The sequence below is a fragment of the Vicugna pacos genome, chromosome X (assembly GCF_048564905.1).
Source record: "Vicugna pacos chromosome X, VicPac4, whole genome shotgun sequence".
In the NCBI taxonomy this organism is placed as follows: Eukaryota; Metazoa; Chordata; class Mammalia; order Artiodactyla; family Camelidae; genus Vicugna; species Vicugna pacos.
In genome coordinates, this window is record NC_133023.1 from 82,533,540 (window position 1) to 82,655,435 (window position 121,896).

Genomic DNA, 121,896 nt, shown 5'->3' on the forward strand with positions numbered 1-121,896 from the left:
TTATGCCAGTAGACCAGTCTCACATGAAATGTTAAAAGAAGTTCTTCAGAGAAGGAAAATGATATAGGTCAGATACTTAGATCTACGTAAAGAAAGGAAGAGCACTGAAGAAGGAATAAGTGAAAGTAAAATAAAAGCTTTTCTTCTTCTTACTCTTAATTGATCTAACAGTTTACAGTTTGTTCAAAATATTAATAGCAACAATATATTCCATTATATGTAGCTTACACATACTTTGGAATGTTTATATAAATGAAATGGATGACAAGCAATGATACAAAGGACAGGAGGAGGGAATTAGGATTATTTTGTTATTAGAAAGTATTCACACTACCTATGAAGTGGTATAGTGTTATCTGAAAGTGAACTTGGATTAGTTGTAAATGTATACTGCAAACTCTAGGGTAACCACTATGAAAAATGTAAGAAGTATAACTGATATGCTAAGAAAGAAAACAGAATCATATAGAATTCTCCAATAAAACCACACAAGCCATATAAAATGTAGAAGACAAAAAGAAAAACAGCAACAAATAGAAAACATTAATAAATATGGTAGATATCAATCCAGCTATATCAATAATCACTTTAAATATCAGTGGTCAAAATACACAATTAAAAGGCAGAAATTGTCAAGGGAGATCAAAAAACCGAAGACCCAACTATATACGGTCTACAAGAAACCCACTTTAAATATAAAGCTACATATAGGTTAAAAGTAAAGGAATGAAGATATATGAAAAGTTTCTCAACATTATACACCATTAGGGAATTGCTAACTAAAGCGACAATGAGATTCTGCTACTACACACCTATTAGAATGGGCCAAAATCCAAAATATTAACAATACCAAATGCTGGCTAGAAAATTGAGCAACAGGAATTCTTATTCATGGCTTGTGGGAATGCAAAAAGCTACAGCCAACTTTGTAAAACAGTTTGGCAATTTTTTACAAAATTAAGCATATTCTTACCATATGACCCAGCAGTTGTGCTCCTTGGTATCTACCCCAAGGAGTTTAAAGCTTATGTCCACACAAAAACCTGCACAAATATTTATAGCAGCTTTGTTCATAATTGCCAACACTTGTAAGCAACCAAGATAACTTTCAGTAGTTGAATGGATATACTGGTATATCCAGACAATGGAATATTATCCACCACTTTAGAGGGGAAAAAAAGAGCTAATAAGCCACGAAAAGACATGGAGGAGTCTTAAATGGATATTACTAAGTGAAAGAAGCTAATCTGAAAAGACAAAATACTGTGTTTCCAACCATGTGACATTCTGGAGAGGGAAAATTATGGAGACAGTAAAAAGATCAGTGACTTCCAGGTGTTAGGGGAGAGGGTGGGATGAACAGGCAGAGCACGAAGGATTTCTATGGCAATCAAACTATTGTGCATAATACTAAAATGGTAGATATATGTCAGTGTACATTTGTCCAAACCCATAGAATATACAACACCAAGAGTGAACCCTAATGTAAACTATGGGCTTTGGATGAATATGTGTCACTATAGATTCATCAAATGTAACAAATGTGCCACTCTGGCTGGGGATGTTGACAGTGGGAGAGGCTATGCATGTTTGGAAAATAATTTAAACAGTAACAATATAGGGGAAATAGTAAATGAATAGGATATAGTGTGCTAAGATCCTTATAGTAGTAAGCAGGACAGAATAATTTGCTGACTTCATTAGAAAAAGTATATTTAAGTATGCATTATAAAATGTTGAGACATCTTAAAGGGATAAAAATAATATATAGCGTTTTTTCTTTTTATTGAAGTATAGTCAGTTTACAATGTTGTGTTAATTTCTGGTGTACAGCATGTTTCAGTCATACATATACATACATATATTCCTTTTCATATTCTTTTTCATTATAGGTTACTACAAGATATTGAATATAGTTCCTTGTGCTATACAGAAGAAACTTGTTGTTTATCTATTTTATATATAGTAGTTAGTATCTGCAAATCTCAAACTTCCAATTTATTCCTTACCCAGCTTCCCACCCCCTGCCCCTGGTAACCATAAGTTTGTTCTCTGTGTCTTGTGAGTCTGTTTCTGTTTTGTAAATAAGTTCTTTTATATCATTTTTTAAGATTCCACATATAAGTGATATCATATGATGTTTGTCTTTCTCTGACTTATTTCACTTAGTATGATAATCTCTAGGTCCATCCATGTTGCTGCAAATGGCATTATTTTATTCTTTTTATAGCTGAGTAGTATTCCAGTGTGTGTGTGTGTGTGTGTGTGTGTGTGTGTGTGTGTGTGTGTATCTCACAGCTTCTTTATCAGTCATCTGTCAATGGACATTTAGGTTGTTTCCATGTCTTGGCTATTCTAAATAGTGCTGCCATGAACACTGGTGTACATGTATCTTTTCGAATTAGAGCTTCCTCTAGGTATATGCCCAGAAGTGGGATTGTTGAATCATATGGTAAGTGTATATTTAGTTTTTTAAGGAATCTCCATACTATTTTCCATAATGGCTCCACCAAACTACATTCCCACCAACAGTATAAAACATAGCTTTTAAACCAGCAGAAGTAAAGGGAACACAGAAAGCTCTATTAATCCACCAAAAGATTGGCAAGTAGAGGTAGAGGGGGTAAAAGAAGCAAGGAAAAGCGGTTGGTAAGCAAAATCTAAACTAGGTGAAAAGAAGGAAGTTTCAAAATTTTATTTATATAAAATATATATATAAAATGACACAATTCATATTAAGTTTTAAAAGCCCAGAAAACAATACTACTTATTGTTTCTGGGTACCGAAATGATATATACAAATCTGTGATAGCACTTATCTCTGTAAAGAAAGGAAAATGAGATCAAGGAAGGATAGAAATATAGGGGATCTCAACTTTGTACATTTTTGTTTCTATTTTATAAATTTGGTTTTCTTTTAATATTAAAACATAATATTAAGATTTTACGAAGGTGGGTGGTGGGCACCTACGCATTCACTTTTTTTATTCTTATTTTTGAAATAATTCTTACTTTAAGAAACAAGTTTAAAAAGAAGAGCAAGGCATAAAAATCACATATGTATATTTTATATGAATAATCAAAATAACACATATATGTTGGAATAAGCATGCAAAAAATATACAGTTATCTCTTTAGAGAGTTTCTACAGGAGAGGACTGCAACCTACTTCCACTATCTGTTATATACTGCAATTTTTAATTTTCTATTGCTTTACAGTGAGCATGCATTACTATTATAAGCAGTAAAAATATTTATTTTAAATAAGGACAATAAAAAAGAAATCAAGGGAGTCTGAACACAACTTTATTCATTAGGAAAACTCAAAGCAACAACAGTTAAAGAAAAAAATACAGCTATTTTCAAACAAGCTTTCTCTGAATTTAGCATTATGCTACATTATGTCAAAATGCTGGGAGAAGCGATTAACAAATCAGTGCAAAATGTAGATATTTTCTTGTATTCTTGCTCAGTATTGCTTTTACTGCAATGGGCAAAATTGAAAGAATAAGATGTTGTAATTTTGATTAAAGGGATGCATATGCCATCCTATGGCAGCTGGTCTTGAAGATTAGGCCGTTCTTAGCCTGTAATTGGATAATGCTGGCTTTGTTGATTTGAAGTAGAAGGCTGATCTAGGCAGTTTACAATGACAACAAAACTGTTAGATTGCTGGCACGGTAACAGGAAAAGAAGAAAACAAAATGTAATGAGAGACTGGGACAGTCCTCTTGCCTGTGTCTCATGCCTGTGGCAGGTATCATTTATTGTACATTGGGTTGCAAGTATGTCTATATTTAATATAAATATTGTATGTTTACAAGTATAAAAATCTTAGCATAGATCATGAACATAGCATGCATATTGTGTGTGAAGGCTAACTGTAAACAAATCATAGTTCTGAGATGTAAACTTTGTGCTATGTGAATATATTTTGAACAGAAATACATCACACATAACAGAGATACAGAATAATTACACTTTCAGGATTATGTGGCAACATTATTGTGGACATGTTTTGCAAAATGTATCCACAAGCGGGTTCTTTATCTTTAATGGAAAAGGAGAATTACCATACTCATAATTCATACTCCTGTAGCTGAGATGGAAATGCGTCATATGTTAGCTGTTAGAAGATCAAAAGGAAAAAAAAATAGGATTTGCATCAAACAATGCAATATTAAATACATAGGTTTTTCCAATATAGGTAGTGTATTTCTCAAAAACAATTTTTAAAGCCTAATAGCCAAAGTTTAAAAGATAATTTTATATCAGCATTTCCCAAAAATGGATATGGAAATGACCCAAAATGAGCCCCTCAAAAAGACAGGACAGAACAGTGTCCAAAGTGGACCTCTAAACATTGTTTTGATTCCCCTGGAGGAAAACTAGTCTCTGCCAACATGCTCCATCTTCTGCAGGAACAGCCTCTAAGTCAAAAATGCTATGTAAAAATGTTCATAACCTTTAAATATAGTTTTTCAGCATCTAGAAAACTATTTGACAGACTCCTATAAGAGTACAAAGATGAATGCACAAGGATATTCATTGCAATATTGTTCATCGTTTTTTGAAATAGCTAAAAGTTGGCAGCAATCCAAATATTCATCAATATAAGTATTTAAATAAATCATGTATATGGATAAAACAAAATGCATTATACATATTTTTAAATGACAGATTCATCAGTACCACCATGGAAAGATGTGCATACCATATAAAATGAAAAAATCTGCTATAAAATGCTATATTGAATAGAATTCATTTTCATTGTTGGTATCTGTATGTAAGGAAGAAAAATTAGAGGAATAAGCTGTATACTATTGACAGCGGAGGCTAAGGAAGACTTTCACTTTTCAGTTTAGGTATTTCTGTAGCATTTTAATTGTGTATAATGTACATATATTAATTTTGTAATCATAAAAATAATTTTAAATGAGACTGAGATTTTGTACACATACACACAAACTGAGCATTTTGACTGACTTAGCTCAAATTGATCAAAAATATATGTAGAAACAGACTAACCTATACAGGTTTGATTTTTTCTTTAAGATGGTGTTATGGCCTGGGGGAAGGATATAGCTCAGTGGTAGAGCACATGCTTAGCATGCACGAGGTCCTGGATTTAATCCCCAGTACCTCCATATAAATTAATAAACAAATAAATTAATTAAAAACCTAATTACCTTCCCCTACAAATAAAAAGTAAATTTTAAAGAAGATGGTGTTATAGCCTGAATCATGTCCCATCAAAATTCATTGTTTAATTTTTTTTAATTAAAAAAAATGGGGGGGGGTTAGGTAATTAGCTTTATTTATTTATTTAATAGAGGTACTGGGGATTGAACCCAGGACCTCATGCATGCTAAGCAGGCACCCTACCACTGAGCTATATCCTCCCCACTAAAATTCATATTTTGAAACCCTAATCCCCAATAATTCAGATGTGACTGTATTTTGGAGCTAGGGCCTTTAAAGAGCTAATTAAGTTAAAATGAGGTCATTAGGGTGGGCATAATCCTATGATTGGTGTCTTTATAAGAGATTAGGACACAGACATAGAACAACAACCACATTAGGATACAGCAAGAAGGTGACCACCTGCAAGCCAACAAGAGATAGAAGAAATCAACCCTGCTGACACCTTCATCTTGGACTTCCTGATCTTCCAGATTTGTGAGAAAATAAACTTCTGTTGCTTAAAATACCACTCAATTGGTGATATTTCGTTATGTCAGCCCCAGCTGATTAATACAGATGGTAAACTAACAAGAGAAATTGTAAAATATAGATCTACATTTTAAAATTTATAACAACATGGATGACCCTTGAAAACATGCTAAGTGAAAGAAGCCAATCACAAAAGACCACATAATATATGAGTCCATTTATATGAAATAGATAAAATAGGCAAATCTATACAGAAAGAAAGACATTTGTGGTTGCCTAAGCCTGAGGGTCTTGGAGGGAAATTAGAAATGACTACTAATAGCCAAAGGTTTCTTCTGAGTATAGAATATTTCCCAAAATTGATTGTGGTGCTACGTGTAGATCTCTGTGAACATACTAAACCTATGGAAGTGTACATTTTAAATGGGTGAACTGTAATGTGAATTATGTCATGAAATTCATTTTTTAAAACTCACTTTATAGAAATAATGAGAAAAATCACAAAATTGAAAATAGAGAAGTAACCACAGACCAATGAAGTAAAAAGAATTATTGTACAGTAATTTACTCAACTCTATACAAATAAATTTGAAAACTTGGGTGACATGGCCTATTTCCTAGGAAAATTAGAATCATCAAAATTAACTCTTCAAAGGGAATGAAAAACATCAATTACTATGACAGAAATTGAAAATGTTGTCAGAGTACCCCCACAATGTATGAAGCCCAGAAATTTCAGATAAATTCTACCAAATCTTCAAGTACCAGATAACTCCAATGTTATTCCACCTGTTTCGTAGCACAAAGAATCCAAATTTCTTCAAATTTCAAAGAAAGTTTGAGCTCAATTTCACTTATGAATATCAATGCAACAATACTATACAAAATAGAAACAAATAAAATTAGATAGCTCATTGAAAGAAGAACACACCAGCGACCAAGTGAGTTTATTTCTGGATGAAAAAAGTTTTTTAGTGTTAGGAAACCCATCAATATAATTCACTTTATTAATAGATTAAAGGAGAAAATAATTATTGTTTTCATAGATGCTGAAAAGGTACTTGACAAAATTCAACATCTACTGCTGATTTAAAATATTCTTAACAAACTAGGGATAAATATATATTTGCTCAACATTATGGTATTTAAAACAGTTTGATACTGATGCATAAACAGACAGATATAGCAAGGGAACAGAATACAGTCCGGAAATAGAGCCAAATACATACAGGACTTTAGGAATAAAAGGCACATTTCACATCACTAGAGGAAATGGTCATGTTCAACAAATGGTGTAGTGACAACTGGTTACATATACCCTAGATCCCTACCACATTCCTTGCACCAAATTAAACTGCAGATGGAACTAGTTTTTAAGAAACTAAAACATTAGAAAAACTGAGATACATTTATGATCCTGGGATAAGAAAGGTCCAGCTAAATAAGACACAAAATATAAAAGCCATGAGGAAAATTTTGTTATATTTGACTACATTAAAAATTAAAATTTTCTTCAAGGAAAAACAGTCCTTATCTCAAAATAATTCTAGATGCAAAGATTCAAACATTTTTTAAACAAATAAAAAAATAACATGGGAGTTCAAAAAAAAACCCAAAGTGGAGAAAAGACTTTACAAACAGGGCATAAAATCCAGAAGCCATAAAGAAAAGATTAACAAACTTAAATGCATTAAAATTTAAAAGGTCTGCACAGAAAAAAAAGCCACTATAAATTAAGTCAAAAGACAAGCTTACAAATATTGGCAATCCACATCACAGACCCAATCCTAGTTTCCTTGATAAAGAGCCCCTATAACTCAAAAAGAAAAAGATCAATAGAAAGGATATGGACTAATAGTTCACAAATACAAGGAGGAAATTGCTTTTAGAATGTCAAGATTACTGAAGCTCACTCATAATTAAAGAGATGTACACTTATAATAAGATACCATTTTTGCCTATTAAATTATCAAAGACTGAAAAGTTTGATAACATTATTTAGAAGCAAGTGAAAGAAAACATGTATTCTTATATTTCTGATGGGTGTAATTTGGTGCAACCAGCATAGGTATCAATTTAGCAATATCTATCAAAATTTAAAATAATTGACCCAGCAATTACATTTCAGAGAATTTATCCTACTGTTATATTCCCACATTTGCAAAATGACACATATACAGGGGTATTTATTGCAGTGTTGATCGTGATAGCAAGGATTGGAAACCGAAATGTCCATCAAATAGGGGAAAGTTTAAAAAAATAACAGATCTATATTTGGTAAAAGTGGCTATTTCTGAGGAAGGAAATTGAAGGACTGGGAATCAGTGATTAGAAAGTGATTTACTTTTCTATTCCTTGAGTTTTGTTTTTTACTATGTCCATATTTTATTTTTTTAATTATTTATTTAATAAACATGTAGAAATCAGCATGTGCTAAACACTATCAGCTTTCCAAATATTAATTTGGGTATTTTGCATAACAACCCTGTGCAGTAGGCACTATTTTTAATCTGTATTTCACAAATGCTGAAACCCAGGCACAGAGGGTCACGTTATGACTTCTGTGGGCCCTGAGCACTTTGGTTTCTGTGGGACACAATTATATTTTACAACTGCTATGGTATATAAAGACAAATACAATCCAGCCTGGATTCATTATTATATATTCATTAGTTTTATACTCATTGTTCTTCCGACTTTAAATGAAATTAAACTGAGAACACTTTCATAGACTCTTAAACATATAATAGGTCCTAGGCACTGTGTCTTCTGCAGGCACAGAGGTTATGTCACTTGCCCAAGGTTACACAGCCAGTAAGTAGTAGAGCTGGGATCTGAACCCAGGTAGTGCGGCTTCAGAATCTATGCTTTTAATCTGTATACTAGATAAATAAAGCTAATCACAGGGAGGAAATTATGTAGTTATATATGTGCTGACATAGAATTACCTACAAGATAAAGTAAAAAAAATCATGGGAGAAAAATATTGTACATATTATGCATTTTTTTAAAAAAAGAAGGTTCACACACATACACACTATGACTCAAAGAATTTTTTTTTTTATGTCTAGAGAAAGGGACTTGGGAACTGAGGGTCTAGGGGACTTCCTTTCCATTGTTTGTCCCAATGCACTACCGGATTTTTTTTTTTACCATGAGCATATATTTATAGATGAGGAAACTGAGACTCAAACGGGATAAGAGACTCACAGACAGAAAACAAACTTATGGCTACCAAGGGAGGAAAGGGGTGGGAAGGGATAAATTGTGAGTTTGAAACTTGCAGATCCTAACTACTATATATAAAATAGATAAATAACAAGTTCACACTGTATAGCACAAGGAACTATAATCAATATCATGTAGCAACTTATGGTGAAAAAGAATATGAAAATGAATATATGTATGTTCATGTATGACTAAAGCATTGTGCTGTACACCAGAAATTGACACAACATTGTAAACTGACTATACTTCAACAAAAAATATATATATATATAAACAGGATTAAGTAACTTGCCCATGGTTACACAGGTAATGAAGAAACCAATAGCATATTAAGTATGAACAACTATTTTGCCAATTAATAATACATCACCATTCCTAAGTATAGACCTGTCCATGTATCCCCATTAAATTTCATCATTTTAACACAGTTGGCCAAACTCTTTTTGTATCGATTCTGGATCCGTTGCATTCATCTTTATGATATACTTTAATCTGGCAAGCGTGCTTTCTGTGTTTCCACCCAGTTATTGATGAAAATGTTTAACACATGATAGGTCTTAAGCAGAGCCCTGCTGGTGAGACTAGGGATCCCTCCAGGATCACATTAATCTATCTCTCTGGGTAATGAGCTACCAATCTAATTGATTGTACCATCTCTACCATTCCACTCACACCCTGCTCCCCTATTTCCCCTTGCCCATAAGAATGTCTGAAGATTCCAATGTTTTACTGCAAACAGTCCATAGCATTCTTTTGTTTGCTAAACTACTCTGAAACCCCTTTCACAGAAGGTACTTAAAATTAATAAACGATTGTTTTTTGTTTTTTGGGTTTTTTTTACTACATTCTGCAGGCTTCTGAAGTTTACAACCTGGCCAATTCCCCAGAATTCAAACATAAACTGTTTCAGAAAGATTATGATTTCCACCCCCAATTTTTTCATAATACATTTGAACAGGACATTTTAAGAAGCTGAGATGTACAATCATTTCCCCACTGAAATCACCCACTGGAGCCCAAAATAGCTGAGACAACTGAACGTGGCAGCTGGCAAAAGGACAGGCATCTCTAGCCATCGAGGGAAGGAAGCTAAACACATGCCACAGGGAATTGCTAAAGAAGCACTCTCTGTAACAATTCATTGCTCTATTTCTAGCTACAACACACAAGCTATAGTCAAAGGGTTGAAAGAAAAACTATTTTCTGATTTCCCCTTTAATCATACGCTATGGCACTGAATGTTTATATAGGTAATCTTAACTGAACACAATTGCCAAGTTTCTGAAAACTACTGTAAAGCAGAATTTACTAAATAAGGAATTCATTTTGTCATTGATTTGCCCTACCAAATTGGGCACCACATTGCTCTGCAAAGAGTTTTGTCCCCTGATTATTTTTTTAAAAATTACAACTTCCAAATGCAACAGAATTTTCAATTATATATTACAGGAAAATGTGATTAACACTAAAATAATAAACAACATGTTTTACTCAAAGTATCACAGAATAGAATGACCAAAAGCAAAAACACAATAGAATGTCAGAGATTCCAGTAATAGGATTACTTAGCTAATATTGCCTCATCTTGTTCCACTATGAAAGCTCAGTTGTGCACCATTACTAGTATTTTCCTGTTTTTAGGTGTACCATCCCCTCTTCAGGCTTCAGTCATCAGATGAAGTCTGTATGATCCATTAAAGGATTTGTTTGTTTTGATAGAAGAACAATGCACTAAGAAACAGACTCACAGATATAGAGAAGGAACTAGTGGTTACCAGTGGGGAGAGGAAAGGGGAGGGGGCAAGATGGAGGTGGAGGATTAAGAGGTAAAAACTATCAGGTATAAAATAAGCTACAAGGATGTATTGTACACCATGGGAAATATAGCCAATGTTTTATAATAACTATAAATGGAGTATAACCTTTAAAAACTTGTGAATCACTATACTGTATACCTGTAACATAATATCATATATCAGCTGTACTTCAATTTAAAAATAAGATAATGTAAAAAATGCATAAATAAAAAATACATAAAATAGATAAACAAGTTCATACTGTATAGCACCAGGAACTATACTCAGTATTTTGTAGTAACCTATGGTGAAAAAGAATATATGTATGTTCATGTATGACTGAAGTATTATGCTGTACACCAGAAATTGACACAACATTGTAAACTGACTATATATACTTCAATAAAAAATATATATACAAAAAAATGCATGAAATAGGTCTCTTAAGATATGCAGTTGACTGGCAGCTGATTAATGTCCACAAAATGATTGGTAAATTACATTTTGACTATATTATTTCCAAATTAATGGTTAAAATGGTGGTACTGCTCTCATTAAGGTATGTTATTGTATGAAAATAGTGTTTGTTGAGATTGACAAAAGGCTGATCATAGATATTAACTCTTTGCTGTTATTTTTCATTTCAGGATAGAGCAATAACAGTTTTACTGAGGATTCATTATATACCAGATACGGTATTTTACACGTATTATTACATTTAAGGCTGACAACAACCCTAAGGGACAAAACATTGTTATCCATATTTCGTAGAAGAAGTGAAGCACAGAGGAGCTAAGAAATTTGACAAAGATTACATAGCCAATAACGGTAGAACCCAGTATGAAATCAGACTACTTTCAGAGCCTGAACTCAACCACTACTGGGAAAATAATTTGGCATTTTTGTTGATGGATGAGTGGAGGGATAGATAGAATAGTGGCAATTTTGTTTTTTTTTTTTTAATGAGGTTGCTGTTTGTATCTCACTAAATGAATTTCTTGATTTCAGAGTATCTCTAAATCAAGCACTGATGAATGAGAGACATCTGCCCACTTAGGCTGGACTCTGTCAATAGTCTATGTAACTGTAAATGGCTTTTAATTAGATTACAATTGAGTTCCACCTTTCTCCCCTGTCATACTACAGCTTTGATGCCTTTAGGATAACTGAAAGAGTGCCGTGCTAAGGAAGAGAAATGGGAAAGAGTTTTTTCCTAAGGCTTGATGAGGGGTATGGCAGGAAAGGCCTGGAGATGATACATTTATGAGGAGATGTTAGTCCAAAGTTCTTAAGACTCAAATCTCTTTCAGATAATAAATTATTAAAAGTTCTCACACAGCTAACAATCCTCATTCTATACTATACAGAACATAATTCAAACTAATTAGTTAATATACCTAATACTGATATTTCAGAATATTGTTTTAGAGTTAAGGAGTCATATTAGTAAATATGGACTCTAAAACAATTATCCTGACTTTTTTGAGTGATGTACTAAAAAGATACATACTAGTCAATTTAGCTATATCCTGGCCCCCTCTGAATTACACACCCCTCCCCACCACCTGACCAGTTTCCAAAATAATCTCTCTTCTCTTAGTCCCTCTTGAATAACAATGACTGATTATCACAAAACCATTCCTATATCTTTTCCCCTAAACTATATGCAAATTATCTATTTTTCACTCTTACTCCAAAAGAAATAAATTTACTGTCCACATCCCAAATCAGTTACTGCTTTTATGCTGTTTCTCTTGATTTAGGGGTAGTTACAATTATTATTATTTCTAGTATTAGTCATGGTCTTCCAGAGACTAGCAAAGCTATAATTCTTCCTTTACTACAATTGGTAAATCAGGCAAGCGAAAAACAGCAGAAGCCCATAATTTAAATCCTCTTCGGATTCTTAATCTAAGACTGGCATTTGGATTAGGATCAGTAATATATGGTTAAAATTAAAACATGAAGCAAGCCTATATAAATTATTATAAAATCTAACTCTATCACTGAGAAACTCATAAATTAAGAAGAGAGATTGAAACCCTACTTTTCATCCTTAGTATTATACCTTAAAACTACAGCACATACCATGCTAAATAGATGTATATTTTGTTTTCATTTATATTGCTGGTTACTTAGATTAGGGCCTTTTGATCTAAACTAAAAGCCAATAATTTGCAGATGACAAGTTATTCCTTTGAAAAATATTTTTCCAATTAATGCAATTCCAAAAAGTATTTTTATGTCATTAAATCTCCACTCCATTTATTCTAAGTTATATGAATTATATCCTCTATTCTCTTAGCTGTGATTTAAGTCTATATTCTTTTCTTTCCCATCCTCTCCTTCCTTTCTCTTTGATGCCTGTTTTCTAAGAATCATGGATAAACTACAATTGCATGAGATTGAAACACTGTTTATAAACATAAGAGTGACAAGACTATTGCAGATGATGCAAAGGGGTCTTTGATTCCATGCCATCAAATTATATACATGAATGGTTGCCCCACTGGGGTGGAAGTCAACATTTCCCTTTTCTTTCCCATTTCACTGGGCCTTCTGCTGCTGCTACTTTGCCAAACACTACCTAATATTTCTTCCACCCAGTCCTAGGCCCATCTTACCTAAGTGCTGGCTGACAAATGGAGATGGGAAAAAGAAAGTGATGCTAATAAAGAGAAAGGGAGGAACTAAATTTCCTGAACACCTTTTTTGTGCCACACACTGAGCCAAACATTTTATACATATCATCTCACTTAATTCTTCAACAGTCTTACAACATTGAAGCTATTATTCTCAATGGGCAGATGATGAAATTGAGGCTAAAAGACCTTTTAAAAATGTGCCGAACACTTAACGCAGCTAGCAAAGGTCAGAAAGGAAATGAGGGAAATCAAAAAACTTAAGAGAGGGCAAAGCTCACCTTACTCCTTACCACCTCTCTCAAACCCTCAACCCCAGGGCTCAGCTTCATGGGACCACACGTGGCAGCTGCCTCCAACCCAATATTCTCAACAGCCTTCAACTGTAACTCTCAATGTTACCCTGAGTTTAACTCTTCTATGTTACCTACAATAAAGTCATAATAGAGTCTCAGAGACAAAGGGATGGAAAGACCTCTGTGGACTTCCATTTCCAGGAATGTGGAAGACTAGTTCTCTTTAAAAAAAAAATCTCCTGCTACAAAATAACTAGAAATTCTGTAGGTTTATCTTTATTATTTTTGATGCATAACAAAACTCAGCCTGCAAGAGAGAAGAGTAAATCTTCAGAGGACAAAAACAAAACAGAAGCTGATAGCAGAACAGTAATCAGATGTTAATACTCCACCAGCCCTGGGTGTTTTTGCACTTGTCAGTGACCAATATTCAAAGAGACATTAGCAGACAAATTTTCAGAATTTATGAAAGTTATAAATCCTCAAATTCACAAAGCACAAACCATAAAGAGGATTTTTAAAAAAGAAATTCCAAACTATAAAGGAAAAAGTCAAGATTTTTTCCTTTCTATGCAGGGAAAAACCACAGTTCAATCTACCTCCTGTTTTGGGAAGGACTCAAGTTCTTTCCTCCTGTTTCTCCTTTCCTTTAAATAGCCATCATACTCACAAAGACCACTTTACTTCTGACACTTCCAATCACCAGATGTGTGGAGTTTTTATGTCTTTTTTTCTGTGATACCAGCTGGATATCCTATGATTTAACTCAATTCTAACATTATCTACCCAAAGATAGTGTCAGATCCCATAGGTTAAGGGCTCAGTCCCACAAGACTGCTTCTATCCTACTTAAGATGCCAAGTATAAGTAGTAAGTCCCCAGGTTACCCACAACTTCCATCCAATTTTGCTACAACAGAGGTTCCATGACTCCCTTCCCCAGGCTCAACTAATTTGCTAGAGCAGCTCACAGAACTTAGAGAAACACTCACTTACCTTTACCAGTTTATTAAAGATATAAAGGATGCAGATGAACAGCCAGATGAAGAGATATATAGGGCAAGGTCTGGGAGGGTCCCAAGTGCAGGAGCTTCTGTCCCTGCGGAGTTGGGATGTGTCACCCTCCCAGTGTGGATGTGTTCAACAACCTGGAAGCTCTCAGAACTCCCTACTATTTGGATTTTATGGAGTTTTCCTCACCTGTGTGTGATCAATTACTCACTCCATTTCCAGCCCCTCTCCCCTCTCCCCTCTCTGAAGAATGGGGGGAGGAAATCCCAAGATTTTAATCATGGCTTGGTCTTTCTGGTGACCAGCCCCCATCCAGGAGCCAGCCAAGAGCTCACCCAGAATCACCTCACTAGAACAAAAAATGCTACTCACTGCTCTTATCACTTAGGAATTTACAAGGATTTTAGGAGCCCTGTGTCAGGAATGGGGCCAAAGGCAGGTAGCAGAACAAGAGATGCTCCTAGTGCTCTTATCACTTAGGAAATTACAAGGGTTTTAGGAGCTCTGTGCCAGGAACCAAAGGCAGAGGCCAATATATTTTTCCCATTATCTCACACAAATCTAAACACAATTCTGCCAAATATCAAAAGTAAAAATATCTTAAAGCAGCCATAAAGAAAACATAGATTATTATAAAGGAAAACCAAACTGACAACAGGCATCTCAAAAGCAAGAAAAAAAGTCAGAAGAAAATAAAATAATATCTTCAAAGCAGTGAGAGAAAATAATTGTCAAGTTGGAATTTTGTAACCAGCAAAACTATCTATCAAAAACAAGGGAAAACAAACAAACAAACAAACCACATTTCCAGACAAATGAAAACTAGAAGTTTTCCAAAAGACCTTCACTAAAGGAAATTCCAATGAATAAACTTCTGAAGGAAGAAACATGAACTCCAAAGGAAGGGCTGATATTAAAAAAGAAATAACTTAGAAGGAAATCAGAAAATATGTGGTCAAGGCCAAACAAGCATTGGCTGTATGAAATAATGTCTAATTTGGATAAGGTGGACAACAGTAACAAGCACAACACTGGGGGAGCAAAGGGAGGTATTCAGTGGAGTTATTCTAAAGTTATTGTTTTGTTTTGGAAAAGGGTAGAGATGTTTATTTTATTAGTAAAGAGATTTTGTTTACTCAAGTATGTATGTTAGAAATTTAAGAGTAACAGCAAAAAAAAAGTTTAAATCTCAAATTGAAACAAAGTAGCCTCAACCAAACCAAAAACAGGAAAAGAGAAAAAAGGAAATGGAAACAAGACAAATAAATGATATACAATAGGAGAGTGAAAACAAATCCAAATGTATCAGTAAATACAATAAATGTAAAGAAACTTCAAAATGGAGACTGAGGTCAGATTGAAAATAAATCCAGTCTGTTTCCACAAAGTAGACATACTTTTTCCTATTACTCTAGTTAAATGTAACTAAAAATCCTAGACATTATATATAAAATAAACAAAAGAAGGCTCTAAAAGGTGGAGAGAAAGCGGAAGGTCTAGGGACCTTGGGACACAAGGAACAACAGGATGAGTGAGTGAGTTCCCTGGGTTCATTTTGCCTCATATATACCAGATTTGGAGCCAACTAAACTGGCATCCCAGAAACTACAAAGGGCACAAACACAAAAAGCCCTAAGAAAAGACTGTTCTGTCTATCTAAAGTACCAGGAGAGGGGCAAACCAGCAAGACAGAAAACTTTTAGACAATAACTACTCTGCTGGAGCCAAATATAACAGAAAAAAATTAACCCATGGCAGCAAAGGGCAAGCGGCAAGCCTAGACTTCTGTTCTCTCTCCAGCCTGTAACAAAACTTCCCAATACTCTCTCCAGGGTAGTGTCAGAGAAGGCCGAGTAGGGTGGCAGGACTTTCATTTCTGGTAGGTGATAATGAGAGAAAGCCGCCCTGCAAAGGTAGAAGTGGAGACCACATGGGGAGCCTGGCAGTAACAGAGCATGCTGGGGTGGTATCAGGAGGCTTGGTAAAGAGTCAGGTCGTTCATACACAAGATCTTGTGGTAGCTCACAGAGAAAAAAATGTGACAATGTATATGTTCATGTATAACTGAAAAATTGTGCTCTACACTGGAATTTGACACAACATTGTAAGATGACTATAACTCAATAAAAAAGGTTAAAAAAAAAAAGAGTCAAGTCTTTCACCACTGCCCAATGCTAATGAAGCCACTCATTATCCCCACCATGGTGTCACTGGAGACCATGTGGTGAGCAGCTAAGGAGGTATGAGTGGCGGCCTTGGGGGAGCCAGAATTCCCACCCCCACCTAGCACTAGCAGGGAGCAAACCATCTTCCCACGATTGTCAACAGAGGCCAACTGAGGAATGTGGACTCCTACAACCCACCTGGCAATAACAAAGCAGTGCCCCTCCTCCCTTGCCAGAGTGGTGTCAAAGAAAGGCACTTAAAAGAGAAAGTTTAAATAAGATCCAGAGTGTCATAATACCAAATATGTCCAGATGTCAGTAAATAATCACTCTGCATACCAAGAACCAAGAAGATAACTATTGAATTTTGTGACAAAAAGTTTAAAGCAGCCATCACAAAAATGCTTCTATAACCAATTATAAACATATTTGAAACAAATGAAAAAACAGAAAATCTTAGCAAAGAAAAAGAGTAAAGAACCAGATGGGGTATTTGGAACTGAAAAATACAATAACTTACATTAAAAATACAATGAATGGGCTATACAGCAGAATGGAGGGGACAGAGAAAAAATATCAGTGAACTCAAACACAGAATAATGAAAATTACCCAAATTGAACAAGAGAGAGAAAATAGATCAGAAAAATATCAACAAAGCTTCCTAGGACTATAACAAAAACTATTATATTCATGTCATGAGAATCCCAGGAGAGGGAAAAGACAGCAGGGCGGAAAAAGTACTTGAAGAAATAACAGCTGAAAACTTCTCAAATTTAACAAAATACATAAACCTACAGATCCAAGGAGTGAACCCCAAACAGAATAAACTCTAAAGAATTTCACACCAAGACACACGATAGTGAAACTTCTGAAAACTAATAACAAAGAGAAAGTTCTTAAAGGCAGCAAGGGAAACGCCACCTTACCTATAGGGGAAACACAATTTGAATGGCAGTGGATTTCTCATCTGAAGCCATGCAGGCCACAAAGAAGTTGCATGATATATTTCACATGCTGAAAGAAAAGAACTGTTAACCCAAATCCTATATCCAACAAAAATATCTTCTAGGAATGAAGGGGAAATCAAAACATTCTCAGACGAAGGAAAACTAAGAGAATCTGTCCCCACCTGCCCTTCCCTACAAGAATGGTTTAAGGAAGTTCTCTAAATGAATAGGAATGATTTTTTAAAAAGGAATCTTGGAACATCAGAAAGAATATGGTAAGCAAAAATATGGCTAAAAAGAATTTACTTCTCCTCTGGAGTCTTCTAAATTACACTGGAAGATGGAAGCAAAATTATAACCCTGTCTGATGTAGTTCTAAATGTATGTAAATACTTTAGACAAATATAGTATAAATAGGGAAGTGTAAAAGGACATAAAGGGAGGTAAAATCTCTGTACTTCACTTGAACCAGTAAAATGAATCCACACCAATAGTCTATGATAAGTTACGTGTACCTGAAATAACATAACACCTAAAACAATGACTAAAAAGGCTACACCAAGAGATAAACTCAAAAGTGCTATACATAAATTAAAATGAAATTCTAAAAATGTTCAAGTAACACATAGAAAGGCAGGAGAAAAGAGAAATAAAAACGAAAAATACAATGGCAGATTTAATTCCAAAATATCAACAAATAAAGTTAAGTGGTACAAAAGTACCAATTAAAAAAACAGACCTTCGTATGGTGACAGGTGATAACTAAACTTATGGTGGTGATTATTTTGTATTATACAGAAATATATATAATGTAATATATATAGTCTCTCACTATGTTGTGCACCAGGAACATAATGTTGCAAGTCAATTATAATTCAAAAACAAATAAATTAACTCATATAAAAAGATATTAGATTTGTGTTACCAGAGGTGGGGGCCAGAGAGAAGGGGAACTGGATGAAGGTGGTCAAAGGGTACAAACTTTCAGTTTAAGATAAGTAAGTACTAGGGATGTAATGTACAACATGATAAATATAATTAACACTGCTGTGTGTTATATATGAAAGTTGTTAAAAGTAAATTCTAAGAGTTCTTATCACAAGGAAAAACATTTTTTTCCTTTATTTTATACCTGTATGAGATGATGGATGTTCACTAAACTTATTGCAGTAATCATTTTATAATGTATGTAAGTCAAATAAGTATGCTATACATCTTGAACATATACAGACCTGTATGTCAATTATAATCTCAATAAAATTGGAAGAAAAAAACAGAAACTGACAGAGTGGGTTAAAAGACACGACCCAACTTGTCTTATAATAAAAAAAAAAGACACAACTACATGCTATTTACAAGAAATAGCTATAATAGTAAGGTTAAAAGTAGAAGAATGGAAAAAGTTATATCATGCAAACATTAATCAAAAGAAAGTAAGAGTGATTATAATAATACCAGAATATATGGAGAGGAAAATATATATGCTAATATTCATTAGCAATATACATGTTATGTATAATATCTAACTGTATTATTTAGCCTTTTCATTCAACAAATGATGCTGGAGCAATTGGTCATCCATCAGCAAAAAATGAAAACTCAATCTAAGTCTCATGCCTTATACAAATATTAACTCAAAATGTACCAGGTTTAAATGTAAGACTATAAAACCTTTAGAAAAAAACAGGAGAAAATCTCTGGGATCTAGGGTAGACAAAGAATTCTTAGATTTGGCATCAAAAGCAGAATTCATAAAAGGAAAAATTGGTAACTTGACCTTCACCAAAATGAAAAACTTTTGCTCTGTTAAAGATCCAGTTAAGAACATGAAAAGGCAAGCTACAAGCTACAGATGGGAGAAAATATTTGCAAATCACATGTATTAATATATGGAATGTATAAAAAAACTCTAAAAACTCAACAGTAAAAAAATAATAATAATAATCCATTAGAAAGTGGGCAAAAGACATTGAAGAAACATTTTGCCAAAGAGGATATACATATGACAAAGCAGCACATGAAAATATGTTAAAAAATCATTAGCCATTAGGGAGGTAGAAATCAAAATCACAGTGAGATATTACTACTATTAGAAGGACAAAAATAAAAAATAATAGCAACATTCAAATACTGGCGAGGATGTAAAGAAACTATCATTCATATGTTGCTGGTAGGGATGTAAAATGGTACAGCCACTCTGGAAAACAGTTTGGTAATTTCTTAAAAAACTAGACAGGCAACTATCCTATGATTCAGCAAATGCACTCCTGGGCATCTATCCCAGAGAAATGAATACTTACATTCACACAAAAACCTATTTAAGAATATTTATAGCAGTTTTATTCATAATAGTCAAAAGCTGGAAATAACCCAGATGTCTTTCAACAGGTGGATAGTTAAAGCTGGTACACTCATAGTAAGGAAAAATACTCAGCAGCAAAATGGAATGTCACTTCACATACATTAGATGGCTACTATAAAAAAAAAAAAACAGAAAATTACAAGTGTTAGTGAGGATGTGGAGAAACTGGAACCATAGTGCAATGTTTATGGTATTGTAAAATGGTGCAACCACTATGGAAAACAATATAGGAGTTCCTCAAAATTTTGAAACTAGAACTACCAAATGATCCAGCAATCTCACTTTGGGTATTTATCCAAAAGAATTGAAAGCAGAGTCTCAAAGAGATATATTCACACCCATGTTCATAGCAGCATTATTCACAGCAGTTAAGAGACGGAAAAAACCCAAATGTCCATCGGTGGATGAATGTGATATATACATACAATGGCATATTATTCAGCATTTAAAAAAAAGAGGGAAATCCTGGCAGATGCTACAACATGGATGAACCTTAAGGATATTATGCTAAGTAAGCCAGTTACAAAAGACAAGTACTCTATGATTTCACTTTTATGAGGTATCTAAAGTAGTCAAATTCATAGAAACAAAAAGTAGGATGGTGGTTAACCAGGGGCTTGTAGGGAGGGGGAAATGGGGAGTTGTTTAATGGGTATAAAGTTTCATTTTTGCAAGATGAAAACAGTTCTGGAGATCGGTTGCACAACAGGGTGAATGCACTTACGATGCCTGAACTGTATACTTAACACTGGTTAAGATGGTAAATTTCGTTATGTTTATTTTACCACAATTTAAAAAAATTTTAAGACATTCATCATATAACTTTAACCTTGTGTCTTATTTCCAGTAACGGCCTATAATATACTATAAATCCTTATTCTGAATAATATTGTACAATATCGTCCATGTTATGAAAAACCAATGTAAAATGTATATATTTAAAATATATCACAATTTTTAATCCTCGTTTGGCATTTATTTTTTAACATATCTCCAAGTTTAAAAGTGGCCAGGTTTCCCTAGTCCTCGCTCCTCTCCACAGACCTCCTTTTCAATCACTTTTACCTTTCCTCAAACTATATTCTAACAATTATGTTCTAATTCTTCACCTTTCTACTGCCCCCATCCTATTTCTACAGAATCCTCACCCTAGGGGTCCTCAACTCAGGAGCTCAGGTCATTTCTGCCTTGCATCTCTGCTCAGCCTCCATTCATCTTAATGAGCCAGAACTGCAGGGAAGCTGCCACTAGCTGCTTGGACTTGGAGAATTTCCAGTCCTGCTTGTCAGGAACTGGTAAGGAATGTTATAGAACTGCAGTAAGGAGTGTTGAGTTAGAAGGTAGCAAGACTCAGAAAAGACTTACATGAGGCTGAAATCAAAACTTAGGAAGTACTTCCAAAGCAAGAAGGGAAAATGTGATAGAGTTGGCTAAAATTCTCACTAAACATTGGTGGTACAAGTCCCTTTGTCCGAAACAGAACACTGTCACTGTTAGGAAACCACATAGCCCACAAATAAAGGGACAATTGGTTGGGTCAATGCTGTACGTCTAATAAACACGAGTCCTTCACAGAAGGCAAGATAGGTAGAAATGGATTTCAAATATACACTTAGGTAAACTAACAGCTTTGCAAAGCAGAGCCTGGACCAGAGAGGCCTAATCTGTGTCCCAACTAAGCATGTCACTCCAAACTGTTATGCAGCTGCTAAGAAGAGACACTACCATAGTTTCATGGGTGTCTCTGGCCAATGGTATTCAGAGCCACGCTCCCCACCTCTTGGTGACAATCAGGCCAGATTCAAGGGAGTGAAACGTATGTGGTCACACGGGGCCCCACTCAGAAGGCTTGTGCTTGATTTAATGCTACATTATTGCCATCTTGAAATTCTTAATAATTTAATCTTTGAATTTACGTTTCGTAAGTGAAGCTCAATGGGACAATGGATCAAGCTGAGAAGGCATGTGGAATAAAGAAAAAAGCTTTAGATTTTAGGAACTTTAACAACAATTTTTTCTTGCTTTTGAAAAAACGTATTTTCATTTTGCAATGGGCCTGGCCAGTCAGGTAACCAGTCCTGCATGATCACATTTTCCCTGCAAGACACATAAACTGCCTCCAATGTGCCATCAACTCTAGCTCTGCCTTTATGAAACTTTGTGCTTTTTTCCCCTTAATTTCACAAAATATATTTATCAGAGGAAAATTAGAAAATATGTTCATCAAAAAATATATATAAAAATCATTGCTAATCCCAAGATCCAGAGATAACCCCTCTCAATATTTTGTTAAATATCCTATTTATATGCACATGTACTCATTTTTGTAAAAACAAATATTAATTCACACATTTTTAGTAATCTGCTTTTACTATATTTACATTAAAAATACTTTTCATGTCACTAAACTTATACATTTTTACTTTCAAAAGGAAATAAATATGTTGATTTTTCCAATAAAAATATTAGCTCATTAGGGGAAAGCATTAGGCAACGGAGAAATGTGTAAGAGTGAAAATTTTACTTAATCTCATCATTCATAGGTAATCACTGCTAACAATTTGGTGCAGGTACTTCAAGACTTTCTTTTATGTGTGTGTGTGTGTATAAATACACATAAGTTATATATTATGTATACATATTAAAATAAATATGGGATCACACTCTATGTTCAGTTGTACAACTTTTTTAATTTTCCCAAAATCTTTTTTATTTTCCTATAGAATATGGATATATTTCTATGTGAATATAGATCACTAAATACTTTTATGTGCATGAGATCATCCTATATATAATATTATTCATCCTGATTTTATCTCCTAACAATATGACTTAGATGTCTTTTCCATTCTAATACATACAGCTTTTTCTTATTCTTTATAATGACTTAAGAACATTACACTAAGAGATAAATCATCTCTTACACTAAGAGATAACTGTGTGGATTTACTATAATGTAACCATTTTTCAGATGATTAAACATTTAGGTTGTTTCCAGTTTTTCAATTTTTAAAACAATATTATGATGAATATTTGGTTACATCTGTATGTATACAAGTGTGTATGTTTGAGTTTGTCAAATTATTTTAGAATAAACTACTAGATGTGTAATGGCTGGATTAAAGTATATGAACATGAAATTTACACTTTACAGTTCACATTGACCAAATATGTGTAGCGTCTTTATTTTTTTCTATCTAAAGTTTCTCTAGGGGAGAGGGTATAGCTCAGTGGTAGAGTACGTGCCTAGCACGCATGAGGTCCTGGTTCAATTCCCAGTACCTCCATCAGAAATAAATAAATAAATAAACCTAATTACCTCCCCTCCAAAGAAAGAAAGAAAGAAACAAACAAACAAACAAACAAACAAAGAAACAAACGAAAGAAAGTTTCTTTAAAACTCCTGTCCCTGTGGATAATACAGGAAGCATGCTGACATAAACTTGCCATTTAAAGATATTTTTAACTCTTCAAGTTTAAAAAGTAGTATTTTTCTATTTCAAATAATCTCCTTTGGATAAATGCTCAGATTTTCAAAGTTTCTCTCCCTTCTCCTTCCCAAGATGTCCTCATGGCAATTAAGGGTAAGACCCTGGCCACTGGCTGGCCTTTGAGTCTCTGCTGGTCCTTCATTCCATTTTGTCTCTGGGTACCTTCCAAAGCCCATGGGGGTTGCTGCTGATGTCTTTACCTAGTCCGGTTTTTGAGACTAATGAGGTCTGCCTTCTTGATTTTATCATATGGCACCTCCATCACAGATTATTGGTATGGAACATTGGTATGACAGGCATGATTATTGTCCCTACAACTCATCTCTAGAAGTTGGTCACTCAAGCCTCTGCTTGGTGTCATCTTATCCCAGTGTCATTTGGGGAGTAAGCTGGCCCATGTCCCAGCAACTTTCCAGAGCTTTCTCCAGGTTCCAGCTATGTCAATCTTGGTGTTATAGAAACAAAGGGATGATTTTTTTTTTCCCTTTTTCCAGCTTACTATGCCATCATGCCATTGTTAACCTCTTACCTGGGTAGCATCATGACGGACACAATACTTCTCTAGCGGAGCTTGCCATTTTCCCAGTCTGAACCTATGGATGTGAAGAACTGGCCCTACTGCTCAAAGAATCTCTCAAACTTATTTGAGACCACCCCCTTCTTCCTAGGCCACTCCTCTAGGAATCAGAAAGGGCTATATTTTACTTCTCCCTATCTGGACAACACAAAACGTCCCTTCTTTCTCAACGTGGCATTCACTCTCTCCATTCCCTGGGGACTTGATGGAAAGCTATCAGATTATTAAAAAAAGGAAATACACTAAAAATTATTTCACAAAATATCCATGTCACATACATTTTAAGGACTTAATATATACTACCAAATTACCCTACAAAATGTAGTACCAATTTAAATACCCAGGAACAGTATATGAGATGTTCTTTCCCATAGTCCTTCAATAGTAGGCACTAAACTTGGCAATTTGTGCAAAATCTTGTTATCTTAATCCTTTGGTTTGCATTTTTTGAGTATTAGTGAATTTGACAGGTTTTATTTATTTGTTCTTTTATGAACTTCCCATTCATGATCTTTGCCCATTATTCTATGCATCACTTTATATTTTTCTTATTGATTCATAAGAGCTCTTTATATATTAAGAATATTAATCCAAGTTTGCCATTTGTCACTTAATTTATGGTACTTTTTATCCTTCAGAATTTTTAAAATTTGTATGAAATCAAATATACCTATCTACCTTTTTCCCTCCTTTTCTGTTTTCTGTTTTTGTCTTTGTGCTTAGAAGGACCTTCTCCATGCTGATTATATGAATATGTACCTAAACTTTACGTTTCATTGTTTTCATTTAGCTATGTAACATACTTGAAACTTCTGTTGGTACAAGATAGGAGACAAGGCTCTTTATTTCCCAAATGATTAACAAATTGTCATAATGTCTTAGTGATCTTGATAAAGAAGAAAAATATAGTGCTCTTCATTTTCCATAACACTGTGGCTTCAATGTAGTAACTGTAAGTAGCCACCATAAACTTTATTTGCTGACATTACAACTCTGAGGAAGTAGGTCTAACCAAAGTTCAACCTCCTAGGCACATACTCATCTGGACTCGAGTTAGTGGTAGTAGAAAGGCACCTCCCAGGTGAATCTAGGAGAGATAGATTATCTGATAATGCCCTCTTGTCCTGTGTCACACATCCTCACTGTTTTCCAAAGACTATCACTAGGATTCCTCACAACTTCCTGGCCAAAGTTTCACTAGTCTTAGGAACTTCCTGCATCTCAGCTGTCACAGGAACACTCCTGAGCCAACCTAGAGATGTTTATTTTAAAAAACTTACAAGTGTAGAGGACAAGTTCTCTTTGGCTGAGACACCTTCCAAATGCTGGACAAAGCATCAGTTATCTTGGAGTGGAAAACCCCCTAAACTATTAAGGACATCACCAGTTACTGTAGTTCCCCCAGTTTTCTACCTCCACCCTAGTAACCCTACTAACAGACCTTCTCAAGAAGGAAGGCTTTTATCTAGTCCCTGGCTGCAGCCACAACATACCAGCAACTGGAATCCCTGTTATCCCACGCCTTTATCCTTGTCTACCCTACCCCAACGTGCTAAGTTATTCAGACTAACCTCCGATTCTATGGAGAGAGTCATTAATCATATGTTTCTTTCAAAATATACTACTTTACTCCTGAACCTACTTCTTAAGGAATATGGCTTTGCTTGAAGTTAAGAACAGTGTAAAAACAAGAATTCCTGTATTCTAGCTACAGATATACTACTTTTAAGTCCTCAAGCCCGTGTGATGCTAAGGTCAGAACACCATTGGCTAACCTAACTAGCAAATCAGAAAACTAAGTTTTTGACAAATAAGGAGGACAGTATTTGTAAAGAAATGTTTCACATCCAATATAGGCGAGATCACACATCAGATTCCCTATCACATAAGTCAGAATACCTAAAAACTGTATCCACCAAGCATCCTGTGGAATTACAATAACAGAATAAGGAGAGCCAAAGAACATTAAGTAGAACAATTAATGGCTGAGGTCCAGAGCTACCCTTTGTAGAGATGGAAAGCAAATGAGAGGATGGATATTCTTCCCAAAGGACCTTCTTTATGTTCAAATGAGAGAAGTCCACACATAAGAAAGGCACTTCTGCCACAGTTAACTCCCACAGTCATCTGGAAAAATACCTTCCTAAGTATCCTCCCACACACCCACCCATATGAAATATGCACCCAGATCAAGGGTACATTAATTCAACAGACAAACACTGAGTACTGTTTATGTGCTATATACCATAAGAGAGGGTGAGGATGCAATGATAAACTAATCAAGGTTTCAGCATAGGGTATACTGAGGGTAGACAGTTATTAAATATATAACAGCAATAAAACTAATCACACTCTGATTCAGAAAGTACAAGATAGACCCACAAGGCCCAAAGGGTTCCTATTTGGAGTTCTGCTCCCAATTTCAATGTGTGGGGGTTCCCCCACACCATCAAGCAGTGCTCATGTTCGGGACACCAGCTGGGTGTCCTACAATTCAACTCAATTCTGACATTATCTACCCAAAGATAGCATCAGATTCCATAGGTTGAGGGTTCAGTCCCACAAGACTGCCCCGACATATACACACACACTTCAGGTGTCAGTTGCAAAACCAGGTTATTACCTGTGCTTTTGACCAACAGGCTACAAATTGGAGATTCCAACAATCCCCTCCAATTCAGGATGCCAATCACAAGTTCAGGTTGTTACCGTACTTCTGACCCAACTGGCTGTAAATCATAAGTTTCCACAACTCCCTCCTTGGGTTCGATTAATTTGCTAGAGCAGCTTACAGAACTCAGGAAACCCATTTACTTACTAGATTACTGGTTTAATATGAAAGGATATAACTCAGGAACAGCCAGATGGAAGAGGCGCATAGGACAAGGAGTGGGGGAAGGGCACAGTTTTCCATGCTCTCTCCAAGTGTGCCATTCTCCCCAAATCGCCAAGTGTTCACCAACCTGGAAGCTCTCTGAATTCTGACTTTATGCGCTTTTATGGAGGTTTCATTCCATAGGCATGATTGAGTAAATCATTAGCCACTGCAGACTGATACAACCTCTAGCTCCCCTCCCTTGCCCAGAAATCAGGGGGTGGGACTAAAAGTTCCAACTCTATCTTTTTGCCTGGTTCCCCTGGCAACCAGCCCCCATCCTTCCAAGCTTTCCAAAAGTTACCTCATTAACATAAAACCAGTTGTGGTGGAAAGGAGCTTACTATGAATAACAAGACACCCATTTCACCTTTATGTCTCTGAAGCAATTTCAGGAACTGAGGACAATAGATGAAATATTATGACAAAAGATGCTCCCAACTGCTCTTAAATTCCAGAAGTTTTGGGAGCTGTGAGCCAGGAATCATGAATGCAGACCACGTATTTATGATTATTTTAATAATGATCAAATATATATTTCTTACAAATCACAATATTGCAGTTCCCCTACATATTCTTAATTTCCAAACACCCCTGGGAAATTGTCCCTATTGATAATAGTATGTAGCTCTCCCTAAAGCTATTCTCCCTAAAGCAATTCATCTTGCTGTTATTGTCTTGCAGAATTGTCTTCCTAAAACATAAATCTGACCATGACACACATTTATTTCAAATTCCGTAGTGCCTATCAAATAAAGTTCAAGCTCTTTGGTTAGTTTGGCAATCAACGTCCTTCACAATTTGGCCATAATTTATTTTGTTTTCAGGTTCCATTTACCCCTAGGTCTCTTCCAATGCACCACTCTACTTCACACTAAACAACTCCCCCAAAGATACCGTGTACTTTTAGTCTCCATGCCAATCCTACCTGGCTGTTGTCAGGGTTTTTTGTTTGTTTGTTTCTTTCTTCTTTCTTTCTTTTTAAATAATTTTTCCATTCAAATCTATCCTCAACAGAGCTAGATGACTGCAAATGCACACCTGACCATGTAATCGCCCACTGGTTCCCTTTCACTTGTAGGATAAAGTTCAAACTTTTTAAACTGGCTTACAAGGCCATCCATGATCCAGCCTCTTCTTACTTCTTTTTTAAATTCTTTTTTGGGGTTTTTTTCGGGGGGGTAGGTAATTAGGTTTATTAATTGATTGGAGGTACCAAGACCTCGTGCATGCTAAGCACACACTCTACCACTGAGCTACACCCTCCCCCTCTTCTTACTTCTTTAATAAATTCCTCACCGCTCTCTGCATTGCATTTCATGTTCTGGCAATTCAAACTGCTTGTAGTTCTCCACTTGCACCATGCCACTTATCTCTCTGGCTTCCTGGTGCTCTTCCCTCTAAAAATGCTTCAGCCATCCCACCCCCTTCATCTGCCTAATTCCTTCACATTCTTGAACCCTCAGCTCAAGTATCATCACCTTCAGGAAATCTTCCCTGGGTTAAGCATCTTTCATACAACTTCCTATGATACAGAATATGAAGCTGTATCACAGTTTTTAGTTCACTGTGTTATAATTATATTTTTGTGTGCCAGTGAACCCATTTGATCCCTAGCTCTCTCTTAGGGAGAGACTCCATCTTTTCTCTCTTTGTATCCCCAAGGTTTAACAATATGTGATACACAAGAGGCCCTCAATAATTTCTTGCTTGTTAAACTAACAAATAAATGAACAGCGTTCTATCATTTGACTGTTAAACCAATCCTCCTCCCCCAATCCAGCAATAAAGTAGTGCCTTGAGGAAGAAAAGAATCTGCTACAAACCCAGTCATAAACATATTTTAAGAAATTTGTCAAATTTGGCTGACTGTTTACCATGTATATATATTGCTTCTATATCCAAATATTTGGCCCAAAGGAAATCTTCATTGAGTGAATTGACTGTTCTAATAAAGAATAACCTATATTCTACATAATTTCTTATTGTGATTATCTGTATCTCCCACAAGACTAAGAGCTTCTTAAAGCTCCACACTCAGTACAATGCTTGACACATAGTCAACACTCAATAAATACTTGTTGAATAATACATAAGACATATATTCATGCTGTTTCCTCTACCAAAAATGCCTCTTCTGCCACTCTTTTTGCACCTAAAAAAATTATACTTGTTCTTCATGATTCAGCACAAATGTCAACCCTTTCTGTCTCAGCATAAAGCAGAAATAATCACTTCCTCCTCTGGGCTACTATGGTTATTAAACATGTAGTTCTTGTAGCATCTATTACATTGTACTGTAGTTAGTTAAGTTTAAGAACCATCACCCACTCCTTGTGAACTCCTCAAGAGCAGGAACTTTGTTTTATTTACATTTGCATCTCTATGTACTGCATCTAAAAATTGAGGGCCCCAAAAAATAGTCTGTAAATTAGACTGAAGGGGGTAACAGTAAAAATAGAAAGGAGGAGATATGTGTTATAGCAAGGGATAGAAGCCAAATCAAGAGAAATTTCTAAACAAAGTAGCAAGAGAGAGGAAAGGGAGAAAATCAAGGGTGGGTAAGATTTTGAATCTGAATGACTAGAATAATTGAGTCATTTAAACCTGAATAACAGAAATGAAGAAATGAATACTAGGGACAGGCTTGGGCAGGTGTGAGCAATTAGGATTTTATTCAGTTTTAGATCTCCTGAGTTTAAAGTTCCAGGAAACATCCAGCTAGCATTTAAAACCCGAATCTGAATTTAAAATGCAAAAGATACAGGCTTAGCAGTCAACTATCCTTGGAGCTATCAGGATTAAGTGACACGAAAAAAATGTCCACATTTACCACATTGGTTTTAGTAAAAAAATAATAATAAAAAGAAGAAAAAGAAGGGGGTGCTAAATATTGGAATTATTTACTGATGATATGATGCTCTAACAGGAAAAGTATAAAACAAAAGCCAATAAAATTATATCAGTCAGGATAAAAGATGACTACACAAAAATCAACTGCTTTTGATATAACTATAACAACTAATTAGAAAATGCAATAAAGAAACCTATTTAGGACAATAGCAAAACTATAAAATACTTTTTAAAAATGTGTAAAACCTATATGGAAAAAATCATAAAACTGCACTAAAGCAAATAAATCTTTCAAATTCTTGGATAGGATGACGCAGTATTCTAAATAAAACAATTCTTCCTACATTAATATCTAAATCTAGTTTTTATCAAAAACCTAAAGAAATTTTTGGAAATGCTAAAAGTTAATGCTAAAATTCCTCTGTAAGAGCGTATCCCAGAAATTTTTGAAAAAGAATAAAGAGAATGGGCTTGCTCTACCACAAAGCAAAATTTACATAAAGCAACAGCAATGAATGCAGTCTAGGAACATATCTATGTACATCTGGGGATTTAGTATGTGATAATGAGACAGGAGGGAAGAGGGCAGGGAACAGCCATTCAAGGAATGACACAGCAATTAGCACCAAGGTGATGGAAAATTCAACTCCCAACAGGCCTTGAGGCCCAAGACAGCAAGAGATTTGACTTCCAGTAGACCTTGAGCTTCATTATACGCTCATCACTCATCATAATGTATTAACAAGGTAATGGCACTCCCACAGGCACCATGACAGTTTCCAGGCTAACCATAAAAGGTCAAAAAGTGGGCGGTGGCCCAATTTCTGGGATCCCAATCTTTTCCCCAAAAGTAGTTGGAATAATCCTCCCACTTGTTAGCATATGAAGTTACTGAGCCTATAAAAACTAACAGCCCCAACACCTCGTGGCCACTCTCCCTTCGGAGTGAGAGGGCCCACAGTGTCTATGGAGTATGTATCTACTTTTACTTTAAACTAAGCACGCAACCCCCACACCTCGTGGCCTTTCTCTTGCCTTCTGAAACAGCCTGTACTCTGTCTATGGAGTATGTATCTCTCTGTATAAATCTACCTTTACTCAGCCGTGGCTCACTGTTGAATTCTTTCCTGCGTGAAGCCAAGGACCCACACTTGGCCAGGTGAGTCCCAAGGACTCAACCTAGACCTGAGACACGGCCATCCTCCTGCCCCACATTCTTTTTCCTGTATCAATAATAGTGGTGTTTCAAATAAGAGGGGAAGAAAATGATTATTTAACGAGGTTAGTAAAGCTTTCTATTCATTTGGGGAGAATTAGAGTCTATTATATACAAAAATAAATTCCAAACAGATTGAAGATCTCAATGTAAAAAAGAAAATACAGAAGAATAGAAGAAAATACAAGACACATGTGACAATACTGAGATAGGAAGAGCTTTGTAAGCAACTCACAAAACACAGAAGCTATAAAAAATGGCAGCTCTGACTGCATACAAATTTAAAATTGTACAATAAATGACAGCGTAAATAAAAATCAAGTGTTTTTTAAAATACTAATAAGTACAACTGGGATAAGATACATTAACAAATTAAAGGATTAATATCCATAAAGAATAAAGAGTTCCCTAAAATCAATAGCAAAAGAGAATCCAAAGAAAAAATAGGCAAACAGGCAATTCAAAGATAAGTACAAATTTCCAATAAAACATTTTTAAATGTTCAGCCTCACTAGTAATCAAAATAAAAACAATGCAATCTTCTATTTTTCTCAGGTTGGCAAAAATAAAAACAATCAAATACTTGTTAATTGTGCATTCAGTGCTACTCAGGAGGGTGTAGAGAAATGGACTCTTTTAAACCCTATTGGTGAGAGTGATTGCAAATTGCTTCAAGCTTTTCTGCAGGCAAATTATTATTGACTATTAAAACTCTACATTAAAATCTATTAAAATGTTCATTTTATATTTAAGTATCTATTACAATGTTACACGTATATACCTCATCATCCAGCAATTGCGTAGTGGGCCTTACATAGCCTATTTCCTTCTGTCACACCAGACATCCAAACCTCTCCTTTATTATAATTTATGTTAATTTTCATGCAGCTCTCTTCTTCTAAGATAACCCAATCTCTCACTCTCTTTACCCTCTCTAATTATTCGACTGTGTCCTCTGGAACTCTACTTGTATCAACATTAAACTTTGTCACATCCTCAGCCTCTTCCCTAAATGTTCCCTTCACCTTCTTGTTCTCATGAAAACCTCACACTTCCCTGAGCACAGTGCTTTCCCTGAAGCCTTCTCAAGTGGAGGCTGCTTTTCTTCCACACAAGTCACACCACTAGACTTGGAGGTAAAGTGCCCTCCTTGTTGCCCCTGTTCTCATGGGCATTTCATTCCTCATTAAAAATCACCTTGCTGCTGTCATCCCAGACTTTGCTATGAATCTCACATCTTGCTCTCCAAAACTACTGCTGTCATTCTTGGTGACTTTGATTTTCACATGGATGACCATCAAACCCCTCTAGACAATCAGTTTCTCGACCTCCTCACATCCAATGATGTTCTTCTCCAGGCTGCCTCAGCTGCCCACTTCCACTGCCATAACTTAAACCTTGGAATTATTATCACTAAGCCACCTCTCAATGAAATACTGGAAATTCAAAGACAATAGAGCAATGCCTTCAAAATTCTGAAAGGAAATTATTTCCAATCTAAAATTCTATACTCAGCCAAAAAATCAAGGGACAGGGTAGATTAAAGACATTTCAAGCAGGCAAGATCTCAAATAACACTGGAGATTCTCATCCCCCACCCCCACCCCCAACATATACACACAGAAGTGTTATGCTTTGACCTATACTTGAGAATTGAAGGTTGGTCATGGTGAGTTTAAAAAATATAGGGCAGCCCATTCTGTCTGGTCGTCTTTCTGCAGAATGTTCAAAACCTGCTTCACGCTACCACAACCTTGCCAGATACCCTGACTGTTGTGAACCCTGTTTCTCAGGACAAGTGGCTTGCTTTTTAATCAAAAGAAAAAGCTTTGAGTTTATAATTTGTCAATTTTCATGATGTAAATATTCCCATTATGGCCAATTTCAAGCTGCCAACATGACATACATTTTCGGAGAATATAATCATCAGCAAGTAGGAGCTGGCTCCAGTACACCACTGTGTAACACAGCAGCTCTCACTTAGGACTTCGCCCAAGAATTCCTTCAGAAAGGATTCCTAGAAACTCTTAGGAAAGTTGAAGACAGGCTATGCCCCATACTCTTCCTCTGAAAGCCTTTATTTAATAATGGCAATACTGCCCTTTCCTAATATAGTAAGATTAGTGCTTGCTACTCAATTTTTTTAAATTAAACGAAATACATTATACATAGGTGGTTAATATGTAAAGGGAAAAAACAAAGAAATGTTTAAAACAAAAGGCAAGATAGTGATTACCTCTGGTGGGGAGGGAAGGAGACACAGCTGAGGATGATCCACAGATGACGTTCTGTTTCTTAAGTTGGATCACATGTGCCCAGGGGTTTATTTTTATTATTGTGCCTATACTATTTTAATATATACTTAATAGTTTAAAATGTTTAAGTAATAAGAATAGAAAAAAGAAAGAAAACACTTAAAAGAAAAATTGTGTATTAAAATAAAATGCAGTCGGATATTTCTACATAATCTTCAATTGGGAGGGCCTTCCTTAGCAAGAATCCAAACACCAAATTTAAAAGATTGATAGATTTGATTACATCAGGAGTTTAAACTTCTGTAAAACAAGGGATAACATAAACAAAGGTAAAAGATAAGAAACAGAGTATGAAGGAAAGTTTTCTATTTTGTGAAGAAAGGATTAATACTTAAGATCTTTTATAATTGAAGTATAGTAGGTTTTCAATGCTATGTTAATTTCTGGTGTACAGCATAGTGATTCAGTTATACATATATATATTCCCTTTCAAGGATTAATACTTAAAATATATGAAGAGCCTCTACAAATCAATGAGAAAAAGGCAAATAACCCACCAAAAAACTGAGTAAAGATTATCAGTAAAAAATTCATTAAAAAATGCAGACATTAAACATATGAAAAATATTTGATCTCACTAATACTTTGGGAAAAACAAATTAAACAATAATGAAATGCCAATTTTCACCCATCTTGTTGGTAAAGATAAAAAAGATTGATAAGATCCAGTGTTGATAAGGGTGTAGGGAAAGAGAGCCTGTCAAATACTATCAATGAGAGTGTAATTGGGTCCATTCTTTTTAGAGTACAATCTAGTTGTATATCCAGCAGAATATTAAATGCATTTTTCAACCCTGCAATTCCTCTTCTAGAGTGCTAACCTTCAGACACACTAGCATAGGTGTACAAAGTACAATGTGAGAATAAAATGAAACGCCCAACAATAAGGGACTGATTAGATATATTATAAGATATTCATATAATGGAATATATGCATCTGCTGAAAAAAGTAGATTCACTGACATGGAAAGATGCTTCTGGTTAATTGTAACATTAAAAAAAGCAATATGCAGATCAACATTTATGGTATGATTTTATTTATTAAAAACTGTAAGTGTGTTTATAAATATAAATGACATATATAAATGCTTTTTTCATGTGCTTTTATACACTTATATATGCTTTTTCTATATGCTTTTTAATAATCTATATATATTTAATATATAAAAAAATCAAAAAAGCATATATATATAAAAGCATAGAAAAATATTCTGAAAGAAACTCACTAAACTGTTCATTATGGTTACCTCTTGTGGGGTAATGTAACTGCAGAGCAGATGGAGGAAGACTGACAATTATAACATTTAATTTCTGTATTGTTTGAATCTTTATAAGCATGTGTCTAAAGATTTCTTATACAATTGCAATATAAAAATGTTAATGTTTACATAGTGAGTGGGGAAATTTTTACAAAAAATATATTTGATAATCTTTAATTTAGCAGAGCTTTGATTGGGACTTCTTTTAAAATAATCCAGATTACTTTTGTCAAAGCAGCTTATGGATAATATGGGCTCACAAGCACAATCACAAAATGGTATATCTCTGACTTCACTCCCATCTGCTCTGCAGAAGTTAAAAATAACTCTTCTTAAATTTTTCTCAAATATTTCTAGCATTAAGTCCCCAGAGGCTATCTCACATATGCTCTGTAAATGAGTCTGCTTTGCTGCCATGTGGTGCCTGCCATTTTCCTCCAGTAATGATGTCTCCTGTTCCTTCCACCACCAAGAGTAGCTAGTATGCAAACAATGCCCATGAAAGTCACACGTGAGCTGATATCTGAGTTGAAAGTGCCAATGCTGGTTGTCAAAGACACTCAAGGTGCCACTGCCGACAGAGCTACTGCCCTCAACGATGCCACTGCCAATGTTGCTGCCACCATCACATCATCTTGGCACCTCTCTTTCCCTCACCCCTACGTCTCATTTATCTCTAAGTCCTATGGATTCAACCTCCAAAATATATCTCAAATATGTCAATTTCCTTCCAAGCCCACTATTATCACCCTGGCCCAAGTCACCATCATAGCTTACTTTTGTCATTGCAAATACCCTAATTGCTCTCCCTGTTTCCATTCTCACGCTAATCCAGTCCATCTTCCATGACAGTAGTAAGAATGATCCTTTAAAATATAAATTAGCTCTTATCATTTCCCTGCTCAAAACCATTCAGTGACTCTCCAACACACTTAGATTAAAAGTCAGCCTCTTTACCATGACTCACTTGATTGTACATGATCTGGCCCCTGACCACCTCTAAAACCTCATCTTGTGCTAGTCTCTCCTCAGTCAATCCAGTCCAGCCACACTGGCCTCCTTTCTGTTCCTCAAACATGCCAAGCTTCTCCTGCCTTTGGGTCATTATATTTGCTCTTCCTCTTGCCTAGAATATTCTTCTCCCTGCATTTCATAGGGCTGCCTCCTTCTCGTCATTCATACCTTACCTTAAATGTCTCCTCTGCAGAAAGCAACCATCCTTGACCTACCAATTCAAGTAAACAGCCAGCTGTTCTCTATCATACCACTCCATTTAATATTCTGCACAGCACTTCTCACTACCTGATGTTGTTTTGTTAGTCCATTTCCACCAACAAAACTAGAATCCATGATCCAAGAGAGAAAGGACCTTGTCAATCCTGTTTGCCACTGTAACCTTAGCACCTCAACTGGAGCCTGGCACAAAATATAGGCTCTCAGTAAAATTTTGCTGAATGAAGGAATCAGCATCACCAGTCCTGACAGTGTTGTTGCCAATGCCAAAGCTCTTAACCTCTTGTGCTTTTACCATCCTACTGAGTTTTAGAGGACACCATTATTTTAGCTTTTACTCTTTTGCAGCTCCTTAGACCTAGGTCTCAAGTATGGCAATTCAGGTATGGCCACAGGTATGACTCCTGGGGGCTAAACCCAGGGGCAACTTGATTGATAGAAACATGCTTTACCCAGAACCACTCCTCTCCTGCTGCACTGGCCAGTATCCTTGACTCAGCCCTGTGTATCTCTACGCTCTCATCCTCTAGAGCTACAGTTCTCCATCTCGGCTGCAGCAAAGAATTACCCGAGGAAGTCTGATGCCTGGCCAGGTCCCACCCTCTGACGTTCTGATTAATTGGTCTGGGATGCATCGTGGGCATCGGTGTTTCTCAAAGCTTTCTAGGTGATTCTGATGTGATACCGCCGCTTTGGAATAAATTCTTCCTCAGGGGCCTCCTTGGTCCCACGTATAAATTAGATTTCTGGTAGGTCAATTTCAAGTCCTCTTGAATCTCCTAGAATTACGATGAATAGCAACTTTAGGCTCAAACTGAGACCCCCTGAGGCCCTTGTTGCATAGATGTGCTGCCACACACTAATATTGAGAAATTAAAACAATAATATCTTGACCAAATCAGGGTTCTGTAGATCTATTTCATGATCACATTAACTGAGGAAGCACTTTTAAGAAATGTAGTAAGTGCTTGTTGTCACTAGGGGGCTGTCAGGTATGGCAAGCAAAAGAAAGAGGGAAGAAACAAAATTGTCAAACTTCAGAGAATCCATTTACTCCCACAGTTTCTATCATTTTTTCTCCTATCATTTTGATGAGTACAAATCTAAGCTTTTCTATTGCTTGCCCTGATCACTTTTCAAATGTATATTCAAGGGCATCCTAGCAATTTCTTCCTGACTGTCCATCACTTCATGTTTAACTAAACACTAAAATCAAACACATGCCTCCCAAAAGTGACTTCCCCTTGTGGCTTCTGTTCTGTCCATGATGTTTTTATTCTCCCAGGCACCTAAGGAGAAACTCCACAGTCTCATGCTTCCTTGTCCTATATATCCCCTCCCTCCATGCTCCAAACTGATATAAACTGATTTCTCATATCCATTTCTTCCATTTTATCTCTATTGCCATGGCCTTAGTCCAGACCCACTGGACTTCTCACTTGGATTTTTACAATAACCTCCTAACAGGTCTCTCTGACCCAGTTTGGAGTTGTCTCCTCCTCCCTTAACACTGCCACCAGAAAGAGCTTTTAAAACCAAAAGGCTGACCATGAACACGGCAATCCCCCGCTTAACACCTTTTAGTGGCTCCATATGGAATAAAGTACAAATATCTCAAGGGCTCTTTAAGATCTAGCTCCTGCCCACTTCTCCAAGCACAGCCCCATCTCTTGCATGCTAAGATCTGATATCTACAAACTTGCAGTTCCCCATCTGTGCCTTTGCAAGTGCTATTTCCTCTGTCTACAATGCCCTTCCTCCTCTCTTTAACCTGGTAAGCTAGGCATCCTTCAAAATTCAGCTATGGAGTTTCCTTCTCTTTCCAGGCAAAGGCAGTCACTCTGGTGCTGCCTGGGCATCAGGAGTTTTCAAAGCTCTCCAGGTGATTCTGATGTGTATCCAAGGTTCAGAACCACTGCTACCACATATCTCTAAAACTACACTGTATTTCAAGCAGTTTTAGGCATACCTGTCCTCCTTTCTAAACTCTAAGGTTTTTGAGGGAATAAACTGTCTTATTCAATTTTACAATCCTAGTACCAGTGGGGAAGAAACGAATGACCAAGGAAATAAAGCCTCCTAGTAATATAAAAATACAAGTTTCCATTAATATTTTTATTATATAATAACCACATATAATTCTCTTCTGTAAAAATATGATGTAGCATTACTTTAGAAGAACATAAGAATTGTCTGCTGATTTAGACTAAATATTGTCACTAATAGTGTAAAAGAACATGATTGTCCTCATTGACAACTACCTCAACCTGCTCGAAGATATACTTATAATAATTCTAGCTTCCTACAATAATTTATTATAAAACCATTATAGAGGAATTAATAAATCTCTTTAGAAGTTATTTATAATTTTAGCTACTCCTATTTTGTGGGTCTATATTTACTATTGGCATGCAGCAGCATTCTAGGGTCTGGTAGGAGACATAGAGTGCAATGAAGCCACCTAAAATTTTCTTTTTTAGATAGAACTCGATCCTGTGACCAAGGACAATTTATCCCCAGAGCAGCTTCCCTAGATGCCTTCATTACACCATCACATTCTTATCAACAGCTGCTTAGCTAAAAAGTCCCGAGGACAGCTCATCCAGCCCAGCCCAAAAAACTTGAAGATATTTCTGGGATTAGAAGAGAGATAGTTAAGAGACCATGGAAATACAGGACACCTGCTGTTGTCATTCCACAACAAAGACACCAGACAACTTGGGTCTTCATCCTAGGTAAGAGTGCTCAACCACAGTTTGGAGGTTTCTGGCCCATAGGGAAGTGTGAAGGCCTAACCTGAGCTGGGTCTGGGACATACATTCTCCTAACCTGTACCCTGCTTTGGCAGGGGTGTCTTGTTAAAGGCTTTCTCAACTCCTCTCACTTCATTTCTCTAGATACACATAGGGTTTTAAGGGCCGGAACTCCTATTCAAAACAGGGACCTGAACAGGCCATGGACTGGCAGCAAGAAAGTACCTTGGTGTATGTGCAGTCTGATCACAAAAACCAAGGTTCAAAAGTAGTTGGAACACAGATTAACAAACTCTAATGTAACAGCACAGACATAGCTACAGACGGCCAGGAGACTGATGGCTGCCTCAGCTCTATTCAAAGGAGGATTGTTTGAAGATAAAAATGGCAAACATTCTTCCTATTTTCAGGACTTAAAGAGTAAGCATCTTGCTTTAACTGAAAGCTCTGTTGGGGTTGCGGATGGGAGGAAATGGACCTGCATCCTCTCCAGCTGGGCTCCTCGTTTTTTCTCTACTGACCAGCTCCCTTGGCCTATTCCAGACACGAGTAAACTTAAAGTACTGAGAGGAAAATTTGAGGAAAAGCTATTTACATTTGTGGTAATGGCAAAGTATTGTTCAACTTTGCACGGGCTGAACCACTAAGTAGGTCCTTCCAGTATTCACTGCCAATACTCTTTATAATACAGAAGTGACAATAGTCACTAGATCCCAACCTTGAAGTCTAGTTTTTCTAATTAATTTTCGCTACTTCCACCTTCCAGACCCAGATTGCAATATAAGCTTTAATTTCCTTTTTGGTCTTTAGAAGGGCAAAGGCCTTTGTTATCTGGCCCTCAACAGACAGGGGTTTTGGCTTCAGCTTGAAGTAGCATTAACTTCCTGACCATCTCTCATCACCCACTTGGCTAGTTTCCCTCTGGCTGCTCCCAGGATGCCCTGTTTCTATCTCCTTCTCCATGCTTGTGACAGAGGCCCTGCTCCCACACTGTTGCCGGTCCCTGCTCCCAGGATGGTAGCATCATGCACGTCAGTTTCTCTCTGCTGCCTCTCTCCAGACTCTCCCTGGCTGCTGTACTTGCCGCCTTCCATTACATATTCTGTACCCAGTGCTCCTGAGCTTCTTTCTGTCCCTGACTCTGGTCATCCCATGTTTTCTGTCTCTTCCCTCTCTTTTCGTTTTTTCCAAAAACCACCTTTGGATTTTGGATTTTTTTTTTTAACAAGTTTACCCCTAGGTATCACCCACCCACAATGTAGGGCTGCATTTCCTTACCTCCCTGTAGTTTCATTTTTCCCCTATTCAGGCTTGAACAATACACATCTTCAAAAGCATCCTTCCCAACACACTAATTGCCATTCATCATTACATATACTTAAGATTCTTATATTTAAATTTTAATAGTCCCAGTTTTAGACCTCCTCTCCCCAGTCTCACAGTCACTTTGAGGAAGGAAGGCATTTTTTTCTATAGATGTCTCTCTGAGTATTTATGGCTGGAATCCTCAGTCTGATGGCCAAATGACAAATCCTTACGGTATGAAAATATGATGTGAAGCTTCTTCAACTAAATCTTGTTTAAAGTATTATCTAAGGAGCACCTATATCACAGTCACTTGAGGGAAGCTCCTTAAAATGCTGATTTCAGGGGCCTCCCAGAAATCAGAATTCAATAGGTCTAGGGTGAAGTTTCAGAATCTATATTTTAACTGGCTCCCTAGGAGAGCACATAGTTTGAAAACCACTGCAGTAAGACGTGCTGTTTACACAGCTTTGTTTACTTTAGTTAGGTGTTAGGATCTTGACCATGGTCATCAAGTTACACACCCAAAATAGTATGTGGAAAGTTCTTTAATTTTGGACTTTATGAAGACAGCAAAAACATCTGTTGAGAATAACTGAACCTGAACTGAACTCTAATAACAAGAACTATATACCTACTTGTACACACACACACACACACACACACACACAGAGTTTGTTTACATACTGTATATATTTAGATAAAACAAACTATAAGGGTCTCTGGTGGGTTTTGATACAATCTCCATATTCTCCTTTTGAAGGCTCAGTATACATCGTCCTTCCAGGATCTGGGGATCACTGTCTGCCTCCCAAGTTGTTATTATCCGATGCTGACTGACCTGGGAGATCCAATTCTTGCTTCAGAGTGCTTATTAGGAATCCCATGCATTTGCTCTAAGTATCGAAAATTAATGATTTCTACGTTAAGCTTTATTTCCTTCCAGTATGTTCTACAAACAACTGACTACTTACTGTACTAGCCAGTGAGGAGGGAAGGGGATATATGAAAATCAACTGAGGAGTTTCTCAGGTAGTATGTGCCTTCTGTCCAGAGTACCAGAGATTTTGGCAAGACTTATGTTTGTGGATTCAGTAGGGAATTCAGGTTGAGAACTACTGGTCTAAATAGCATTCTGCATCTGTGTTCTCTGGAACAGTTGGAGTCTCTCACTTTTTAAGTCAGCATTTTTCAGGGTGAGACAATGGGAGATGCATTTTAAATACATTTTTCTGGGAAAAGCCACTCGTGTTTTGGAGTTTTTTAAATTTTTTTAATTGAAGTATAGTTGATTTATAATGTTGTGTTAGTTTCTGTCACTCATGGTTTTGAACCTAAACTGAAAACAGGGGATAAGGAGGTAGGAAGGGACAGACCGGGAGTTCGAAATTTGTAGATACTGACAGGCATACGTAGAATAGATAAACAAGATTGTACAGTGTAGCACAGGGAAATATATACAGGATCTTGTGGTGGCTCACAGCGAAAGAGAATGTGACAGTGAACGTATGTATGTTCATGTATAACTGAAAAATTGTGCTCTACACTGGAAATTGACACAACATTGTAAACTGACTATAACTCAATAAAAAAGTTTAATAAATAAATAAATAAACAAACTGAAAACAAATTCTATTTCTCTTACTACACAAGTCCATAACACAACTTTTCTTCTATAACCCTATAAACATCCTTAACTACCAACCCTGACTCCTGGGGCAGCACCAGCTCAGGGTATTACTACCTAATCACTTCTTGCTGCCTATCTTTTGATCGATGGAATGATTTTTAGATTTACAATGGGCATCCTCAGAGATTGATAGTATCCAGAGTCTCTCCCAGGGCTAGTATGAGATATGGCTCAGACTTTGAGTTTCCCACATATGGCATATGGCCAGGGGAAATGGGTTTCCGTTATTAGCCTCATTGACTCTCACCCCTCAACCAAAATGATGGACATTGAATAGCTGTCTGATGTATACTGAAAGGAGGAAGACTTAGATTCCAATCAAAGAAATCAATAACCCCTTCTTAGACAAAAGGTTATGGCTCCTCAGTAATAAAGTAGCTCAATTTCAAACAAATTTAATCTCTACTGTATAGCACAGGGAAATATATACAAGATCTTGTGGTAGCTCACAGCAAAAAAAAAAGTGACAATGAATATGTGTATGTTCATGTATAACTGAAAAATTGTGCTCTACACTTAAATTTGACACAACATTGTAAAATGACTATAACTCAATAAAAAAATGTTTAAAAAAATGAGTCTCTATACTTCCTAGGCAGACTAGATATCTTTTCACTCTTCTGGAAAGAATGGATTCTCACTCTCCACCCAAATAGTGCTTAGTCTACTTTCTGCAATTCTCTAGTCCAGAAAGCATCTGCTTCAGGATCTGCTGCTGGTAGAAGTAGTTCTGTTACACTGCCTGATCCAGGACCTCAAACATCCTAATTTTTTTCAAAGGCATAATAAATCTAGTAAAACATATCCACAACTATGCAATGGCCTAATCCATATAAACCCAAAGGCAGAGCTTCTATATACAGTTTTACTTTTAGCCTGAAGGACTGCCTCCACGATAATTCCACCAGATCTTAATCCACTTGCCCAGACATCTTTCTGTGGAATAGAGTTGAATTGAGGTAATACAGCAGAAGAGATGGCCGAAGAAATACCTCCAGTTTAGCACATCTTAAAATGACAGACAGATAGATAGATAGAAATGCTAGATAGAATATAGTCTTTTAAATGCAGGGCTGATGATTGAGATGGTGCAAAAATAAGAGCCAGTAAGGATAAGTTAGCACTAACCCAGAATAAAAAAGGGAGTTACGAAGTTGGCATCTACCTTTGCATAGCTACTGGTTCCTAATAACCTTGGAGCTTTAAAAATCCTAGTGGTTTTAATGGGCCAATCAAGTGCAAGGGACAAAAAGGACAAATCCTGGGGCCCAGGAAAGTTTAGAAGTTGGATCAGGCACACATCATCCCTTTCCTTCTCTGCTTAAAGTCAGACCCCCAAGGGATGATGCTCTCAATGGATGAAGAGGAGGGAAAAACTACCATCCAGAGGTAGATTATAGAGATATGTGCTTGTCTTGGTTTTGGCTCTGAGTAGAAAAGAAAAAGAGAGAGAGAGAGAGATAAAATTACCCTCTTTTTTCTCTCTTTTTTTATGACATCATAACTCCAGGCAGGTCTGGGTCCAGAATTCACATTACCTCTCTGGCCAAAATGCCTCATACCAGAAATTTAGCTTAAAATAGTTCTGGATTGGCAGTATTCCCAGGCGACTAGTAAAAGTAAGTGCAACTCTCCTCTGGAAGAATTCACTTTAATTCAATCTCCAAAGAGAAAAATCCAATAAACGTGTGCTCACAAATAGCAAAATACACATGAGAGAAAACACAAAAGACGGGTGAAGACATATGGAGGATATAATGAGAAGGATCAACACGCATCTAATGGAAGTTCTAGAAGGAAATATTAAATAGAATAAGAGAGAATGGCTGAGGGGGGAGGGTATAGCTCAATGGTAGAGCACATGATTAGCATGCACAAGGTCCTGGGTTCAACCCTTAGTATCTCCATTAAAAATAAATAAATCAATAAACCTAATTACCTCCCCCCTTCAAAAAATAAATAAAATAAAATAATCTAAAAGAAAGAGAGAATGGCTGAAATGTTTCCAAAGTTAGTGAAATACACAAATCCTCAGATTCAGGCTACATTTAGCAAGTTTACTCAACTCTGTCTACTAAACTTATTAGGCTAATGCCAACCCTTCATTTGCCCACATGACAATCCTGGATTGACCACAATCAGGATATCCATTCATGTCCTTCAAAAGGAGCAAAGGACAATGAGTGCAGTTGCTTGAATAAGCCTTATTTTTTTTTTCTTTCCAGAATACTAGAAGTGAGAGTATGTACAGTCAATGCAGATCTTTCCTTCAGAGTTTAAAGTGCTATCTGGCAGGTAAGCTCTGTTAATTCTAACTCCTAGCTTGGCCATTCTGCAACCTTCAAAAGGAAAAACAGAGACAAAAGTATGTATTTTGATGCAGTATACTAGGAAAAGCATGTATTTAAGGGCCAGGTACACCTAAGTTCAAATTCTGACTGCTACTGTGCTTCAGGTCCCTACCCATAAAATTAAAACAAAAATACAGTAGGAAGAAGATTGGAGAATTGAATGACTGAGATAATATGTAAAATGCCAGCCAGCCAGATCATTGGTACAGAACAAATGATTATTCCCTTTTCACCCTCCATCCCTCTTCTGAGGTCATGACTTTTACACTTTTGTTCAAGACTGAGGTCAGATTCATGATTAGTTTTTAAATAAATTGTCTACTTTTGACAAAATGGTCCTTTGCGGTGTAAAACTTTGTTAAAAATTTGAAAAGCTATAATTATGTATATTATTTCTCAACTTCAAGATGCATATGGGCAAACCGGTCTCAGGATTGAAGAGATACTGATCAACCAGAATGGCCAGCCAATGTGACCCAGGTGGACAGGATGACTGAAGTAGGCAAAAAGATCTGGCATGAAAAGATAGATTTCGGGCCCATAGGTTAGCACTATCCAGGGAACACAGGAAGGAAGACTGTGGTCAAGGTAGGCTGGAGAAGGCTGGTGACCAGAATTTAGTCTTCAAAGATGAGGAACATAAGCAAAAGCCATAAATGAAAAGCTAGGGTTTTAGTTATTCAGGGACTGGGCAATGACTACTGGGAGCCCAATCCCCAAAGGTCTGGATCACATGTGTCAGATTCCAGGTACAGAGTACTGAAGCGACAAGTCAATGTACAAATCATGAGCTTAGATGGCAGAATGAAAAGCCCAGCCCAGAAGGACTAAGCCATACCACTGTTAACCCACTAATAATACAATGCCTGGAACACAGTAAGCCCTCTGCTGAATGAATGAATGATCAAGCAAACACAGCGAAACCAGATAAAAATACTGGAAGGTCAGTATTAATACTAACATTGAAACTAAGCGTAAATTCTAAAGGCAAGTAGGTTCGCTCAATAGTTAAAGACCACAGAAGCAGGGGAACCAGAGAGTCTGCAAAATCTCATGGTAGCAGGATTGCTGAGGCTCTGGAGAATACTTTGCAAACAGGGTTGAACTTGGGGTGTACTGTGTGTGTGAGTGTATGTGAAGCAAGATACTTCTTTCATATTTTAAATGCATGTTAGGTTATTTTTTCCGAACTGTTTTTTTCTTCTGTTACATTACACCTTAATGTTCACTCCAGTGTTATATTTATTCCCAAGTGCACTCAAGGACTTTAGAAAGCAAACAGCACCTGTTGATGTGTTACGCTTGTTTTGCATGATCTACCTAGATCCGTGGTTCTTAACTGGCAGAGGGAGGATAAGGATATTTACCTCTGGAGTAGTTCTCTATTGCTCCCTTACAAATTATCACGAAGTTAGTGGCTTAAAAAAATACTAATTTGTTAGCTCACAGTTCTACGGATCAGAAGCCTGGGTACAGTGTTGCTAGGCTCTCTGCTCAGGGTCTAACCAGGCTGAAATCAAGGTGTAGGCTAGGCTGCTTTCTCATATGGAGCTTGGGGTTCTCTTCCCACCTCATTCAGGTTGTCAAGAGAATTCGGGGCCCGCAGCTAGAGGACTGAGGTCCCTATTTCCTTACTATCAGCAGGGGCTACTCTCAGTTCCTAGAAGCCACATTCCACACCTCCTGGCCCCCAAAGGCAGTACACAGCACAGATGTTTGCTTGCTTGATTGCTTGCTTGCTTTTTTTTTTTTTTCAGATGTTTGCTTTCTTCCAAGTCTGCCAGAGTGTATTTCTCTGACTTTCATTTCCCACCAGTCAGAGAAGACTCTGCTTTTAAAGGGCTCATGTGATTAGGTCAGATCCACCCGTATAATCTCCCTATCTTAAAGTCAACTGATTTGGGACTTAATTATATCTGCAAAATCCCTTCATAGCAGCACCTGGATTAGCACTGAACTGAATAACTGGGAGAAGAACATGTGTACACTAGGAGCTAGGAAGTCTTGGAGGTCTATCTTAAAATTCTGTCTACTACAACCCCCAATGTTGAGATAGTCCCATTCAAATACCATAAAAATGGGGAAAAAAGAAATATAAATCAATTACTTTAATTTTTTTGTTGTAATATTATTATTTCAGACACTTCACTCATTAACACATCTCATTTGCTACAAGCTGGCCAAACCAGAGGAAACTCTGCAGAGATAATAACAACAGATGTAAAATAAAATAAAAGTGTGACCTTGGGCTTAAATTTTGACCACTAAATGCTAGCTGTGAAACTTTGGGTAAGTTACTTAATTCTTCTAACCTCAGTTTCCCTACCTATAAAATGGTTATACTAGTAGTATAATCCCCATATAGTGCATGGATTAAGTGAAATAATATATGCAAAATACTTAATACAATATCTAGCACTAATTTAATGATAGCAATTATTATTTTAACATTGAGTAAGACATGTAAAACTCTCTCAGAAAGTATAAAGAGCTATTCTAATGTAACATATTATCACTAGGTACACATAGGGGGCATACCATTAGACAGGTGCCTTGTACATAAGGTGGACATGTTTAGTATGTACACATATTATCATGTACTTATTTAATGTACCACTCTAATTGTGCAGTTGAAATTCCCGTTTATCTTTATCTCTGAACACATTAAGTATAAACACATCTGCAAACAGTTGACCCTTGAACAACATGGATTTGAACTGTGCAGGTCCACTTATATGTGGATTTTTTTCAATAAATACATACTACAGTACTACATGAAGTGAGGTTGATTGAATCTGCGGATGCAGAACCACACGGACACAGAGGACCGACTATAAAGTTATATGTGGATTTTTGACTTACACAGAGGGTTGGCACCTCTAAGCCCCACATTGTTCAAGGGTCAAATGTATATTTCCAAGATAAAAAACATTAAGAGGACTGATAACCATTTCTAAATAGATAAAAGGTTCTGTATGGATTTAATAGCCAGAATTATAACCTGGAAATCACAGAAATGCAGATTTGGGCTAAATATAGTGAAGACATTTGTTAACATTCATCAAAAAATGGATTGGGTAAATAGTAAGTTCCATGTTCCTGAGCGACCACTTATTGGGGAAGTCTGTAAAAGACAAACACCATCAATTATTTGTGAGCATTCTTCCAGAATTCTCTATGCTTAATATACATATAGATACATAGATAAATAACTTTATATAACTGGGATTATTTTTCATGTAGTTATTTCATAACATGTTTTCATTTAATGCATCATGAGTTCCTGTCATGTCAATGAATGACTTACCCTTTAACAACTTGTTGTGGTTAGCCCATTGTTCCTGTCTGCTAGAAACCCATTCTTAGAAAAAATTTCCATCGCATACTCCATGTGGTCCTAGTGAGGAAGATGATCACAGTAGTCTCTCCCCACATGGCGTGTGGCAAGGAATCAGCTGACCCAGTCCTGAAAAATCAGAGTTCTTTATTCCCTTTGCTAGAGGGGTTTCCTCAGGCCAATCAACACAGACTCTGAGATTTAATATATCAACACTGAGAGAGAGAAAATCTTACTTCCTTGGGATTGAGAATTATCAGGACGTTATAAACTAAAGTTGCTTGCAACCACCTTTGCTGACTACAAAAAGGAAGCTGTCTGTGATAGGAAAATTGAAGCCAAAGCACAAAAAGAAACAGAGATAAGCAAAGAGGCAGGCTGAGAGAGAGAGTTTTGAGATTGCTAAGAACCTGGATCCAGCCATGCCTGAAGCTACTTCATCTGGACTACAGTCAGCGCTGCTATAAGACCACATATGCTTTCCTAAAATTACTGCACTATGCAAAGTTGTTCAATTTAAACCACAGGGCACATTGTAAACTGATTATACTTCAATAAATAAATAAATAAAATCACAGGGCTTATGGGGGATATGGGGCTAAGAGCATAACATTCAAACACTTTGTCAGTGACACACACACAAACAAAGATACAGGCCTAATAGAAACGGTGGTTCAGTTTTACATGTACTGCTTTTTTTTTTTTTTTTTTGGTGAAGGAGGTAATTAAGCTTTTATCTATTTATTTATTTATCTTTAATGGAGGTACTGGAGATTGAACCCAGGACCTTTTGCATGTTAGACAAACACTCTACCACTGAGCTATATGTTAAATGGTTAAGAAATACGTAAGTACTACAGTAAATATGCCACTTTATTTTGAAAAAGGCCTTAAGTTTGCCTGGGGAAATGGGTATCAGAAGGGTTGCAACTTGTGAGTTATTTTAAGTGGTAGAAGGAGGGTTATCTGAAATCAGATGGAAGGCTGTAACACTAGATGTGGATGGGTGTGGCTCAAAACAGACAATGCACTGAGGTGGCTGGTAGGTATCTGAAGTCTGTCTGTGTGCATTTTATGTATTTCAGTGCAACTTGATTCATCAGGGTGTAGTTTTCTGCTTTCACCTAATGTTTCTGGTTGACAAAACTGCACATAAACAAATGCAAAATTCGCCTTACACTTAAAATGTTCTCTACTATATTAATCACAAAGGAACAGACAAGTGTTATAGCAGTCTGTATTGAATTATGTAAGTGAATAAATACATTTTTTTTGTTTAAGATAATACCAGTTAGCTTTCTTCCAGGGTCCTGAACAGTAATACATGGCAACAAAATATTCCATTACACTATAGTAACACATTTTTAGTCCCAGGCTGGCTTTCTGCATCTCTTGACACATTTCTAGACTGTCTTTCTCTACTTTCAGTTCTTGTGTGCTCAGAGATTAAAAATTCATTTTAATGTTAACATAAACCATCATTAGGAAGGTGGAGTGGACCTGAAAGAGATATAAAAATTCCAAAGCCAAATAGATTTTTTGAATTTTTACTATTATACTCTGTAACACAACTGACTTTTCAAACAGATAATTGAAAGCTGATGATTACAGAATTTAATTTTGGCCCTGAAAAATTTTGGCCAGTTTCAGAGTGATTTTTTTTCATGGATTCTGATACTTTAAAATTCATTAAAACTCTTATAGAGATTGCAATATTAAATCTTTTCATGTCAATATTGTATTTCAAATCACCTAACCCTATACATAAAAAGTTTTTCCCTGAGTTATCATTTTAACTCTTATTTATAACAAAGCCTACATGCATTAGAGTTTTATCACTGATGTTCTGAGTGATTACCCTTGGGGTTGGAGCAAAACTGGCTCCAAGGATACAGCCATTTTGTATTATTATTGACAAGAGGAGAGAGCAAGCATCCCACAGACAAGTTGTTCCATACCCTAGCTGTGACCCCAGCCGTTAAAACTCTTAGGTAGAGTTTATGCTATGCAGATAAGGAGGCATACAAAGGTTCCTTAAACTCACCTTAGCCTTAGACCTGTATAGTTTTTATAGTCATTGGGAGTGAGCCAGGTCGGAAAACATTTGATTGTCATTTTTATCTATAGGTATAATTTCATGGCATTATACAATTCTGTTGTGAAACTAATTCAAATAACCATTTAATTTGAGTGCAATTTCAGTGCTGGGGTACCCTAGAAAATAGTATCCAATGGATCAGGGGTTGGCAAAATTTTTCTGCAAAAAACCTGACAGTAAATATTTTAGGCTTTGAGGGCCATAGAGTCTCTGTCCCGACTACTCAACTCTGCTCTGAAAGCAGACATACACAATATATGAACAAATAAGGCTGGCTGTGTTCCAATAAAATTTTATTTATAAAAATGGACAGCAGGAAGGATTTGTCCAGTGTACCAGTACTATAATTTGCCAACTCCTGCTTTGGTGCAATAGTTTTCACATTTTTTTACTTTTTAAAAATTTATTTAATGGAAGTGCTGGGGATTGAATCCAGGACCTTATGCATGCTAAGCACACACACTACCACTGAGCATACCTCCACCCCTCACTTTTTTTTTAATGGAGCCTTAAGACAGTCTCTTGAGACTCCGAGAAGGCCAAGCAGGCAGGGACCTGAAATATCCCTGCTTCAACTAGAATAGCTTTTATTTTTATTTTTATTTTTATTTTTATTTTTATTTTATTTATTTATTTGGGAAGAGGAGGTAATTGGGTTTTTATTTGTTTATTTTGATGAAGGCACTGGGGATTGAACCCAGGACCTCGTGCATGCTAAGCACACACTCTACCACAGAGCTATACTCTCCCCCCTAGAATAGCTTTTATTTTTATGATATGTGGACTTTTGCATGAAATTTGGTTTGATTAAAGGGTTCCATTTCTAATAAGGAGAAAAGCTTCAAAACCACTGCCTTGGACTAAGCCTAAAACCTGCCGCTTTAAAACTCAAGAACAGATGTTCAGGCAAAACAAACACATCTTTTGACATCTTTAAAAATGAGGATAGGTGGTATACATGTGCTTTCATGTTCCCAGAAATTCACTTTCTCATACAATTAATAAAAGTACTTAAATAGATAACTTTAATAGCTCTAAAAATCAGGCAAAACAAACACATCTTTTGACATCTTTAAAAATGAGGATAGGTGGTATACATGTGCTTTCATGTTCCCAGAAATTCACTTTCTCATACAATTAATAAAAGTACTTAAATAGATAACTTTAATAGCTCTAAAAATGTTATCGGCTTATCATTCCTATTTCATTTTAACCTTTTTCTAAGTATAATGTTTAAGGTACCTTAAAAGGTCCAAGAGAGGTGGTATGGTATAGTGAAAAAAAGCACCAAATTAGGACTCCGTATTTTTCTCCACTGCTAGATTGTGAGCTCCTGAAAGGCAGGAAATAAGTCCTCTTCTTCATCTTTGAATTATCCTCAGCACCTAGAATAGTATATGACACCAAACTTTAATTTTTAAGGCAAATGTAAATTCACTATTCGGTAACTAGGAAGAAAATAAATTCAGGTAGTGTATTCACTTAAATCTTTCCATAATCCATAAGGAAAAAAGCATTATCTTTCCTAGTGAGCAACAAGATAAAAAATTAGTACTTTGAGATATATTTTTATACCTCAGAAATTAACATGTTTAAAACACATAAAAGCTAATAATTACTGGACTGTGACAAAAGTCATGTCCTCACAAAATCCCTTATGTGCAACTCTTAAGTTCAAAAAGCTCTGGAAACCAAAAAATTTTGGTTTGTATATTTAGTAATTTATTTGACAGTCAAATTAACCTGGCCTAAACTCATTTGGCAGTAGTGGCTGACCTGCACTGAAGGAAACTATTTACTGGTATTCATGTACCCCCTATGAATAACCACATGGTTTGTTGCAAAAAAAAAAATTACCCTATTTGATTATGCAGTTTTCCCTGAACTCCTGTATACAGAATATACAGTATATGGTATTTGGTTTTACACAAGTCCCCCAGACAACCCCAGCTCTTTTCCTGGTTGCTTTACATGGATGATTCTAGAGCCCCATTCCAGACTCTTTAGGGCAATGCCCCTGTTCCCAATTGTCTTTTCTGCTACCATCCTGAGCAACAATTGAGGCTGCGCAAACAGCTCAGAGGGTCTTTCTATCAAGTCAGTGGGAAAAATTAATGTGCCTCGCGATCATATAGAAACTCAGTATTACCACTTCGATGGTCAATGATGCGTTAAGAACATCTTGGTTTCCTTCTATTTTCATCACTGGACACTGGGCAGTCGAAGATCGGAATTAAGTAACTAGCTTTTGGCCTTGCAACGGAATCTGCTCAATATATATTCACCATTTGGCTGACGCACATCTTGGCCAGTATGTAAGAATTCTCTCACATTAAGTGTGGGCAGCAACAGATATTTGTAGAGAAAAAGTAACCGGAGGCCCTACACTGGCTCAGCTCCAGCCATAAATCCATCATTACTCCATGGAACTGGTACACTCCCCACGTATCTCTCGTGGACTCACCCTCTGGCAGGATCGTATCTAGGGATCTCAATTAGAGATCTTGTAGTAAATAAGACGGGTTATGCCCGCAACGCTAGAGGTGGTGGACCTGCCGACGCCCTAGGATAGAATATTCCGGGCTTGGATAAATTAAAACGACGTAAATTCAAACTGCGAAGCCAACTTTTTCCGACAGCATGTCCTCACAAGAAAAAAGGCAGACCCAAAATCACCACTCTAAAAATGCCTCTCTTTGGAAAAGCATGGTTAGTGGGTAGGACACTCCGCAACACCCCACCTACGTCAGGCGCGCTCCCACAGAGCGGAGGCTCCGCGCTGCGCCTACGCAGGTTCTAGACTCCTCCCCTCAGTACGCTCATCCCCACCCTTCCCGGCTACTTCCGGCCCGCACCAAACGCCCTCAACGCGCTTGCGCTGTTTTGATAGGCTTCCCGAGTAGAAGAAATCTGAGCGCTGCCTCTCTGGTACCGCCCCCACCACCTCTTCGCCCCACCCACGCTGTACCGGCCCCTCCCGAAATCTCGCGAGGGTAGGTGCGCGTCCGTATTTTGCGGGCAACTAGCTCTCTCAGCTGCTGTAATTGCTGCTGCGGGAGAAATTGGAGCTGGTGTAGTCGGAGTGTCCGCCCTCCCCCACTGAGGAGAGCCACCGCCTCTTCTCTCGCTCTCCTTATACACCTATCCCCGGGAGCAGCGGCAGCAACAGTCCCTGGACCCACCGCCGCCTCCTCAGGAGACCGCTCCGCCGGTCATTCCCGCAGTCCGGCAGCTGCCGGCGGCCCCCTGCCCCTATCGGGCTCCCCACTTCAGATCATCTGCTCCTTCCTCATCCTCGCCCGGGACCCACCTCCCCACGGTCTCACCGGGGTGGAGGACGACGAGGAAGAGACGAGAGTCACCCTCCCTCCAGGCGGCGCCGGCCCCCTCACCCGCGGGTGTGTCCTATAAATGGCGTCGGAAAGCGACACCGAGGAATTCTTTGATGCCCCTGAAGATGTGCACCTAGGTGGAGGCTACCCTGTGGGGTAAGTAATTGGAGCTATGTCCCAGAAGCCGGGTGTCCCTGTCCCCCGGTTTCTCCTGTGTCTTTCCCCTACATCCCTCCCAGGTCCCGCTGTGTCCGCCACCGCTGCTCCTCTCAGTCTCACTGGGGCACTTCAGAGGGAGTCGAGGGAGGGCGATCGCCCACCTCGGGCCCACCTCCGCATTTTTTCCTTGGTGATCGGCCCCGGGGGCTCTCTCGGAGCCCCTTTCTCGTCCAGCTTTTTGCGCGGTGGGTCGGTTTACGAACCCGAGAACCGAAGATTTATATTTGTGGGGTTCAGAGCTTACCTTTGAAGCATCCGTTTTGGCCTTGGGGACCATAGATAAAAGAAGCAGTAACAAGGGAAATTGCATTGTCTTTTTTTTCTTTCTTTTGCCGCTAACTTACCTATTCGTTTCAGAGGTGGCTGTAACTCTCCCTATTTGCCGTCCTCTTTTCGTTGCACAAAAAGAAAAGGAGCGGGGGCGGGGGGGCGGGAAGACTGGATGTTTACTTAGGAAAGTCCTCTAGCTGATGTACTCTTGCTCGACACTGTTTTATTAAAATAGCATTTTACCGTGAGGTAAAGGAAATCGAAGACAAGGTCTTTTACCATTAGGGAGAATGCGGTCTTAAAAGAGTAGCCGGACATAAATGTTCACAACCGACTACAGAGATACAAACAAGTGCTGAGTAATCTTTGGTTAGAAGGAGAACCACAGCTTTGTGCTCTTTATCTAATTCTGCAAGATATTTTAGTGGTAATTAATATGGAAGATTCTGAGTAGGAAGTACGGTAGTTGAAATGCTTCGTTTGACTTGTGCTTTCCCACTCCTCACATTTCAAAGTTGAAGTAGTGTTTAAATCGGTTTCACCGAACTCTTCTGCGGACTTGTGTGGAGCTAGAGGCAGTGAAATACATTCTCATGCTGTAAGAACTTGAGAATTGGTAAAATGTGTATGTTGATGTAAGTTACTAATATGGTTCCAGGAGTCAGCTGCCTTCTATTTGCAAGCTTACCCCGTGGAAGAAATACCTTGATGTAAATAAAGTTATCTGTACATTCTAGAAGTCGTTCTAAAACCTAATATGTATTATATATAATGTATACCCCAAAAGTTACAGCAGCGAAATCAGAGACAAATGTGCCTTGGTAGATTGCTGATGATTGTGTGTTTTCATCAACCGTCATATCACCATTACAGGATTTCTGGGTAGCAATTACCAAACTTGAGGTGGCAGTGAATGTCCTTTAAGTTCAGTATCTAAAACAAATTCATAGCTAGATGGTAGAGGATAGAAAATTCACTTGGATTTCCAAATACATGGGAGTGCCGTGAAATTAAATTTTATCTTTGTGATTTTCCCCTTAAAGTAATGAACTATCATTCAGCTTAAATGAGAGACCTGATCCTGTAGTACATGTGTGTGTGTGTTAGCGCCAGGGGGAGGGAAATAACAATAGACGATAAAGGGTAACCTCCAAGATTTAATCAGTTTAGACTTATGTGAATATTATTCCTTTTTAATGAATATAACAGATTTAATTTTGAAGGACAGTTACATCACGACCTGTGTGAATTATCTAGTCCAGTCCTAGCACAGAGAAAGAACTCAAATGTTCATTCCCTTCTCCTTCTTATCTTGAAATTAGCACGTTTAACTTCATACAGTGCTTACTTTGGGAGGAAGTATGCAGAACTTGGAGTTATTTAACTTATCTAAACCGAATGAGTCATTTTGATAGAATTGATAGAGTCACTTCTTCCCTCATGGGATAATATACCTTCTCAGGTACTTCGATCCTTTGATATACTAGGTGAAAAGTGAAAAAGTCTCTTGGGACCTAGCCTTCTGATTTTAACGCTAACCTGACCAAAGAATTGAAGGTGCTGAGCTCTATGGATAAAACTACTCTGTGAATTTCACGGCTCCATCTTGTATTAGTGAGGGGATTTGGAAGAGAATTAGACTCATCTGGAGAATTGCATCTGAAAAGAACTTGCAGTACTGGGAGGACTGCACAAGTTTGGCGTCATTAACATTTCCTCTATCTTTTGTGACAGTTTTTCTTATTTGCATAAGGTACTGTGAGGAGACTTGGCTGGGTAACTAATAACCTAGAAATGCAGTGAAAAATCTTGGATTTGTGGAAACAGATGGTGTCACTAGATATCTGGTCATCAGAAATATCTTCTCTCCCTTGAGATGAACTGGAGTGATACACCGTACAAACTCTAAGAGGTTAACAGACTGAGTAAGAAATATTGTAAGAAATATTCCTTGCTGTTGTGTGTTCTAGTATACACAGACCATTTCACCAAATTGTAGTAAACTGAGTAGGCAGTTGAGAGTTATATGTTTTGTTAATCAGCAGAATCCAAATAAACAATCCATTTCCTAAAACTGATTTATTTCTTCTTTTCCCCCTCCAATGGTGTCTTCAGCTTTATTATTCTATTCCTTGAAAACAAATGTAATAAGTTAAAAATCAGCCCAGTTTTTTATAGAAAGACTTAATTCAAATGCAACCTACTTTTCCACAGTGATAGATCATCTCCACTTGTCTATCTTTGCAATATACACCATATTTATAGTGCTTTATTTTGATTGACATTTTAGGTCAGGTTTCCTTATTCTCATCTTCATTTTTATAAGGAAGCTTATGCTCAGAGAGGTTAATGAATTGGTCTAGGAGACACAGTTTGTAAGTGATAGCTGAGATTTGAAACCAGTTCTTCAGACTCCTACTCCAGTATTTTTTTCTAGTATATCGTAACTGCCCCACACTGGGTGTGTGCTCTGTGTGTGTGTGTGTTTGTGTGTGTATAAAGGGTAACCTCCTCCAAGAGATTCTGGAGTAAAATGCTTTAGGACCAACTTGCTGAATTGAACTGATGCATATGTTTAAAACTAGCAGCCTAAGCTTTTCAGTTTTCTTTGCTAGAAAGTTCCACTTTCTCTTTCAGGAATGTGTATTTTGTTATGTCAGATAGAAACGTTATAAGATCATAGCATGTTACAGCTAGAATGGACATCTAGTTAAACTTCTTCATATAAAATGTTGTGAAAACCAAAGCCTGGACAGGGAAAGTGACTTGTCCAGGGTTCCACAGCAAATTAATGGCAGAGTTGGGACTAGAATCCAGATCAGTTTCACAGTCTAGTGTTCTTTTCTGCTATCTGCTGTCTTTTGATAAAGCAGGAAAGGGAGGAGGAAGTTTGGTATGGTAGAAAAAAAGCCCTGGACTATGAGTCATTTCATTTCCTCATCTTTAATTTGAAGAGAATTTGAAGACCTGATTCAAGACTTGTAGATTTGAAATTAAATATTTACTAGGTAAATTATATATGAAATAAATGTTCCTACTAATTTGTGTGGATTACACATACACATACTAAAAGCTGACACTGAGAACATGTTATAAAAATAAATATGACATCTTGAGCATTCTTCATTGTTTTATTGGCAACCAAAGTATTTTCAAGGCCTTGGAAAGAAGCATAGAATAGTAACATTTTTCAAGTAGGAAGGGACATGAGATCATTTAGCTCAGCCCTCCCATTTAACTGAAAGAGAAACCTAGGCTCAGAGAGGGGAAGTGACACACTGCTGATTAGTGGCAAACTCAGGACTAGAACCCAGGTCTCCTGAATCCTCATCTATACCATACTGCCTTATCTATAGAAGGAGGGAAAGTATTGCCAGGTATCCCAGGTTTCTGGCACTTACCCTGTTAGTGGGACTTCTAAGATGGTCAGTTGCTATCTACCGTGATTCTGATTCTTTCATGCCTTGCTGTCAGAGGACATGGACTGTTTTTTAGGATCCTAACTTTTGCCCACTAATTTTCTCTAAGTCAGGATGAAAAAACAGTGACAGAATAGCTGATCTAAGAACAGGAGCTGTTATTTGTTTTATTTTATTTTTAGGAGTTTCATTAGTCAGCCACCAGTTTATCATTTTAGATTTGGAGTAATGATGAAATCTTGATTTTTAAGTCATAAAAACTGAGATCAAACTGTCCCAAAGAATTGTTTGGTCTAAAAAATAAAAAGTTGCGTAACTGTCTTTGTTGAAAACTCAGCTTCTCACTTAGGCATCAGAAACATTTCTCTCTGAAATTGTAGAATAGATAAATAAGATTATACTGTCTAGCACAGGGAAATATACACAAGATCTTATGGTAGCTCACAGAGAAAAAAATGTGACAATGAATATATATATGTTCATGTATAACTGAAAAATTGTGCTCTACACTAGAATTTGACACAACATTGTAAATTGATTATAAATCAATAAAAAGTGTTTAAAAATGTTTAAAAAAGAAACATTTCTCTCTGAATTGCAATTTGATATAAGTTTCAATAAAAAAATTTTGTGTGATATGGGTCACTTAAGGAAAGAGTCCTTAAAAATGGCTGTTCATGGGTTAACATTTAAGCACAGATTATATTTAATCATGGATTATATTTGATTGCTATTGGCTTTGTGGATTGATAGAAATATATTTACATATGCTATTTGATGTCATCCGTGTAACATCCTATTGAAATAGGATCGGGGTGGTGGGGGAGAGCCTTCTGCATATTAATTAGTAAATTCAAGTTCTAAATTTAGTGGCCTCAAACTGTCAGTTGGTGACTAGTGGAGGCAGGACAGTCTGAAGCAGTACAGCAATTTGGGGGCTCAATTTGAATCTGTACAAACTCCTGTAAACTGAAAACTTTAATCTGTTCTTGTGATAACCTACTTCATAAAGTGGGGTAGGTAAAAATTGATCTTTAAAAATGTTGAAAACCTGGATAGTTTTAGGATGTTAACAGTTTGATGGTGATCCTACAGAACAAAAAATAACTTCTAATTGTTGATACTTGAGACTTATTGTGTAACCGTTGCATTACATGACAATCCATGTGTTCTCTTCAGTTCACTGTTTTGATTTTGACAAAGTCAGGTGAATTTGCCAGTCAAGCTCCTTAAAGAGGCTGTTTGTTTCCTCATACTCTGCCTGCAATTCTCGTAATTACTTCCTGGGGTATGTGGGTGGAAGAAGGAAGTGGTAATGGGGGTGGTGGTGATGGAGTAGGTGGTAAAGACAGCCCCAGCAGCCAAGGTATAGAGACCAGGTTATAAGGCTGCTTCCTGGGGGATGGATAACTAAGATCAGACAAATCACACTATTTACTATAGTTTTAGATACACACCTACACAGTGAATTAAACAATCCTTTCTGTCAGAAACTAACAGCCCATAAGAAACCTCAAACAAAATTTAAAGTAATAAAAATTGTGGGTACTTTATGATGCCTTACTGATATTTAACTTGCATTGATAATTAACCTACATTTCTGTTTTCTACCCAGAGCTAAGCTAATTGCTACAAACTTTCACAAGGTCTGTTCCGCCCTAGCTGTCGGATATTATTCTGCTAACAAGCTAAACCTTTAATTGGGTGCTTTCCTTAGTCCTCAGAGCGGAGCCCTATCTATTCTCTTATTTCAGACTGAGCGGTCTTTGTGTTGGTCTGTCATCTCGTGATTCAAAATTGTGGAAAAAGCACATAAGACATAATGTGGGCCTCGTACCTGATGACAACCCCAATGTTTTTCCCCAGTCAGTATACAAAGTTATCTTGGTTACTATAGCAACCAGCATATCAGTTATTCTTCTAGCTCTTTTGCCTTCTCAAATACTAGGATTACCATATAATCAGGTTCTGCTAAAGCTCTTTGGGTCTTAGCATTTTATTACCAGCTGCAGCTGTCTGGCAGTTTACAGCTTGGCATTCCATCAGGGTCAATTGGTTCTAAGTCCACAAAACCTTTTTGTCTCCAAACATTTTAAACACACAGAATTTAACAAGAACACATTTAGGCAGCGTTTTTCTCATACTAATTTTCTCATTTCCCTTGTTAGTCATTGTCTTGAAGATTGAATGCATTGCATCATTGCCATCCAATGACCATCCCTTTGTCATATCAGCTAGAATAAATTTTAAGATCAAGAGTGACCATTTAAGAGATATGTGCAGATGTGATTTGAGACTCTATATCATCACAAACTAGCTGAAGTGACTTAAAATTACCTTGATTCATTAACAACTACCAAAAAATAATCTGGCTTCTAACAAAAATGATTTCTATAGGTTGTAGAAAGAATGGACTTTTTCATTCTAATTAGAGAAAACAGTTTAGAATTTTAATAGGAAAGGTTATCTTCCTTTTTCAGCCTTTGAATAAATGGGAAAAAAAGGTAAAGACTGAATAGTTGTTTGGGTCTTTATTATGTATTTCTATTTACTTGACAAACACATTTTGTAATCTCTTAAAAACCTCAGAATTCAGATAACTAAAATAGTTTTAAATTATAAATATGTTTGTCTTGCTAAAAATAAGGCTGCTGAAAAAACATTTAGGATATATGAACTGATAGTTTGTATGGTAGTTTATTAGTGTTTGTGTTAATGTTTATTTTTGGTGCTCGTGCTTGTTAATACTGTACTGTGTAGTAATAACTTCTAATAACATGCACAGTTAATCTCTTGAGTTAACTGAGGTGGTTAATCTGTTAGTGATTTAGCCAATATTGATACCCATTTCCGTACATAACAAGAAGTAGTGTTTTTTAAAATCAAATTAGAATTTTACTCTTAAGATATTGTGTGTACTTTTCAGAAAGTGTTTGTTTCTGAATTTGAATTAGAATATTATGTAGTAAGCTTGTAAGTTTGTGAAATGATTAAATTAAAATTTCCTGGCTTGAATTTTTATTTAAGTCATGATTTTAATGGTTTCATTTCATTTATTTATTTATTTATTTATTTTTGGTGGGGGAGGTAATTAGGTTTACTTATTTATTAATTTTTTTGGAGGAGGTACTGAGGATTGAACCCAAGACCCCACGCATGCTAATAAGCACGTGCTCTTACCACTTGAGCTATACCCTCCCACTGAATGGTTTCATTTTAAAATTAGTGTATCCTATTCAAAACTGGTTAAATTCTGATGATGTGCTAAGGAGAACTTTATTTTAATTGCACAAATAGACTTAGGAGCAGAAAAGGTTTTACTTTATCCATAGGGCCCTTATTCTTAAAATTTTTAAAAAGAATGGTGGGGGGGAGATAAAATTTTTTTTAAAAAGAAGACCAAAGGTGAAGCATAAAGTTTTTGGAAACTACTGACAATGGAAATGAATTTTCAGAAACGAATAACTTTAACAATGTTTTCCAGTAGGTAGCCTCTACAGAGCAGGCCATACCTGTATAAAACCTACTTGACCACTACTAATTGTAATGGACTGTTCCAGTACAAACTTACTGAACCATAGACATTCTTATGAACCACAGATCAAGCTCTCTAAAGAATCAGTAAATAGAACGTAGAGCTGCATTCAAACCCAATTTCTCAGAAGCAGGCATCCTCGTTACTAAGTAGGCTCAAGAGAAGTGGGAGTGTTATTTCTGGCATTGCTCTTGAACTAAAAAGACTAGCCATGGATGAACTTAATATCCATAGTCCTCCTTTAAATTTGTTCCTGAAAGTCTTTATTTAAATTGGGAGAATGAGGGAATCATCTTTCTAGTTATTAGCAGGACTATGAACAATCTGTGTGGTTTTTAAAATTTTCTATTTTAAAATATGCTTATCTACTCAAATGGCAGGTGGTTTGAATGTTTCTCCCAGCCCCAGTTCCACCCAATTCACCGCCAACTTTCTCCTTCCTAGCTTATCCCAAAGTCATTAGTACAGAGATTTCCCCAACATAATAACTTACCGTTCCTTACAACTGAGAAAGAACAGTGATGAATGAAATATATGTGAATGGATGGGCCTTTGGAAAGGAATAAGGGAAAGATTGGTTCAATTGGATATAGCAGATGCATTGGTAAGTGGAACTGGTTAGTGTCACAGGTTGGGTAGGTCATTGGACTAGTGGAAGGTAGGTGAACAGAATGAATAGGTAGCTTGATAAAACTGGTATCTTCGTGAGTGAAAGTGAGTAAGTTTGTCAATATTTTGCTATTGGTATTTTATCTTTATGGGATTGGCTTTAGAGATTAAGGCTAATGACTGAGATCAGTCTTTTTTCCTTTAAGTGAACTTTACTATCCCTTTTATCCCAGGTCATAGCTACTGGCTGTTGACTTTTAACCTTTGCCTTATTTCCCAGCATAGAGAAATGTCTGCAGTTGAGGTGCAGCAGCTACAAAAGGTTTAGGTGGCGATATGGATGGTGAATAGGCATGCTCTGTGGTGTTCCACTTCTTCACAGTTTCTTCTACTTCCTGACTTCCTGATTCTCTCACATCTTCACGCCCCACTGCTCCCTCACATCCACATACACATCAGGTCCTGTAAGAGTGAAGAGGGAAGAAAGGGAACGGGCTGAGGCAAGAACAAGGTTTGCATTTGTGGGACCTTTGTAACTTGGGGACATCCTGTATGCAATAAATATTAAATGTTAACAGTGAAGCCTTGGGAAGTGTTGCCAGTTATGCTGCAATCAGATCTTTCCTTGTTAGCAACTTTTGTTTTTCAGGGATGAGTGTATTCGCAATAAGGAAGAAACATTATAGTACTGCATGTTGTTAAACATGCAAAGAATGGTAATGCCATGTCAACTAATGTTGGACATTCGTTTTCAAAGTTCTGTGAGATAGGTAGGACAATTATTATCCTAATTTTGCAAATAAGAAAAAACTAGACTCAAGGACAGCCAGCAAAAGTGGAACTTCACTAATTTGTGGTAATTAGATGATGGTTTTGAATGGAGATGCAAAACATTAGGGTCCTCCCTCCTTTCCTTTTCTAAACTATAAACATTTTGCGATGTTATATTTTAAATGTCAATTATTAGAATGATGAGGCTGACTCTCCTGCCATTTGGTTATGTATAATTTACTGTTTAAAACAACAAAAAGCAGTATTTTTTATGCTTTTCTTTTTAAGCTTTGACAGAATTGATTATGGTATGGTAGCTAAGTCAGAAAATGACCTTGCTACTGAAAGAGCTGGATCCCAGACACTGCTAACTGCATTTCAAAGTGTATGTTCTTTGTTCCTAAGGGAAAACCCCACAATATGTGAAACACTGATGATTTGGGCTTCTGTACCTCATCAAAAGGTCTTGATCCCAGATTTTTTTTTTCTGTAATTGTTTTGTAGATTGTTGTCAGTTGTTTAGTTAGGCCACAGGGTTTTTTTTCCCTTTTTTTTTTTTTTGTCTAACTCTGATTCATATTTTTGGCTACAAGCCACTAATTGGAAACACAATGTTTCTTTCTTTTTTTTCCCTTCCCCTTCAAAGGTGTTTTCTAGCAGTCACAATGAATGCATGTGGTAGTTATTAATATTTTCCACCTAATCAGACCTCTGTTGGCTATCACATTAATGGGAAAATGCACTCATAGTAGCTAGATAATTAGCAAAATTACATTCTCAGTAATTACTATTTAAGATGTAAATAAGGAATAATCTTTTTTAAATAATAAACTTGACCTACAGATTGTTTTATGTAGGTAAGCATTCTAGGTAGTTTGATTTTTCTAGAACATTTATCAAGTTTTTAATACAACTTTCATTAAAGAATGCAGAAGTAGAAATTCAGATACATAAAGCATAAAAGTAGAATTTATAAACTAAAGTGCTTAATATTAAATCTTACCGAAATATGTCCAGTTTTCTATTATTCATGATATTGAGGGAGAACATGAATAATTAAATATTACCAGTTACAAAAGAAAAGGAGAGGGGAATGGTGTAGCTCAAATGGTAGAGTGCATGCTCAGCATGCATGAGGTCCTGGGGTTAATCCCCAGTACCTCCTCTTAAAACAAACAAACAAACAAATAAACCTAATTACCTCCCCCCATGGGAAAAAAATAGAAAAAAATAAATGTTACCAGTTACACTAAAACCTCAGATTAGTCATTAGTTTACAACTTCCTTTCCGGTCAAATCTTTATCAGAGATAACAGTATTTTTTTTTTTGTAATTTAAGAAACAAAATTAATGGTTTGGTTTGATTTTTTTTGTTCCTCTCCCATCTTTGGTAATGAATAGTGAACTCAGAAGGAGAAAATCAAAGAATCTCAGTCTAAATAATCAGTTCACTGATAATAGAATTGATTTATTTAAATTTTTTAAAAGAAAGGCTTGTGACAGTTTCTTTAGAGCTCTAATTTCTATATGGGTGACCTTACAAGTTATTGGCATTTGCTTTTTAAGGTTAGTACACCATTAGGTGTTTTAGATACATTACAAAATCATGTTAGCACATTAACTTGATAAAGCTTCTGTAATATGGCCTGTAGCCCAATATCTTGTTTACTTTTGAAAAAGTAAAGTGATTTAGCATGATTGCATTAGTATTGACTTCTCCAGACAGTCATAAATTTAGTTTTCTGTTTCTGTTGCGATTTTACTAGAAATTACTTTGAATCATTAATAGATGTGACTTTTATCAAATCCATTTTGACAAATTGGGACTTTGTGATACAACTGTCCTATCCTGGAGTTACTGTTTGTATGTGGGTAATTACTGAATGGTTGTAAATGTGCAAGGTAGAATGTTTTTAGTTTAGAATTCTTGAGTAGGCCCAGGGAACTGATATATTTTTCTGTTATTTTGTCAATAAACAGATTATCAAGCTGTTCTTTCAGGAATATGGCATAAAATAATATGAATTACGCAAATTAGTTTTGAAAAAATCACATCGTTTTAGACAAGATATTATTGCTTAAGGGTCCACTTTAAGTTTGTAATTACTTTAAATATGACTAGATTTATATTTCATTATAAAGTTTCCTTTGGTTTCATTATAGATCATTTTTAAATGTTGCGACAAAACCTACTTTCAGAAAACAGAGCCATTGTGCCAAATTTTCTCACCATCTATTTCTCTTAACATCATTGATAAAATAGTTATTAGGTATTTTAGATATATTCTACTTCTTGGCTTTCATAGTATTTAAAACTTGAAATGGTCTTTTGAAGGCTAATAAAAGTAGTAATCCACATCTTAAGGATTCAGTTAATTCCCTATTAGATAACTGCCATAACTATATTATTGGCTTTTTGTTAATCTTGTTAATAAACCAGTATTACCATGTATCTAGGGAAACCCCCTTTTATGGAGGGCTTTATGCTAGCATATAATCTAGTAAAATATGCCATAAGAATATAACTAATTAACAAATGCATTAATTAATGATGTATATGCATCAGTATATACATTTTTTTATTTATTTTCTTTTTTTTTACATTTTTTATTGATTCATAATCATTTTACAGTGTTGTGTCAAATTCCAGTGTTCAGCACAATTTTTCACTCATTCATGGACATATACACACTCATTGTCACATTTTTTTCTCTGTGATTTATCATAACATTTTGTGTATATTTCCCTGTGCTATACAGTGTAATCTTGTTTAGTATATACATTTTAATTCCAGTGAATACCGAATTTTTTAAAACTATGCACTTAGAGTAAGATTTAAAAAATAAAGTAGTATGTTGTTCTCTAAATTTGAACTGTTCTTAATTTTTGTTCAACTTGAACTTGAGGTTTTGTTTGTTTTTGCTTTTGATTTTTGCTTTCCTGCCTAGCCTAAGTCAGGGAAGAAATCCTCACATCAGTGTTTTGTGAGCACCAGAACCCTTCTGATTCTTAGCTTAGACTTAGCACTTTTGCGTTGGTCTTGGTGTGCCATCAGATCTTCCTATTTCAACTTGCTGGGCTTTAGAAATCAAAACCCTTTCATTACCCACTTACTTTAATGACTTGCTGGGGCCTTATCTATACTCATCTCCTGTTCACCTCAAGAACCGTAGAATCCTAACACTTTTGTACAGGCAAGCTATTCTTTGCTCGATTCAATTCCTTGATGTCCTGCTTAAGGTCATCTTACTTTTATATTTTCCTGATGGCAAAGACAAAAAGATGATGTGGGTAAAAACAAAATCAAGCTATAAGGTGATTCTCTGTTAAGCCCTTGGTAGTCACCTTCTTAAAAGAACAACGTTTGCCAAGCCACCAGCTTTATTCTAGCTGACTCACTCTGTACTCTTCCTTCCATGTCATTGCTCCTTTTTACCTTCTTAGAGTCTGTCAGGAGTTTTGCAACCTGACAAGAGGCCTCTTCAGAGCCAACCACCTTTTATTCTCAGAACCTAAAATAAAAATTGAGCCCTCTTATTGACAGAAAAAGAAAAGAAGACCGCGTTAGTCCGTTTTTCTCTGTGTTGCCCAATTGTTGGTGTGTCCTTTTTACTCAGTATAAAAAGAAGTCTAGAAATGGAAATGTTAAATGTGAGATTACTCTTACATTTTGTGTGCTTTAGGTAATGGGTCTTTTAATTCCTAGTTGTTTAGTTGACTGTGAAGCAGGTGGCAAATGTACGTTTAGTCTGCACATTCCTTCCACCCTGTTCTCAGAAGGCGTATAGATTGTGTGTGTGTGTGTGTGTGTGTGTGTGTGTGTGTGTGTGTGTGTTTGTTTTAGTTAACCCTCAGGTAAGAGGGAACAAAAACACCAAATCCAAAAGGCAGAGAATGTGTCTATAGCTAAAGGGTGAGAAACTAGAGGTAGGATGGTTTATGGGACCTGGCTCTTTGAAACAGTAGAAATTCAGTGTTCTTTTAAAAAGTAGTCTTAAGCACTGGCACCGTGATTTTAAGTCCTGATTATCCTAAAGCCACAGTGCATGAGTGATGAAGATTTGTGTTTAAAATTGGAAAAGGTGATCCAATGATTGCCTTCAGAGAAACCACTAGCTGAAGCTCTGAAAAACCATATTAGACTCCTACAATAGTCAGCCATGTCAGTACCTCATCTCCAAATGTCGGTTTTGCAGTAAGACAGGCGAGGAAATGCAACTGGCTTCTATTTGGGGAATCTAATCTATATGGGTTCTTAATACACACTTACATTGATTGCCATTCAAATCTAGGAGCTATTAGTGCTTCAGGTTGTGGGAGGATGTTGAGATCATGTATTGACAGAATTGAAAAGCAGATTCTACCTCATATTGCAGAAGGCTTGTCAGTTTTTTGATTGAAAAAGAAATAATGTATCTGAAATATTTCTAATAGCCCTTTTATGAAGTGAAGAGTGTCCTAAAATAACTTTGTAAATTGAATAATGAATCCCTTTTCAATGACAACATAATTTTAATTGATTATTTATCCAGAAAGTTAGCTATTGATGTTTATTTGGCCTATATAGGCTAACTTCATTTTTAACCTGTTGTCTGAGGACAGTTCAAAATGATACAAATATCTATAAATAATGGTTATAAGTCAATTTATGTATCTAGAGATTTGTCAGTTTGTTTACAGTAGCCACCTTGTTTTTGTTTTTGTTTTTTGTGTAATTCAATCTAAGCCAAAACAACGAAGCTGTTAATACACCTTTCTACTCTTCACTGAGTGTTTTTGGAAAATATACATAATAGCATATATACAATATTTGCATTTGGGCATATAAACTGAGTGCATTGTCTGGAAAAGCTTTTTTTTTAAATGGAGGTACTGGGGATTGAACACAGGACCTCGTGTATGCTAAGCACGTGCTCTACCACTGAGCTATACCCACCCCCCGAAAAACTTTGACTGAATTCACACATGTGCAATTTTTTTCCCCAGTCAGTGAATGCTGTTGAATACTTAGATTAATATTTATACAGTGACATTGGCCATGCAATTCCTCCCACTTTGTCCCTTTATCACACAGGAACAGACCATAAGATTAATTGGCCACTTATTTAATTTAGGAATAGGGTAGAATTGCCAAATAAAATACAGGGCTCCCAGTTAAATCTCAATTTCACATAAACATACTTACGCTGAAAATGTATTTGTTGTTTATTTGAAACTGGAATTTAGCTGAGCAGCCTGTATTTTTCATTGCTAACTCTGACAACCCTGGCGGGGATGGAAAGCAGGAGACTAGTGGGTATCGGCACAGTTGTGAGACTGAAATACAACTGAGTGTGTAGTGACGAGGGTAGCCTTTGACACAGTACCAAGATTTTTTAGTGCATTTTTAATTTTAAGAGCCCAACACTTTTTTCTTTGTAAGTGTGTCAGTGAAAACAAAGCTCAGAAATAGCAAAACTTAACAGTATATCGTTTAGAGATATACTGCATTTTAAAAATGAAAAAGAAGGGGAAAGATAAGTCCCATGTGGGCTGGTGGTTCCCACTAAGGAAAAGCACAGAAGAAGGCACACAGTAGCTGCACTGGTCTGGATGCTGTTCTCATTCTCAGGTGACATGGTACAGTCACAGTTCATTTTATTTGTTATGCTTCATAATTACATGTGTATGCTACATGATACTCTTGTACATATTGAATATAGAATAACAGTTTAAAAGTTAAATTAAAACATAAGCTTTGTTAACAGAATGAGCCTACGTGGAAAGTTTCACTGCTTGTACTTTCCAAAATAAATCCAAAAAAGTGTAAAGAGGCATTCATTTCTTTCTTATTTTCTCTGCGTTAGTCATCCTTAGTTCTTTGTATCATTCTACTCAGTTTCTGGAACATTGACCAAATTGGTTTCTCTCTTTTAGATATGTTCTGTTTTATCAGTGTTCCTTTTAAAATGTAGTATTCCAATGATACATGATATTCTTAAGTATGCTTTTATCAGTGAGAAGTAGAGTAGAAGTTACCACTCCCCTCCCCTGGACATAATAGTTCTGTTAATTCAGCCTGAGATCACATTAGCTTTTTCAGCAGTCATATCACAGCCTTTACTCTATCTGAGCAATCAACAAAATACCTAAAATGTTTTCACATGATTTGTTGTTAAATCATATCTCCCCAATCATGCATGTTACATTTATCCCTATCACATTACATTCTGTTAAGATTTGGCCTACCATTCTAACCTGTTGAGATATTTTTGGATACTATCAGCCAGTATATTCCTTATCCCTCCAACTTTGTGCCATCTGCAAATTCGGTAGATATGCCATCAGTGTCCTCATATAAGACATTAGTAAGAACATCAAGTAGGATAGAACATCAAGTAGGATAGAGCACAAGAAAAATTATTTAGTATTTTCTTATGGTTTTTCATTGATCAACACACCTTGAGTAACATTCAACCAGTTACAAACACACCTAAGTGTATTGTTGTCTAAAAGGATATCATGAAGGAATTATAAAATTCAGTGCTTAAATCCAGATTTTTTCTGTGTGTACAGTATTCCCTTTATATTCTAGGCTAGTAACTCTATCAAAAAAGGATATTAGATTAATTTTGCATGATTGGCTTTCTGTGAATGCTTACTGACTCTTAAGTTTCTTTTCCCCACACCTAGGGTTCTTAAACCATTTCACAATGTGTTTGAGAATTTTGCTTGAGATTGACATCAAGCAAATCTGTTCATAGTTTGCAGCATCTCCCAGCTTTCCAGTGTTGACTACTAGAATGTTTTCCTTAGCATCCTCTTCCATCCTCACTGATTTTTTCAGAGGTTTTAGGTAGAGATTGAGCTCTGTAAATTCTCAGAGTATACTGAGATATAATTTGCCTGGGACAGGAGAACTGAACTCATTTAGAGTAGCTAGGTGCTTTTATCTCTTTGAATGTTTTGGGATTCAGTTTCCTCATTCTAAAATTTGTTTTTCCCTTTCTGGTTTCACTATCAGTAATCTTCATTGGAAAAGAAAGAATTGAATTAGCCTTTTACATTATACTCTTTATCCATGTATAAGGAGACCTGCACTTTCTTTTTGTTGTTCTTGTTCTGAATGTAAATTAAAATAATGAAAAACTGTCTCTGGTAATTTTTTTAGATCCTAGCACATTCTGAGCACCAGTTTTTCTGACACTGTTCTTAGGTTTTTTCACTTTTCCTTGGATATGTGCCTGTTCCATCCCTCCAATCTCTTCTGCATATTTTCATTTAAAATATTTCTTATGACATGTTACCATGGAGATGTAATCAACAAAATTCAGACAGTGAGAAATTCTACAGGGTGAACAACCTAGTGTTGTTTGTTTGTTTAAGACTATTTTTTAGAGCAATTTTAGGTTCACAGCAAAATTGAGAGGAAAGTACAGAGATTTTCCGTATACCCCTTCCGCACTTACATATATAGCCATCTCCTACATTTGCTACAATTGATGAACCTATGTAGACACATCCATAATCACCCAAAGTCCATAGTTTACCTTAGAATTCACTCTTGGTGTTGTAGATTCTATGGGTTTGGACGACTGCATAATGGCATGTATCCATTATTATAGTATCATACATAATAGTGTCACTGCCCAAAAAATCCTCTTCAGGATGAACAGCCTAGTTGCTCAATACATGAGCTTCAAGAAATAAAAGAGAATGAAAGGGAACTTACTGATTGAAAGAGACATATCAACTGATTGCAACACATGGACCTTATTTGAATATTGATTGAAGTGAACCAACTGTCAAGAAAAATTTGAGGTAATCTGAGAAGTCTGAATGTTGACTTTGTATAATAAGGAATTGTTAAATTTGATGATAGTACTGTGGTTATGTTTTAAAGAGACTTCTTTGTTAGATACGTACTGAAGTTTTTATGGGTAAAAATGAAATAATTTCTGAGATTTGCTTCAGAATAATCTGGCAGGGGAGTGGAGGGAGGGGTATTGATATTAATCATTATTGACCGTGGTCAACATGTTGTACATGTAGGTTCATAATATTATTCTCCCAATTTTGTATATGTTTGAAATAGCTATAATTAAAAGTTGGAAAAACTCCCCCAAAATATTTTTTATGATCACATACATTATTACTGGCAGATTCAGGACTAAAACTCAGATCTACTGATTCCAGCTCATGTTCTTTTACTGTGTAGCTTAACTTATAGCCCTTTTCCTTCCAGATTGGTATTATTTTGCCCTTTCAGTTTTTGGGACCCCCAAGTCTTCCCTAGGAAATTTGTGGTAATATTCCTAGATAACTAAGGCTTTAATGAATGGCCAGTTTCACTTGACCAGCTACCTACCTATGTGAAACCAGGAAGGGAATATTAGAATTACTAGAGTAAATTGACAGGCTGCAGTTTTTTAGAATCAGCAAAGAGACTTGGGTCCTGGACCTAAGTAGGCCTTTGATCTTAGCATAAGCTCTGGGAGGGCAGGGACCATGTCTGCTTTGTTCACTAATTTACACCCAGTGCCTAGTGCTGTGCTGGTAAGTGGCAAGCAGTAAGTAAATGTTGAATGGATTAATTTAACCTTTGGCCTCATTTTCCTCACATGTGAAATGAGACAGTTGGTCTAAATGATGCTTACTTCCTTCAAACACTAAAAAAAATTCTTCCCTTCTTACTGATTTTTTAAAATCCTTTTAGGATTTTGAAAAGAATTGCTATTAATTTCTTTTTAACACTACATAACATCAATAGGTAGTGTGCTCACTTCTAACCTGTGACAGAAAACCCACAGTTAATGTTGCATCCAAATCTCTTTAAAATAGCATATTGCCATGCATCTTCTATTGGATTGATTTGTTTCCATTAAGTAAATGAATACTGTTTTCAACATACTAAATTAGAGAATAGAGTTTAGCAAATTCCAAAATCAAGCTAAGAGGGTTTTTAATAAAATGTTGCATTGCTTGCATATTTGTACCTTTCACTGAAGTTGTATTGAATGCAGTATTACTATGTCAGAGTTTATAAAAGATTTGACATAGAGTTTGCTTCCTATGGAAACTTGGTGAGCAACTTTGGGTAGGTTGTAATTATCATCATCAGATCCAAATCCTAGGACTAGGCACCCACCTTTGGGAGTAATCACCTTATTATTCTAATGAAACTTTACCTCAGGTATCTGAAGGTTATTACTGGGTCAGGTCATAGTTTATAAAAGAAAAATAATTCCTATACCATCTTGCAAAGTGACCAGAGCAGAATTTTGAAGCCACGTAACATTTTTAAGATAATGAATATTGTGCAGGTATTAAAATGCGTTGGTACTGAACACAAATATCCTAGCTGTAAAAGGAAAACTCATATAATTAAAATGCTAAATGGATAGGGACTGGAGAAAGCATCTGTCACATTATTTTATATCCAAACATGAGCTTCGTTAGTATAAACTCAACATAGCGTGTACATGAGAATAACTTTCCTACAGAAAACAGGATATAATTAATTAAAATATTCTCTTTGTATTGAAAGTTGCTGAAGTACTAATCTTAAAATTGCTTTTATATTCAAAACCTAAGTGGAAACCACACTAAAAATAATTTAAGTATTGGATCCATAAGCCATGTGGGTTTTTTTTTTTTATTTTTAGTAGAATACCAATACTTGTTTAAAGTAGACTTTATTTTGAAGCTATTTCAAAAATTAATTGTTTTTCGTGTTTGAGTTTAATAGTACCATTGATAGATACTGTCTTCAATTTCAGAAATTATGCTGCAAAATCAAAGATTTACTGTGTTTGTGATTAGTATGAATATGTTGGAAGATTTTTTTTATGCTATTAGGTGATCAAGAAAGTTTTAGCCCATTAAAGTTACATTTTTGTTCAGCTTTTTAAGAAACAGATTTCTTATTTCAATTAAGTTGTATTAATCTAATATTTAAATGCATCAAAAGCATTTGATTTAAGAATGCCCTAAAATGAAAACTTTTGAAATAAAAAATGAACTTTTGAAGTTCTCATTTTGGTTATAAAGGTTTTATTTAAATTGGGGTAAACTACCAATACTTAAATATGTCTCTTTGTTACCTCAGAGTTTTCTTAAGACTTCTCACTTGTGTGGGGTATTTTATGTAGGCATTTTTACCTTTTCTGGGAAAAATTACTGACCTTAACCTTTAAACAGGAGGAATCTAATTTGCTCCATTAAGTATCTATGGAAAATTGTGAAGGAATATTTTTCTAGTTGATTAGATGGATCAAAGTATTAACTGGACATTTCTGGATGTGTATGTGTGTGCACGCTGGACTATGTCCATGTTTCCTATAATATATCTCAAATTTAAAGGAATCAAAGAGTATAAAATTTAGATCATTAATCATGGTATAAAAATTACATCTTCATTACCAAACCAATGAAGGGTCTTAAAATTTCCTAAAATTACAGAAACCCAAAAAAGCCCTGCTTAAAGCTCTTGCAGGTGGTTGGTTGGGAAAGCCAAGAGTAGAACTCAATTTTCTTGACCTAGTCCCCTATTTCTCCAGTCCCCAAACTCGAACAAGAATAGTTATTTTCTTTAGGCACATAATCACTCTGAAATAGTATAATGTTATTATCTCTACTTTGAAATTAGACACTGAATTACAGAGAAGAGTTGAATGGTTGTCTGGGGAGACTCTCAGAATCTCTGGATTCTTCCTTTACCATACAATTCCATTTTTAAAAATCTGGTTTCCCAGCTCAGTGCAGACGAGAAGCAAAAATTAGAAGGGGAGGGGGAGGAAAGCTTTTAAAGGCAGGCATTTGGCCAGCTGTAAGAACTGACACTTCAATTGAGTAGAGAGATGCAAAACTATAAAACACAGACATTCCAAGCATAGTAGCCTAGGGTCTTATAGTGCGAAGGCAAATGAATTCCCTGCACCTTAGGGTCCCTGGAGGGGCATTACTGTATTAAAATAGAGTGTAGTATTTGAGCGTGATAATTACTCTGAATCAGTAAGAAAGGGACCATTGTAAATCCTTTGTTTAAGAAGGTATTTTCAAGGGAAAGATTACTGAAATGGCAAGGCTTATTAGCCTATAATGTACTTATTTACAAGCTGCTTTTGAAATTTGAAATTCAAAAATAATTAAAATGCTTTCGGAAGTTTGGCACTCAAAGAGAAGCTTCATCTCTCGGGCAATTTATATATGGAACATTTCATTATTTTATTCCGCAGCCATGCCAAATCAATTAGGCATTAATTGTAGTTGTTAAAGGCAGATCAGGATTCAGAGCCTTTGACTTAATCAGTTTAGTCCAACCCAAGAAGCAGCGCTAATTGCCTTTACTTTGGCATTCATAGCACCGCTTAGAGTATTTTCAAAACCGTCATCTTTTAAGACCTTGCACAGAAAGGAGCCAATACTGCAAAGTAGCTGAGAGAGTGGACCCTAGAGTTAGATTGCCCAGGATCAGATTCTGGCCCAACTATTTACTAGAAGTGCTATTTAAATTACCTCATCTGACCCAAGCCTCAGTTTTTTTGTTGTGTAAAATAGGGAAGGTAATATAACTACCTCATTGGAAAGTTGTGGGGACTAAAGAAGCTAAAACAAGTTAAGTCTTGGCACAATTTTTGGCACATGCTTAGTAAGTGATGGTCATTGTGCGATTATTATTACAAGTCTTCTGTTAAGTATTCCTGTGGGAATACTAAATAATAATTTACTGTTTCTTATGGTGAAATGAACTATTCTTTTCCTATCATGATTTTAGCCAACTTTGCAAATTATAAATATGCTTTTACTTTTTTACTAGATGCTAATTTTCTATAAATAGATAAAAAATGTGTCACAGAATAATTTTAGTCTTACAGACTACCCTGTTAAAGACAATTTTAGGCTTAATTAGACTGGAAGAAGCTATGAAATGTTTTACTACCTACCAAGACCTTAACTTTATAATATTTAAAATATGTTACAAACATTAGTGGCTTTTGTTATTCGTTTTTTGTTTAATGACATCACAAAATGCAAGCAGGATCCTATTTTTATCATCATCTCAGCATAATCTGGTGTTTTTCATGTTCCCTGTTGTTAAATGGGCTGGAGATAGACGGGCTGTAGGGTATGTTTTCTGTGTTCCAGAAATTGGTCGCAGGCTCCCCACTACTGACAGACTGCCAAAGTCTCTTGGAGAAACTTGGTGACACATTATTTGTGAGTTTCAGTGGAGCAATTCAGAGCTGCTGAAGAAACTACCACTGACTGTGTGCCCCATGTGCGCTCTCACTTAATCCTTATAGTAGTCCTATGAAGTATAGATGGTTTTACCTCTTTTCCAGAGAAGGTTGAGGCTTCGAGCAATTAAATCATTTGACCAAGATCATACATAGGCTATATGGCAGAAACAATATTCAGACAAGGTTTATCTGCTCCAAAACCACATGCTCTTTTCACTGTGTTCTCTTGGCTCTCAAAAGGAATTAATAAATTACTGTTTATAGTTTGTACACAGCTATAGGTAAATCCAATCTGAACTATTTCCATGTGTGTTAACAATTGGTCTATAATTTAGATCCTGTGAATGATCAGCCAGAAAGTTCTATTTATGAAACCGGTTACATACAAGAGATAAATGTGCTGCCCTATTCTGGTTTTTTTTGACAGCTAAAAAAACCTAGTCAGGTTTCTCAAAGTGGGGGGTCATCAGGAAGGCAGATTTTCTTTTTCTTTCCTTCTCTACCTCATATGGGACTTAAGTTTTTGTTTTTGTTTTTTTAATCTTATTTCCTCTTGTCTCTGATTTTTTCCCCCCTGATTGGCATTCAGTATAGGTGCCACATGGAAATTTGAGCCCCTTCAAGATTTTTTGCTTTTGTTCTTAAAATTTTTGTTATTGTTTTGATTGCACTTGTTTTATGCATCCTTAATGTAGAATCTTTATTCTTTTTTTTTAAATTGGAGTAGCCTTGCTCTTGATCACCTCTGGATAAATAGAATCTTGTTACAGAGCAGTGTATGTTTGCCAGGGAAGCAAAATTATTGGAGATATAAAAGTCTTCATTTCTGGAAATTTTCCTTTGTTAACATGAAAATTATGTTGTCCAGAAATTGCAATTAAATGGGTGGGCACTATTTTATATAGCTACCTTTTTTGTTTTTTAAACAAGCTTTAAAAAAAAAACCTTAAACTAGAGTTGTGTCTTAATCAACTTTCTATCTTTAGTCCCTGGTACATAGTAGGTGTTCCATAAATGTTTGTTGAATAAAGGGGTTGATTTTCTGTTGAGTGGCAAAAGTAATTTTTTATCACACTGTTTTGATTAAAGGTCAAAGATTCCTGTACCAAATATGGATTACTCAGTTTGGCACATGAACATGATAATAGGACCCAATACTTCTCTTGGTTCTGCCCTAAATGTGTGACTTTGGGGAAAGTCAGTCTCTTGGCACCTTGGGTTTTTTTATCTATAAAAAAAGGGTCTATGATTAGATGATCTTGAAGCCTTTTAACGCAAAGTTGTATTATCTGTGATCACTGCATTTGAAAAAATTTAGGAATGACATATTAATATTAATCATTTAAAAGTATTTCTTACTGCATAACCCTGAAATAAAAGATGTGTCTCTTCTTTATGCTTTGAAGAAAAGTATTTCTTACTGCATAACCCTGAAATAAAAGATGTGTCTCTTCTTTTTGCTTTATGCTTCTTTATGCTGTTTGAGGAAAAATGTAGTAGGGGTGAGAGTAATTTGTGAAAAACTACTTTTTAAAATTATTATATCTAGAGTAGTCTGTGTTTAAGAATAGAGTTTGCTCCAGTAGAAAAATGGGCTGTGAAGAAAGATGGGCTAACTTTTTTCAAAAGCAAAATAAATGTCTAATGCATATGAAACTTTTCATACATATTGTAAATTAGAGAAGTACAAATTAGGACAAAAATGAGAAATACTTTTTCTTAATTTGTAAAAATTAAAAAATAACACTCATTTTTGTCAAGGGTATTTTTTAATTTTTATTTATTTATGTTTTGCATATATATATATTTTAATTGAAGTATAGTCAGTTTAAAATATTGTGTCATCCTAAGCATTGTATTTATTTATTTAGGGTATATATACACAAGGGTATTAAGAAACAGGCACTCGCAGCAGTGGGAGTGTAAACTGGTACAGCTGTTCTGGAGGGCAATTTGAGAGTTTCTCAAAATGCTGAAAAGTGTGTTTACTTTTCACCTGCAGTTCCACTTTTAGAGAAATTTATTTTAAATAAATTTATCATGGAGAAGCACAAAATTTTATGCACAAAGATGCTAATTATATAGTATTATATATCTAGGAGGACAAAAAATACAAACTCAGATCTCTTGGTGGTTAAGACTGTGGATCACTAATTTTTTATGTTTTCTACATCTGCTAGATGTATAGAAGGTTTTTTCAATTACAATACATATATATATATTTTAATGTGAGCTTGTCTTTAATGAGTCTGTGGAGTTATTTCCCTTCTCGTCTCCACTATTGAACACTGCTCTGCTTTTATTTCTGAACAGGTCTCCAGAAGAGGCTGGGATTTCAACATTAAAGGTAAGTTGTGCTTTCTGAAATTATAAGTATGTTTCTATGGATCATATAAACTTTTCATTCATTCCTCTTTTACATAATTCTTCATTTTCTGCTTTTGCTATCTATAATTTATTTTTTGCTAAGTAATATTGTCATTGTATCTTGCTCAAGGTGTGATTGGGTACTCTAGAAATACTTAAATATTGTACTGTAAGGAAGGGACTGTAAGTATTTTTTAGATTTCCACTGATTTTTCTTTGGTTTATAATTGTTTTCTTTGGTTTATAAAAAATTATAAAATATTTGTATTTGTATGTGTGTGTTTTAATTGAAAACATAATTATTTGCATGAAAAACAAGTGGAGTAACTGAAACACATGTATACTTCTTATTGGGCACATGTATTAATATCATCAATATATATAAAAATTAGTCTTATCCTTATGTCCAAGTAAAGTGGTTTGATGTGACATTATACCAATGAAAGCCATTTTAAATACAAAAATATCACCAAACAGAACTATTTACATCAAATAGAAATATATACTGTATGTGTATATTTGTGTATGGTTGTGTTTGTGTGTATGTCTGTACATATGCATGTATAATCTCAAACATGCCCTATTTTTTTTCTGTTCCAGTGTCCCTACCTTCTATTTATGCACATTGAGTACTGATCTTTTTGATAAATTATGGTATATGTATATGGAATATTCTTTAGCAGTGGATATGAATAAATTAGTTATACATGTTAACATGGATGAATTTCAGCACCATAGTGTTGAGTGGAGGAAAAAAACAAGTCACAGAAAAATACGTGCAGTAAGATTTCATTTATATTAAGTTCAAAAGCATGCAAAATTAAAGAATATATTATTTAAAGATACAAGCATAGTAAAACTATAAAGAAAAGCAAGGGAATGATAAACACAAAGTTTAGGATATCAGTCATCTCAGAAGGGGAAGGAATGTAAAAGAAATGGAGATGATGTACAAAAGACTTGAATGCTAATGGTAATGCTGTTTTTTTTTCCTTAAACTGAGTGCTTAAGAAAGGTTATATCATAATTCTTTATTCCCTATATTTTGTAACAGTCCCTTTGAATTGACTCTATTTAATAAAACCATTTAAAAAAATAATACATGGACATGGTTAAAATTTGCTCAGTGCAGGTGAAAAAGAATATGAAAATGAATATATGTATGTTCATATATGACTGAAGCATTATGCTGTACACCAGAAATTGACACAGCATTGTAAACTGACTACACTTCAATTTAAAAAATATGCAAAAAAAATTGACTCAGTGCAAAAAGTAGTTGGTTGAAAATGTAGCTACCCTTCCATTCCTTATCCTCCACTTCCCAAACCCCCTATCCAGAGACAATTGCTGTTTTCTTTTGTTTTGTTTTGTTTTGTTTTGCAGGGGGAAGTAATTAGGTTTATTTATTTATTTACTTATTTGATTTTTCAGTGGAGGTACTGGGGATTGAACCCAGGACCTCAGGCATGCTAGGCATGCGCTCTACCACTTGAGCTGTACCCCCCCCCCACAATTGCTGTTTATGCTTGTAGATTTTAAAAGCCACTTAGTGCTAAGATATTTTTAGGTTATAACAAATAGGTTTGGGGAATTTATTTTATCTCAGTAATCATAGATTGTCCTTAACTTGAATGACATTAGATAGAAAATGTACATACTTAGTAAATAAATATGAAGTTGGATATTGTTCTTTTTACTTTTTATTTTGAAATAATTATAGAGTCACAAGAAGCTGCAAAGATAGTACAGAGAAGTCCTGTTATCCTTCACCCATTTTCCCCAGGGGTTATGTCTTAATTATAATACAGTATCAAAACCAGGAACTTGACATTGGTACAATGTGAGTGTATAGTTCTGTGTCAATTTATTACATGTGTATATTCATGTAACCACTACCACAATCAAGATGCAGATCTATTTCATCACCACAGAGATCTCCCTTTATGAAGTCACACCTACCACCTCCCCTACATCATCCCTAACCCCAGGCAGCCACTAATCTGTTTCCATCTCTATAATTTTGTCATTTGAGAATGTCCTATAAATGGAATCATATATATGTGACCTTTTGAGATTAGCCTCAGATGATTGAGATCCATCCAATTTGTTGCATGCATCAAGGGTTCATTCCTTTTAATTGTTAAATAGTATTCTATGGTATGGATGTACATGGGTTATTGAGTGCTTATTATGTATAATAGTATATCTTTTGATATCTTAAGCAAGCCAAAGAAAAATTTGATATAGTCCCAATTTTTGATGACTTTACAATCTCACAGAAGAGACATAGATAGGAAGGGATAATATATGAAGTACTGATGTTTGTAGAATAGAATAGACCTTAAGTACTACAAGGAGTTTGAAGGAGGCAGGGAGAAATAAAGGAGTCATGAGAGCACTGTTGCCTGGAATAGCAGAGAAAAGTTTTAGAGGGGAGGTAGAACATGTGCTAGGCTTTGAAAACTGGAAGAGATTTGCTTAGGTAGACAAAGAAAAATTGAGAAAGCATTGTATGTTAGGCAATAGTATGAACTAATTAACTTGCAAAGGCAGAGAATTTACTGGGATCATTGAAAGACTGGTATGACCAATGTAAACATTTCAGTGGTGAAATGTTGAAAAAGTAACTTGTGCCCTGACTGTCAGGCTAAGAACTCTGGGCTTTAAAATTATGAAGCAAGATATTTAAAAGGCAATTTGTGCTTTCCAAGGTTTTTTGCTGGGGAATTAACAAGAAATAAGTGGTAGAAGGGTGGAAGAAAGTTTGGAGGAAAAAGACTCAGTGCAGAGAGAGCTATTAAGAGACAGAGTGTCAAGATATGAGACTCCAACAGGATAGTGTTGATAGGAATGGATGGATGGATAGATATTACAGCTATTTAAGCATTGTTTCCTGTTTTTTTTTTTTCCCCTCTCCTCAGCAAAAAAGAGTGGAGGTCACATTTCTAAAACTTTTTTTTTTTTATTTCACTTTTGTCACAGTTAATAGCTTCTGCTTCCTCATTACTAAAAACTAGAAGTGACCTAAATTTTTTTAATAACTAACATTTTTAGCTTTATATTCTTTAGTAGATAATAATGAAGATTTCTTTGAGTGTAGGTCACTTTTGTACAAATGATTTGTGAAGCTGAGTTAGTCTTTTGTTGGATGTGCTTATTAAAATTAAAAAGCTCAAATCTTGTAACTGAATATTATGAGAAGGATACAAGCAGCTCTCTAATATTCAACACAGATGGAGAGAAACAGTGGTGTGAATTGCTAGAAATTGAATGATCTACCGAACCTTTTAAGGAAGCATGTTTCTGAGGTTGTGATAAGTAGGAGTTAGAGAAATGGCCTGATGGTGGGAAGTTAGGATTTAGTAGGAACTGTGCTTTAGTAATGGGGTAGCCCATCTCCAGAAAAAGGTAATAATTGAGGACTGGCTTAAATCTAGCTAAGTTTGTGTTGGTTGTCTACAGGTACATGCTTGGCTTCCACTGCTTTATCCCCAAAGCCTGGTTGAGGTATTGGGGGAAGGACCTGGACCTTAGACAGCACTAAGGAGAGAATCATAGATGACTGTATGTACTAAATCAAGTTTTACTAAGAAATCTTCTGATTAACTTCTCTAGAGATCAGATCCTCTGATAGGCGCCATGTCACTCCTTTAAATTAGGACTCAGCAGCAGTTTACCTTACAGGAGTTGATATCTTTCAAAAGTTCAAAGTCCAAGAGAGTTTTGTTAAAGCCAAATAAAATAGAAGTCTAGCCACTGCTTAGCAGTTTTGGTCAGTGTAAGAATGTTAATCTGTGATCTTTTTAAGTATTTAATTAAAACAAATTAAATTGAGGTACAGGAATTATTAGTATATATTTTTGCTTAGGTTAACTTAGGGGAAATAGCCACAGAATTAGGTTGTACAGTGCTTCTGATTTTCTTACTAATGGACAGTTATTGGAGGATAATACATAATTTATAGGAGAGGTGAAGGGGTTTCTCTAATATGCATTAACTATTCTTACTGACCATCAGCCTTCAAGAATTCTCTCTCCCTCATCTTGTCAAGATTATCTAACTAGTTGGTTTTAATTAGAGGGTTTTTCTTTTTACAGTTTAAAACCAAGATTCAACAAAAAGATACATAAGCTTAAGACCTGTGTATTAACTGAGGAAAAGCCTGAGCATGCATTATTCAGCATTCATTCAGCAAATGATTACTTTTTCCGGGCACTGTTTTAAGTGCTGGTTAAGTTGTGGTAGACAAAACAAACAAGGTCCCTGCTCTCATGGAGCTTACATTCTAGTGGGGCAGGGAAAAGATAAAATATAAGCAAGTAATAAACAAGGTCGTTTCAGATGGTAGGTACAATGAAGAAAAAGAAAATAGGATAATGTGATGGAAATTTAAGGAGATAAGGCTATTTTAAGGTGGTCAGGGAAGGCTAACTCAGCTTCACAAATCATTAGTACAGAAGTGACATACACTCAAAGAAATCTTCATCCTTGAGCTATGACCCTAAGGAAAATAAGAAACCATCCAGTTGGCCAAAGTGTAATTATGGGATTGTGGTGGGAGAGGGAGGTGTGAGATGTAGAAGATGTCAGAGATGTTGGCAGGGCCATATCATGTTAGGCTTTCATGGCCTGTGGTAGAGTTTGGATTTTTCCTAACTCTTCAAATCCCATCAAACAACTTTTATCTGAAAGAATCTGTATAAGATTAGTAGTATTTCCCCAATGCTGGGAGGAATCCAATGAAACAACTTTTCAGCTTGAAGAATTGGAAGTCCTTCAGAAATTTCTCTAGCACATTAATTCTCTAGCGTTATGATAATCTTTGGAGTAATTTTATCATGGAGCCTATTATGATCATATCCTGATACTTATACAATTGCTACCTTAATACTCATATACATCCTTATGTATCTTTAGTCACTAATCTGCCAAAAATGGTTATAGTGACCTTCTGACAAGCTCTGTGATAAACACCAAGAATTATGAAGTTTTTTTCCTCAGTATCAATAGTAGTGTTCAAATTGCTATACTTCTGTAAATGTAAAGAAAACTTAAGACAGAAAAGAATATTGTGTTAAGATTTGCAAATGTATAATTATCTTATTTTACCCAATTTTTTTTTCCAGCAGAAATCCATTTCTAGCTTCTCTAACCCCCCAAATATATATATATATGTACGTATGTGTATATAAATGTATACGTAGATATATATGTATTTTTGGTGGGTTTAAATTTTTCATCTGTTACTGTTCTGGGGACTTCATTTAATTTCCAGTTAAATCTTGATTCTTCTTATGTAAAGCATTGCTTTTAAGAAAACAATTCTCTGAATATGGTTTTCTGCATTATGTACTTTTGTATTTATTCATATTTATGGAGCAGTACTTTGAGAAAAAGAACAATTCTGATTCAACCCTTTCCTTAAATCCTTAATCTTTTTAAGCTGCAAAGGTACTTAGTAGTTCTTATTTTCCTATAGTTTTTTAATGTTAAAAGGTTGGGCATATTTAAAGGAAAATATCCTATTGCTGTAGACAAATAGAAAATTACTGATTGGTAACCTTACGCAAACTACATTGTCCCAATTGGCATAAAATCTCTGGGCATCTATCAGTATACAGATATCTAAGCCCTCTGTGTGCCTTTGATTTGTTAATACTATGATTTCTAATTTGTACCCATTTTAAACAGAGTTTTAAAGAAAAGATATCATCATTTGGTCTGTTTCTTTCCTTTTTAAAATAGGAAACAGAGAACACCACATACAAAGTTGGGAATGAGTCTCCTGTACAAGAATTGAAACAAGATGTATCTAAAAAGGTTGGTAAGATAAAATGTCAATATTAACTGAGCAGATGTCATATTTAAATGGTATATTTAAAGCAGAACATTTTCTATATTCTTTTAGTATAGTGCCCTGTATGTGGTGGATGTTCAGTAAATGTTCCTTGACTCTGTTGAATTTGTGATTTAAGATGCATCAGGCTTTTTAGAAGTCATTTTGTAATTGAAATAATTGGTAATTTATCCTTAAAACAGTGTTTTGAAAAATGTTTTATAACGTGCTTTATTTTTGATGCTTTTATTTTTATTAGAGTAAGCTGTAGCTACTCCTCAGGTTAGTACCAAGAGTTAAAGGTATTGAAAAGCTCAGTGCAGCAAATTCGGATGTCTTGAGGATTTAGAGGTTACAAAAGTCATTACTCTGCTAGTGCCTTTGATACCTTTTAAAGGATTGACGGTATGAAGCTTCAGAGTTGGGTTTACGAGGAAAGACTGAGTATAAGGTAAAAATTTTGACAATGGGTAGTTCACAGTATCAGGCTAAAACCCAAGGAGGAAGAAAGGTATGTGTTCATTCATTTATACTAGTTTTGAGTGTTTTCTTTGCCCCAGACACTGTTCTAGCCAGTGGGTTTCCAGAGACCAACAAGATGACACATTCTCTATCCCAGGGTTTCTCAACAGCAACACTTTGGGCTGAGTAATTCTTTGTTGTCAAGGGAAGGGGACACTGTTCTGTACATTGTAGAATGTTTAACAGCATTCCTGGCGTCTACTCACTAGATGTCAGTACATTTCCCCTACCCCCCACCCTACTGTGATAACCAAAAATGTCTCCAGACATCACCAAATGTCTGGAGGCAGGGTACTTGGCAAAAATCGCCCACAATGGAGATCCACTGTTCTACCCTTATGGGATTTAGAAATTTAATGGACTATTTTTTAATAGTGATAATACTTTTTTCTTTAAAAAGAAAAATTTCCTTTTTGGGAGAAATGGTATTGTGTGTCAGCATGAATAAGATGACAAGAGTGGTACCACCATTTTGTTTTGTTTTTAATCAGAAGTTGCCCACAATTCTACACTAACAAGCAGCTGTCTTGATTTTTTGGCATTCCCTTCTGGTTCTCACTAATTTGCATACTTTTTTTTGGCCTTATTGTAGTGTAGATAGAATTTGTTGTTGTTGTTTTTGATAGAATTTTGTATTCTACCTTTTCCTCTTACTAGTTTTAGATTTTCATCATATTTCTACATGATTTCAATACTCAGTTTTCATGTGGTCTGTCAGCTTTCATCAAGTAAATATAATGCATCTAGCCATTTTTATTGTTGAAAACCTGAAATGTTTCTATTTTCCACAAGAGCTTTTTTTTCCATTTTTAATAATTTTTTTAGGATAAATTACAAATGGGTAACTATAGTTAGTAGCTCCCCAAAAAGTGATCCTTAAGGAGAGTTTAGAAGCTGAAAAAATGGTGAGTAAACACTATGGGGCAGTAGAGTGAGTCTTAAGACACTGGGTGTTACTTTTTAAGTTCTAGCCTTTTCAGTTGAATTAAGTATCCAACATTAATGTTCCCAGTAACTTGCATTTTAGTAGAAGAAATTGGATAAACACAAAAACAGAATGTAATGAGTATCCAAATAAACTTGCAAACTATTATAAGAACACAAAAGGAGACTTCACTTCCTGCTTGGGGGTAGGAATGGGGAAGGAGGAAGTAGCATCTGAACTGGTTCTTGATGAATGGATAAGATTTGGGCAGGCAGAGATGGGAGAGTAAAGGTATAACCAAAGGCATGGAGATGAGGAATGTGCAGAATGTTTGATGATGAGTCTAGAGACCAAAGTTAGGGCCAGATTATGGGAATGCCTCTTATGTCATACTAAAACATCTGGTTTTTATTCTACAGTTGCTAGGAAAACAGTTGTTTGACGCAGGGAGGTGATAGGAAACAAACAGTTGCTTTAGCATGATCATTTCTATATTGGTCTTGATTCTCACTGTTCTCTTGGTCTTTCCCCATTTGTTGCCTCCTGAAACCTAGAAAAAAAAAATACAGGGCTGGGTACTGTGAATAGGGGCTGTGAGGGCGTATCAAGAGATAGAAAACATGGATCTTGTTTTCAGGGAACTAATTGTCTGATGTGGAGGAAATATTCGTACAGAGCTTGCTCATGTACTACTAGTGTATTTATATTCTAGTTCATTATAATGAACAGTAAGAATGATAGGAGTTTGGAAGAGGAAGAGATAAAGAATTAGAGAAGACTTAAGGTTTTCAACCTTATTTGAACTCCTCTGGTGGCATAGGCCTTTCCACTATGCCTGGTGATTATTTCAGACCTTGATACTCGCCTCATGCTCCCTGTGCCCACCTGCATCTTCTCACTTTCAGCAGATAACCTTGGTTCCCACTACGTGTAGACGGTAGGGGCTCAGAAGCCTGAATTCACTCCTTTCCATCATCTCTCGCTCCCCCCACCTGCTAACTTGTTTTTATCTTTTACCTCTTTTTCATGTTCTTGCTGAGAATTTATTATTCATTTTTTTTCTTGTCCGGAGTAGAATGGTATAATGTAAAGAACACTGGATTTTTTGAGAAAAACCCAGATTTCAGCTTTGACTTTGTAGTTTACTACAAAGTTGTTGGGCAAAATTCCTAAGGCCTTTACCTAAGATTCCTGCTTTTGTAGAAGGGAGATAATCCAGCTACCTCACAAGGCCTGTGTGAAGATTAAATAGAAAATGTGTGTACTGGATCTGACACACAGCAGACCCTCTTTCCTTTCTTCTCCAGAACGTTACCTTCCTTTCCACTGGCTTCTTCCCCTCAGTTTATAAAAATGCTAGATCACTTTCTTGCACCCTCTTCTATGTATAGCCAAGCTTTTTGAGAACAGAGGTGGTGCTGGCTACTTCTCTGTTTTCACCTCTTATTTATTCTGAAACCCACTGTGATCTGGCTTCTGTTATTGCTAAAGTACTCAGTGCTCAGTAACTACATAGTTGACAAATTAGGTGGACTCTAGTTGATATTCCTCTGGTAAAAGTGAGGTAGGTCAAGGATAAAAATTTGAAGATTGATAAAAATTAATATATGGAATATGCTGGGAAGTCAGGGATGAATATTCCTCAGTAGAATAATATCCAGTTCAACTTAGCATGTGTTTATGGTAAACTAGATCAGGATGGTCCCATGACACATTTTATTAACTTTCTGGAGCCAAGGACTTGAGCATGCAGAAGTCATCCTTGGCTACATGGTGGAAAGGTAAGTGGGCTGGGAGATTTAATGTGTTAATAATGACAGGACTGGATAGAAAGTTTATTTTCTTCTACATGTTGGTAGAAGACACAGAAAGCCTGTTTGTATTTTTCAACTACACATAAGAAATAAAAGGGAAAAAAGGCAAGGTGAGCTGAGTGTTTGAACTCTTTTTATAGTTTTGCCATCTCTCTGCATAGCGGGGGATTAGATGTGGTCTGTTTGAGAACATTAATCTCCCTCCATCTGCTGGCTTTCTATGTCAGGCTTGAGTTCAGAGCTAAACAACTTGAATTCTTATATAAGGTGGTTTTGATTCTCATAGGTTTGTTAACTAGGCTCAAACCAGCAGACTGTTATTGAAACTAACTTGGAATAAATATGTAAATAAACTGACATGAAGCAACTGAATGTAAATTTAGGTTTGAACTTTGTCTAACAAGGTTGATTGAACTTTTGTGATTACACATACTAACACAGATTACCTGTTATAATGGTTAAGAGTACAGTTCCTGGAACCAAACACCCTGCATTTATGCCAGCTTCATCACTTACTAGATTTGTGACCTTGCACAAATCCCTTGATCCCTCTATGCCTTAGCTCCCTCATTTGTGTAATGATGATAGGAAGAGTGCTATCTTACAAGGTTGGTGTAAAGATTAAAGTACATAAAATGTTAAGAACATTGCCTGGCACACAGTAAGTACTATATAAATGATTAGCTGTTATTGTGTTCTTGTAAATAGCTTCACTGCTTTTTTTTAAACTGCTGTTTAACCTTTCATCAGATTATTGAAAGTATTATTGAGGAGAGTCAGAAAGTACTACAGCTTGAAGATGACTCTTTGGATTCCAAAGGAAAAGGACATTCTGATCAGGCTACTGCCAGTCCTGTCGTGGCTGGAACAGATCTTAGCAATATACCTGGACTGTTAGCCATAGATCAGGTACTACAGGAAGATTCCCAGAAGGCAGAGAGTCAAGATGTATTTGAAGAAGCTGAATTAGAATCAAAAAAATGTTTTCCTTCTGATGACACATGTGAGAAGCCAGTAGATGAAACCACTAAGTTAACTGAAATAAGTTCAACTGAACAGCTTAACGTGCCTGAAACTGAAACAGAAGTATTGAACAAGGAAGCGGTGGAAGTCAAAGAAAGTGATGTTCTAGAACCTGTATCCTCTCACTCCTTATCTACTAAAGATTTTGCTGCTGTGGAAGAAGTTGCTCCTGCCAAACCCCCAAGACAGCTTACTCCAGAACCTGATATAGTGGCTAGTACGAAGAAGCCTGTTCCAGCACGGCCACCTCCTCCAACTAATTTCCCACCTCCTAGACCTCCACCTCCATCTCGACCTGCTCCACCACCAAGAAAAAAGAAAAGCGAATTGGAGTTTGAGTCTCTTAAGACACCTGATCTAGATGGCAAGTATTAATTGAGAAATAACTATTTTTGTGGGGAGTCTTTGGAGTTGAAACTGTTTAACTTTCTGATTTTTTTTCAGTTCATGCTATATATAACCACATTGATGACCAAGTTATAAAATTTATTTTAGTAATAGAAAGTCAAAATGTTTACATTGATGTTAAGTTACATTACTATAATTAAACATTTCAGACTTTCAAATCTGTTACCATTGGAAAGCCAGTGTGGCATGGTGAAAAGAACATAGGATTTGGAGACTTAAGATTTAAATTCAAGTCCTAGATCTTTTCATGTATAAGCTGTATAGCCTTGAGGAATTTAAATAACTTGTTTGAACCTTGGTTTCCCCATATAAAAAATAAAAGTAATAAAACCACTTTCCTGATAGGATTGTTCTAAGAATCAGACAAATAAGGGTTAAAGCACTTTTCAAGCTCTGTATAAGGTCCTATGTAAATATTAGTTGTTGCTATTATTATTGCAGTTCCCAAGGAGAATGTTACATCTGATACTCTCCTACCTACGAACATGGCTTCAGAGAGTACAGTCAAAGATTCTCAGCCTTCTCTTGATTTGGCAAGTGCTACCAGCGGGGATAAAATAGTTACTGCCCAGGTTGGTGAATTCGTGTTATATTTAATATAGATAGACTTTATCAACTTTCTGCAACTGGCTTGTTTGTTGATTGTTGAACATTCTTTCTTCTCCAGTCCCCCAAACCTGGCTTCCTTACATTCCTTGCCCAGCTCTGCTACTAATTTGCTGGCTGATTCTAGCAAGCTGTTCAACATCTGAGTCTAAGATGTCCCACTGATAAAATGGGGGGAAAAACCTTCCTTGGTGGTTTCTTGTGAGATTGAAATGAGCTGAAGAATACCAAGTACCTGGCATGTAGAAGGCATTCAAAAAATGACAGGTGCTGCTATATGTAATATTATTGATATTAATAAATACCAACTACAGTCTTCATTTACCTAACCGATAGTGGTCAAAATTGGTTATTTATATATATATATAATTTCCTTTTCCTAATCATGAAAAAAACGCTCATACACGAGGCTATGTATCCATATACAAGGCAATAGAAAGGATTTAACATGAATTTCTACCACAGCCAAATTCTGGGCCTCAAGGGTTACTTAGATGGTAGCTGTCGTTGGGACAAGTTAGCAGACTGGGAGATAAGACACTAGTCTTGTCATAGCCTTCGAGCAGAGGTCAGCAGTGGCCTCATTTTATAGGGGCCCCAAGTTAGCAATGGTCTTTACATTTTTAAAGCATTGTTTAAAAAAGAAAAAGAATATGCAGTATATACTATGTGTGAAGCAAAAAGCCTAAAATATTTGTTAACTGGCTCTATAGAGAAAAAGTTTGCCAACCCCTGCCCTTGAGCTATCCATGTGTATAGCCCTGATTAATGGCAATCTTAGTGCTGCATTCTACTAGTAGAGAACTGCTTTTGGGCCAGGTTCAAAGAGAACATTTATTTGCTTTCAAGACGACTTGAGACATTTCACAAGCAGCAATAGTTTTGGTACCTGATGTTTTTCAACATGCTGGGAATAAAGGACTGAAATGGAGTGTTCCATTTAAATTTTCAGTAGGCTCCATTATCTGTATTATGGAATTTTTTAGAACTGTGTGTGGTAATGAATAATTGAATATTTATAGAAATTGACTCAGTCTACTTTCTGTTTATAAAATTGTAATTTCAGGAAAATGGAAAAGCACCTGATGGGCAGACAATAGCAGGTGAAGTGATGGGTCCTCAGAGACCTAGATCCAACTCTGGGAGAGAGCTTACTGATGAGGTATAATTAGATGTTTTTTGTTCTTGAAAACATAAAATATAAAGGTCATAATGGGAAGATGAAAAAGCCCTAGAGATGAATGGTGATGATGGTTGCACAGCAGTGTAAATGTACTTGATGCCACTGAACTATACAATTAAAAATGGTTAAAATGGTAAATTTTATATTATATATATTTCACCATGATTTTTAAAAGTTTAAGCTTATTACTTTTAGGCAAAAAAAATCATAACATAGAAGAAAATGAAAATTGAAGATCATCTTAGTTTTTGATTTTTTAATATGCTAGACTTTGTAACTCTGATATAAACTTGCACTTTCACAATTATATGGTGAAATAAATGTATTGAAAGCAAGGCTTATATTTTATAGAAAGCAGGTTTAAAAAGAACATCATATATTATAGGTATATGGTTTTATACACGTTAGGTGAGGTACAGCGTACATGGAATCAATGCTGACTTCTTACCATTAAAGTTTAGTATACATCTATTGACAGATTTATTCAGAATGAAGTTTTGAAGCAAAGTCTTAGCTTTTGTTTCTTTTAAACAATACAATTTAAAAAATTATCGTACTTTGGAAAACAGTTTTGTAGTTCCTCAAAATATTAAACATCGAGTTGCCATGACCCAGCAATACCACTCCTACGTGTACATCAAAGCGAAATGAAAACATGTTCACACAAAAAATGTACAAAGATGTTCATACTAGCCAAAGTGTGGAAACAATACAAATGTCCAACACTGATGAATGGACAAATAAACGCTGTATATCTATCCATATCAACTATATTTTAGGAATTTAAAAGAATGAAATTTCAATACATGCTACAATATGGATGAACCTTGAAAACATGGTACTAAGTAAAAGAAGCCAATCATAAAAGACCACATACTGTATGATTTAATATATATGAAATGTCCAGAACAGGCAAATCCATAGAGGTAGATTAGTGGTTGCCAGGGACTGGGAGAGAGGAATAAGGTATGATAGCTAATGGGTATGGTGTTTCTTTTAGTGGAGGTAGAAAAGTTCTAAATGTAGATAATGGTGATGGTTGCACGACTCTGTGAGTGTACTCAAAACCATTGAATTAAACACTTTAAATAAGTGTATTTTGTGGTGTATGAATTGTATCTCACTGAAAATGTTGAAGATTATTATACACAGTACTGAATGTATCTAGAAAGTCTTTAGCTTAAATTTTTAAGGATTTTGTAGACTCAAAGAGATAATTAAATTATAGGTTCTCTTGGTATTTTTTTTTTACTTTAGGAAATTTTAGCCAGTGTAATGATTAAGAACCTGGATACTGGAGAAGAAATACCTTTGAGTCTTGCAGAAGAGAAACTGCCAACAGGTATTAATCCTCTCACTCTACACATCATGAGAAGGACTAAGGAATATGTAAGGTATGGCCTAATGTTATTATTTACCATTTGCAGTATTTCATTCAGAGTGGTGAAGATTTCTGTTTATGAACAATGACAGTCCCTAATTTGGTTTCATTCAACCTTCTTTTTTTTAAATTTAGAATTAAAATAGTTAATGTATGTATTCTTAACATTTATCATTTTTTCAAAATGAGTTCTTTTTTGTCTTTCTTTTTTCTTTTTCTTTTTTTTTATTCTACATATAAAGGATATCATGCAGTATTTGTCTTTCTCAGTTTGATTTATTTAATTTAGCTTAATGCTCCCAAGGTCCATCAGTGTTGTCAAAAATAGCCAAATTTCCTTCCTTTTTATGGCTGAATAATATTCCTCTGTGTGTGTGTATGTGTCACATTTTCTTTATTCAATTTTATTCTTTCTGAAGACTCTAAAATTACTTGGTGAAAATAGCATATATCTTAAATCTCATAGTATTGGGTTTCTCTTCTTTTAAAATGATTTATATTATACTAGAGACAATATTAAAACATACTGAGGCTAAAAAGCCATGTGGGATAAACACCTGGTCTTCTGAAACCTTGCTTTAAGTATCAGAAATTTTATAAATAATTGTTTTGTCTTTTTAGGGTCAGAAAATGGCTTTAGAGTAAGGAGATTGACTTTACTGTGAGATGTGTGTAGAGCTAAGAAATAATTTCTGTGAAAGCAAAGCTTTCACGTGATGGGCCTTATGAGTAAGGGGGAAGATATTTACAAATTAATTTGTCATTTCTGTGCAGCATATTTTGCACAGCAAAATAGGTTTTTCATAAGTTCCTAAGCTGAACGCTTTTGCGTTTTGTACATTGCACCTTGCTTAAAGATTCTGCTCTTTGATCTTTCAAGTCATTTAATTCTTGGGGTCATCATTTAAATTAAACTTATATAAATCATGTTAATTTTTTTTCTTACTCTGATTAGCTAATTGTATTGTAAGTATACATAGAGATTTTTGAGAAGTATAGGGGAAATGACTTACTTTAATGGCTTCTTCTTCTGATAGTAATGACGCGGCACAGTCTGATGATGAAGAGAAGTTACAGTCTCAACAAACAGATACTGATGGTGGAAGGTTAAAACAGAAAACGTGAGTTATACTACATCCCTTTTCTTCATTTCAAGCTTTTATTTATTTTTAAAAAATGAGAACTGCCACACTATTTTAAGTCTGTGCTCTGTCCAGTTTATATGTCCATCCACTACCTCCACTCCCTGCCTTCGGCCAATGGATTATGAGTTCCTTGAGACTATTTTTGTAGCATCTGGTCTTTTTTATAGCATCTGACATACAGTAAATATTCAGTAAATTTTGCATCACGCTTGTAGTATTTTTCTGATGGTAGGTACCAGAAGTGTTGGTAGAAGAACATGATTGTCCTTAAAGTTGCTCTTTCCATTTTTCTTCATCTCTCCAAATCCAATTTGTCTTTCTAAACCCAACTACATGAGATTCTTCCTGACTACTCCAGTTTATAATAAATTTCTTCCTTTTCTCAATTTCAGTGACACCTATAGCCTATATAACTTACATTTGCCATTTATTTTATTTTATCTTAAACTGTTTTCTATTTTTTTAATTGAAGTATAGTCAGTTTACAGTGTGTCAATTTCTGGTGTACAGCATAATGTTTCAGTCATATTAAACTGTTTTCTGATTTTAAAAAATAAGATGAATACATATTAAAGAACTAGACCATATGTTAAAAAAGGATTCTGATCATGTCATTATTCTTTTTCCTCTACAAAAATCTAGTATGATGATGGGCATGTAGGTTTTGCTTGATTATACAGAAGTGACTTAATTGGCGATAATTCAGTCTAAGGCCCAAAGTGAGTTCTCCACTTGAGTCTGATCTTTCCTTAGTGTGGAAAGTGTAGCAAAGAAAGCATTGAGAATTTTCAGAAAAGGTATACCCACAATAGAGGTATATGGTAGCATCTCAGATATCTGGGCCTTGGCTGTCTAGCAGTGGCAATTATCGGGAACTGGAGAATTAGGAATTATTCAGGAGACACATAGACATCCAAGAAAGATATCACTTAATCTGTGCACTCAAGCTCATTATTTTTCAAAAAGAAAAACTCCTTAGGTTTATTCAAAGCCTTTATACTTAATTCTTGCATAATTTTTAAAAATCTAGTCATCTAGTATCTGATCTCAGCAAAATGGAAGCAGTAAACTGTGACAGCATGTAAGTCAACACATAAGAATGTCAGATAATACTCTGATTGCAAAAGAGGAATCAGAAGAGTAAGAAGGACTCATGCATTGCACAACCGTTCCGCATGGCAGTGCTTTCAGCTTCTTCTCATGTCATGACATACAGAATATGGTATTATTTGCACTGAACTCTGGGGTAAACTGAAGCAGCTGATGGCCAAAGAAGACTGGCCCAGGGTTCTGGCTTCCCTGGGCCTTACCCTGTTGCCTTGAAGATAAAACCTTGAAGAGGGGAACCAATATTCTGGCCTGCTTACAATCCATTTGAAAGGGTTTGAATGTATTAAAGAACAGTAAAGTGGTAAATGACCTTATTTATTAAAGAAAGAAACTTATGGAACATTAAGTGCCACTGAAGAAGGTACAAAAGTTTGTATTTTAGAAATGTTCTCAACCAAAATGATTAAAATACCTGTTCTCTTGTTTAAAGTAGTACTAAACCTATAGTTAAGAAAATATAACTTCAGAATTATAGGTAGCAAAGACTTTATTGTGATTTTTAAAATGATTTATCTGTTTTTAATCTCTATATCTGTATTCAATCTATATCAAGGTATAGAGAACCAGTTAGTGGTTACCAGTGTAGAAAAAGAAGGAGGGAAGGGCAAGATAAGGATAGGACTAAGAGGTACAAACTACAATGTGTAAAGTACTTAAGCTACAAGGATATGTTGTACAGCATGGGGAATATAGCTAATATTTTATAATAACTTTAAAGGGAGTATAATCTATAAAAATTTTGAATCACTGTGTTGTATACTTGAAACTAATATATTGTAAACCAACTATACCTCAAAAAATGAAAGTTTATCTTCTGTGTTTTCTGATTATCAAAAGTAATAAATACAGAGGTGGGTAAAAAGGAAAATGAATGTTTCTCATACTCTCACCCCCAGGAATAATCATTAGGTATATTCTCCATAGAATTTTTTTTCTCACAAAAGTGAGGTTATACTGTGTCTGTAGTTTATTGACTTGCCTTTTTTTGATACCTGCTGTGTAGTGGACATCTCTTCATGTCAGTACCAATAGTAACATATTGCAGTCTTTATGTCAGACAAGGGAGTTTGGTGCTGTAGATACAATAGTGAAGAAGACAGTCATAGTCTCTGCCCTCATAGAGCATCCAGTTAAATAAGAGAAACAGAGTTAAGTGTGTAATTACACAGATGACTCTAACTATGTTTGTAGTAGTTACTATAAAAGAATATATGGCGTGCCGTATATGACTAAAGAGTCAAGGAAGACTTTTTTAAAAGAGAGCTATTTGATCTGGAACCTGAAAGATGAATAGAAATTAGCCAGGGGAAGACTGTTGCAGAGAGAAATAACCACATGTGCAAAGGCCCTGAGGTGACTAAGAGCTTAGTACATTTAAAGAACTGAGGTTTGCCTCATTTATTTTATTGCATTCCATTGAAAGGATATTCTATAACTTATTTATCCATTTCTCTGTTGATGAAAATTTGGTTTATCTCTACTTTTTACCTATTCTGAACAATGCTACAGTGAACATTTTTGTATATATGCTTAGAAGCTTTTTCAAATATTATTCTTAATATCATGTGCTCCCACAAATTGTTAAGAATTTACCCCTGGCTTGTAGATTTTGTTTTGGTTTTAAATATCATGTACTGTGCTTTGTTTTTTATAATTTTAATATATGAAATTTGAGACTTAGAAAATTGAAAAAGCAACAAATGCACATTTGCATTACATTGTTTGGGAATACCTACTGGGAAAGCTCAGCCTAACTATATTGCATGCAAACACCTAGACTGAAAGAGAAGGGATAAGGAGCCATCTTAGGCTACCAGAGCATTTTATTTTGTAAGTAAATACCTCTTTACATTTCTTTTTATTGGTAAAATGTTTTTAAGGGTGACTCTCTAAAGCAGTCTTCTCAAAACAATTCTCATTGCAGATTCATGGCCTCACCCCAGACCCTCTAAATCAGATGATCTGGGGATAGAGCCCAGGTATCTGCACTTTAAATATTCCCCTCTCACTCCATTCCTGCCAAGTGATTATTATTCACCATTGAAAACTAATGCTGTAGATGATATGATATTGTTCATTGAGGAGAACTGCCTGTATTTCCTTTGTAGCCATATTGACTCGAATATATTTATTCCATATAACAAGGGATTTGGGAGCTCAAAGACCTACTGTTTATATAAAAAAGGAGCTATTTCAAAATAATACACTTTACCAGTCACAGCTCATGAAATTATCTCTGAATTGTTGAACTTTTACAGTTAGTTGAGTAAATAAGTAATTTGGTGGGGTTTTCTGTGTATTTTTGGTAAGGACTCAATTAAAGAAGTTCCTGGGAAAATCAGTAAAGAGAGCAAAGCACCTTGCTGAGGAATATGGTGAACGAGCTGTAAATAAAGTTAAAAGTGTTAGAGATGAAGGTGAGTGGAATAGAATATTTCAACTGAATATTCTGTTGATTCGTAATCATTTACATTTAGCCTGTAATGTATAAGAAGCATTCTCTTTTATTGAGAGTAATAAACCCCTATAGCTAAAATCTTAGCATTTCAATAAATCATGTTACTCTCACTTTTAAAACCTCACATAAAATCAGTTTTATAAGTGGGAATAAAAATGAATTTATGCATCTTAAACATGAATTTGTGCATCCTTTGTGACTGTGGCAACCTGGAACAGTTGAGTATTCAATAGTCAGTTGTAAATTAGTTTTGTAAGGCTATTCGGTTTTTATAAATATTTTTAAAATTAGTTACATTTTCTAAATTTGCACAGACCTTAACTTCCTATGCCTTTGTTGTAATTATATTCATTTGTTTTATTTAATAAACACTTATATAGTATTTATTCTGTGTCAGACACTGTTCTAAGCACTTTTACCTGTATTTAATTCATTTAATCCTCTTAAGAATTTTATGAGGTTAAGTACCATTATTGTCCCCATTTTATAAATGAGAAAACTGAGGCACCGTTTCTGTATGTTGCCCACGGTCACACAGGTAATAAATGACAGAGCTGGATTTGGACCCAGGCAATCTGGTACCAGACTCCATGCTGTTAACCAACATGCTGTTTAGTGATGGACAGATTTTGCTTTTCCAGTTAATGAATTTTCTTAATAAGCAGTAGGTATGAAAATACAACAGCAGCTATATATACATTAGCTAGTGATGATTTCTGTTGCTTTTCTATTCAGTGTTTCATACTGATCAAGATGATCCTTCGTCAAGTGATGATGAAGGAATGCCATACACAAGACCAGTTAAATTCAAAGCAGCTCATGGCTTCAAAGGACCTTATGATTTTGATCAGATCAAAGTGGTACAAGATCTTAGTGGGGAACATATGGTAAGCAACCCCTTTTTATTTTTCAGGATTGAATCTGTTTTCATGGAGACATATACTAAGCTGATCTCTTCTTATGTGTGTAATTTTGCTAGCCTGAGCCGAGAAGGGTAAATTGACATTAATATGATTTAATGACTAGGTAATGCAGAGTCTACCTCTGAATTGTTGTTTGAGTTATTGAATAAGTAAACTCTAAGTCTGTATCATTAAGAAAGCTATATAAACTTTCTTTTACCAAAGAAAGGTATGAAAATTTAAAGCAGTTAAGGGTAATCTATCACTTTAAAAAATGTTTAAAATGTTCCCTGGTATATTTAAGATAATTTATACGAATATTTCAGAAGCTCAGTATATTTTGTAAAGTGACAGCTAGAACATGGGAAGAGATAGATGTACAAGTTGTCTATCAGAGTTAAAAAGTACCAGAGTAGATATAAAGTTTACCAAGTTAACATTGCAGTTACCCTCTGAAAATGCTAGGAACACAGGGAAAGTAGTAATAAACTGAGAACTGGATAAGTGATGCTGTGGGTCATGATCTACTTATCTATTTAGATTTTAAGTCTAAAAATTGGCTTAAATTTATCAGATGGCAGCCAGATTTTGACTTAAACTTTGGTGCTCCTAATCCTCACATAAAATGTTTGAGTGGATTATAGTAACTTCCTTAAGGAATCTGATTGATTTCCTTGTACTGTATTGATTCTCTTTCATTATTTCCAGTTTTAAGTAAACATCTTGTTGTAGTAGGCTCCAAATGACAAATTTCTTAACATACGTGAATTTTGTGGAAATGAATGTTATTCCAGTAAATAAGCTGTTGCCTTTAACTTGGATAATCTTTTTGATTTGCATAGATGTGTGTTATAATAGTGTTTGTAACAATGTTTGTTGTAATAGAATTAGGCCTTCCAATTTAAGGGTTCACATTCTTTACACCCCACGCCAACACACACACACGCACGCACACATACACACACATGCACACACACACACACACACACACAGTTTTCAGTATCTGGGAATTCTAGCCATATGCTGCAAAGCCTTGTTTCTGAGGAGAAAAATAGAATGAGACCACACCACTCCAACACTTCTTCTAAATACTCAGTGCTATGAGGGTCACTGCTGAGGTGGGCCTTACTCTTCGCTCAGCCCGGGTCAGCAGTTGTTAGTTCTCATCTGAGGGCTGTGGCCCCTCCTATCCCATTCGTCCTCAAGTTCGGCTGGGAGACTGAGATCTCAAACAAGGATTTGTGCTTTTTCAATAAAGATTTCTGGCCACCTCAGATCTCCCATTTCCATTAGTGTGTGGACAAGATTTTGTATCTTGAAGTTGTTAGCGTATATTATGGCAAACTACAACTGTCTTATCCCTCTTCTCTTCTAAAAGTCCCTTTTTGTGTTATTATAGCACCATTAGACTGTTGGCTTTAAGTGGTGTTAGTAATGTGAGCATTATCTTAGTATGTATAATTTGGCATAATTTTTTTCTTTGGCTTAAAAATCATGTCTCAACTTTTAAAGTAATAACTTTGAACCTTCCTTTATTTTCATAGGGAGCTGTTTGGACCATGAAATTTTCCCACTGTGGCAGATTACTTGCCTCAGCTGGACAAGACAATGTAGTGAGAATATGGGCTTTAAAAAATGCTTTTGACTATTTCAACAATATGCGAATGAAATACAATACTGAAGGTATTTTTTGTTTATTGGTGGGAGTTAAAAAGTCTAGAGACATCTGGCATTTTTACATTTTAGGTATAATAATGCCCCCTTATCTGGCAATCATTTACAGCAACTACTACTTTCCATAAGAGCCAGAAACCTAAGAGTAAGACAGACATCAACAGCAAAAAGCATCTAAACCCAGTGAAAAAAGCTACCACAAAATTTTTGACTTTATCTCTTTTCAGGTATAGTGCAGAGTTAAATTATCAGCTATTGAGAACAAAATTACTTGGTTTCCCCTGGCAACCTTCAGTTCTTGCCAAGGTTAAAATGAAATTTCTGATTAGTCTAGAAAAAGAATGAGAATAATATATACATCTAATAAGTAAAGAATGATTAAGGAAACACAGCTATGGAAAGTAAATGTGATTTGTCAGTACATCAAAGGCTGTGTGAAAATAGATTAAATGGAAAAGAGAAACCTCAGAACATGATGTGTGTACACAATGATTACAAACAACTATGTGAAATATTTCTGTATCATGGTGAGTTATCAGCAAATTATGTAGAATTGATGTAAATAGGAGCTTTAAGTTTACGAGATTCCTTTCTTGTAATTATCGGCATTATTTAACTGCAATGCATTTCCTCCACAAACCCCTCCCCACCCAGTCATCCAAGGCTGAATACAAGAAGTTTAGGGATGGGAGCAAGGAGAATACAGGTGGCCACGGGGAGGAGTACAGAGCATAGTCGAAGCAGCAGTTTGAAGAACATAGAAATCTAGGGAGAGCCACTAAACTGGCAACTGAGGCCCTTACACTGCAGCCCTGTGGGGTTGCTTGCAGTATGTTGTAATACATAGTTCAACATGATAATGAGTAGATAAAAAGTAAAACTATATTTACTATACATTTCTTTTATTGCCCTGCCTGGAGGAGAAAAACTTTTCAGTAGCCTTGGAGACTTAACCCAGCCCAGACTCTTTCTGCCCCTGTATTGTTCATCTTGCTACTTGTTATGATTGACAAGAATGTCTTCACTATGAGTAACGAGGTTTTAACAGTATTTTATTGAATTGGGGAAATGATTAAGCTATTCTATAAGGATTTTACATTAAAATGATAAAAAAAAATTTTAGTTCCTAAGAGTTAATGCTTTGCTTGTCTAGAAAAATGTATTTTTTCAGAATGTTATATTCTATGACTTTTAATTAGCTGTTACTATATCATTATTTCTGATTGTGTGTGTGTGTGTGTGTGTTTGTACTTGTGTACATACATGCCTTTTTACAATTATTATGTTGTTTTAGGACGTGTATCCCCATCACCTTCTCAGGAAAGTCTAAATTCATCAAAATCTGATACAGATACAGGGGTATGTTCATTATTTTATGGTTACTGTTGTTACATACTATGATTTGTTTACCACAAAGTGCCTTATTTTTAATTAGAAATTACAGATGAAAGCACTTAAAATTGAGATGCATTAGAAATGAGAGTTTCTTCTGTTAGAATTGGTAAATGAAAAATTGTGATGTTTAAAGGTTTTCAGATAGTAACTAGTATTACTCAAGCTACCATACTAATGTAAACTTAAATAGAAAAATTCCCTCCCCTTAATTCCATGTTAGATATTTAAAAAATAATAATGGTAACATATACCTGAATAAGAGATAATTAAGGCAAGAAAAAAATATTGAAATATTTTAGTTTTCCGTCTTCTTGGTTTAATAAATGCTTTATCTACGTGTCGGGTAGTTTAAAATATCTTAATGATTTTCATTTGGCCTCAGAGCTGGAAGGTTACATATATAAACCTAAAAAGCAGAATGCGAAATATTATTCTAAGCTGTCTCCTATGCTTCTTGTTTATTGAATGAGGCATGGGTAATGTAAACAAAGAGAAACTAAAATGTCCACCTGCTCAATAGTATTTTCCTGGGATTTCATTGGCTCTGTACTATTTGACGCTAATTTTTCCCTGCTCTAATCATACTCCTCTCAGCTCTCTGTGGTTCTGTTTTACCTTGTCTTCTTACTGTATCTCTGCTGTCTCTTCCTCTTCCACCCCCTTTAAATGTTGCTCTTTCTTAGGATTCTGTCCTTTGGCCATTCTCAGTTGGCATGTTCACTTACTGCCTCCAATCCTGATCTGGCTTTAGCTCCGTAATTCTGGTTTCCTTCCAATAGTTCTATGTTTTTTTTTAACAACAATGAAATCTTATTGTGCATGCTGCCCTTTGCACATAGCAATATCTATAGGCTCTCTCCACCTACATGTTCTTCAAGCACATCAGTTAATAGTCTGATACTGCACTCCCTCAGCAAATGTTGTTTGAGTGCCTGTTACGTGTGCCAGACACTGCTAGATTCTGCACAGTCAAATGAGACATATTCTCCAGCCTCAGGGACCTTGCTGACTAGTGAAATAGATATATCTGCAATTACAGTATCAGATGGTAGTATTCTATAGAAGGTACTCCACAAGTATGCAAGTTAGCCTTATGAGTCAGAGTGTCAGGAAAAGTTTCCTGGAGGCTTTGAGTAAGGAGTTAATTGTATGAGAGAAGGAAGAAAGAGGGAAGGGGCATATCGGAACGAACAGCAAATGCAAAGTCATGGAGGCCGAAACAGCATGGCCTGTTAAAGATACTACAAGAAATTCCATGTGGCTGGAGCAAAGGGTGCTTGTGTGAGAGCTGTAGGAAAGGTAGGTAGGATTGGGATTTTGAATGGCTTTTTATGTTAAACTAAGACACATGAACTTTATCCTCAAGGTACTGGGGGAGGATGGACTTTGAGGGGTTTGGATGGAAAGTTAATTAAAATATTCAGATTTTTGTTTTAGAAAGAGCATTCTGGTAGCAGTGTAAAAGATGGATTGGATGGGGGCTCTAGGCTAGAGACAGGGAGCCCACTTTAGAGGCTATCAATCCAGGAGAGAAATGGGTGCTTCGATTGTGATAGCAGTGGGTCTAGAAACCATAAAGAGGAGCTGAATTTGAGAGATGTAACCGAAGGACCTAATGACCGATTAGCTGGAGTAGTAAGTGAGCAGCCTGGGGTGATTCCTAGGTGTCTGTCTTGAGTAACTGGCTAGATGTTAATGATCATTCATGGATATACTTTTATTAACTGCCCACAGCCCTGCTTCTCCTGTTTTGAACCTCCTTTAATGGCATCAACATCCATAAATTACCTTTTTTAACTGAAGTCAGAAACTCTCTATTACTTTTTCTTCCTTGCCCACACTTCAAATTAGATAACTGTTCTATGTACTCTACCCTCACCTATAGAGTCAGTCCCCTCATCACTCACACCATCTAGGCCCTTGACACTTATTTAAATATTTGCTCTGGCCTCCTAATTGTTTTTTATGTCTCTGGTCTCTACTGCTACCAGCTGCTTTTTTTTGTTTTTTCAAAATAAATATCTGACTGCCATTTGTGATTTAAAATCTTCTGATGGCTCCTTGTCACCTACAGAATCAGATCCTTCCTGATATTACCTCATCTTACCTTTTTAACTCAATTCTAATTCCCTAGTACCTGTGCATCCTACTTGCCATGCCGGATATGGGTCTGTACCCTAAACACACTCTCACATTCATGTCTTTGTTCGTGTTGTTTGCTTTGCCAGAAATGCCCTCCCTGTCCCCTTTTCTCACAGGGTGAAGCCCTACTCATCCTTCAAGATTCAACTCAAATATCTTATCTTCTTTTATTATTTTCCCTGATTCAGGCAGGCAAAACTGTTCCTCACTGTTCTGACAGTACGTCCTGTGTGCTTTAACACTGATAATAATTACCACGCCTTCCTTGCAGTTTGTCTCGCTGGCTAGGCTCAAGGCTGATTTAAGGCTAAGAACTGTACTTCACAGATCTTAGTCTCCTTGCAACCCAACCCATGCCTGACTGTGGTAGGCCCGAATCAGTGTTGAATTCCTGCTTCTGTGCCTTTTATTTATTCCTTCCCAGTCCCCTTGTCTGGATGCCTGCAATCTCCCTTTTTTCTGCTCAAAATTAGCCCATTCTTCAAGGCCCACTTCCTCCATAAAGCCTTCACTGACTAATGTAGCAGCGAAAATTTTAACTGCTTTGCTTTAGGGGAAAAGGGTTTGCTTTTATTAGTTTAATTCACCATAAAGTTTCCAGACATTGATTACTATTAAAAACAGGGACTCTTTGTACCATCTTGTATTATGCTTATTTTAACAATCCTACTTACAGATTTTTAACCACTTCTGTCTCCCCTTCCCCCCAAAAAACCTAAGGAACTCCTAATCTAGTTTGAATACAAAGTCTTTTAAATGAAGAGCATAGTCGTTCTTTGACCCAAAAAGTATTAACCCCCTGGAGTACCGAGCTTTTTTTCTGGAGTAGTTGGTATCATTTATATCTGTTGTCTTCAGGAAAAGATTATTTGGGGCTTCTTTCACTTCTGTCATTTTGTACGGGGACACTTAAAAGAGGCCTCTATTTTGTATGCCCTTTGGGTTTTGGTATCTGGTACTATCTTTGAACCTAGTACTCACTGCAGTGAGGCAGAGTAAGCACAGTGGGCTTTATTTTCCTGATATGTGTGTTCTTTTTTTTCTCGTGATGGTGATATCTGATATTTAACTCTTTTGAACTATGTTCTTAGTCTTGCCTTCTTAGCATCCGTGTAAAATAAAATGCATAAAAATACCTGTTGTACAGTTGGGTGTACAGAACCAAGATCACTCACCTACTCGTTGGTCATGCCAAGCTAGAATTCTGGCTGTTACACTCTGTTTCTATTGATTTCCAGAAGTAGCTCAGTAAACGTAAGGAAGAAAGGAAGAGGGGCGTGCTTAGTTTGCTCCATTATACTAGAGACTTGTAACATTTCTTCTTGACACTTGAAGTTGTTAAGTGTGCTGTGTACCTAAAAATTAACGTTTTTTGTAAATCTACATTTGGTGCACTGGGTTAGTGGAACATCAATATGGGTGTTGCAACATTTAACTGCTGCTTAGAATTTTTGAGAGTAGACTATAGGGGAGGAAGAAGTTTTCCTCTACCCTCTTAGATTCTGCGGCTGGGATCTACAAAATAACCTGACGAAAGACAGACTAAGAAGAGAAGCAGCTTATTATGTATGCATATGGAGGCCTTCCGAGAAAAATAGTGAAGGCCCGAAGAAGTGGTTAAACCCAAGGGTTTATGTATCATTTCAACAAAGACCAATGCATTTGTGGAAAAGTGACAAGACAAACAAAAAAGGATTTAGGCTTTTAGGGGTGGTAAATTGTGGGAAGGTAAATCTACTGGGGGAAACTAATGGAAGATAAGGAGTATTTGGTAAGGTTCTGTTTATACAGATAAGATTCATTCTTCCCTTCCTGGTAAGGGAGAGGTGAGGGGAAGACACCTTCACAAAGGGCATTTCATGCTCTGCTTTCAGGTAGAGAGGAGGAGGGCAGACATTTTCTTGTGTGTGTTTCTTCTCAGTTGCCTTCAACTCAAAATAATACTTATTCAAAGGGGCATATTTTGGGGTGATATATTCTGATCCCCTTCAAAATCATGAGGGTCTAAAACTTGAATGAAAAGGCTATAAGGGAGTGGGACGCAATTATTGTGAAATTGTTCATATGCAGTATTTTATTAAAAAGAGACATTGGTTTAGATTTGGCTCAGTCAACAAACAATTATTAAATGTCAGAAATGTGTTAGACACTGAAAATATAAAGATACAGTGAATAACTCATGTCAAGGAGTGATGCATTGGGGAAGACAGATATTGGCAGTGATGATATATGCCCAAAACAGAGTTAAGTATCATTTTCCCGAGAAGACCATTCCTTTGATGGTGTATACACTTGATATCAGTTCATTGTTTAATACCCATACCATCTCCCGAGTTAGAAACTGTGATCACTTTCTACTCTCTCCTCTCCCTTTAATGTCTGCTCATTTACCAAATCCTGCCTGCTTGATCTCAGAAATGTCTTTGGAATCTGGCCGTTCCTTTTATTTGTACTACTACAGTCCAGGCCTGTATCTCCTATCTGGACCATTATAGTTGTTCTCCCAGATTCCAGTCTTTCATCCACACTGCCAGCAGAATTACTTTCCTATAAAACAGATCTGATCATGTTTCTTTCCTGTTTAAAAACTTGTTTTGGCTCTCTTTTTTCTTCCTATAGAATTAAGTCTAAATTCCTTGGATGAATGACTCCATCTTTCAGAGATCAGCCTGACCTCAGCTCTCAGTGTCATTTCCTACCGTTCCTTCTTCCAGACCTTATGTTCGGAGCCACTTGGTTGTTCATGCCACAACAAGAATTTCAGACCTTTTGTTGATTCCATGTATTTATATATGCTATTCCCTTTTGCCTGGCAAATTCATTTTAAGACTCAGATCTCTTCACCAAAGCATTCCTTGCTTCACCTAATGAGTAATTTACTCATGTGTTCCCTTACTGTTCCCATCGTACTTTGCCCATAGTCCTGTTAAAAGCACTTACTACATACTATATCAATTTATGTAACAACAGCTAAACATGTTTTTTTTGGGGGGGAAAACAAGGTTTTATTCACCATCATTAGCCTTTGATAGGTCCAGTTAACATGGTTGCATGAAACTGTCAAATAGAAATTAGAAGCAAAGCACCAAGGAATAAATTCTTAATTTTAAACAAGCCAGTGATTTTTTTTTTTCTCAAGCCGTAAGCAAAGTTGCAGAGTACACAGTTTGCCCATTTCTTCATATTGTGACCAGATCTTTCTTTTGGAATACTCTTTGGGAAAATTGGTCTAATCAGTCATGTCTTCAGATATTTGTATCACATCTACTTATAGATAATTAAGGTAAAAATGATGCATTTTCATACCTACCCTTTGTTTGGAACTGTTGAGATAAAGCTTGTGGCCACCCACAGTTTGATGATTCACAGACATCCTTTAATCCTGAAGTGCTCATAGGGGTGCCTTCTGTGGCTGTTAGTTCTTTGAGCCTAAGCACTAATCTTGGTTGGCGTTCGGCTGGTATTGTTTCAGCTCACATGAAGATTTATGCCCAGACCACTCCTTAACACTGTTCCTGTGTCTGCGGCTTGACTCCCTAGTCACAGCTCCTTTTCTTATCATTGCGTTCAGATAGACACACATCGCTCACATAACTCCATGAACTCTGATTGGTTTGCTTTAAAATGTGATGTTCATTCATTTTTCAATGCAACAAACATTTGAGCACTCTCCAGGATGCATACACCGCCCTGAACAAAGTGGTCTGGTGCAGGTGAAGATAAACGGATGCTGGGCCTTCCTGCCCTCCACTAGAAACTTAAACTCTTGGGCATACACACAGATTACTGTAATTTACATGCCACAGAAATTAATAAGAAGGGCAGAGTGCTTCTGTCTTTGAGATCAGGGAAGGCTTTAGGAGGAGGTAGCGCTTGGAGACTTGAGGAGTAGGTAGAATTTGGAGAAATGAAGAACATGCCTGGCAGAAGAAAGAGCTGTGAGTAGGACCAACTAGGTGCTGCTGGCTTTGAGCGTCAAGTGTGAAGTCACAGATGTAGAGGGATAGGTCCATGAGTTCCACGTGATGTGTGTTCTTGAATAATAGGCCAACGAGTTTGGATCTTAGTTGCTTTAAATTAAAATTTAAGCAAAAGCAAGACAAAGCTATTTGATGCTTTTATAAGCTTTTTTATTGTGATGGTTGTTTCTTTTCTTACTGTTCTCAGGCCAAAGCGTAAAACAAGGTGACTTGTTTTTCCCTAACTTGTCTAATCTAGGAAAGGAGGAAACATGGAAAATAAGCAGAAGTCATCTACATTCATGTGCCAAACAACAGCTAACATTTTATAAGCTCTTACAATGTGCCATGTACTTTGCTAAGTACATTTTATGTTTTATCTCATTTAAACTCACAATAGCCTTGGTACTGTCGTCGTGAAGTACTATTAAGAACCCTGTTTAAAAGAAAAAAAAGAACCCTGTTTTATAGATGAAGGAAAGAAGGCTTAGAGATACTGTGTAACTCACCAATTTGACACAGTTGGTAGGTACAGCACCAGAATTAGAACCCAGCTCTGATCTGTCTCTAGAGCTTATGCTCTTAACCATTATGCTCCGCTAGTTGGCATCTTAAGGTCTGGCACTATGTTTTCATTTAGCCCACAAATATTTATGCAGTGTCTACTATGTATTAATGACTGACTATTCTAGGAATTGAGGATAGAGTAGTGAACAAACGAAACAAAACTATTATAACGAAGCTTATTGTATTGGTAAGAGACAGAAACTAAGTAAAATTTTGTAATTTATTGAAAGGCGATAAAGTTCATGGAGAAAAATAAAGCAGATAAAGTAGGTTGATGGGAGGTAAATAAGGTGGACAAGCTTCACGAAGAAGTTGTCATTTGAGGAGAATCTGAAGGAGGTGAGGGAGGAATCATCTGGCTATTTGGAGAACGTTCCAGGTAGAGGGAATGGCAAGCGAAACTGCTATCAGGCAGGAGTCCTTATAGCTCAAGAAATAGCATTGAGGCCTGGGTAGCTGGAGCCAGTGAGCAAGGGGAAGAGTAGTCGAAAATAAAGTCACAGAGGTGTAGATGGGGCAGTCATAACATGGAGGCCGCTGCGAGGACGTGGGCTTTCGCTCTGAGAAAGATAGAAGCCAATGGGAGCTTTTTGAACAGAGAATGAAATAATCTGACGTATTATAAAAGTCTCATTCTAGCTTTTAAATACTAAGAATAGATTCTAAGTAGATAATAAATATCTTATTTATTTTGGAATCTCAAGTAACTAATGCAGTATCTGGTATATAGTAAGTGTATGAGAAGGCTTACAAGTTTTCAAAGCAGTCCAACTTTAAAATGACATTTTTAGATAATCAGGATATTTAAATATGGATTTGATATTAGATGATACAAATGGTATTTTGTAGGTATGATAATATTTAGTTATTTTTTAAAAGAATTGATTAATTAGAGATACATATAGAATATTTACTAATAAAATCAAGGGTATTTAGATCTAGCTTTAAATGCTCCAGCAAAAATAAGCAAATCCATTAAAGTGGGAAGATTGATAAAACAAGATAAGTAAAATGTTGATAATCATTAAAGCAGGTGATGGATATGTGGGGTTTATTATAATATTTATTATATTTTATCTACTACTGTATACATTTGAAATGTCCGTGATAAAGTTTGATATATTCATTATATTGATATAGAGATATAAATATCTCTCTACATATAGACGTCTATTCAGAAAAATATAAAGTATATAGCATTTCACTTGGTAATTCTCCCTTTAAAACTCTGTCATAAAGAAATCATCTTATATGTCCAAAAATGTAAGTAGAAGGATTTTCATATTCATGTTCTCACAATGCTAAAATCTGAACAAACTAAATTTTTAATAGTTGAAAAATAGAAACTATAGTATAATCCGTACAGTAGAATACTATGCAGTCCTCAAATTGTTTACAAAGACTATTTAATGATATTTAAAATATTCTAAATAAAATGTAAAGTGAAAAAAGCACACCGAACAATTAGATATATTATCCCAATTTTGACTGAAAAAAATCTACAAACATTTATATATTTTAAAACTTAAGAGAAATAAACTAAATTATTACTAGTAGTTATCTCTAGGGGGTAGGGTTTTAGGTCATCTTTATTTGATTCTTTATACTTCTCACTATTTCTAAAATTTTCTTTAATAAACATACCTAATTTTATTAAACAACAAGATACTATAAAAGTCTCTACTTTAAGCCTTTGGACCTTGATATTAGGATAAACAAATAATACAATAAGGATAAAGATTCATGTTCCGGGATGTTCATTGAATTGCTGTTTATTTAGCAAAAAAATGAAAATGTCTAAATGACCAACAAATTGGAGAATGATTAAATTGTGGTGTATCCATATGCAGCTAGTAAATGTTTCCAAGGAGTACAATACTGAAAGTGCTCACGTATGATAACAAGGAAGATAGTGAATCATGAAATCATAATTTCAATTATGTTTTTGAAAAATGAGATTGAAGATGGTCAGAATTTTAGCTAATTATAGGTGGTTTTGATTTTAGTTTTTCTATTTTCTGTGAGGGTTTTTTTTGTTGTTGGGGGAAGGTAATTAGGTTTGTTTGTTTGTTTATTTGTAGAGGAGGTCTTGGGGACTGAATGAACCCAGGACCTCATGCATGCGCTCTACCACTTGAACTATACCCTCCTCTCTATTTTCTGTGTTTTCTGAATTACCTACCCTGAGCATATATTACTTTATAATCAAAAAATACATTATTTAAGTATTTTGAAAAAATGTAGAGTACAGGGAAAAGAAAATGGATGTTTAAGGAGGAAAAAAAGATCTGGAATCACTGCTAGAGGAAATATGCTAAAGAGTTACTAAAATGAAAATGATTATTAAGCAAAAAGCTGAATTTTATGTAACAGAGCAAGCCTGTTTAGTTTTATGTCTTCCAGCAGTGCTCACTAATCTGGCCATAAAATTAGGGGAAGTAGCTGTAGTCATCTAGGATTAGAAGTGTTTAGCAAAGGGTCAGGCATCTGTGTACTGGTCTACCTCCACAGTGGATGTGAAGATGGTTTTATAAACTGTAAAGTTGTAGACAGATAGCAGTGATAGTTTTTATCTATCCCCGCCACTGTTTTATTCAAGCCCTCATTATTCTTACTTAAAATACTGACTGCTCTTCCTGCCTCCTCTCTCTTTCCAAACCATCTTTTACATTATTGCCTGGGGTTCTCTTTCTAAGACATCAGTCAGATCATGTTATTTTTCCTTTTCAGAAACTTGTGTTGCTTCTCCATCACCTTAGAATATCTGACATTTTAAGCCATAAATCCAAGGCTCTTTATGATCTGATCTCAAAGTACCGTTTTACCCTGATCCCCCCCACTATATCTCCATATGCTTTTTTCTCCATCCTTGTCATCCTACCTACCCTTCCCTAAATATGCAAGGCTTAGGTGACACTCCATATTTTTGCTCATGCAACATCCTTTAAAACATTTGAGGAGAAACCTTTGGACTTACAGTTAGATGACTTGTATTTTTGCTTTGGTTCTGCTGTTTACAGGTGGCTGTGTGACCTTTAATATGTTATTTTGACCTCTTTGAGCCTCATTTTTTCTTTAATTTCTTCATCCTCATAATGTTAATAACTACCTCACAGAGTTGAGAGGATTCATTCAGATAATGAATACAAAAGCATGTTGTAAAACTAAATGCACAGCACATATGTATGGCATTATTTTCTACCTACCTCTGTCAGGATGCTTTTGACTTCAAATAACAGAAATCCAACTGAAAATGGCTTAAACAATGAGGAAGCAAGTCTGGAGGTAAGGCAGTTCCAGGGTTGGTTAATTCAGCAGCTCAGTAGTATCATCAGGGACACAGGGTCCTGCCATCCTCCCGCCTTACTGTTCTTTATCTGTTGCTCTCTTGGGCTTGTTCCCCTCATGGTATACTGGCTACTACTGTCTTAGGTGTCACCTGCAGACAACGATGTTCAGAGGCAGGAAAGAGGAAGGTCCCTTTAGTATACCCCTTTTTAAGGGTGAGGAAATCTTTCTAGAAGCCTCCCTTTGTTCCCCCTCCCCCAGATAAACTTGCCCTCGTGTCTGATGAAAATCATAGCACATACCCACGCCTAAACCAGTCATCACTGGGAATGGGAATGAGCTCATCTGAATTAGCTTAGACCGACTGTGATCACCCATGTGCTGGCTCCTGCCTCTCCTGAAGGAAGGGATGGTCAAAAAAGAGACAAAGTGGGGGCTCTGTTAGGGAGGGAACGATTGTGGTAGCATGATGTCTTCAAAGATAATCCAGGTTTCTTAGGACAAGGAGGTGAGGAGGTGATAAGTAGCAGATGCAGCATAAAGGGGAGTCGGCTTTTGGTGGATCAAGATTTCAGTCCAGTGTCATACAAAATAATGAGAGAACACATGGGGTGGAAAGAGTATGAACCTTTTGTTTTTCTAGTTTTAACATTTGTTTTCATATCTAAATAGGTATGCGGTGGAGCTGATGAAGACCCTGATGATAAAAATGCACCATTTCGACAACGGCCATTTTGCAAATATAAAGGCCATACTGCTGATCTCCTTGATCTTTCATGGTCTAAAGTAAGAAAGTCTTATTTGAATTGTGTGTTATTAATTCTATGTAACTATTTCAGGATAAAAACAAATACTTTATGTGTATGATTGTCACACTGTCAGTGTTTGAATGTTCATATATATTTTGTGGGAGTTACAAATTAATCGAAGTTAAAAAAAGAGAAACGTCAGATTAGGCTAATAAGAAAATCTTTACTTAACAGCTTCTCTCTGGATCTGTCTATATACTTGTACTTTTTGCTTCTTTTATAAAGTAATTTTGCCAAGTAACTATCCTCAACAAAATGGATATGACTTCAACTACAAGGGTGAAGCCTTATCTATATAATCAAGACTGTTTTAGGGCTAATCTGCTATATTCGTAAACTTATTAATTTAGATTTAAGAATTATATTCTACAAATCAGTGGTATGTCTTCAATTTGTGATTTTTGTTTTCCTTAGAGGAAAATTATTTTAGAAGTAGAGGGCACTATTTTGCCACTGATGAAATATCTTAGAAATTGGCAAAAATTTTAAGAAATATTTTTAGTTTTATTTAAGGTGTTTGAAGCATGAAGCAGTTTTTGTAATAAATGCATGACACCGTACATTTTCTTTGTATTAAAATTTGTCAGTAATCAGAATCTAAACTATATTAAGAATTTGTAGGGAAAAGTGATATTTAAAAGCCTTAAGTTGAGAAAAGTTATCTGAGTTTACAAAATACTGTCGGGGATACCGGTGATGCCCATATATGTTAACTATGTCAGGAAAACCTGATGTAGCACAAAGATATCACTGGTATATATTGGCAAGTCAGGCTTTCCCTGAGCTCCAGCTTTGAATCACTCCACTTATTAATTACTGCTCCTGTCATACTTGTTTAGATGTTGTGGGTGCATTTCATGGCCCATCTGTTACAGTATCTTTCTCTAAGCTCCAGGAATAAGCTTGAGCCTCACCTGGTAGTCTGGTTTTAAACTGAGCCCCCGTTGTATCTTTGTACTCCTTCCGCACCCTGTGTGAAATCTGAGTTGTCAGAAGATGGAAATCTGAAGTGTCCTTAATCCGATAATCTTATTTATCTAGAATAAGAAGTACAAAGCACCTAATTGGGAACCCTGTACTCATTTTACTTTCTTAAAGCAAACCAGTATTTTTTTCTGAAATGTAGCACTAACTGAAGAAATTAATTCTCCACTGACCACTGTATCAGTCAGGGTTCTCCAGAGTGACAGAACCAAGAAGATATATATACATAAGGAGATTTATTTTAAGGAGTTGGTTCACATAATTGTGGGACCAGGCAAATTTGAAATCTGTAGGGCAGGCTGGCAGACTGAAAATTCAGCGAGAGTCACACTGAAGTCTTCTCCAGGAAACCTTACTTTTTGCTCTTAAGGCCTTTATCTGTATGCTTTTTACTTAACTACCTTTGTACATTTCTAGGTCTTGTTGGCAACAAGATTCTAAGCCCCTCAAGAGTAGGGACCAGATCTTTTTTTCACTGCTGTTTCTCTTCAGTGTCTAGCACAGTTGATGTTTATGATGGGTTTTCTGTTTGTTGAAGACTTACTTTGTGCCAGGTAACAAGAATTATCTGTTAATTCTTAAAATAACAACCCTGTGAGGTAGGTGATATTTCATTTTGTAGATTAGAAGACTGGGCCTTTGACCCATCCAAGGTCACAAAACTAGTTGTGAGTAGAACTTAGATCTGAATCTAATTTGACTCCCAAGATCATGCTTAGTTTAAGAAAACTATTTCATGGATTCAATAGATAGATTCAATAGATAGCATGATAGAACAAGTCTTAACATGTCTTCAGCATCTTCACTTTAAGAATGTCTTTATATTTCTTTCATTTGCTTAAAGCAATGGACTATTACAAGACTTGGATAAAGTCAGTTTTAATTAACAGCAGACCATAGATTTAGTTTATATACACTTGTTATTAATCAAGAGGAAATATAAAGCAAACTACATGTACTCTTCAAAACTTTTCTGGAACTGACTGGATCTTGAAAATAAAAAGAATTGTTATTAGATATTTCAAAAGTTATTATAAATCTTCCAGAATTCTATTTTTAAATGTAAGGTACACCATCTATTTAAAAACGGATATACCACATAAAATGTACATTTTTTTAAACTGGCCGAAGTAGCATGCATGTATTAGTGCAGTAACATACCAAAATCCACGTTTGTGCTTAGTCTCTTCACATTTAAACATTAAAGAGTCTTATTATTTTAAGCAAACGACAGAGCATCTTGTTTTTCATAACATGTGTTCTGCGTAAGCACTCTGCAGAATACTGTAGTGGTTAGAGCCTGGACCAAGAGCCAGACTACCTGGATTTGAATCCCAGCTCTGCCCCTGACAAGCTGGGTAGTCCTAGAAAAATTATTTAACCTCTCTACCTCAATGTTCTCATTTGCAAAAGAGGCTAATAATGTACCTACCTCATAGGGTTGCTGTATAGTGCTGAGAACAGTGTTTAGCACATTGTAATTACTCAGTCAATGTCATCATTATTTCAATTTGTTTAGTACCTTTACATATACCAAAGAATACAAGGGTCTCATTTGGGTTTCCTCATTCAGTATAACTCATAATTCTCTCCTTAAATTGATTGTGTTTAGAAATTAAAGAGCTTCTGCCAGCTGGAAGCTTTTGACAGATAGGTGTTTGGTTTCTGGGCCATCACAATGCTTAAATTGGTTACACTACCTTCTTCTAGCTTTGAAAATTCTGTGATCTGTCCTGAAAGATTTGACAATTTCTTTTCTCTAATTTTCTTGCCTAAGGTGTAACAGGTACACGATAACTTTTCATATCCGTGCTACATTATAGGGTAATCTTTTTTAAGGTATTTTAAGTGTCAGTTAGGGAATCCATGTGAGTTAAAATTTACCAGTGTTACCAATTTGAAAATAACTGACGTGACAATCAAGTGAACAGATGCCTTGTATTCATACCTAAGTTCCAATATATGCAGGCTCTAACAACTAAGGCACACCTTAGTCCTCTACTGGTGCCTAGCAAATTTCTTTTGATAAAAGTCATAAGATTCATCCTAATTTCAGAGTAGGTAATGTGCAAAAGTCTTAGAATCAAAGAAATACAGTGTTTAATTGTTTGGAGAAAAAATGGGACTGTCCAAGTGAATTGGATAATCTTTTGTTCTTTCTTATGCTGCATATAACAATAATAATGGCAAAACTATTGAGGTACATAAAACCAAAAGTTCACTTTTATGGTATAAGTGCATTTTTTTTCACATGGTGATAAAATAATTAATGTCAATTTATCCGTAGAACTACTTTCTGCTTTCCTCTTCAATGGATAAAACAGTCAGACTCTGGCACATTTCCAGAAGAGAATGCCTTTGTTGTTTTCAACATATAGATTTTGTTACTGCCATAGCTTTCCATCCAAGAGTAAGTAATTGTTTACACCTTTTTTTGTTATACTATAAGGAAGGTGAGGGAACCAAGTTTCTCTGGAGGGTAATTGGACTGCAGGAAAAAAATTATTAACAGCCCCATAGTTAAAAGCAACTGAATTTAGTGTTTCATTTTGCTTTAAAAATGAGAAAAGCAATAAATATTCTGCTAATCTGCATTAGAAGAACTGGAAAAGTTACGGTCTAAATATAACAGTGAAAAGTCATCCCAAATCTTTAATACAGCATGCAGGGTATAATAAAGAAATAAAGTATCCTGTTAAATAGGAGAGATGTTGGAGTTGGCAGAAGAAGAAAAGACAGCAGGTGAATAAATGAGAAAGGAAAGCATATAGGCAGGAATAGTTGTAGAAGGGTTGGGAAGGGAAGAGACATAGAGGAAAAGGTTGAAAGAGGCAAAGACCAAAATTCATTACAAGATTTACTGAATTCCTGTCTAATGTCTGGAAACACTGTTAATCTTGAGATCCCTTCTTATTCATTTTCAGTGTAGAAAATCCTTCAACATATTTCCTCTAGAAACAAAGTATTTCATATGATTTCAACCAAAGGAGTAAAATCTACCCTCATGGAATTGTAGCCCTATCCTATGCTCTTATGGGATAGAGCCACCAAATACATAAGGCTAAATTAGTTTTAGTTCTTTGCAGCTATAAGCACAAGGGATGTTGCATGTTGTAGCTGCTCCACCAGCTAGGTTGAAATAAGTGGAGGGCTTCAGCTGCCCCTAGTTGGCTTTCCCTCCCCTACACTGGTAGATGATTTCCATTAATACATTTCAGTCATGTCCTCATCTCTGTATGTTTAACACCCATTGTCTTTTTAATGCAGCCTTTTACATGTATTCACCTTTCTTTCTCTTTTTCCCCAGATTAAGAGAGAAGAATGACTTTTTCTCTCAGTATAATTTCCCTCCCTGGGCAGGCTTATAACATAGGCAGTAGTAGTTCTAAACCCTTAGAGAAGACTTGATTAAGACTGTTGAAAATTAAAAATGCTTAATCTGTGTTAATACTGTATCAGTTTTGACCATCAAGCTTTCAAGGCTTCTTTCTGAATAATACCCCCATCCTGTCACCCAAGGATGCAACAAAAGGATGGATTTACCCCTGTCAGCAACTGTGAGCAAAATCCTTCCCCCCACCTCTGTTTTAACTATAACATATCTGGGTGGCAAGAGAGGAGTATTAGGTGGTGATTGTTATCTATGTAGTGCTTTATTATTATGGTTTCTGTTTAGTCAATAATTTCTCTATACTTTTATTTGGTTTTATTTTGAAAACGTGAAAGCCTTATTTTTTAAAATTCTGCTGACCTGAGGAGTTTTTGAGAGGGGCTAGGGAAAAATGGGGTGATGTTGACATTTTCTTAGGAAATGTTATTCTATCACATAATGTTACCTGGAAGCAAGATGAGTTATAAAAGAAATAGCAAAATGGAGATACACATACATTTACACACGTGTATGTATGTGCATATATACAAATTCCAAATTGTAAGACCAAGATGAAGTATTTTAAGTTGTTCGACTCTCCTACTAGTAGATGTTGAGTCGAGCCTACTATACCACAGTATAAAAATGCCCATTCTGTGTAGGTTATCCTTGACAGGCTTCAGAGGTCTGTAAGAGTAATGGTCTTGAGTGGAGAAGAGTCTCTGTTTCTTGTTTTGGTATCTCAATTATTTTCTCTTTAACTCTTATGTTACCAAAAATTAGGTCAGTTTAGTGGTAGATCTGGTTTAGTTTTGAACACAGTTTCTCAGCCTTGCACTGTTGGCATTTTGGGTTGGATAATTCTTTGTTGTAGAGGGAGGGAAGGCTGTGCTGTGCATTATAGGAGGTTTAGCGGCATTCCTGGCCTCTACCCACTAGATGTCAGTAGCACCCCACCCTGTAAATTGTGACAATCAAAGATGTCTCCAGACATTGCTAGATGTCCTCTGTGGGATCAAATTGCCCCAAAAACTCTTGGTTTGAGGTTGAGAATTTAAATAGCGAAGTGATTATCTGCTGACAGGGTGTCAGAGTTCAAGAAACTGACTGGTTCAGTGGACTGACTGGCATTAGTTACTCCTTTATCCAGCTATTGCATGTATCCCAAGGAGGGTATGAGCAGATGTACCACTATAGGATAATGTTTCCCAAAGCATATTCCTTGAAAGGACTAGCCCAGCTAGATGTTCCTACCTGACCCCCTACCAAGCGCCCCCCTACACACAAAGTCTGTGTGTTTCCAATTAAGTTGAAAAGTACTGCCTACTTTATCCCCTTTTTAGAGATTCAGAATGCATGTTAATTGATAATCCTGTTTAACTTTCTGTAACCCAGAATTTCTCAAACTTATTTGATCACAGAATCCTTCTACACAATATACACTCCAACCCATTATCTGTTAATGTGCATACCTCGGAAAAAAGCAGTTTAATGATTAGAATATAATTTCTCAGTATAAATGAATACTGAGGTTACTAATTGTTATTTTTAGTGAATGAAGTAATGCTTACTTTAATACTTTTTAAATGAGATCTACATATTTTAAACATTATTTCTGATAAGACTTAATATATTTATTTGCTAATTCGTTTCTCTTAATGTGGTAAAGTGAAAGCTTTCTTTTTTGCCACATTTTTAGGATGACAGGTATTTTCTAAGTGGGTCATTGGATGGAAAGCTCCGCCTTTGGAACATACCTGACAAAAAAGTGGCTTTGTGGAATGAAGTAGATGGTCAAACAAAATTGATCACAGCTGCAAATTTCTGTCAGAATGGCAAATATGCAGTGATTGGGACATATGATGGCAGATGTATTTTCTATGATACAGAGGTAAATGGGTATCTTGTCTAAATTCTGCTTAAATACTTAGTAAAACACTTTTGTGGTTTGGGATAAGTTGATGTATCCTCTATGGGCTTTAACTGCCTTATCTATAAATTAGGACAAATAATACCATGTCTGTCTGTGAGTTGGCGTAGATAATCTTTGAGGTTCTTTCTAATTCTGATCTTTTTAAATTGTGATTTCTTTTTAGCATTTGAAATACCACACACAAATACATGTCCGATCCACCAGAGGGCGCAACAAGGTTGGAAGAAAAATTACTGGCATTGAGCCGTTACCTGGAGAAAATAAGGTACTAAGCTTTCAAAATCATCTCTCTCCACATTATATTAAGACTCCTGAAAGTTCTTTATATCTTGGCTAAGAATATATTTCCTTTCCTATGGAATACTGCTTTTTCTAGTTTTGAAGTATATTCTGTATGTGTGTAACACCCTTTTTTGGTTATACCTTAAAACAGATTAAAAGATGGTATTTTTAACTTTTCCTTTGATTTGTTTTTAGATACTGGTAACCTCAAATGACTCCAGAATCAGACTTTATGATCTTAGAGATTTGTCACTGTCCATGAAGTACAAGGGTTATGTCAACAGCAGCAGCCAAATCAAAGCAAGTTTCAGGTAAATCAGCAGTGAGAAATTCCCAAAAGAGATCAGAACATTTCTCCCCTGCTCCCATTTTTTTCATTGAGATATGCCTTAGGTTTATATGGTGGTGTTAGTTTCTTTGCACTTGTGCAACTGGTATCTCGTATTACCAGTCATGCAAAGTTTACCTTATCCACCTGTTGGGTAGATAAGTTTGACTTGCTTCTACTCTGCAGATGAAGAAACCGAGACCAAAAAAATTAATTTGCCTAAAGTCACACTGGTAGTTGCAGAGCCAGGATTAGAAGACTCCCTGTTCCAGAATTTGTGCTTTTGTACTTTTATGTAAGCTTTCTAAAAGGAGGTTTACCCCATCGCTACCCACCCTACCCATGGTTTTGATCCTTTTAGGAACAGAAGCTAATAAAGCATTTTGACACCCTAAAGTACAGTGTCCTATATTTACACCTTTGCATGTCGTTATTATTTGAACTCCTTTTTATTAGGGGGGTAGTAATTAGGTTTATTTATGTTTTTAATGGAGGTACTGGGGATTGAACCCAGGACCTTGTGAATGCTAGCCATGCACTCTACCACTGAGCTATATACCTTCCCCCATTATTTGAACTCTTAATTTGGGGTCTGCAGGCTCTTCTGAAATACCTACTACCTCTTCTCCCTTTATAGCCTTCTTTATTTCAGCCCTTTTCTTACTAGTTCTCCTTTCTTCTTGAATTACTCAGTAATTACCCCGTAATTTAATTGGTAAAGTATTCTACTTCTCTCTTAAGTAGGCATTCCTCCCAGTGTTAACCCAACAGCAGTTACCTAGAACTCTGATGGAAATTCTAGTGCCTCTGGCCCCACCATGTCAAACATACATGTTCAGAACCTCTGGAGTGAGACTAGGAGTCTGTATTGCAACAAAAATACCTAGGTGTTTTAAAGTAGGAAGCTCTGATAGAGGGAAACTTTAAAAACTCCACAACTTTGATTTTTTTTTTCCTTTCTTCCATAAATTTAGCCATGATTTTAGTTACCTCGTTAGTGGCTCAGAAGATAAGTATGTTTATATCTGGAGTACTTACCATGACTTAAGCAAGTTTACTTCAGTCAGGAGAGATCGTAATGACTTTTGGGAAGGTATTAAAGGTAAGTAAATGCCTACTTTTGTATGTCTTATAAATGAATAAAGTTAAAGTGGAGATGAACTATAAGTAAATGTATATAGGCATTATTGCAGAGAGAGAGTTTGGCAATTATAACTGCTTTTGATTTGTATTGGCTTTGTTTGATTCTTCTATACCAAGAAAGAACTTACACTTGTCTAAAATTTGAGAAGTCATGGAATCTCAGAACTTGTAAATGGAGTTTTTTTAGAAAATATTTTGGAATTTTAAATAGTTCTTATTTACTTATATGTTACTTTTTAGATATTTGCATATAATATACACGATTATATTTTTTGCATATTTAATTTTTTTCTTGATGTTTAGAATTAAATTTATTAGTTACCCTGAAGTAAATTTTTTTTCCCAGCACATAATGCAGTTGTTACATCAGCCATCTTTGCTCCAAATCCGAGTTTGATGTTGTCCTTGGATGTGCAGTCTGAAAAATCGGAAGGTAACGATAAAGGTGAAGATGTCGAAGTTTTGGATACCATGCCCTCTGGTAGGTACTTGTGTTTTATTTGTCCTACATTTTCTCTAGTTAGCATTTAATAGCCTCATTGACCTGTGAGTATTATGATTTTTTCATCAGTATGAAGACTGTTTCTCGTTTACAACGTAATAGTTGTCAGGTGTCCATTTCTGAACATTTTGGTAACATAGTTCTTGCAAGTTTTACTTTGTTTAAATTCACCTGGGAATTAAAACTGAAAATTTTGAAACTTCATAATTTTTTTTTATGAACAACTGTTCTCTCTGGAGAAACACAAAGAGGAAATAAATATATACAAAATTTATTATTTGTCTCTTCTACTGCACTGTGGTCTCTGTGAGGACAGACTTTGTGTTTTATTGTTGTAGTGCCAGTGCCTAGCACAGTGCTTACCTACATACAGTACGTGCTTAATAAACATTTGCAGAATAAGTGAATTAAACCAAAATGAAAACAGTGTTCTTTTCTGCTTGCCACAAGTTTACAGCTTCTCATAGACAGCTGTTTTACAAGCCTATAATTTCTTGCCCTTTGCAGCATGTGTGTGCTTTGAGAATGAGCAGTACTTTCAGTTACATCAGATGTTCAGATTAGGAAGCGAAAAGAAACCATCAAGTAGTATTGAGTGCCAATTATATAAAACTGGTCCCTGTTAATCGTTAAGAGTCAGGTAATACCATGTAAATTTGGACCAGTTGTTAAGGAAAAGAAGTTTGTATTATTAAAATTGATTGCAAAATAATTTATTAAATGTGTTTTCTCACTTTAGAGATTACAGCCAGGCCTTGTAGAGAGTTATAAAACCACAACAATAGATACAATGTACAAAGGGTGTGTGTAAAAACATTTGAATATTTAAAAGTTCTCAAGCATTTTTATCACATTTCACATCAAGTAATTTCCCTTGTGGTATTATTTGTACTCTACACTATACTAAATACACTATTTCTTCTGTCTGTGAACAAAATTTTTGATAACAAAGATGAACTTCAGTCTAGCACTTCTTTTAATTACAAGATGTAAAAATAAACCAATTCAGAATTATTACACCTTTACTAAATGCCTATTTGGAAACATTTCTTTTCATTTTCTTTTTTTTGTTTGTTTGTTTCTCAATCAAATACTGCTTCTCTCTTCTAACTTAAGTCATTTGATTGGATTTCTTTTTCTTTCCTTTTTCCCCAGTGATACCTTTTTACACTCTATACATTTCCCTTACATATTCCACAGAAAATTCTAGCTTTGCAAACCATTTGATGAAAAATGAAAAGTACTTTTTTTTAAACTTCTCAAAAACCACCATATTAACAAGGTTCAGTTACTTCACTGGGTCCTTTTTAAAGAGGCACAACTCTGGATCATACTCAGATTTGTGTTTGCTGTTTTTTACCTGTCTAGGTATACTCTTAAGAATAAACTCTTAATCTTAGGATATGAGATCATAAGATATATCTGATTGCCCTCTCTCTCTCTATTCCTGACATATTTGGCAATTTAAGCTTCAAGTTTCCTCATGTTTAAAATGGTGCTAATACCTCATTTACAAGGTTGTGATAAGAATTAAAGAAGACATGTATAAAGTGCCTAGCAAAATGCCTGGCATGTAAGAAACATCATCTTCATTATTATTGTACCTTATAAAGCGTTTCTATGTATATGGTGAATTGTTCTCTTTGCTAGCCTTTCTGATATCCCTCAGTTTCTTGCTTCTGCTGTGCAGCACTACTTTGAGATATACTGAAAGGGTAGCTTGGAATGTTCAAAGGCTTACGGTATATTTTTAGCAAATTTAAGTAAACCATTTTGGCCCACTCATCCTATACACAACTTTTCAGTTAAAGTTTGGATTATTTTCTTCCTTACTAATCAGTCCTTTTTTAAAAAATTTTTATTTATTTTATTTATGGTTTTTTTTTTTTTTTTGCAGGAGAGGTAATTAGGTTTTATTTATTTCTTTATTTCTGGAGAAGTACTGGGGATTGAACCCAGGACTTTGTGTATGCTAGGCATGCACTCTACCACTGAGCTATACCCTCCCCCTCGGTCCTTCTTAAATCTACAATTTTTACCTATGTATAATACTTGGTTAACACTGAATTTTGTTTGTTAAATGCTTTTGCTGGCAAACGTAAGAGGTAAGCGTTCCTGCCATTCAGCATAGCTACACATGGCTCCTCAGCACAGACTGGAAAGACAAAGGTGCCCTCAGCATTCATAGAGCCATCATGTGTACTTCATTTCCTGGCAGTTTCAGTTTGTCTGCTCTGCCATATACCTTCCTGTCAACCCCGTTAATGAACCTGTTAGCAAAAGATTTGCCCAGTTGATCCCGTCCATCCTGCCAGCATCCAGTCCTGGGGCTGAATCACACGCTAGCCTCTTGCCACAAAATGAAGTATTAGACAACTTAGAGGATAAATCCAGGCATCCAGGCCCTGAGAGACTGTAATCTTCCTACACCACGGAAAGACCAGCTGACACAAGGTAAGTGGCAGTGAGCCTCAGAGAGGCGACGTACAGGAGGATGAGCGGGTTACAGAAGCAAGTCAGGAAAGAGAGACTGAAAAGGCAGGGAGACATTCTTCTGCCCCAGAGGTGGACGGTCATGGGCATGTGTCATTTGTGGCAGCAGGCTTCATATTCCTTTAAAATCAACTAAAAACTTTTTTTTTATGCTTTTAAGGTATTATGAAGACAGATAACACAGAAGTTCTTCTTTCTGCTGACTTCACTGGAGCAATCAAAGTGTTTATTAACAAAAGGAAAAATGTATCTTAATTTGAAATGACATTTAAAGTAAATATATCAGTAAGTTTCTATACGTATCAGAACTGAAAAAAATATTATAGTGTTTCAGGCTAACATCCTTTTTTAATTTTTATTGGAAGTTGTTCAAATATAATATATTTTTCGAGAGGCATTGTTAATGATCTAGTAAACCCTGGACTGATAGACTAGAAAGGAGTGTGGCTAGAATAACATTGCCAAACATTAGGCTTTACATTTTGTTATGTTTGTGTTTTGTTATATAATTGTGAACATGCACAGGTTTCTGCATGAAAATATATTAATATATTAATCATATGTGTGTGCCTTTTGGTTACATGCACTAAATCTAACAGAGTTAAATTATTTCAGTGGCTCTTTTGGCCTCTTATGTGGGGGTGGTCCTTGTTTCTAGCTTAAATAATTTCTTTTGCACAAAATTTCATTTTTAAGAAAAGTGATATCTTTTGACTGAGTTATTGTTTTGAAAATGTTATATAGGTTTTCAGTAGGTCAACAACCATGTGTAAATGGTTTTTATAAATTTCTCAATTTGGGGGATGATCTTTTTTTTGTGTGGTCTAAATTGTTGACTTAAGATTCTTTTCTTTGTATGTGTATATATAATTTTTTTTTTGCCACACTGGAGCACAATGTTTCTATGTAAAAAAATTCTTTTCATTCTTTATCCATGAGCACCAGGCTTTGCTCACTTAAAAAAAATTAAGCCGTGTTAAGGAGTGAGTCTTCTTTTTTACAATAATATAAAAATAAACTGTTTACATTTTTTTAAAGCATTGTAGTTTTAAAAATTAAGCTGTTTTGTTTTGTGTTGTTGAATTTGAAAGCCTTTGTAAATATTGATATAAAGTACCAATGAAATAACATCTGGGGTGAAGAACCCTGATCATGTTGTTGATGGTTAGCATATGTTTCTGAAAATTAAGTATGTATTATTAAAAGTTGGTCGCCAACACTTGTTAAACATGTGACTTTATTTTCAGTTGACTTCACTAAATTGAGTCTTGTTTTATAATTTGATTTTTAGCAAGCAGAAGACCAAATATTGGACCCCTGAATTATAATGCATTAGTTACATATCTTTAAAGAAAATCTCTAGTTCTAAAATGAACACTGCTAAGAGTTCATCTATATGCTTACAAGTTCTTTACTGCATGTTTTCAGTATGTAGGTGAGCAGCTGGGAAGCCATGACCGTATCCTTGTTAATCATCATGGTGTTGGGGTGTCCT

The 121,896-nt window shown here is 35.9% G+C and overlaps 1 protein-coding gene across 1 annotated transcript; it reads left to right on the top strand.

Annotated features, from left to right (window-relative positions):
* Window positions 1-52,470: 52,470 nt before the first annotated feature.
* Window positions 52,471-121,626, top strand: WDR44 (WD repeat domain 44). The gene is made up of 20 exons (XM_006208820.2): window positions 52,471-52,961; window positions 76,163-76,196; window positions 81,965-82,039; window positions 86,067-86,703; window positions 87,189-87,319; window positions 88,420-88,515; window positions 89,794-89,930; window positions 90,955-91,038; window positions 94,483-94,589; window positions 95,366-95,517; window positions 97,077-97,215; window positions 98,501-98,565; window positions 109,230-109,343; window positions 112,638-112,760; window positions 115,420-115,611; window positions 115,817-115,918; window positions 116,131-116,246; window positions 117,238-117,365; window positions 117,753-117,887; window positions 120,562-121,626. Exons 1-20 carry the CDS (start codon window positions 52,885-52,887, stop codon window positions 120,654-120,656), a joined length of 2,739 nt encoding a protein of 912 aa, XP_006208882.1. The 5' UTR covers window positions 52,471-52,884; the 3' UTR covers window positions 120,657-121,626.
* The last annotated feature ends 270 nt before the right edge of the window (window positions 121,627-121,896 follow it).

Bases quoted from the DNA above. Each gene is read 5' to 3' on its own strand.
- WDR44 (XM_006208820.2), top strand. From the start codon at position 52,885: ATGGCGTCGGAAAGCGACACCGAGGAATTCTTTGATGCCCCTGAAGAT. The intron at 82,040-86,066 runs GTTGGTAAGATA...ACCTTTCATCAG, and splicing joins AACAAGATGTATCTAAAAAG to ATTATTGAAAGTATTATTGA. The intron at 88,516-89,793 runs GTATAATTAGAT...TTTTTACTTTAG, and splicing joins GGAGAGAGCTTACTGATGAG to GAAATTTTAGCCAGTGTAAT.